Source organism: Malaya genurostris, chromosome 3 (genome assembly GCF_030247185.1).
Source record: "Malaya genurostris strain Urasoe2022 chromosome 3, Malgen_1.1, whole genome shotgun sequence".
NCBI classification, from domain to species: domain Eukaryota; kingdom Metazoa; phylum Arthropoda; class Insecta; order Diptera; family Culicidae; genus Malaya; species Malaya genurostris.
Genome location: NC_080572.1, coordinates 166,025,072 through 166,140,637, shown reverse-complemented (window position 1 = coordinate 166,140,637; position 115,566 = coordinate 166,025,072). Strand labels below are relative to the sequence as shown.

Here is a 115,566-nt window from a genome sequence, read left to right as displayed (position 1 = left end):
AAATTGTGGAACTCACTACGATATTAAGCACTGTTCGAAAAAAATTTCTCGAACGATTCGTTGTACAGCAGCGGATATTTTGTCCTCTTCCTCAGAACGCGTTCTGTTTGGCTGGCGGTGACATGGGTCAAATGAGACAGGTTTTTGAATAGTGTACTATTGAAATACTTCAATGCTTTTGCTATACACGTTTAAGTTGAAAAATGTCGATTTTATTGGTAGTTAGAAATCCTTTCACAGATCACTGAGCTATGAGCTTTAAAAATACGAGAAAGGCAAATGCGCCTTATGAATTATTCTCTTTGATACTCGTTTATACCAAACATTTCAGAAAAGTTTAATTTTGAATTATTTGAGATTATGTCACACAACTGAAAATTTTATCATAAAATTGTGATCATATTTCCGAAGGCACGTATCTAAAATTATGTTGATTCGTTAGATACAACAAGAAATATTCACGATCAAAAACTTATCACTCTCTCAGAGGGTAAATTTTGAAAAGGCACCCCATAGTAAAGTAAGTCGTATTCACGACAAAATGAAAATTTCGCTAAAGAAGTTGAACAATTTAATCAATTTTTAATTAAACCATATTCTAAACCTTTCTGGAAACTTTCTAAGGTTCTTAAGAAACCTCAGAAACCAATTCCTGCTCTCAAGGAAGGAAATCAAATACTTCTTTCGAATGCACAGTGGTCCGAAACGGGAAATTAGCGTGACAAAAATATTTTCACTATTAAATATTAGTTTTTTGTAGTTGGTGTCTTCATAAAAGTTGTTTGTAATCAAATTGCGCTCCTTTTGATGAAAAGTGTTACTAGGGTGGTCCTCATTTAGATTGAAATCTGAAATCTAACTTTCTTAATTGAACTCAAAAATGATTTTGTTGTACTATAAAGTTGTAGAAAATTTTATTTTGAGCGACTTTGCTGAAAAAAGCACCTCTCTAGCTTTTCATTTGACCGACTTACATCAATTTTCCCGAATAAAAGTAGGGTGGCTCCTGAAAATTCACTTTTTTTGTTCTAACTTTTTTGTGAAACGTTCTACGGAAAATTTGGGTTCAGAAGAGTTGTTGTATTAATCATTGCGCATAATTTTGCTCAACTAAGCTTTTTCATATGAGCTACCAGGAAAAAGTTATGATTATTTTTTCATCAAAAACTAGTCAATCTTCAAATATCAATATTTATTAGGTGCCAGATCGATAAAAATGTATCCTATGCGGTTCCTGAAAGGTCATAATATAAGAAAAATTAAAGAGAAAATTGGAATGGTTTTTTTTTTAACTAATTTAAATTAGTGTTAAAAATACCTTCAAAAAACTCAAAAACATTGCATAACTCTTAAACGCCTTAACGTATTAACATACTTCCTTCGGCAAAATGATAGTGTCAAATTAGTTCTACAAGTGTTCCATACATTGTCCATTCGAGAAATGAGATACACAAAAACTACAGCCGAAAATAGATTGCAGGAACAATTTTAATTATTTATTACAAAAAAAAACAACTTCTATTGAGTTTGAGCAACTGAGGATTAGAGATACTGTGTAATATGGTTATTTCAAACTAGTTGGCCATGATAAATCTATGAACAGAAATTTTCATGATATCGACAATCATTCCAACAAGTTGGTGCAAGTTAGTAAAATGCAAATATTTTTATCCACATCGTGCCGAGACGCCTATGACACTGGTCCTTCTTTTTCATTCACTTGTGTACCGAATAGCCTGTAAAAACTGGAGAACGACGCACAATGAGTTTTGGTTCGAATAAATACATTTTACTCATTTTAACAAACTAATGATTTTTTTGGGTTTCAGGAAGTGCTTTAAATTACAACAAATCTATTTTCGGCTGTAGTTTTTGTGTGTCTCATTTCTCGAATGGACAATGTATGGAACACTTATAGAACTAATTTGATACTATCATTTTGTCGAAGGAAGTATGTTGATACGTTAAGGCGTTTAAGAGTTATGCAATGTTTTTGAGTTTTTTTAAGGTATTTTTAAAACTAATTTAAATAAGTTAAAAAAATAACACCCTTCCAATTTTCTCTTAAATTTTTACTTATATTATGACCTTTTAGGAACCGCATAGGATACATTTTTATCGATCTGGCATCTACTGAATATTGATATTTGAAGCTTGACTAGTTTTTGATGAAAAAATAATCATAACTTTTTACTGGTAGCTCATATGAAAAAGCTTAGTTGAGCAAAATTATGCGCAATGATTAGTACAACAACTCTTCTGAACCCAAATTTTCCGTAGAACGTTTCACAAAAAAGTTAGAACAAAAAAAGTGAATTTTCAGGAGCCACCCTACTTTTATTCGGGAAAATTGATGTAACTCGATCAAATGAAAAGCTAGAGAGGTACTTTTTTCAGCAAAGTCGCTCGAAATAAAATTTCCTACAACTTTATTGTACAATAAAATCATTTTTGAGTTCAATTAAGAAAGTTAAATTTCAGATTTCAATCTAAATGAGGACCACCCTAGTAACACTTTTCATCAAAAGGAGCACCATTTGATTACAAACAACTTTTGTGAAGACACCAACTACAAAAAACTAATATTTAATAGTGAAAATATTTTTGTCACGCTAATTTCCCGTTTCGGACCATAGTGGAATGGCGAAAAACCTCAAAAACTTGCTCAGCAGTTCGAGAGTGTCCACAATTTTAATTTGAACGTTGTGAGTCCTATTGAAAATGAAGTCTCACTGAAATATGAGCATATTTCAACCCAAGTGTTATCACAAGATGACATTATTGAGACTAATTTTGATGAAATTAAATCAATTATTAGGAAATCTAAAAACATGAAGGCTCCTGGTAATGATGGAATTTTTAATATTCTTATTAAAAATCTTCCCGATGTTGCCTTGAGACTCCTGGTTAAAATTTTCAAAAAGTGTTTTTCATTAGCTTAATTCCCAAAAAGATGGAAAAACGCTAAAGTAATTCCTATCCTGAAACCTGATAAAAATCCAGCAGAAACATCAAGTTATCGACCAATAAGCTTACTTTCTTCTATCAGTAAACTTTTTGAAAAAATTATCTTGTTGAGAATGATGTCTCATATAGATGAGAATTCAATTTTTTTACCAGAGCAGTTTGGATTTCGTCATCAACATTCAACTACTCATCAACTTGTCAGAGTAACGAACATGATAAAAGCAAATAAATCTTCTGGATTATCCACTGGAGTTGCTCTTCTAGACATAGAAAAAGCATTCGACAGTGTTTGGCACAAAGGTTTAATAGCAAAAATGTCTGATTTCCAGTTTCCTATTTATTTGATCAAAATGATTCAAAATTATTTAACTGATCGTACTCTTCAGATTAGCTATCAGAATTGTAAATCTGAATTGCTACCCGTACGAGCCGGTGTTCCGCAGGGTTCGAGCGTAGCTCCAATCTTGTATAATATTTTCACTTCTGATCTTCCAAATCTACCCGTTGGTTGTCAGAAATCTCTATTCTGGTCAATATTTTATCGATTCTATGTTGGTTGTCAGAAATCTCTATTCTGTGACGACACAAGTCTGTTAGCCACAGGTAGAAATCTAAGAGTGATCTGCAGTCGCCTACAAAGAAGTTTGAATATTTTCAGTGATTATCTGTCAAAATGGAAAATTAAACCAAATGCAGCAAAAACGCAATTAATTATATTTTCTCATAAGCCAAGAGCTTCTTTTCTTAAACCAAACAATAAACACATTCTCAAATTGAATGGCTTAGAACTGACATGGTCTGATCAAGCTAAATACTTAGGTTTAACGTATGACAAAAAACTCACTTTCAAGGATCACATTGAAGGAATCCAGGCAAAGTGTAATAAATATATTAAATGTTTATATCCTCTTATAAACAGAAATTATAAGCTCTGTCTAAAAAACAAATTGTTAATTTATAAACAAATTTTCAGACCAGCCATGCTTTATGCAGTACCAATTTGGTCGAGTTGTTGTTCCACCAGGAAGAAAACGCTTCAAAGGATTCAGAATAAAATTCTGAAAATGATTTTGAATCATCCTCCCTGGTTTAGTACAAATGAGTTACACAGACTCACAAATATAGAACCATTAGATGTAAAGTCACATAATATTATAAGCAAATTCCGACAAAAATCGATGCAATCTTCAATTGAATCGATTCGCTCTCTGTATTAGTTAGTAAGTTAGTATATAAGTTCCTTTTCCCCATTACACAATACAAGTAGGTTTAGAATTTTCCCTACACAAAAATCTCAGAATTGCGGAAGCAAATGATGTCCTCATGGTAACAACCAAATTGTATATAATAGGGCTGAAAAGCCACCACTTGTGGATGAACACCCAATTCAAATCTTAATAATTTAATTTTAACTCATATTCCAATAAATAGTTATTAAAAAAAAGTAGCAATATCTAGCCAATTTTTCTAGTTCTCGTATTATTTCCAAAAATCCTAACTGCTTACTATACCAAAAAAAATTCTACGTTTTGTCGATAAAAGTGACTTATCTGCCTTGTAAATCTACTTTTCCGATCGTACTTTTAAAACCAATTGGCTGTAAAACATATGTTTCTGAAAATTCAAAGCGATATTTTATCGATTCTATACGTGAAGAACTAAATAACTTTACATAAGGTGTTAAAGTGGCAATCAGAATATTCGAACAGTTTCGAAGAAGTTTGGAATCGGATGTAAGCATCATACGATAACGCTTCCCATCCGAACTCCTTGATCGGTTCCCGGACCGGTTTCGAAGTGCGAGACGAAGCATTTACACCCAGGAGTATTGCTTTCCTGTGTTTGGTGACATAGTCAAACCATTTTACCCGAATTTTCCGGTTTAAATGGCTCTTTTGATGTTTGACTGCTTCTCTTTCTGAGCAGCCTCAATAATCGTGTAGTGTTGGTAGCGCTTCTGAACTAGATAAGGATGTTAACCATATCGCGAATTATTTGAACTTTAAGTTAAAATTTAGCTATCGAGCAGTTATTTAGTCATAGTCGAAAATAACCCAGCTCGGGAGCATAGTTAGTTTTGACTGTTCGACGTTCGATTTTCTGACACAGAAAACTGAAATCTTACAAAAAAATTCTAGTTTCAGATTTTTAATAACAATTTCTTCTGTGTAATTTTGTTTATACTTTCAGTCAAAGAAAATACCTCAATAGAAAGTATCAATATATTGTCAAACGACGTAAGTTTTTCTCGATGTTCTGCTTACGTTCTGTGTATGGCAATTATTATATCACATGAAATCATTTTATTTTTAGTCCAAATTAACCCATACAACTTTCCATCAGTCAATGTTTTGAATGGGCCGCAATTAAAGTTAAATTTAACTACTCAACAAAAAAATAACTGCTCGACTGGCAAATTTTACTAAAAATTAAAATAATTCGCGAGGTGGTCCACAACCTAAGAATAATACTACGGTCCACCTGTCCCAGTGGTGGATTATTATTTCAACCAAGATTCGACTTGTTTCCTATTCCATGCCGTAAAATGAGAACTCACAAGTCAAGGTGTATTTCTGTGCGGATGACTGAATACCTGCAGGATCTAAAATTATGCAGTCACAAACGGAACAAAAAAACCTACAGGGTCCGCCATCGAACTTTTTTTTTACTAGCGGTTATTTCGACATTGGTAATCTTAATGTCACTTCTGATTTGACAGAAACTTAGTTTTATCCTTCCACTGGACGAAAATGGTTGTGTATACGCTTGAGGAACGCGTGCAGTGCAGTTTTATTGTGAAAATCATAGTAATGTTGCGGCATGTGTGTCAAAAAATCATCTTCGCGGTTGAGGCATATTTTCATCTCAGCGGGTATGTTAATAAGCAAAATTGTCGCATCTGGTGGACGGAAAACCCGCACGTTATCATGGAGAAGACGATGCATCCTCAGAGAGTGACGGTTTGGTGCGGATTTTGGTCTGGCGGCATCATTGGGCTATTTTTCTTCGAAAATGAGGCAGGAGCCGCCGTCACGATCAATGGCGAGCGCTACCGCGCCATGATTAGCGATTGGTTCTTCCCGTTACTTGAAGTGGAAGACTTGGACACCATTTGGTTCCAACAAGACGGCGCTCCGTGCCACACAGCCAAGGCTACGATCGATCTTCTGTGCACAGTCTTCGAAGATCGAATTATCAGTCGAAATTCGGATGTCGATTGGCCGCCTCGGAGTTGTGATTTGACGTCGTTAGACTATTATATTTGGGAGGCTGTCAAAGATAAGTGTTATGTGGACAAGCCAGAGACAATTCAAGTCTTGAAGGACAACATTCGTGCAGCCATAGGTGAAATAAAGTTGCATACAATCGGAAATGTACTAAAAAACTGGTCGGTCCAGTATGGCGTACGTCAAGGCCAGCCAGGAATAATGATGCACTCTCTGACTGTAGATCTTTAACACATTAGGTGAGAAACGATAGAATATTCTTCTATTTTAGCTCCGCAAACAAAGATTCAACCATGTATGAAGAACCAAAAACCCGCATATGCATAGTTGCGTTAATGCGGGACAGTTACATATCAGATGATATGAAGTACCGTAATCGTATTACACAAATCACACGAATAATTCTCAATATGCTGAATACTAGCCATGAGATAGTTGAGTTTGCAATGTCCAGTCAGAGCTCTAACCTGAATACTGCAATGACGCTTGGAAAAATACAGTAGATATTTTGACATTATCAGATTCAAATCTGGTGAAATGTCTGAGTGCAAGTTTGCAGGCTCCGCCAGTAGCTGGCAGGTTTGAATATAACCCAAGAACGAATCTTGTGCTTCATCAAACTAGTCTGGTAAAGATAATGGTGGGCAGGACTAACGAAATTATTCATTACACCAACTCTAGCCAACTCATCAGCCCATTCATTCCCAGCAATACCAGAATGGCCGTGTAACCATAAGAGGTAAACAACATTTGCTGAGGTCTTCGATTTGAGTTCGATCTGCTATCACTTGATTTGACCGTGAATCATTCGAATGAGGGCCTTCAAAGCTGCTTGACTGTCGGAACCAAAATCAATTCGTTTTCTCACAGCCCCGTAACCTTATTTTAGGAACACACGTAGTAGTTGAACAGTAACCCTTGTAGATCAGCAGTAGGAGTTGTCGTGAATGCTCCTGTCATCACCATCCTTTGGAGATGATTAAGCGTTGACTGAATTGTCGCAACTACAACACATGCATATGCTAAAATTGGTCTAACAATAGTTGTGTAGATCACGTTAATGTACCTGGGTTGGAGTCTCCTTAATTTTCCTAAAGCTCGTCGAAAACCATGCAAGCTCTTTTAATCCTGATGTCAATGTGAGCAGGCCAATTCAGTTTTAAATCTAAAATAACCCCGGCGTATTTAACTTGATCAACCACAACATCCTCAGAACCAAAGAACTGTAATGGACGAGCTACTGTTATTATCCTACGACGAGTGAAAAGATTCCCCAACGAACCATCTGCGACTAGGTTCCATAAAAGTGGGGATAGGACACCACCTTGAGGACACCCACAAACATTCAGCTTTCTAATGTCTGCTTGACGTACCGATGAGTAAAAAAGTTGATTGCTAAGCATTGCATGTATCCAATTTGTGATACTTGAGAGTATGCCATGACCACGGGTTGCTTTCAGAATTGAATTCAAAGACACGTTATCGAAGGCATCTTCAATATCTAGGAAAACTCCCAAGCAAGATTGCTTCTGTAAGAAAGCTTTTTCGGTACTGTACACAACATCATGTAACAGGGATAGAGTGGACTTTCCACGCTTGTATGCATGTTGCATTTGATATAGCGGATGTCCATGATATAGTCCCACTATTTTAGGAAGAAATGAGCTAAGACTGGTAGGCTTGAAACTCTTCGCTGCCACATAAGTGTTGCTTTTCTGGAGCAAAACTGGAATAATAACTCCATCGTTTCCAGGATACTTGTACGGAGCCAAACTCTCAACTGTCCATTTGACCGATACAATCCTCACGATTTTCCGATCAAGTGCCCGAGAATCGTAACCACCTCAAAAAAGCCTCAGAAATAACAGTTGATGATGGCTCCGTACGTGGGAAGAGTGTTAAAGAAAAAGTTAATTACATTACCTTCATCAGACAAGTACTCATCACCTGGAGTTCTTCGAAAACCGGCAAGATAGTCATTCGATTTCGAAAGTAACTTATTTAATCTGCTAGCCTCGTTGAGACTAGGAATGTCGTAATATCGATCGATTAATCGAGTAATCGATTAATAATTCAGATAATCGAGTAATATTTCATCGATTAGCTTAAAACTAATATTCGATTATTGAGCTAATCGAATAATTAAAAAAGGCGGGTGGGTAATTTCAGAGACATAACTGGATGTCGTGAATACGAAAACATGTTCCATAACACTTCCGAATATCAATTAGTTGATCAATTGTATGAATTATGCAAGCATTCCCCTTTTTCACATTTTTCGCAAAAACAAAAAAGGCTTCACTTGATTACGATCTCGATTACTGTGAATTTCACACAGCGAAAAATGCACAAATCAAATCAAACAGTTCTAGATTTGCACTAAACTGAGGATAATTACCTTCGATTTGCGAGCAAGAAATCCTAATAGTTCTTTTGAAAACTTTTAGAGCCGGAAGCGAAACTAGCTTTGCAAACGACACTAAATACATCTGCTCGCAGTGGCGATAGAATCCAAACTGATACAATTTTTGTTAAGAGGTTTTTTTACGTGATTTCGTTTGTAGCTTTTTCACTAATGGGCGGTCTCAACGGCTATAAAAATAGCCGCATACAGATTATTTCATTTTGGATTAGCATTTCATTGAAAGAAACTATCAGGATGCTGTACGGGATTCATTTCTGCCTTTCAGAAGGACCAAATTGTGGAACTCACTACGATATTAAGCACTGTTCGAAAAAAATTTCTCGAACGATTCGTTGTACAGCAGCGGATATTTTGTCCTCTTCCTCAGAACGCGTTCTGTTTGGCTGGCGGTGACATGGGTCAAATGAGACAGGTTTTTGAATAGTGTACTATTGAAATACTTCAATGCTTTTGCTATACACGTTTAAGTTGAAAAATGTCGATTTTATTGGTAGTTAGAAATCCTTTCACAGATCACTGAGCTATGAGCTTTAAAAATACGAGAAAGGCAAATGCGCCTTATGAATTATTCTCTTTGATACTCGTTTATACCAAACATTTCAGAAAAGTTTAATTTTGAATTATTTGAGATTATGTCACACAACTGAAAATTTTATCATAAAATTGTGATCATATTTCCGAAGGCACGTATCTAAAATTATGTTGATTCGTTAGATACAACAAGAAATATTCACGATCAAAAACTTATCACTCTCTCAGAGGGTAAATTTTGAAAAGGCACCCCATAGTAAAGTAAGTCGTATTCACGACAAAAATCCCATAGTAATAATCGAATGAATAATCGCGTAATCAATAATTAACCCAGATAATCGAATAAACTTTCATGTTTTGTACCGTAGCATTTATTAACATCATATGAATTTCGAAATCTCGGGTAATTTTTCAAAAGGGCGTATAAGCAAGTGACAGTTTCTATTTAATCACTCTCTCTTTCGATTATTGTGATGTGATTAAAAAGATTTTCTTCGATATCACTATTCTGTTTGAAAGTCGAAAGTCTCGGGTATCATTTCATGCAAAGAGTTGAGTGATAAACGTGGAAACCGCTTGGTAATTAATAGAAGAGAAAGTAAACAAATAGAAACTGTCACTTACTTATACGCCCTTTTGAAAAATTAACCGAGAAATATAAAAACGAGAAATATGATGGGCTTTTTGATTCATTTTCAAAACACATTCACAAGTTTTCAAACAACGAAACAGATTCATACAAAAATCACGACGAATCACAAAAAAATATTTGCACAAATCATGGAGACTTTCGAGAAAACCGCATTTATTTCAAGACGATTGATTATAATTCTTTTAGATAAACTATACATTCACGAGAAAAATAAATGCGCATGAAGTTTTTGCATTCAGAAAAAACCTCAACTTTGTAATTAAAATCTAATATATTCATTGGAATCGAAAGGTAAAAATCATCAGTCAATTATTATCTATACTCATCACTAATGCAATCCTACGTCAATCTCGCGGTTATGTCGCTGACATTACCTACTCCAAGTTTTTGCGTTTGGAATTTTCAAAGAGATTTACTTTACATCGCGTCACAATCCGATACGAGAATGACTTCATTTTGTGCCTTTCAATAGCATTTCACAAATGGTTTGATGCCTCGGTCAATAGCTTTTTTGCCTTTCTCATATAGAAAGGTTATGCAATCACTATGAAAACCGACTTTTGAACCGAGGCCCGAATGGTCGAGTGGCATATACCATTCGACTCAGTTCGTCGAGTACTAAAATGTCTGTATATTTGTGTGTGTGTGTGTATGTAAATTTTTTTGAATTCACTTTTCTCGGGAATGGCTGTACCGATTTTAACCAAGTTAGATTCAAATGAAAGGTCTTGTAATCCCGCACAAAGTTCCTGAATTTCATTCGAATCCCACTTTCCCGAAATTAAATTAAATCAGGGTGATTAGTGAAAAAATCCTATTTCTTCCTCAATTTTCTCAGAGATGGCGTGATCGATTTTTACAATCTTGAGGTGTCATAATCCCAAATAAAACACAAAATCCAACATATAATAGTGAACACACTTCCTTTTCTTAAGGATGACCCACGCGAGCAAAGCACTGTTACATTCTTTATGTTATACTAGTTAATGCACAAACAATCCCTTGGTTTCTTTCAAAAATCGAAGAGAAACATTTTGAATAGAATAACAGTATTAAATATGAGAAAGGCATCATTTCACCACTAGGTGGATTAAAACAGGTTTTTTTTAATTCTTGTCATCTTCGTTTAATAGTACATACAATTCAGCTCCTTCAATTTCAACCACGGTTCTTGTTTTCCTCATCAAAATGATGTTTTAAGCGTTGATATCATCTCTTGCATGTTGATTCCGACAGAGCATGAGGACCAAAAGCTTCCTCAAGTCCATATGTAAAGTGAAATAAATTTGTAATTTTAAAGCAATTGTAAGAATGCAATATATTCTATAATACTAGTTAATAATCCTACAATAGCGATTTTATCAAATTTATTCAAAAGTTGAATTATCGATTCATATAAAAGCGCATAATCCCAAATTCCAAAATAATGCTTGTGCCATAGCTAGTCAAGATTGCTTGCTTTTTTCAGTACTACTTTAATGTCCATGGGCGGGAAATTCTGCAATAATTTCACGTTGCTTGCAAAGTCATTTTCTAAAATTTGTTCTCGTAGTAAACTAAAACAAACCGCAATTATTATTATTTCATGGCTGTAACCAGTATTGATGAACTCACATGATCATAGCACAGCATACTTTGACCAGGAACTCATAACGCTTCTCGTCAGCAAACACTGAGTCCCAAATTCGTAAAACATCGGGTAGCGGAAATTCTTGGGATAGCAGCAGAGTTAACCACCGGAAGCTGTAGTATTGTGGATAAAGCTCTTGTTCTTTCAGTCTCACCCAAACTTCAACATCTTTTTCCTGTAACATATTCGACAGCTTTGCCATCATTCCTTTGATTCCACCTTCCGATTCGTCGAGAGTTTTAATGAAGAAATCTCTGATTTCTCCCATCAAGGCCGTAAAACAATAAAAACAATCTGCTTCGGCATACTGGCGATACTCGAGGTTGGGATCCGATGCCAAAACGTAGTAGATGGGGCCAATTATTTCGTTCATACCTTGGACATATCCCTGACCAGGGTTCAGCTTAGCGTATAGGAACAATATTCGCTCAACTACCTCCCAATGTGCTTCATGACCTTCTTCCATCGCCTCGTAGCTTTGAACAGCGCGTTTGGTGATTAAGTTAATCTAAATAGAGGGAATTAAATAAGCACCGTATCATTTGATCAAGCTTTCTCTTTCATAAGCTTTCTATTCAAAACTTACTTGCTAGATATCCAACAGTGTTAGTGAAGTTAATTCAAGAATAGTTATAGGCGAAATGTTAGTTTGTTTGATTATAGCTACGGTCATGTAATAATTTCACTAACCTTTGTAACACCCAGTCCTTTTCGTTCCACATTAGCCGAACTGAGCGTGCTCGGTGCCACTCTTACATGAAGTTTTCGTTCACGGCTATAATTGACAACAGATTCACATGGAAATTCTGTAGCCTGAAAAAAATTTCATGTTTTGAAATGCTGGTTTTCATCGTATGATCTTTAGTATATTGTATTATTTTGGTATTATTAGGTCAGGGAAAAGTGGTACTGCGAATCATACCAGAAAATGAAACTTACGATCAAATTAATAAAATTAGATAAATTACCTGCTGAAAAAAAGAGATATCGGGACACAATCTTCGTACATCTTTATCTATTTGCAGTAATACTTCATTGTCTCTGAAGAATGTGTTCCAGTTACTTTCCGGCCCATCGTTCAAGGGGTGGTCTATGCATTCAGATCCATTTTGTTCTCCAGGGGGAATTATCATTTCCTCTGTAATATGAATAGCTAAATTGATCATACTTTTTTTTTATTTATTAGATATTACCTATAAATTGTTTGTATAACTCTCGTTTTTTAGTTAAAGTAGTGGACCATGAATCTCGTTTTGGTCCCATATAGCCCAACAGCAGCTTCCAACATAACGAGCGCAGTCCACTACAATCTGGAATGCCTTTGAATAGAAGATGCTTGATCATAGTAATCTAATCAAAAGCAAATTTGGGGCGTATATCAGGAAGACAATGCGACCTAATCATAACATACCGTAAAAGCAAAAATTCTTCAACGATTTCAAATCAATCACATCATGTTGTAATATTTCTTCTAGTCCAGCAACTCTATAATAGCGCATGAAATAGTTTTATCAGTTCAGACATTTATCACTTTCCTTACCTTAATTTATAGAGAGACATTCTAATATGAGTGGATACAATGGAAGAAGGATAACTATGCTAAGTGAATTGTGCAAAAATGCTGCTTCCCTCGAAACCTGGCTTTCAAAGCAATCCATAAAGCAGGTTAATCTTTGTTTCGTTGTGTAAAGACGTCAATGAAAACTGAGTCTTTACTACCTAATTTTCAGCATTTTGATGCGCATTCTAAATAAAATTAAAATGGTTTTGACACATACTCAACATATCAGCTCACAACAATGTTCATTTACGTATGATGAATGCGTCGCATTCATCCAGCCGACATTTCAAGAGCACGACAGCAGAGGGATGCTAGAAAATTGCTTGCAATATTGAGTGCAAACAGTTTCATGTTGTAGGCAAGATTCGGTATAATTTCTGAGAGATCGTAGAGATATCGCACTTCCGGTGAAACACTTCGCACTTCCGGGAGAGCACGTTGTATCGCGTTAGTACGGAGAAAATTCAAGTATTTCACGAGAAAGAAAGGATTTTTATACGTAAATTGCTGTGTCATCAATTCGGCATCATCTCAAGTGAGGTGACGCCAACCAGAAGAAAGAAGAATAGAGATATCAAATTGAAAATATTGCAGGCTTTCTGGCTACTAAATTACCTTTTGAAGACCAGAACTGTGTGGGTTCGTCTTTTCGCTATAAGTGCGGTAAATTTTCGAGTTATTCACGGGGTAGAACGATTTTTTTAGAATTTGCAACCATGCCTCGAAACTAGTAGTAGTATGCCTCAAGACAGTGAGAGAAAAATCCATTGAACCACAGACGGTGATGCAATGGCAAATAGCATAGAAGCAGTATCATTTCAAGTGAGATGCTGCTACTGAAAAATAAGAAGGTGGTCAAACGAAAGACAATAGGCAAAAAATTAATCTTGATTGCTGCGTTAAGGAAGTACGGAGCGAATACCTCTATTGATCATTAATAACTAGTTCCTTTAAATCGTCAATCTCTAGAAGGAATTTTGAAAAAATGAACAGTTGCATCGTATCGGTAATTTACAATAATTTAAATTGGATTTGAGATGATTAGTCCAGTTTTATCATAGAACAATTAAACGATAACTGATTTGAAACTTATGATGAAATAGAATCCGAATCGAAGCAGCATTAATTTTGTATGAGAAAGGCAAAAACATAATGTTTTCAAAAATTTGTAGTAAATTGACACGTAAGTAAAACAGAGTAAACGGCAGAGTCACTAAGAAGAACGGTATCCTGATTGCATAGTCTAAATGATCTGGGATGCAGTACGAATATTCTCGCTTTGTAGGATAACAGAGGTATTTTGGCCACTTCATATATTTTGGTCCACCTAACAAACTTTATGGATTTAAATACCCGTGTTGAAGTTAAGTAACCCATGTTGTATCAATTTGAAGCTTATCACTTTAAATTACCTATTGCGGAAGGATTTTTCAAATTTCAAACATTTGATGGATGTTTTTACAAAGTTGGCCAAAATAAAATCAATCCTAAAAAGGGCCAAAATACCTCTGTTACCCTAATAATCCGCTCTGGTATTCTTGATTCATGCTATCAATTTTAGTGGCCTTTATCTCTTCTTGTCCGTTCTAAGTTATTAAGTCAAACTTTTGGAACTGTTAATGAAATCCTATTAAAACTACACGTTCCTTTCCGGACCATTCAAATTCCTACGAACGCATTTTCATACAAAATAAATGTGACTCCCCACGAACTGCATCGATAGCTTCATGCTCTTCATTCTATCATGCGTTTCATCTGAATACCTATACGGTTAGTTAGGTTGTGTTGTATTTATTTACTCATTTGCTTTGCTTGTGTTTTTTTATTAAGAGTCTAAAAATACAAAAATAGATTTGAAAGCTAACTACCTACATGTTTGCATTACTACGTTATTCGTCGTATATTTACTGTGAATCGAAGACATTGTATTAGTAAGATATCAGGATTTAAAATTGAAATTACTTTTTGATGGTACAATAAACATATAAATTTTTTAAGTAGACGTTTTTCTTCTATCTATGTTTTGTAGGATGTACAGCGTTTTGACAATTTACCATTCGATGGCTGCCTGTTGAATCGACTTGCATACATCTATCTTTTCATTGAAAGGTTGTGTATGGCAACTGAAAATATTAAATCGGGTAGATTATTGCGAACGATACCAATGCACTCTCATATATTAAAGATATGCAAATTTGTCTACATTTGGTTCAAAACAAATTAAAAATTGAAAAAGTTCTGCTAGTTTATGCCCAAATAAACTGTCTTGTTCTGATTTAAGATTCAATGAAAAGTTTTAGGAAGGATCCATAGTAACTTAATTAGTAAGTTAATATATAAGAAAATATGAGTAATATGAGAAAGGTATTTTACACCACTGTGGATTGAAACATAAAAAACATTTTTCATAAATAAACCAATCAATCACTTGAAAACATTCACTTTGAAGAGAAAGGAAAGTTTTCTTATATATTTTATAAAAATAATTGAATAAAAATGATATAAAATCAATACCCTAAATAGTTCGTCTGCAATTCCTCTCTAAAGTGAATGTTGGGAGTGAGTTGACACCTGGTGAATTTTTCAAAAAGGCCGCATCATCAAGTGACAGTTTTTCTATGTTTATTTTTTCTTCTAATTACTGCGGCTGAAACTATAATTTTCTAACCAGTTTCACAATACCAAGTCTACAATTTAAATTTTCGTTTCATACGAAGATATTAAATGAGAACATGAACGAAGGATGTCACTTTCTAACACGTTTTCCATGGAAATTCACCCATAATTAAATGAATGTTTTTAATACGTAAAAAATTACATGTCTCTGCATGTTCTACACAAGGGTTTTGAAATATTGTAACCTAGTATAAGAATCATCAAGTCGAATCATCGATTCGATTTTCTGCGATAATGCGATGTCAACTTGCGATTCTCTCTTTGTAAATTCCACACAGCGCCGATCATTGGAAAACTATATCTATTTGGTAAGGGCCATGAAATACTCAGAGTATGAGCGAAGAAATGTAGAAAAAATCTCTCACGGTTCATGCATTAAGAAGCAGCGAGGCAGCAATGTAGAGAAATATCGAGCCGCTTTCTGCCAAATTATCGGCAATCACGAACACTGGAACATATAAGGTGTATACGAATTGACCAAACGTCAAACAATTTACGTGGATTTCCCGCGTGAAATTGAATTTGAATTGGAAAATGACGCACAGTGTGTCCTTCAAATGCAAGTAGTTTCAAAATTCGGGAGAATGTGTTTTTAGATTCATTTTTTTACTACAAAGCTAAAAGAATTGTTATTTTGATTTAAATTAACATGTCAACTACGGCGGTTCTGTCAGCCTTACAAACCCACAACCACGATGTTATCGGTTGCTGGTGTTTTCTCATCTATTGAGCTTCTATGCAATTTTTCTAATATAAATGTTCATTTTTTCACGATAAGAATCTAATTGATTTGTATTGAAAATCTGAGATAATCTCCATGTGACTTCAACCAATATTTAAAATATTAATTCTCTGGTATCTAAATGTGAAATGAACTGGTTGGTAAATGTGATTTGAACACTACAAAAGTACAAAATATAATCCTTAAATGACCATACCTGAATCGGTCATTATAAACCGAAAACAAACGTTTTCGTTCGGAACATTAGAGAAGACGTGCCACTTCGGAGCCAAATAAAAAGTGTTATGTGAAAAGCAGAAACTTTACGTCTGCTTAGCGGTTCAAATTGAACTGCTTAATGCAAACCCAGTGCATCTACACTGAAGAGTCAAAGACGAAACGTAAACAAATTACAAAATATTCGCTGTTCAGTACAGTACTGAATGGACAATTATTCGACGAAGCAAAAGACTTCAAAACACGAACGTCAAGCGACTCAGTATGTATGTTATAAACGTGTTTTGATTATATTTTAAAAGTAGCTGATTTTTTTTTCATTTTTGAGATTTCGAAACTTGAATATGAGCTATTTTTGAAATACTTCTTAGTTTCTGAACATAAAAATATGTAACATCTGACAAATGTATGCGCTTCGACAAATTAAATACTATTATATAATATATCAAAATTGTAAATAAAAATCGAGTAGACCTAAAAATCTTAATTTGAAGGATCACAACAAATAATAATATATTAAATGTTTATACCAACTTATATTATAAAGTGAAGCACTACGTTCTTTCTTAAGAGCAAGTGATTAATTTACAAACAAATATTCAGATCAGACCATCTTTATGCAACACAAATGTATCTTCAATTAAATCGATTTGCTGTTTATATAAGTTAATAAGTAGGTTTTTAGGTATCTTTACTCCATTCCACATAACAAGTAAGTTTACAATTTTCCCTGCCACGAAAATCCTAGGCTTGTGAAAACTGGTTAAAACCAGATCATGTAAATATGAGGACTGGAAAGTCACCATTTGTGACTGAACACAGAACTTGACTCTTAACATAACAACGTATTAATAATTACAAGCATGGTGTAACAAAAAAGATTGATTATCTTTGAAAGCACTCACGATATGAATGTAATATACAAATCTGGAGGATAATGTACGTATGATGGGTTAAGCTATCACTCAAAATTGTATACAAGTTTTTAAATTTACTGTGTAAAACTTGAGCGCTTTTTGTATAGCGCCGCATTCGTGTCATGAAATCGTGAAGTTTTACAAGCATGGTTTTGACAAGGAAAGGTTACTCTGTGATAGCGATAATGATCAGAGCAATAATCTAAGGAAAGTTGTAGATTTTTAACAAAAGTATGAATGAAATAGAGGGCATGCTCCAGAGTTTGTGCGTTTCATTCGTCTACTTGATACAGTAGTACATATATAAAACGAACAAATTTGAAATATAATTTTGCTAATTTGCATGTTCATTGCCATATTATCGACAAATTTAGAGAAAAGTGTCAGGCGATTTTATTTTTCGGAATGCAATGCGTAGTTCTGTATTTGCATTGTACAAATGATTTTTGTATATTTTTCATAATCACGGCTATTGAGAGAAAACTCGGGTTCTGGGAAACTTGCAGTATTGTAGACATGATAAGTTTCTTAGAAATTTGTAGGCATGCGAGAGTCGTCGAATTGAGAAACTTTTAAATAGCTTTGTTTATTTATTTCTGGAGTAGGGAAAAGCCCACTGAAGATAAGTTAATATCATTCTATCACTATGTCTCCAGTAGGCATAAAACCTCCTTATCTTTTGTACCAACAGATTACAGAATATCTAAATGATACATTTCATGTTATGTTATGTTTCAACTATTATAACTATATAACTTAATTCCTAAAACAAAAGATACATTTTTAAAGAGATAGTGTTCGAGAAAACAATTTCCTGATAGTATCACGGGTTAGATGAAAGACAAACGGACTTGAACAGCGATTAAACAGTCGGCACATACTAACAAATGACTCAATGATGTGGCCACAGTTTGTTCTAGAGGAAGAAATGCGTAAGAAAGGATGAGCTCGAAGACAACGATGACGAAGAATATCAAAATCTATCAAACATAACAGAGAAGATCAGCAATGGAAACTGCCTTCAATACATTTCTGCGACCGGACAGTAGCGATGGTACTCGGAAGGCAAAGTATCGATACCTAGGGTATCGGGATACCGAAATTTTGGGAATCGATACAAGGTATCAAAAGGCAATAAAGTATCGATACCAGTAAATATCAATTGATACTTGCACAGCAATCATTTCAAAATAAAATAAATGAATGAATTCGCGACTTTTGGTCCATGTCAAAGATTATCCGCACGCCACTTTGTGTTGGAGCCATGATGATTTTACATTTCACATATTTTCTTAAAAATTTTCATGTCATAACTTTTATGTCGATACATGAATACTACACTAAAAGCCAAATCCTATTGCCATTACGACGGTACCGAGGACGGGCTGAACGGAAGCACCAGGCTCGCGCATGTATTGGTATGACGTGGACTAGCCGTCGTTGAAATTAGTTCTCGACAATCTAGCGTCATCCCACAAGAGCACTGAAAGAGAGTGCAACGAATGTGAAAAATTGAAATGATTGATTCCTCAGTGAATATGGCCTTTATGAGCGTGTTTTCTCTCATTTCACTCTCTTTCAGTGCACCTTTGGGACGAAGCGAGATTGTCGAGAACGAATTTCAACGACGGCTAGTCCACGTCATACCAATACCTGCGCGAGCTTGGCGCTTCATCGAAGTCGAAGAAAAAAAAGAGAGGTGGGTTATGTCAGAAACGTAACCGGATGGCATGAATAAGAATAAAATGAATTCTGGACCTAAGTTCTGAAACTCAATTTAGATGCTAGACTCTGGGACTTCTGAAGAATTGAATTCTGAATCTAGATTGTTGAACTCATCACTGAAGCTGAGATCTGTAACTGAATTCGAGACAATTTTCAAAATCGGGTCCAGAGTTTATCTTCGAAACTGAGTTGTATAATCCAGATCCGGAATATAGTTCAGAATCTTCAGAATCTAGTTTCTGAATTCAGTTACACTTCTAGAATTGTAAAAGTGAATTTTGGATCCTAATTCTAAACCAGCATTCTCTAACTGACACCTGGTTCTGGAAAGCATTTTAGAAAAGAATTCTGGAAATAAAGCTTAGTTGTAGATCAGAATTTGATCCAGATTTTCGGGCTACAGTTCCAGAACTTAAGATTCAGCACTCAATTTCAGAATTCTGAACTTGAATTATAAGTCTGAATTCTGGATAAGAGTTTTGCAATTGTATTCTGGTCTGAACCTCATATTTTTATCTTTTTCTCTTATATGAAATTTTAATTTCGAGTTATTTGTGGTTATATTATCGAAAATTTTATCACAAATTGCTGATCATATCTTCGATGACGTGTAAAAAAATTATGATGATACGTTGAATATAACACAGAAATACCGACGATAAAAACCACTCTTCCTGAGGGTAAATTTAAAAAAGGCGCCCCATAGTAAAGTAAGACGTATTCACGTCAAAAAATGTTCCATCGGTAACGGGTATAGCTTGATGGGTTAGTCGATGCCTTTTACTCAGCCCACCTGGGTTCGATTCTCAACCCCGCACATAGGGTTAGAAAGTTTTTCTGACCCGAAGTGGCAAATGACCTTAAGGTTAAAGCCTCTATAATTGAAACAAAACAAATATTCCGTAGTAATGGGGATTGACTTCAATCTGTTGCGATACTGTAAGTATCGATATTAACAGTATCGCTCTGATGTAATATCGATACCAAAAATACCCGATTCTTGAAAGAAAGTATAGATACTTCAAAGTATCGACTCGATATCGAACATCCCTACCGGACAGTAGATCGAGATCTATGAGCTTGCAACGATCTTGGTAACTGAGAAGATTTAGGGGGTCTCTTCATGGAAGTTGGCGAAGCGCAAAACGAATATATTTATGTTGAATAGCTTCTATGCGTTGAATGTCGTATTGCATATTCCAGTGTGAAACAGACCAAAGCATAATATAATGCTTTTAGGCAATATATATTTTTGAAGTATTTCGTCACGAAAGACGAACCCTAACAGCTTCGAGGCTTTATTGATAGTATATTCAATGTGCTGTTTGTAGTTCATTTTCAAATCCAAAGTCCCAAGTCTTTAATATACGATTCTCGTCTAAGAACGGTTTGTAAGATCATGTAGTCGAATTCTTAGAACGTTTGCGAGTGAATGAAATAACAGAACATTTTGAAGCATTAACGGTTATTCGGTTTACTCTACACCAGTTTGTAAAAATGTTCAGTTACGACTGAAAAAATCTGGCGTCTTCGAAGATATTGATAAGGTTAAAGAGCTTAAGCTTAGCAAAATGTTTAAATCGTTTAGGTAAAGTAGAAATTCAAATGGCCCAAGATAAATACCTTGAGGAACTCATGAGCTGACAGTAAATGGAGACGTAATGCAATCACCTTTTTACACTGATATGTCGCGATCAGTTGAATATGAGCACAGCTAATTAAGAAAAGGTCCATTGAATCCAAGTCTACTCAATTTGGAAATTGTGATCCGATGATTGATCTTGTCGAAAGCAGCAGAAAAATCATTATATATAGCATCTACTTGCAGTCGCGCTTGCAGGGATTGAATGATAAATGAAGTGTAAGATACGAGATTTATCATACTAGATCGTTTCGGCATAAAACCGTGTTGACTAGTTATATAGTTTGAGTAATTCTGTTCGATGAAGTCCAAGACTATTAGTACAAATAATTTGACTACTGCACATTACGTAACCAAACAAAATAATTCACATGCCAAATGTGCTATTATATTCAATATGTTTCTATGTTATTATACAAAATTAAAAAAACAATATGAAATCTTCGAATTTCGCCCTTTTCGCAATACGACCTATAATTTTAGGTATATCCAGATTGTATTTGCAATTGAGATGAGCTGTCCCGGGTTGGTGGTTCAATGCATAGGGCACTGGTCTTACAATCCAGTAGTTGTATGTTCGAGCCCCGACCTGGAAGGATACGTAGTGTCAGTAGAATCGTAGCACCAGCCATGCAATGGTTCTGTACACTCTGAACCGGCTGCGAAGTCTGTTGAAACAGAAGATCAAATTCCACTACAGGAATGTAATACCAAGGCTTTGCTTTGCTTATATCAAGTGTTTTTTATGTGTGCTAATGCACCCTAATGATTTTTCATACGATGTAATAAAACAATGATGAAAGTACTAGAATATTCCTTCTCCTTCATGAATAACATTTCTAGTCAAAGGTCTTTTTTTAATGAGAAAAAATTTACAACCTTTCCGGACCATATACTAATAAGTAATTAGGAAACATATTGGGAAAGTGAAAAAAAAAATTAAAAATCGTTTTGTATGAAATTTTCCGCTCAAAGCATGCTAGATCTTCGACAATTGTTTCGCGCGAATCGAGTTGTGCAATTCTTGCCCGCTTGAGAGCAAAATATGAATCTATATTAGATTACTAGCTGACCCGTCGAACTTCGTCTCGCCTGCAATTATTTTTTTTAATTTGTGTTTTCATTACTTGGCTTACAATAAACGATTTACGACAAATTCATATCCAACACATTAACTTCGTCCCGAAAAAGAAATATCATCAAGAATTATTGTGGATATGTTCAATGCTTTTCTTATACAAAAAACTAAACAAATGCACCGATTGCCATCTCATCCTTCGAGTCAGTGTATTGAACAGAGATTGTAGATCTCTCTCAAACTAAAGGTTTGACATATGGTATGATGGATTGGATTGAATCATATCTGAAAATTGGCGACTGCGTTACTCCATCATTCATCGTGAGCTCTGGCGTTCCTCAGGAAAGCCATCTAGGACCATTCATATTTCTGCTATATCTAAATGATCTAAATTTCGCATTGCAATGCATGAAGCTATCATTCGCCGACGATTTCAAGCTGTTTCATCTCATCAAAGATCTGAAAGACTCAAATTTCTTGCAGTCACAGTTGGATGTATTTTCTAACTGGTGCAACGTCAACAGAATGGTTATGAACGCCTCTAAATGCTCCGTTATCTCCTTCTCTCGTAAACGAACCACGATCATGTATGATTACACTATTTCGCAAGCTGTACTAAAACGAGAGACATCAATTAAGGATCTAGGAGTGTTATTGGATTCAAAACTTAGTCTCAAAGATCACATAGAATATACCCTCTCTAAGGCATTAAAGATGCTAGGTTTCATCTTTCGCATCTCAAAAAATTTCAATAACATATACTGCCTGAAATCGTTATATTGCACTCTAGTTCGCAAGTATGCTGTTGTTGTTTGGGCACCATATTACCAAACAAATAAGCTACGCATTGAAACTGTTAAGTGCAAGTTCATTCGTTTTGCTTTGCGTTGCCTGCCCTGGAGAGATCCATTGAATCTTCCAAGCTACGAAAATCGTTGTAGGCTCATACACTTCGATTTGCTGTCAGTCCGCTGTGATACACAAAAAGCTGTTTTCGTCGCGGACTTAATCCAATCTCGTATTGATTGTGCAGATCTCCTACAACAGCTAAGTTTTGATATTCTTTGGCGTAATTTGCGGTTTAATCCCTTTCTCAGAATTCCTCGCGCTTGGGTTCATTGAACCGTTTTCGAGTATATGTCGCGTATTCAATACTTGCTCTGATGGATTTAATTTCAATTTATCTCGTAACGCCATTAAAACCCTTTTTCTCCAAATATTTTCCTGCTAGTTTTATTAGGATAATTGATCAATATGAATAGTTGTTAGTTAGCTTTGTAGTTTAAATAAGGGTAATTTGAGATTTCGTTATGTATCATTTGGTCAAATGTTATTTGTTGATACAAAAGATGAGAAGGTTTTATGCCTGCTGGAGAAGGAGAACCAAAATCTCAGCTCCAGCAGGCTTTTCCCTTGCTCCTAAATAAACAAATAAATAAATTAACAGATGGATGAAAAAGAGATTACCAAGATAAATACTTTAAATTGACCCCACACATTTCCAAAAGCAGCCCTCGGGGATTGTTGTTTATCATTGAATATTAAGACTTATTTGTACTGAAGACGTTTAAAATTTAATAGTAAATCCTTAGGGATTATCGAAAGTAATAAACTAATTTTGAACGGTTGTCCATAACCTACTTCACCGCTAGTGATATTACTGTGTTTGATGAATGTTCGTGGCAGGATAGTGACAGGATCAATTTTCGATTAACGAATTAGAGATAAAATGAAAAATACTTGGACATTCGAAAGTTCAAATTACCCTTTTATTGACACAATTGACAATGGACACAATTGTCCATTAACTTTAACATGAACGCTATATTCGTTCAAGAATTGTATCAAAAGGCCTCTGATTCGTCGAGCCACCACATCGGTTTGCTTAGTATTCAGTCCTGAGAATCAATATTCTGTTCTAGCGGAGTGAACATGAGGAGTGATTATACCAGTATTCTTCTTATCGTTAAAGCCAATGTATAAAACAGCAGATCTCACAACTAATGGTTCTTACATGCCACGATTTCTCCTTCAGATATGATATTCACGATTTGCATATGGTAATTCGTCAAGTAATCCAAAGTTCGGAAAATGAAATGATTTGGCTTAAGCAGCTTACAAATGTCATGAATACCATCCGTTTTTAAGTAAACCACTCTTGAAAACTCACTCGAATCGGCTGAACAAACGTCAGCATGCTAAATGCAAGGAAAATATTTTCATCTGAACTCATTATTTCAACAGCAGAATCCTATCATTGATACGTAAAAAAATCGTTACATTATTTGATTTGTTCAACTCACGCCCACGATGGCCAACATAATTCATCTAACTACATCTACTGGTAAATGACATTAGAACTTGTGTTTCTGTTTACGGTATAGCTAAAACAGTCATTTGGCAAGTAATTATTTTGATACCCTATTAAGCACGTGTTTCAATCATGCATTTAAAATCTCCACCCAAATCTACTCGTTGCGCGCCAAACGATTTTCCAAAGATCTAGTATTCTTTTCTTCAACGGCGAAATACTGAGCATCTCCTTGCGCGCCAAACATCAATTGTAGATCTAGCAATCATTGGCGACTTTTTCAGTGGGAAATTCCATTGTCCATACAAAATAACTTTATTGGTTTTTCCGACTTTTCCGGTAAGTTTTCCTAATTTTTTTGATGTACGAACCCGGTGGGGGTAAAAACTGATCAAACAAAAAAAAAGCATCTCAATCCGTCCATCCGTTCTTACGTGATGCGATTACAAAGAATGATCTCTGCATTTTTATATATATAGATTAATAGATTAATAAAATCGTATGGCGCACGACGAGCTGTTTTTTGAGGAAATTTCACTAAGCCTGCTTGATCCATGTGCTCCACTATTTCGAACCACATGCTTAATTGAGTATGGACACCAAATTAATTGAGTATGGACACCAAATCATGTATGATTTCTAAGTCATTTTTCAGTATATTAATTTTGTTCAATTCCGTCAAGTCACGTTAAAGTGAAGTCATGTATAGAAAACAATATACGTAATTTGGTAACCAAATTAAGATATATTAGAAGGGATATGAATGGGGATAGGCTCTTCAATAATTCATAGTTTTCTTAAAATTCAGAAAATTGTGTAAAAATGACATTCAAAGACAGGATTGGATGGATTGAGCATACATATAAGTATGAGATAGATAATACACAAAAAATAAGATTGTTTATTATTTTATATTCAAAAATGTGTCAAATTCTGTAAATCAATCAATCAATTAATCGCTTATGGCAGGGACCAGTTCTTAAAAATTGGTTGAAAATGAAAATATGGCTTTAAATTATTAAAAAAAGTGTTATTTGGTCTGATCTAGGAATTATCTGAGATCATCTCCAATGCTCGTCGGAAATCACAATCAATAGAAAAAAACAAATCAGTCGGATATTTAAAAATGTACTAACTCGCGCTCTCCCGATCGACGATGGAAGGAAAACCACACAGGAAAAAAAAACTATACCCACACAAAATTCGGTGGGACTCGCTATCGTTATGTGTTTTATTTGTGGTAAGCTGTAATGGGTCTAGTGTTCTGGGCCACAAACACTGGCGCATACCGTCCGAATTAGTAACGAAAAATCAAGCATCGCGAACTCACCGAACATTACTCGCCATCGGTGCCATGCGCTACATACACTTTACTCCGTTTCTTCGAGTGCTGGGATTTGCACACAAAACGTCTGTTTTTGTGTTCTGATTTTTTTTGTTTTGAATTCATTCCCGTATCCTTGTTTTTATTATTTTTCAACACCTCCACCCGTCTCACTTGTCCGGTATATTGTGCTTCCGTCGTCATCGTTCGAACCACGAATTTCCTATCATTTTCACTCACGCACGATCAGCCGTCGACCGAATCGTTAGTGTTCGCAGTGGCATTGGTGAATTTATCTCGTCAAACTCGAAACAACTGAATGCAGCTTGTGACATAAATTCTCGAAGCATTTCATCTAAAGTGTACCTGCAAATGCAGTGACGATGGAGTTAAGTTAGATCCAGTTACAAATCCTATGTGCGGCTTAATTTACCTAGTGTTCGAAAATTGTTACCCAAGTGGCACTACGAGATATTTTTGTCACCATTCAAATGTGTGTGGAAATTGGTAGAGCTGAAAATTGTGAAAAAATACGAAAATTGTAGTCGTTCACGAGTAAAATTCTGTTACAGAGAATTTTTACTCAGTGCGGTCAACGAGAGGAATGCGTCAACGAAAATTCGCTATAAATAAAAGTGATAGTATATAATTTTCAAGAAAACGAAAAAACGATGCTTAAATTGTAGTGTTAGTTACACCTTAGCGATTATCCATGTTTTGATTACTATTTTTCAATAAGATTGCAGCATGGATAAAGGAGAACATGATAAAGACACAGGTTGGTATCTATTTTAGTACAAAGATCTTTCTTTTTTCAATTCATTCTAAGAATACTAGGTCAATTCCTTTAAAAACGTACTCCAATGCAACAGCTCCGCTGAGAATCGGATTGCATGTAATCAGTATTTGAGATGCACTTGGCCACATGGTGCAGTGATTGGCACCTGTTGTGGGTAAATATATAGCCGGTTGCACATAACGTGAAGTTCAGTTTGTTCATTTTTCACAAACTCAGTATGTATTCTATACTTCCTTCGATTCACATTCACGTTTGTTCTAAATTCGTACTTTCTCTCCTCTCTGCTGTATAACTAATAGATCACACCATCTGAAAATTCAATGTTTTTCGCCAGTGTCACAAATGATCATGTTGCTCCGTATCTATGTTAGTTCCATGCAGACGAACGTATACATTACTTCACAAGCTGTGTAAGACATGCTCTGCATACTAGAAAGTGTTCGAAATTAGTACTAATGTTATTCTCAAACGCCGTTTGAAATAATGTAAACAATTCCAGTTTTACATATATCGAGCAGAATTAGGTCAGTTTCCTAGCTAGTCGTCGTTCGCAAATTACGTCACGCTTTATGGGGAATGGAGGGGGTATAAAATATTTTGACAAATTGTGACAGGAAGGGGAAAACGTTACGTACCGGAAGTTTTATAATTACTACTAAAGTATTTGTGTTTCATTCAATTGACAATTTTCAGCTTTTATATGTGACATACACACCTAGATAAAATCATACAAATTTACGTCTTCTGAGACCAACATATTCAAGCATCGAAAAAGGCTCATATATACAATTGATCGAACACAAGTTTAATGCATCCTGATATATGCTTAGGTGCCAAAACTTGTGAGCTCACCGGTCTGCTCGAAAGGTGGAGTATATTAGACATATATTTAAATCATTCTCGTAAAATTCAGTCCTTTTACGATTTACGATCTTATGAATTACGTCTATTATTATCATAGCGGAAATTATCGATAACTTTAAAATTTTTACCATATCTTCATGATTTTTATGCTCAATAGATTGTATTTGATGCCTGCTACAACTTTTAGAATACAATGAGTTTGTATTTTCTAAATCATATTTGAAATTTCGATAATCGCAGCTTGTTCAGTTTCCGGTAGAACGTCTCTCTAATAACTCACATTGATTTCTCAAAGATAACCAGACCGATTTTTTTTTGCCCACCACACTCCCCCACACCAAAAAGCTTCAATTTGAAGCCCCCTGGTAATGGACGCAACTAGTCTCAGCGGAAAACAAGAAACAAATAAACACTGGCAATAATAATACTAGAAATACAAATTTAATTTTTATACAAAGTCCGCTGAGATTCAATTTATTCATGATTTGACGTGCAATTTATTAAAGTGGAGTCCCAGTGGAAAAGATTTCCTTTTAAGGGATCCACAATTTAATTCCTACGCTATGTTGGAAAGAAAGTACAAATATATTAGGTACTAGCTGACCCGTCGAACTTCGTCTCGCCTGAAATTATTTTTTTAAATTTGTGTTTTCGAACAGCAGAGTTGCCAAATGTTAATGTTTCTTTCCATTATTTTACTGATTACTTGGCTTACAATAAACGAATTACGACAAATTCATATCCAACACAATAACTTCGTCTCGAAGAAGAAATATCATCAAGAATTATTGTGGATATGTTCAATGCTTTTGTTGTTTGGGCACCATATTATCAAACAGATAAGCTACGCATTGAAACTGTTCAGTGCAAGTTCATTCGTTTTGCTTTGCGTCGCCTGCCCTGGAGAGATCCATTTAGGCTGTGAACCATTTCACGGTTAATTTTAACTTTTGGTTAAAATCTGACACTTGAGTGGTTATTTGGTGTCGAGTAGTTAAATTTGACTAAAACTGTGGCCCATTTCAAAATTTGACGGACGGAAAGTTATTTGGGTTTATTTTCCACTGGAAATAATTTCAACTAAAGAATTAATATTAGAATTTTCATTGCGAGATTTCTTTCAGTGTTGGAAAATAACTATCGATCTGTCAAAAAAAAACCATGCTCTCGAGCAGGGTTATTTTTGACAACATCAAATTAACCACTCGAGTGTCAGATTTTAACCAAAAGTTAAAATTAACCGCGAAATGGTTCACAGCCTTAATCTTCCAAGCTACGAAAATCGTTGTAGACATACACTTCGATTTGCTATCTGTCCGCCGTGATACACAAAAAGCTGTTTTCGTCGCGGACCTCATCCAATCTCGAATTGATAGTGCAGATCTCCTACAACAGCTAAGTTTTGACATTCTTCGGCGTAATTTGCGGTTTAATCCCTTTCTCAGAATTCCTCGTGCTAGAACTAACTATGGGTTCATTGAACCGTTTTCGAGTATATTTCGCGTATTCAATACTTGCTCTGATGGATTTAATTTCAATTTATCTCGTAACGCCATTAAAACCCGTTTTCTCCAAATCTTTTCCCGCTAGTTTTATTAGGATAATTAGTCAATATGAATAGTTGTTAGTTAGCTTTGTAGTTTAAATAAGGGTAATTAAAGATTTCGTTATGTATCATTTGGTCAAATGTTATTTGTTGATACAAAAGATGAGAAGGTTTTATGCCTGCTGGAGAATGAGAACCAAAATCTCAGCTCCAGCAGGCTTTTCCCTTGCTCCTAAATAAACAAATAAATAAATTAACAGATGGATGAAAAAAAGATGACCAAGATAAATACTTTAAATTGACCCCACCAATTTCCAAAAGCAGCCCGGGGATTGTTGTTTATCATTGAATATTAAGACTTATTTGTACTGAAGACGTTTAAAATTTAATAGCAAATCCTTAGGGATTATCGAAAGTAATAAACTAATTTTGAACGGTTGTCCATAACCTACTTCACCGCTACTGATATTACTTAGTCGTGTTTGATGAATGTTCGTAGCAGGATAGTGACAGGATCAATTTTCGATTAACGAATTAGCGATAAAATGAAAAATACTTGGACATTCGAAAGTTCAAATCACCCTTTTATAAAATATTGTGTCCATTAACTTTGACATGAACGCTATATTCGTTCAAGAATTGTATCAAAAGGCCTCTCATTCGTCGAGCCACCACATCGTTTTGCTTAGTATTCAGTCCTGAGAATCAATATTCTGTTCTAGCGGAGTGAACATGAGGAGTGATTATTCTTATCGTTAAAGCCAATGTATAAAACAGCAGATCTCACAACTAATGGTTCGTACATGCCACGATTTCTCCTTCAGATATAACATTCACGATTCGCATATGGTAATTCGTCAAGTAATCCAAAGTTCGGAAAATTAAATGATTTGGCTTAAGCAGCTTACAAATGTCATGAATACCATAAATATTTTCATCTGAACTCATTATTTCAACAGCAGAATCTATCATTGATACGTAAAAAAATCGTTACATAATTTGATTTGTTCAACTCACGGCCACGATGTCCAACATAATTCATCTAACTACATCTACTGTTAAATGACATTAGAACTTGTGCTTCTGTTTACGGTATAGCTAAAACAGTCATTTGGCAAGTAATGATTTTGATACCCTATTAAGCACGTGTTTCCAAATGACGAATCAATCATGCATGTAAAATCTCCACCCAAATCTACTCGTTGCGCGCCAAACGATTTTCCAAAGATCTAGTATTCTTTTCTTCAACGGCGAAATACTGAGCATCTCCTTGCGCGCCAAACATCAATTGTAGATCTAGCAATCATTGGCGACTTTTTCAGTGGAAAATTCCATTGTCCATACAAAATAACTTTATTGGTTTTTCCCACTTTTCCGGTAAGTTTTCCTAATTTTTTTGATGTACGAACCCGGTGGGGGTAAAAACTGATCAAACAAAAAAAAAAAAGCATCTCAATCCGTCCATCCGTTCTTACGTGATGCGATTACAAAGAATGATCTCTGCATTTTTATATATATAGATTTAGTTATTAATATGAAATACTGTTGACGATAAATACATTACATTATAAAACAAAAAACTGGCCCCCCTTAGTTCTGATCCCAGCTGCGTCCATGAGTTCAACCAATAGCTAAATTAGAATAAAAATAATGTAATGATACAAACAAACTCGAAACAGTTTATGAAATTATTAACAAAATGTCTGAAAATAACAGCTTATTTTATAATTTATAGAAGTTAATCGTTTGGTTCAAATAATATTTCCGAGTAGATTTCATAATTAATGACGAGTTACCTAAGATGGTATTTAAGTAATAAGAGAATATGTTTTAATAAATGCAAAACGTTGTGACTATGTTAGAATTAAATTAGGATAAGAATATTATGTAAAAGTGATGCTACGGCGAAGAAAAACTTATGTAAACTGCCTTAAGAAATAAACGTATTTATGAAAAAAAATAAAACAAAAAACTATATTAGCTAAATATCTCGTTCAGTCTGTGCTTAAAATGGTACTTTAGTCTAGCCGCAAATGTGGCACGATTGCTTACTCCTCGTATATCAGGCGGAAGTGCATTATATTAAGTTGGACCAACAAAAAGGATCCGTCTTTGACCAAGGCTTGTAACTGCTCGAACACGAAACAAATTGTTACTACGGCGTGTTGTTCTAGAATGGGATATAGTTGGGAACTGTAGGTTATGGTGTACTGTGGAGTTATACAAATTATCATGGATGAATAGCAACGTTTGGACATCACATAAGTATGTTATTGGTAAAACATTATGGTTTCTGTCAGAGTATAACAATAGAGTCGAGAATAGTAAGGGTTTATTGAAAATGATTTTTAGGCATCTGTTTTGTAGAGTTTGGAGTTTCTTCAGATAAGAACTAGCGGCTCGCCCCCACACCGATACCAAGTAGTTGAGCTGTGAATGGATGTAAGCAAAATAAGAATTTAACAGAACACGCTGGGGTACAAAGGACTTGACTCCATAAAATACCGCAGTACGACGCCACGTGCTTGGCAACAAACGTTATGTGGTGAGCCCAGGTTAATGTGAGATCGAGATATATGCCCAGATACTTGAAATAGTCAACTTTTTCAATAATATTGTGTCCGAGCTGGGGATGATTATCCGTTGGTATAATTTTCCTTATGGAACGGAAAATCATATACTTAGTCTTTGTGGCATTTAATGATAATAAGTTTGCATTGAAATATTGATCAAGAGTTCTTAAATCACTTTCCACTTATTAAAATCCTACTACGGACTCCGGAAATTTGGGTCGACTAGGAATACTAATTTTATATTCAACAGAAAAGGAGACAAACTATGAAATTGCTTCGATTTGGTGCATTAATAACCAATCCGATTTGCCTAGCATGACTCTCAGCTTACCTCTCTACAATAGAAAATTATCTAATCGGATTAAATGGTTAGAAACTAACATGGTCTGATCAAGCAAAATTCGTATGATGCAAGTCTTGCTTTCAAGAATCGCATAAATCGTTATGCAGTACCAATTTGATCAAGTTGTTGTCCCATCGGAAGTAAAACATTTCAAAAGATTCAGAATGAAATTCTGAATGTTATACTAAAGCTGTCACCTCGATTCCTTAGAAATGAGTTGCACAAACTCACATATATTGAACTATTAGATGCAGTATCATATAGTATCAAAAACATACTTAAGATAAAGTGATCTACGATTTTACATGTATCATTTGAATAAGACCCCTCGATGAACTCGATTCACCGTCAGTTTATCTCAATTATTATTTGCATCAAAACAACAAGTGTCTACATGCATTGTAACTAACATATCACAATATTTATTACAATATGAGTAAATATACGGAATTTTGCTGCGTATCCAGTGGTTCTTAATATGCGAGAGTGCGTGTTTCACATGTTTTTTTCCTTGTATTGTGGCTATAGTAGTTTTACCGACACTTTCCGAAGATTATCGCCACTTTTTAACGTAGTATCGATCAAATTACACTATTACTGAGTTTACCGGTTCGCGATTAACGATTCAACATTTTTCAATCAAAATATATGAAATCTTGTCTTGAATCGATTCACTGTTTATATAATTTAATAAGTTTTATCCAGGTTTATATCATGAGCTGGATCGTGTCTAAAATTGATATTCTAAGTAATTTTGAAATCATCATCAGTTACTTCATTATATTTCAAAAACTTTACGATTTGAAAAACTGTGGGATGAGTTAAAAAAGTCAATGATTGTGAAAGATTTCAAATTTATCATTCGTAAGCAATCCAAACGCCTAAATTAAATTAAGTTTCTGATTGATCACTAGATTTTTTCCTGCTGTTGGTGGAAAGTCCTCACCACGACGTCCAGTTCCGTGTAAAGCACAAGAAGAAATCATCGATTTTCAACCATGGAACACTTTTTATAATTGTCCAGTTGAACATGTAAGTTATTTCTTACTTAATTTCCAAATTCGTCTCAGGGCGGACTATCTCACAGGAGGAATACAATATTTTCTGAGCGGACCGAAAAACCCAGAAGGGACTGATTCTAATTATATATATAAAATAACGGATGATTCACATGATAGATGGGAGTTTATTCATATTTATGTTGAGTTGGTTAGGGATTTAAATGGTGGGAATGTCAAACCGTAGCTGAACCTCGTGGCAGTCTCGTCATCTTCCTACGACAGATGGCACACGTGGACCGATTGATCTTTACAATCTCACCGGAATATCGACACGTATGATTGTTTCTCCGTCTTTCTGGTACGTCCACAAGAGCGACACACCGGGACCAACGAACATCGAGATGACGTCGGAATATCCTCGTGTGTGATTGTTTGCTCCAATATGGCGGTCGATGGCACTCACTAGACGACGGACCTGATCCAGAACAAATTTTTTCCGACGGCGTTCTTCGATAAATCGCCGCACTGGTGGGGATCTTCCTAGGTAACCGTCCAAACTGGAACCGACAGCGTAACGGGATCCACTGTTTTGTACGTGACCACACGCTTTTCTTCTGGCCTTCGAGGCACTTCCACAAACTGAACTGGTAGACCGGACTTTTTTTCTTAAAGTTGGTCCTCGGTCAAAACCACTGCTACCCCGGTGAAACACAAATCGATCGAGACTATCTTCCAAACTGGAACCGGCAGCCGCACAGGAAGCACAGTGGCGTACTTGACCACACGCGTTTCTTCGAGTCACCTTTAAAGAAATATCACCTTTACAAATGTAATCGTTTCACTTCGAAATAGTTACCATCAATCTCCTCTGCATGTGCCTCGTCGGTTGTTTTCAGTCAAATGAAGTCCGGGTAGAAACTGTCACTCGGAAGACGCTCGTGAAATGTGCAGGTCGACGAGAAACGCACTTAGATGGTGCTAACGGTTGCTGTCGGAATGGCATAGGATTGGACATCAGGGAGGGGTATTTGGAAACAGTTTTAATTTGATTTTGAATGTAGGCTTAGGGTAGTTCAGTTCAATGTGGGAATCCCTTTTTATAATTAGTAATATAAATAAGCAAATCCATGAAAGGAGTAATTAATGATTGCAAGTATCGATGGTTTCAAAAGAAAACATATATTGGAATCTGTTATGCAGGTTACAATTTTCCCTGGGCTCAAACAAAAAAAAGAAATCTCTTTCTTTTTTTTTCATTGTAAATAATTCTAGCCACGTGCTTTCTATTTCATCTGTGAATCGTATGTCTCCTAACCAAAGTAGTTCAAAAGGGAACCTTACATGTCGGATCGTCCTACGGCTTGTGATTGCTCTCCACCCTATTGCCACTGATTTAAAGTCTTCTATCCGTGATAGTTACTATGCTAGAACCGAAGATTAGATTTTCTATTACAGTTTCGTGCTGTGTTATTTTATCGCAAGAAGTACAGTATTTTCTCGGATTAGAAAAATTTAATTAATAAATATAGAAGCAAACTATTATTCTCATTCACTCTCTCATTCATTGGTACCGTCGATCCTACACAACAATCACACAATCATTCATTCAACCTTAAGCTATTATGTCAATATAATTCTAGGGCGCCCTAAATATATTTGCTTTAGCCATGAGTTCCTGTAACCAAAATTGTCTAGAACTCATTTATGATTACTGAATTTTCTAATATTATATATTGTTCCCGCCTTCAATAGAGAGGTATCGGAACGTTGTTTCCAACTTTTGCCCTATGGACTAGTACAAAAAAAAAACTCGTCAGATTTAATATTATTAGTGATACTGTCTGACATCAAATTCAGACCAAAACCAAATCCAAGTCGGAGGTGGTTAGCAAATCAAACCGGAATTTTGAAAGTCGAATAAGTAGGAGCGAATTCCTGCTTTTTTCCATCAATTTAAAAATGTTCGGCGTGGAGACTACGACGGGAAGATTGAAGATATCAAGATTGGTTTCATAATAGACCTAGGCTTCATCCAGGTTTCAGATGCACCGCAGGCCAAATCCCAATATTTTTACCGGTCAAATCCTCTAATTCATAGGATGAACCGATTTTAGCTATGATTTTACATGGAAGATATTGTTTGCCATATTTAGCATTGTAGTGCTCTCCGGCATTGGAAGTTTTCATGTTTTTTCGATAAACAAGTTGGCCAACTACGAATGCTTTAGCGAATTGGCGGTGCCTCAAATTGTAGTGATTTCGCCTATTTTCGAATGACTTCGCTAGATTTTGTTGAACCCTGCCGTGTATTTTGGAGAACATTTGTTTACGTCGATCTTGTTTTTCCTCTTGCGAAAGGAGTTTGTCATGTCGTAAGAGTTGGTGGTCTGTGCCTACTTCTGAAAGTTCCTGACCATGTATTATGTAATATGGCGTGAAACCGGTTGTGGAATGTATGCTGGTATTGATCGTGAGCTCAATTTCGGGTATTTTGGCATCCCAGGTGCGTTGATCGTCTCGCACGTAAGACCGAATAGCCGTGTTTATGGTACGGTTTACCCGTTCGACTGGGTTTGCCTGGGAGTGGTATCTTGAATTTAGCCAATGTTTGATACCAAAGTGATTGATTAAGGTTTTGAATTCTTTTGAAGTGAAGGTGCTACCGTTATCCGAAATAATTATTTCGGGTACTGAATTTCGGTAGAACCATTGGTTCCGCAGTATTGAACACATAACAGAACTATCAAGTTTCTTCACAGGTTGGATTAGTACCCACTTTGAGAAATAGTCCGCCACTACCAGCAGGTGTTGATTTCCTTTCCTGCTGCGAGGGAGTGGTCCAATAAAGTCGACGGAAATAATTTGCCACGGGGTGTTAGCGCAGCGCATTTTTCCCATTTCCGGGGTAGTTGAAATATATGGGGCTTTTATTTCTTTGCAGGTCTGACAATCTTTAATATATGAACGGATATGGACAGCCATCCTAGGCCAGTAGTATCTTTTCTGGATGCGGGACAAAGTTCGGTTGCACCCTGAATGAAAACTCTTCTCGTGAGTTTGGGTAATTATGTTTCGAATTTCGTCAGCGCGTGGAATTATCTTCCATTCATACCGACTGTCATGGAGATCATTATTAGAATGTACGAATTTATACAAGCGTTCCCCTTCCACCTTAAAATCAATGAAATCATCCGGCCGTTGTTTCACCTTCTGTATCATTGATGTATACCAAGATTCACTGTATTTTATATTTGAAGTTACCATAACGCTTCGTGACAGAGCATCTGGGACAACATTTTCTTTTCCCTTTCTGTGAATCACTGTCATGTTGAATTGCTGGAGGTCTAAGCTCCAACGGCTGCATCGAGAACCCACTTTCCACTTAGTGTTCAGTATGTGTGTTAGAGCGGATGAATCCGTCACTAACGTGAAATGGTAACCTTCCACATACCCACGAAATGCGTCTATGGCTAACAAGGCAGCAAGTGCTTCCTTTTCAGCAGCGTGGTAGTTTCGCTGAGGCGTAGTGAGCTTATGCGAATAATATGAGATAACTTTTTCTCCATCATCCTGAAACTGTGTTAGAACCCCTGCTACAGCTACGTCACTGGCATCGGTTTGGATAATAAATTCTTTATTAAAATCGGGGCACCCTAATATTGGTGTTGATATAAGGCGTTCTTTAAGGGTGCAAAACGCCTTCTCGGCTTCGTCGGCCCATGGAATAATTTTTGATTTAGATTTTAGTAATTCCGTAAGAGGGGCACTTATTCTACTAAAATCTGGAATGAAGCGTCTGTAGTAGTTTGCCATTCCTAGGAATCTTCTTAGCTTGGTGATTGTGGTCGGCCTTTCGTACTCCACTATAGGCCTTATCTTGTCTGGGTTAGTGCGTAAACCTTTAGTATTAAGAAGATATCCAAGGAATGGAACCTCGCTGACTACGAACTTCGATTTTTCTATGTTAATGCATAGGTTGGCTTCCTTCAAGCGACGAGCTATCTTCCGAAGAAGACGTACGTGATGCTCGAATGTCTCCGTAACTATGACTATGTCGTCAAGGTATACGAAGACATACGGTTCCAATACACCGTGACCCAGCACCTTGTCCATCAGCCTTGCCAATGTCGCAGGACTGTTGACCAAGCCAAAGGGCATCCGTGTGTATTGGAACAACCCCTTGCCTTGAACACTGAACGCCGTGTATTTTCTTGAAGTACGATCTAACGGAACCTGCAGAAAGGCCTCTGATAAGTCGATTGTCGATAGATAATTTGCCTTCGGCAATTGGCTTAAAATGCGATGGGGGTGTGGCAAGGGATAAGCATCACGCACGGTGCGCTCATTAATTTTTCGCGCGTCCAGACATAAACGAACTTTATTCGGTTTTATTACAGGTACACAATTCAGAGACCAGTCAGAATTGCTACGTTCAATGATCCCTGCATCTAACAGGCGTTGTAATTCCTCTGCAACCATGCTTTGGGTTTTAGGGGACATTACGTATGGGAATTGACGTATGGGTGGTTTATTCTTCCATTCGTCTTGTATTTCTATTTTATGTTCCGCGAGAGGGGTGGCGGATAATAGCCCTTTGTCTGCAGATTGAAAAAGTTTTTTAATGTTTGTGATTTGGCGTTCTTCTTCAGCCGAAAGAATAGCGGATGGAGCCTGGTGGTCGTCGATTTGATCGGAAATTGTGTTAAGAAAACAACATTCATGTATCTTAGGTTGAATATGAAATTTTTCCCAAAAGTCCATCCCACACACACAATTAATTTTTAAATTTGGCACTAATAGAGTTGGAACAATTTTGAGTTCATTATTGAATACGAATGGTAAGTATATTTGCCCAGAGATACTCAGTTTTTCACCATTGGCAGCGCGCAACACAATTGGTTTTTTCAAGGGAAACAATTTCTTTGATTTCAGTTTATTGAACACGGAAGCGTTTATCAGAGTTAGGTTACTACCACTATCCAATAAGGCCGAAATTTCCATACCATATACTTGAACTGAAATATATGGCCTGTTGTCACCAGCAATAGGATATGATATGGAATAGATGGTCGGTTCTTGACTATAAATAGTTTCTGGAGCTAATTCGAAAAAAGTTTGGTTACATTCGAAAGGATCGCACGCGGTTAGTTGTGAGTATTCAGCGAGCGGCGGTTTTCGCTCGCTGGTTGTGAGTTTTTTATGCAAAAGGGGCAATTGTTGGTGGGGTACCCTCTAAAACCACACCTTTCACTCGGCAATCGGCAGTTGTTTATTCTGTGGCCGTATTTTCCACAATTATAGCAATGATTATTTGGTAAAGGACGATGGGTATCTATTAGTTCTTCTAAGGTTGAAGCTGGGGGATTGTGTTTAGGCATAATTGTTGGGGGACCTTGATTTTTTTGATTGGGTTGGTTAAGAAGGTTGGGTTTTGAATTTTGATGCATGCTTGGAATATTGTCCTTTAAGTCGTCCGACGAGCTAGATCGTTTTTTTGTGCTTTTTTTTGCTTTTCTGGTCTTCTAAATTATTTACAACTTGTACTGATTTTTCCGCACCAACCACTTTGTTGTATGCAGAGAAATTGAGTGCATCAATTTTCTGTCCTGCTGAGACTAAAGTGAGTAAATCAGTTATTGGAATGAAATTAAGTTGTTTTTTATAATCAATTCTCATGTTTTGTACGAGTACTTGTACTTTTTCGTACTCGGGCAGCTGTAGGCTCATAGTACGAAAAAGTCTTTCCATTTCAAAGTAGAACTCGTGAAATGATTCATTTTTTTGCTGACGTCTCTGATAGATCTTCATTTTAATTAGTGCATCAAGATCTGGATGCATGAATGTTCGTTTGAGTTCTAGAACCAAGTGTTGCCAATTTAGCAAACGCCCTGTGGTTCGCATCGTCATATACCACTTAAGAGCGGCCCCCGTAAAGAGGTGAACGGCCGACTCGAACAGTTCAATCTCCGAAATGTGTTCAGCTAACGAAAGAGCCTGAATAATTTCAAGAAACTCGTTCAATTTTAGCCCTTGATCTTCCCCGTCATATTTGGTAATCGACCATTTAGAAACTGGCAGCGTTCTTCGCGACTGATTGCCCTGTAGATTCTGGTGGAGCGGAGTTTGAACTGAGTGGAGTATTGGGTTCGGTTGCTGTTGAGACAGTCCTGACGACGGATACCACGAGCACTGATCTTCGGGGCCCACTGTTTTGAATGTTACCGGGTTAAAGGGCGAATTTCCATGAATATTCCACTGTGCAGAATATGGTACTGTATTGAAATTAAGAGTAGGGTTTGTATTACTGATCGTTGCGTTTGGTTGGAGCTGCTTGTTAGTGGTCGTAGCAGCATGGAAATGAACCGTTGATATCGGGTTATTTTGGTGAGATGCAGGATTCTTATTTAGGTTTGAAGATGATGGACATTGTGAAGAGCTATTATGATTTAGATTTGGGTTGTAAACAAATTGTGGTGGTAGTTGGGTATTTGTAATTGTAGGATTATTTGGGTATGGAAGGGTTTGAGTATTCATGTCTCGGAAGCTAACTCTCTCCAAATTTAGTCTTTCCAGTTCGTCAACTCTGGCCTGTAAGGCTCGAATCCACTCTCTATCCTCGACGCTAAGATTTGAACTTGGAACTGATTGGTTATTGGGTGACGCTTGCCTATCATCAGTTTCTGTGAAAAGGTTATTAAGATCATTTTCTTCTACAGATTCTTGGTTCTCCCGTGGATTTGCTAAAGGAGATTTATAATAATTATCGATAAGTATAGAAATGGATTTAGAGAGCAGATTTTCCAATACTTCTACACATTTTGTATCAGTGAAATGGTTTAGAAGCTGATAGATTTTGTGTATTAAGTGTAATAGTCTGGATTTGCACTTCGCTTTGGTTACTTTGTCGCCTTTCTTACTTAGTTCCTGTAGTTCCCTATATTTCTTCTCACAATTTACAGTCTCTTCCGCCAAATCAATGTCTAGTTGAGGATTGATAAATCTTTTATCCTCTTTTTCAATTTTAAAATGTTCCCTTAGGCTCCGACGTCGGCGAGAAAATGAAGGATCATGGCGTATAATTATTGTACGCATTGATAATTCAAACAATAGTTCATCTTCTAATAAATGATCGATACGCATGTCATGATACCACCCTAGAATCATATCTCCTGTTTGTGTAAAACACCTATCATTGTTACTCATTTTTTTAACCTAATATATCTACTATCTAATGGAAAAAGTAATGATTGAAGCTGTGTGTACAAAAGTTGAAAGAAAATAGCAAAAAATCACGCTATTGCTTACCACGTAGCCATGCAAAACACAAGCCATATAAAGATCTGAAAATTAATATACTGTTTTAACATGTAATTCACTGATACTGTAAATGATTTTAGTTTAAAATTGGAATTAGAATAGCTAATTACGAATCCTCCTGGAGCTCGGGGAAAAGTGTTCCGATTTGATAAATTGGAAAACTTTTCTATATAATTTTTTTATTTTTCAGTTGGGCGCCAATTGTAAGTTATTTCTTACTTAATTTCCAAATTCGTCTCAGGGCGGACTATCTCACAGGAGGAATACAATATTTTCTGAGCGGACCGAAAAACCCAGAAGGGACTGATTCTAATTATATATATAAAATAACGGATGATTCACATGATAGATGGGAGTTTATTCATATTTATGTTGAGTTGGTTAGGGATTTAAATGGTGGGAATGTCAAACCGTAGCTGAACCTCGTGGCAGTCTCGTCATCTTCCTACGACAGATGGCACACGTGGACCGATTGATCTTTACAATCTCACCGGAATATCGACACGTATGATTGTTTCTCCGTCTTTCTGGTACGTCCACAAGAGCGACACACCGGGACCAACGAACATCGAGATGACGTCGGAATATCCTCGTGTGTGATTGTTCGCTCCAATATGGCGGTCGATGGCACTCACTAGACGACGGACCTGATCCAGAACAAATTTTTTCCGACGGCGTTCTTCGATAAATCGCCGCACTGGTGGGGATCTTCCTAGGTAACCGTCCAAACTGGAACCGACAGCGTAACGGGATCCACTGTTTTGTACGTGACCACACGCTTTTCTTCTGGCCTTCGAGGCACTTCCACAAACTGAACTGGTAGACCGGACTTTTTTTCTTAAAGTTGGTCCTCGGTCAAAACCACTGCTACCCCGGTGAAACACAAATCGATCGAGACTATCTTCCAAACTGGAACCGGCAGCCGCACAGGAAGCACAGTGGCGTACTTGACCACACGCGTTTCCTCCAGTCACCTTTAAAGAAATATCACCTTTACAAATGTAATCGTTTCACTTCGAAATAGTTACCATCAATCTCCTCTGCATGTGCCTCGTCGGTTGTTTTCAGTCAAATGAAGTCCGGGTAGAAACTGTCACTCGGAAGACGCTCGTGAAATGTGCAGGTCGACGAGAAACGCACTTAGATGGTGCTAACGGTTGCTGTCGGAATGGCATAGGATTGGACATCAGGGAGGGGTATTTGGAAACAGTTTTAATTTGATTTTGAATGTAGGCTTAGGGTAGTTCAGTTCAATGTGGGAATCCCTTTTTATAATTAGTAATATAAATAAGCAAATCCATGAAAGGAGTAATTAATGATTGCAAGTATCGATGGTTTCAAAAGAAAACATATATTGGAATCTGTTATGCAGGTTACAAACATCGGGACTGATATGTAGAATATATGTAGAAAGACAAGCAGGCGTGATAAGTTTTCTTAATTGTTTCCAAACTGTTGTGTATTCACCTTGGTCACTCAATACAAATAAATATTATTATGTATGGCATCACTGTATATAAAAGTTTCATTAGTATTAGACGCGCATCTGAATTGACGGCCGCTCGTGTTAAAAGATAATTACAAATAGAGTTAATAGTTAATTGATAGAACATATATATTCTTTGTGCTTACATAAAGAAACTTTCCACAAACACAATATTTTGGTGTCAGAAGTGGGATAGAATGTTAAAAAAACGAATTTCAACGTAAAAAGTGTTCGCTTCAGTCACGAAGTAAAAGTACAGTTCCGTAAACGAATTCACAAGAATAAACTGCGTAATAGCATCCTAATATCACGATGCAGGATCCAGAACAAATGGCTGAAATGTGCCGGATGATAGCTGAAGCTCTGAAAGTCGCCGTAGGACAAGCAGTTCAACAGAATCCCCCCGGAGAAGCCGTAGCACAGCAACCGAAACCACCGTGTTTTTCAATTACAGAATATCGTTCGTCCGAAGGAAGTTTTGTCGCCGATTATTTCAAACGATTTGAATGGGCTTTGCAGTTAAGCAACATTCCGGAGGTTCAATATGCAAATTACGCTCGAGTACACATGGGATATGAGCTAAACAACGCTCTCAAGTTTTTAGTTAGCCCGACCGACCTAGCAGAAATTGTCTACGTCGAAATACGGGACACGCTAATTAGGCATTTCGACCGAGTGAAAAATAAATATGTGGAGAGCATTAAGTTTCGGAAAATCGTTCAGGAAAAAGATGAATCTATCGCTCAATTTGCTCTACGTCTTAAGCAAGGAGCTGTCAGCTGCGAGTACGGCGAGTTTTTGGACAGAATGTTAATCGAACAGTTGCTGCACGGATTAGAATCCAGAGAAGTGTGTGATGAAATCGTCGCAAGGAGCCCAGCGACTTTCGATGCGGCTTTCGAAATCGCGAATACACTGGAGGCTACCAGGAACACTGCAAGGGACGTGCGAGCTTCATTGCAATCGTTTTTACCCGAAGCCACGAACGCATTTGGATATGAGGCACCAAAAACAAGAAAAGGCAATCGCTATACACTCCGACATCGTTATTTAGAATTGGCAAGAGAAAGGCAGCAGAAAAGTAAACAAACTGGTGAGCAAGGCTCCTGCAATGGTTGTGGAGGTCAACATCAGCGGAATCAATGCCAGTTTCGTGACGCAAAATGCTACATATGCTCAAAACGGGGACACATCGCGAAAGTTTGCAAATCGAAAAAATTTCATTCGGGTCAATCCACCGATCAGATAGAAGATGATCTTCCTGCAGCAGATATTGATATGTTACACTCATTGGATAAAGTTAACGATGGCACCGCGATAAGTAAGCGGATTATTAACGTTAAAATCGATGGACATAATCTAGCTATGGAGCTAGATACTGGAGCCCCCTGTGGGATAGTAAGTGAAACCACACTGCGAGCAATAAAACCAAATTTCGCACTGGAGAAAGCGAATAAACAGTTTTGTAGTTACACCGGTCATCCCATTCGGTGTATCGGGCGAGTGTCGGTAAATGTCACGGTAGGATATACCACACGCAAGCTTCCATTATACGTGGTATCAGGTAACTCAGACACACTGTTCGGTCGAGAGTGGATATCGCATTTCATTGATGTGCTCGATTTGAATCGGTTCTTTTCGTTTGTCGATCCTGTGCTATCGTTAAACACGGATGAGCCAAAGATGTCACGCAATCAGGAATTGCGTCTCAACCAGCTATTAACAGATTACAGTAGCGTGTTTAGTAAAATCCCAGGAAAATTAATCGGCCCGCCGGCCAGTGTGCATCTAAAACCGGGAGTCTCTCCAATTTTTGCAAAATCCCGTGATGTGCCATTCGCTTTACGTGATCAGTATGCTCAAGAAATAGATAACAAGATTGCGTCCGGTTTCTACGAGTAAGTTGATTTTGTCACTTGGATATCACTGATGCATATACGCATCTCGCAATTGATGAGGAATTTCGTAAGGTTCTAACTCTGAATACACCAACACATGGTCTTATTCGTCCGACTCGAGCAGTGTATGGAGCAGCAAACATTCCCGCAATTTGGCAACGACGGATGGAAACCATTCTCCATGGTTTGCCAAATGTTATAAATTTTTTTGATGATATCATCGTGTTCGCTGAGGGGTTCGAAAATCTTTTATCCGCTTTAGCCGCGACGTTTGATCGATTGAATAATTATGGTCTTCGACTTAATCGTTCCAAGTGTGTGTTCGCTACTCCAGTTCTCAATTGTTTAGGCCATAAGATAGACTGCAACGGCTTGCACAAATCTGACAGTCACATCATAGCCGTTCGTGATGCTCCTCGACCCGCAACTGCGGATGAGCTACAGCTATTTTTGGGAAAAGCGACGTATTATAGTGCTTTTATCCCCAATCTTTCTACAAAAGCGCGCCCCTTACGAAACCTAATCACTGCGAATAATTTCGAATGGACACCCGAAGCAGCGAAGGCTTATGAGAATATAAAAGATAAACTCATATCTCCACGAGTATTAACACAGTACGATCCCTCACTTCCTTTAGTTTTAGCTACAGATGCTAGTAAAACTGGCTTGGGTGTTGTATTGTCACACAGAATGGAGGGAGGTGCAGAGCGTCCAATTGCATATACGAGTAGAACAATGTCAGCTACAGAACAGCGATATCCGCAAGTTGACCAAGAGGCTCTCGCTATAGTGTGGGCAGCTAAGAAGTTTTTTCATTTCTTGTATGCCCGGAAGTTTATCTTGATTACTGATCACAAACCGCTTACTCAGATTCTGCATCCTCATAAGACATTGTTAGCCTTGTGCATCAGTCGCATGGCAAATTATGCGGACTATTTATCCCATTTCAATTACGATATTGAATTCAAACCCACAAAAGAGAACGCGAATGCGGATTATTGTTCTCGCATTTCGGGATTTCTTCGCACAAAAACACTGCTAAGCTGTCCTTACACGAAGGAGAAGAAGATGATTTTGATAGTTTTACATTGAAGCAAATTCAGCAGTTACCAGTTCGCGCAGAACATATCGCCCGTGAGACTCGAAAGGACTCGCATTTGGCGACAACCGTAGAAGCTACAGTTAGAATACTGGATGAACTATTCGCAACATTTGGCGCACCGGTCACCGTTGTTTCCGACAATGGCCCTCAGTTCACTGCTGCTGCATTTAGACAGTTCTTGCAACAAACGGGAGTGAAGTTTCACAAATTGTCAGCGCCGTATCATCCAGCCACCAACGGCCAGGCTGAACGATACGTACAAACAGTAAAGGATGCCTTGAAGAGAATGGGAACTACCGCTAACTCGCTACAACCAAATCTAAACGTATTTCTTCGTCAGTATCGCCAAACACCACATGTTACAACGGGTGAGTCACCATCAAAGTTGTTTCTAGGACGAAATATTCGAACTCGTTTGGATTTGGTAAGACCGGAAACTATTAGCAACAAAATGTCTCAAAAGCAACAGGCCTCTTTTGAACCGTCCTTCCGTGAGTTTGAGGAGGGTCAACAGGTCTACTTTCTTTCGGGAAACCCCCGTATGGATAAGTGGATTCCTGGAATAGAGATGTGCGAAACAGCTCATACCGGTGAGCAGCTCCGAACCGATCAGCTCACTAAAGTGAATCGATTCAATGCATCAGCTCATCAGCTCATTTAGATTGAACTGATGGTTAGTTTTTAGCGCCGTTTTTCTTGCGCCTTTTCTCTTACAACGTTTTTTTTCATATGCATGATCGAAATCATTAATGCACAAAGAACAATGCTATGCGAACTAATTCGTGTGCGAATCATTATTATTTCACATTTGTTGGCATCCCTGAATGTACCGTAGCCTACTGCGTGAGAGCAGAGATGCCATTTATACAGATTTATCTGTATTATACAGATTTTTACATGCGCATACAGATTTAATACAGAGTACAGATTTCTTACAGATTTCTTAAATTTAATACAGATTTATATAGATTTCACCAAAAGTATTAAGGAAAAAATTAAACTATCTATTAGTATTTGAGCTATCTATTAGTATTTGATTGCAATGACGAGATAAACGTTTAGGAATCAACGTACAAATCACTTTTTAAAATATATATTTTTTGTGCAGATATTTAATGAAGAACACTGAAATCCATTTATATTAAAATTTGTAACTAAATTGAGGTTAGACAAGTCTTGGTATCATGAAAAACTATTGCCAGACTGACAATTGTATTACCTGACTTGACGTTGCATATTGGGTTCTGGAAATCCATCTCAACTTATGAAGTGAACATTTTCAAATTAGACAAGTATATGGCACCATAATTCAATTGTTGTTGATAGGAAAAAACTATAAAATTTCGTCGATGAATATAATATAAGATATGAAATTTAATCTACCACTCTATAACCATAATCTATTGGAATAACACCTTTTAGCATAATTGTATTGTAGAAATTTAATTTTACTAGCGAATACAGATAAATACAGATATTTCATACGAATAAATACAGATTTTCTATGAAAATATCTGGCATCTCTGCGTGAGAGGTAAAATTTCTTATTGTCAATGGCTCATTCAATCTGTTAAAGAAGGATAGATACACATTTGGAAGAACGAACAAAAGCTCATGTACACATTTATTCTCATTTATAACTCGCTCTTCAAGAGCTGAAGATCCGTTCAGCTCGTAGCTTGTTTCCACCTTACCAGTGCGGTGAACTGGTGAGCTGCGGTTCTTTTAAAAAGAGCTGTGAGCTGTCAGCTCACTTTAAAGATTCGATTCACTGGAGCAGCTCAGGAGCGAATTGCCCATCTCTCTCCTGGAATAGTCAAGGCTCGACAAGGAGACTTACACTACGAGATTGAGTTTCAAGGTAAAATGTTTAAACGTCACATTGATCAAATCTAAATCGGATTCGGACCGGATTGACAGAAAGCACTTCGAAGAGGAATCATCAGTTGAGAATTCTCCATTGCGTGTCCGCTTCTACGGGTTAGATGGAAGTGTCACCGCGTCACAACAGCGAAGCAACTCCCCGGTTGTTCCGTTACTCCAGGAGCAAGAATTTCATACGCCAAACAATAGCCCGATACGCCCTAACAGAAATAACATTCCTACAGTAGTTCGTCGATCGATGAGAGTACGCCATCCACCTCAACGTTATTCTCCATGAAGCCACAATTGAAAAGAGGAAGGAAATGTTGTGTATTCACCTTGGTCACTCAATACAAATAAATATTATTATGTATGGCATCACTGTATATAAAAGTTTCGTTAGTATTAGACGCGCATCTGAATTGACGGCCGCTCGTGTTAAAAGATAATTACAAATAAAGTTAATAGTTAATTGATAGAAGATATATATTCTATGTGCTTACATAAAGAAACTTTCCACAAACGCAATACAAAAATTTGAGAAAACTTAAATTTTTAATATTTTGCGGTTAATTTACTTGTGAAAATTTAATCATAAATTTTTGAGGACATGTGGAATTTGGCCTTTCTATTTCAACAGACTTCGCAGCCGATTTTTAGTGTACAGAATTATTGCATGGCTAGTACTATGATCCTACTGACACTAAGAAGCCTTTCAGGTCGGGGCTCGAACATACGACAACTGGCTTGTAAGACCAGCGTCCTACTCATTGAACCACCAACCCGGGCTGACATGGAGGAAGAATGATAATGGTACGTTTAGTACAGATCAAGATATTCAGGATTAAGTTCCACCCATTCTTCCACAGGGCAAATTTTAAAAAGGTGCCCCATGGTAAAGTAAGTCATATCCACAACAAAATATGCACTGGATTTGCTCATAGAAGGCTGCACCATTTTTCTCAAACTTTAGTTCATATGGAAGGACTTGTGTTTCCCTAGAGCGCTATTGAATGTTTTTTGAAATCCAACTCCCGGTTCCAGAATTACGGGTTGTTGTTAGAAAATTTACAATCAATTTTGTCAGTGACGGCTACACCAATCTTCTAAAATTTACACAGCAAATAATTTACTGGTGGCTCATATCCACAATGACACAATTCATAAGAACGTAGCTGGCGGTATCGCATGGGTACTGGTTATGTGCTAAGTTCACATAATTATATTCAATTTCTACATTACGCTTTCGGCTCATCAGTGCGTCAGCAGTTTATGTTTAACCGCTAATTCCACCTAACGGTGCAACATAAACCGCTGAGCAGACGTATATTTAATGCTATTTGCATATACACTTATTGCATCGAAGCTATGTCTTTACTAACGTGCCAAAAGAAACGGAACTATGTGACGGTGCATGTTTTGTATGTGGATCTAGCATACCCAATCTTTCAAGCAGGCACGTAAACTTACATGTTTCAACATTTAGTTTTAGTCAGAGTGCAATAAACATGTGATATATCAACTTTAAAAATTAGTCATTTTTGACGCTCGAATATCTCGGTCTCAGAAGCCGCCAATTTCGATTTGAATGAAAGGACTCATGGACGCTATTGAATTATATCCGGATCGTGCTTCCGGCTGTGGAATTATAGAGTGGTGTGTATTTAAAATTTTAAAATTATCAATGACTATGAGAGACGCGTAACGAACCGCTGAAAGTAGGAAAGATATAACATAACTAAATAAATAGTAAACGGCTCCGGAAGTGCCAGAAATAGTGATCAAAAGCCTCAAAATGGATTGAACGTTGATCCGTTTTACGCTTCCAGAGTAACTGAGTAATGAGCATTAAAAATTGAGACCATTATATCTTCAAAACTGACCTAAATATTTTCTAAATTGCATGACTTGATAGTTGGTGGACAAACAAACTAACTTCCGATCTTCGGATACCAGTTCCGAAAGTACCGAAATTTCAAGTCATTTCATAGGTCACAATTTGTAGGTTCTGTTAGATAATAGCTAAGGAAACTCAAATCAGTTAGTCCCGGATTACAATTCCTAGAGCTCGGAAGTAGTGGACCAAACACTTTTGAATTGATTGTACATACACACGTCAATGAGAAAGTCATTATAACTCCATTAGGTGGATGAAGACCGGTTTAATTTGATATGTATTATGACGAAAAGCGATAATTTGTTGTTATGTCAGTATCCGAGAACTGTACGCACACATAACACTGGAACCGAGTCTTTCATTCATTAATGTCGATGTTGAGTTCGATGTTTCTGCTCTTGAAGGCATTATAAGTGAGCAGATGTGAAAATTGTGAAATGTTTGAGTACCAGAGCGTCTAAGATTTTTATTAGTTTATCATTCTATTATTTGACACTATGCTATGGAACAGAAGAAGCAAATCCACTGAAACACGTCATCGTTTCAAAAACAAAATTCTTGATCAGGTAATACATGAGCCCGTGGTTATAGAAGCATTTTACACTCAGAAAAATCCTCACTTCAATGCTACGTGAAAACGTATGTGATTTTTATCCATAGAACTTTTCTTGTAATACTTATGTGAAGTACAGATAGCACAGAATGAACTCATGAACTCTTAGTCCACATTTGTATCACGTAATATCTACGTCACTTTTTTCGTAGATTCTATAGAATACTTTTGTGAAATTTATAAAAAGTTCATTTAAATTGTGCTGTAAAATTTATTTCATTTGAACTTACTTTTTACCAGAATTTTACCTCATAATCACATTATTTTCATGTAATTGTTACTATAAAGTTCTATATTGAATCTTAATATTGGTATATTGGTATTAAAAACGAATAGATTACATAGTCTGTTGGACATAACATTGCGATAAATTTTGTTCGCACGCAGATATTCTGAAAATTTTACTTTTAAATTCGTTTCTGTTGAATCACTTGCGAAAAATATCAAAAATACAGAATGCATTGTTATAAATCCTTTCTCCGGAGCAGCTAAACTGAAGCAAACATTGTTCCCTTTAAGGAATGCATTCAGCTGGAACTAGTAGTTCTAAATGTGATTGATGTGCTGGAACACAATCTAGAGGTTTTGCCTTTTGAACTCCGCTGTAGAAAAAAAAAACAAAATTGAATTGTGTTTCAGTTTCGTATTTTTAGAGCACAGAATTCGCGTAATGCCAATTGGTCATGCAAATAAGTTGTACTAAACTCACTAAATAGTACATTCGCTTAAAAATTATACTTCTGCTTGGTACTAATATTAGATCTGAAAGTATAATAAAAATTAGCTAGACTTCATAACTGTCGATAAAATCAATGAGCAATTATTTACCCTAAAATCACTGTGATATATACCGTAGAAGGGTAGAAGGAATTTGGCCTATGTTGTTTGTTCTAGGTTTTTCAACTGACGCCATACTGCGAGCACAAAATGAACATGACAAAATGAAATTAAGTAAGTGCGTGATACATAAAATATATGTGACAACAGCAATAATTCTGACATATGGTTCATTTCATATTTAATCATGATCCGCTGGTTGTTAAGAAGATCACGTAAACTCCGATGACAAAGCCATTTTTGTAATCTACGTGTTTTTTCACATAAGGTTAACGTGTGGATTTTTTTGAGTGTACATTTACAGTTAATTTAAACTGCCTGGAAATACCCGCCTGAGACAACTGGATACAAAATGTATATTGTCTGAAAACAATAATAAATTTCATGGCTCATTGAAAGCGAACAGCATCTATGGTTCAATGGCCATGTACACAATATTGACATAATTGATTCGTGAGACATACAGTTTACTTTTGCAAGTATTCGCATTCAGCCGAACGGTTCTAATGTCGAAGAAAGTGTACATCACTATCGTTACCATCGTGTACAAGGTGCAAATCACAACGAGTCTCTGATGTGATAATTTGTATTGATTAGTACATCACGTTTGTTACGGAATGCTTTGAACCACGTTGTCATCGAAGCTAGTTCATTTTGCATTTCCGACCTACAGTGCATATTCGTCCAGTATGTTCATCGCTGAATCATGGCAGCTAGTAAGTGGTGAACGTTGAGTGCATATTTTTAGCGTCGTAGACAGTTCCGAATTTTTCTAATTATAGAGAAATAGGTTACATAACTAAAGAAATCGCCAAGCAGACTTGACGTGAACAGTAATAATCGCTCTCAACTGAAGCGGAAATGGTATTATTTTTGGATAGTAATACTTTATTGTGATGTTTCTTTGGCCAATAAATGTTTGATGTTGCATTTACCTAGATAGAAAAATCATCACAATATTGACAATGAAAAATTATAATTTTAAACCAGAAATCAGAATGCTCATTCAATAGGTTTCAGCAACAGATTATTTTATTTACGCTACTCATTTGAAAATATATATATATATGCTAGGCTTGGTTCGGTCCTTCATGCGATTTTCATACCATGTGAGAATCAGTAGCACTTCGGCGGTTTCAAGTTCAACCGTATATTCCGCGTGCTGCTGCTATTCGCGTCATATAGTACACAATTAGCATTTCGGCTGAGCTGTTGCGTATATCCAAATTGCGTACTACACCAGCCACAAATGTGTTATCATCATATAAACAGAGTAGATGCTGTCGCGCCTTCGATGGCTATAAACGCAACCAGAACATACTAGAAAAAAATATGTGATTTAAAATTAGTACTTCACCGGATTGTTTCATAATACTACTAACCCTACGTAACGCATCAATAATAAAGCCCATTTTGCTCAGAGGCTGGAGAGCAGTTTCCCTGGTGATACCACCGAAACAGTGAGAGAATGAGAATGATCGTCGTGTTTTTTACTGTGATGGCAAACTACGGTAATTTTGGAAACATGCGCAAAATGCATTTATATACGTCTGCAAATAGATGCGATGCGATGCGATGCAGCTTTGTCCAGCAGTTGTCAAATGAAATTGTGTTAATAGTGCAAAGTGCAACTTTCATCTGGGTAGAATGGCCCCAAACATTAAACACCGAGTGTTCCGCTTGTTCCGAAAACGTTATGGTAAACAAGATCAGTCGATTGGAAAAAAACGTAATTATTTTGAAAAGTAGCATTGAATACATCCGGTGGTACCGGTTTTCGAATGTTACGATGAACTACAAATGTCAGCCATATTCTAGTAAAACATTGAAATATTACAGAGATTATCTGAAATGAAAGAGTGTTTAAACATTGTTCATGTGATCAGTAAAACACTGTCGGAATAAACAGCTTGTTAACAACACAACTTTTGTGCGCTTGCTGTCCTGAGCATAATGTTATTTCTTGATTTTCCACTTCATACATATTCTACAAGTTATAATTCACCGAAGTTTTAAAATCAACTTTCGTTTTCGTTTAAATCTCTGCATAGTAATACAGTGATAGGCGTAGCATAGCGATACAGTAAAATAAAGTGTCCATCTCATTTATTTCACTTTTTCATTTATATGGCTCAAATTGAAAATAAAGCACAGCACTAATTTTTAAGTTTCACTTGAAGAATACTGAAAAAAAGATTTCACATCAAAATGAAGTTCGATTTGTATTGAATAATATCGTTTCCTAATCCCCTTGCTTTTCCACACTTCGGAAAATTTTCCCTAATTTGAGTAAATTATATACCTACACAGAAAGAAATAATGAAATTTACACGAGATGTAAATCAATAATAACATGGAATAAACATGGGTTGAATCGAAATTTTGATTGAAAACCTTCATCGATGCAAAACTAAATTGAATTGCATTGAATTTTCAATGAATATAACTGTATCTTTCAATTACCGCTTATTTTGCGATTAAATTGTATTGAATTGTAAAGTAATTTAAAAATAAAGTAATTGTACAGAATTGTAAAATAATTTTATGTTTAATTACCTGCTCCAAATATGTGCATGAAAATATTTACATCAAAATATTTTTATCTGTGTATTTATTATACCATATGTAAACAACCATAACATTTATGTCGAATTTTACGACAATGATTGCGACGACTGACGTATAACATGTAAAAAATCGAATGAGCAGCGCACAGCTACAGATTTTGATATGTTACAAAGAATGAATAATTTCACTATAGGCGAAAATAAATTATAAGAGCATTTTGGTTTTAAATTAAAACTACACAGCAAAAAATAATGAAATTTACTGGTGACGCAAATCTACATATGACACAATTTATCAGAACGTAATTCGCAAAATGATTGAATTTTATAAGACTGATTGAAATATTTGTCAATCATAACCTACTTTTCAAGCAGGTGTGTAATTTTACATGTTTTAGCTCTGAAAAATATGTAAAAACGCATTGAACATGTGCTAGATCAACTGTAAAAATGAATCATTTTTAACGCTTGAATATGTCGGTCTCAAAAGACTTAAATTTATACGATTTTTTCTAGGTGTGTAAATATTCTATTTATAGTGTTTTGGAGAATCTTGCTTCAATATATATGAGATAATGAATAATATGAGAAAAGCATCATAACTCCACTTGGTGGATTAAAATAGGTTTTGTCATTATTTCAGCCCTACTATATAAAGATATAATCGTAGTAGTTAAAGTTACGTAACCGATTGGCCTTTTCTATAAATTTCACTGAGATGTCTAACCGATTTCGTTGATCAAGTTATCAAGTGATGATGACATTTACATTACCACAGGGCGTCTTTTCAAAGTTAACACTGTTCAAGAATTTGTAGAATTTAATCGTGGATATATCTTGTTATATTTAAGGCTGCAACATAATTTATTTTCCATATAATTGAAAATATGTTCAGCAGTTTATGATGAAATTTTCAATCGATTGCTATATATAGAAACAACTCAAAGTTGAAATTTTTACAAAAAGTTTGGTATGAACGAGCATTAAGGTGATATTCAGTGCTAAAATATGGCGAAATACTAATTTGACTAATCTAAGGCAGACATGTTTGTGTATGTTGTTTAACACCTAAACGCTCAGGCGAGAAAATAAATTATAAGAGCGTTTTGGTTTTAAATTAAAACTACACAGCAAAAAATAATGAAATTTACAGGTGACGCAAATCTACATATGACACAATTGAAATATGTGTCAATCATAGCCCACTTTTCAAGCAGGTGTGTAATTTTATATGTTTTAGCTCTGCAAAATATGTAAAAACGCATAGAACATGTGTTAGATCAACTGTAAAAATGTATCATATTTGACGCTTGAATATGTCGGTCTCAAAAGACTTAAATTTACACGAATTTTTTCTAGGTGTGTATTTAGGATACATAAATATGAAGATTTCTTTTGCTTTGGCCTATAAGACCTTGCATTTGAATCCAAATTTGAGACAATCGATTCATCCATACAAGAAGAAATAAAGTGAGTTTAATTATTAAGCTTTGTATCACTATTCCCGGTACTTCAAAGCAAAGCCTTGGTATTACATTCCTGTAGTGGAATTTGACATTCTGTTTCAACAGATTTCGCAGCCGATTCATAGTGTACAGAACCTTTGCATGGCTGGTGGTACGATTCTACTGACACTACGAATCCTTCCAGGTTTGGGCTCGAACATACCGCAACTGGCTTGTAAGACCAGTGCGCTATGCATATAACAGTCAACCCGGGACTTGTGGAACCGAAAACTGGGAACCGGAATAATGGAATTCGATCCGTTTAACCATCAACTACAGTGAAACAGTTTCTAACACAACTTAGAAGAACTTTTAATTTTCATTCGATTCAAATGACAGTTTGAAACTTCAATCACGTTCTAACTTACTACGCATTTCCAAAACCGGAGATCGAATCGAAAAGAAAAATTCAGGAATTTCGTAACCGATAACCAAAAATCCAGAAACGATTCGTATGGCGATCAACTAACATGACTGACAACTACAAATTGGAGCAGTTTTGAGTCCAACTTCGAAGATTTCTTAGGTTTTTAGTATCATCATGTCATTGATTTTTTGAAAACTCATCACCCTGTTATTCCAGAACCGGAATATAATTTATAAGATATGCTACTTATCACATGACCACTTATGGAAAAAATACTCTTGAAAACGACATTTTTACACTAATTACCATATGTATCTTCGAAACCGGTAGATGGATCTGAATACAAATCAGGATTTTTATTGGGTCTCAAAACCCTTCAAGTGATATTAGGATGATGGAAATGGGTTCAGCCATTGAGCCATTTGAGAAAAGTGATCGACATCATTTTCATTTTTTTAACACATATCACTCTATAACTCTAGAACCGGAATTCGAATCCAATTGAAATTGAAGAACTTTGTATGCAGTCATAATATTTTTCATGTGAATCGAGGCTTGTGAAAATCGTTATACTTATCTTCGAGAAAAGTTATAATATTTTCTTTTTTTTTATACACATGGTCCTGTAATTCCGACACCGGATATCAGTTTCAGATGAAATTCCGGAACATCGTAAAAATGATAAATGAATAAATAAGATCTTTCATTTGAATCTAAGTTTGTAGAAATCGCTTCGGCCCTCTCCGCGAAAATTGAGTGACATTTTCACTTTTTTTGTGCATATCTCCCTGTATTTCTGGATCAAATGATGAGTTGAAGTTAGGTTTTGAGTTTTCGCGACGCTTTATCAGAAGAATCGCATGTTTTCCAAACTGATTTCAATGTGATATTGTTTCCTAAAGTCAAAGCAAAGATATTAATTTAGGTTTCGTAACAGTACGTTTGTTTTAGGTCGAGTGAGCATTTCTAAATCTTCGATGTAAATCACTGAAAACGTCACGTATGTTTAATTTTCTAGTGATAGAAAATCGAGAAAAGATCTTACAATAGATATTACTTATTTTGATCGGCTTTAAAGGGCGCATCATAATACAAAATCCAATTTACTAGATATTAATTTCTACTAGATACCCTGACATGGAAGGATAAAAGTTAAATAAAATTGACTGGCAAAATCTAACACACAAAATTTGATCATCGACTTAAACATATAGATGTTATGGTTACGGTTTTGTCATTGAATACAATTGAGTTATAAGTGCATAATTGCTAATCTCCTGGCTTATCCACTGGAGTTGCTCTTCTAGACATAGACAAACATCTAGCATTCGACAGTGTTTGGCACAAAGGTTTAATAGCAAAAATGTCTTATTTCCTGTTTCTTATTTGTTTGATCAAAATGATTCAAAATTATTTAACTGATCGTGCTCTTCAGGTTAGCTATCAGAATCTGAAATCTAAATTACTACTCGTACCAGTAGGTGTTCCACTGGGTTCGAGCGTAGCTCTAATCTTGTATAATATTTTCACTTCTGATCTTCCAAATCTACCCGTTTGTTGTCCGAAATCGCTATTCTGTGACTATACAAGTCTGTTAGTCACAGATACAAATCTAAGAGTTATCTGCAGTCGCCTACAAAGAAGCTTAAATATTTTCAGTGATTATCTATCAAAATGGAAAATTAAACCAAATTCAGCAAAAAACGCAAATAATTATCTTGGAATTGACATGGTATGATCAATCAAGATACTTAGGTTTAACGTATGACAAAAAACTGACTTTCAAGGATCACATTGAAGGAATCCAGACAAAGTGTAATAAATATATTAAATGTTTATATCCTCTTATAAACAGAAACCCTAAGCTCTGTCACATAACATTATAAGCAAATTTCGACAAAAATCAATTCAATCTTCAATTAAATCGATTCGCTCTCTGTATTAGTTAGTAAGTTTGTATATAAGTTCATTTTCCCCATTACACAATACAGGTAGGTTTACAATTTTCCATACACAAAAATTACAGAATTGCGGAAGCAAATGATGTCATTTCTAACCAAATCATGTATATAATAGAGCTGAAAAGTCATCACCCAATTTAAATTTTAATAATTCAAGTTTAACTCATATTTTAATGAATATTTATTTGAAAAAAGCAGAATTGAAAATTGGGTCCATCCCAGCACAATTAATTAATGGTAGAGTGTATAAAACATAAAATGAGGCTAGCAGCTAGGACAGTAGTTGAATCTCGGTTTGTGTGCAGTATCACGCACAAGTTCAGTACTATTTCATCTGTTGAATTCTGAAACATGTTCTACACATGTTCCAGAATGCCGCAGTTGGTAGAGCATCTCCCAGGAAAGATTCCACTCCACTCGTTCCTCTGATCGATACTTCTTCGCAAAATTTCAGTTTTCGCTGTTTCATGCATTTTCAACTTTTCTCTCTGTCTGTTGATTGTTAGAAGTGATGTGTATATAAACTAATCGAATTTCACTATCCACAATAAATTTGATTATTTTTGTGATTTCGTTTTATTTGTAACCCAATAAAAGCAAACATGATTTTGTCTGTTAGCTTTACTAATTTAACTATTGCTTTGTACCACTTTCATTACAGTGTCATTGCGCAGCACTGATGAAGCTGAGAGAACGATACTCGAAGAACAACGACTTGGGATCACCGTGCCGCATTTAGGAACTGAGAAAACTTCTAACGTCGAAAAGAGAGATCTGAATACAAATGAACCAGATGTAATATCCTCAACTTCGGACAAACTTCCCCAATCGATAAATTTAGAAAGAGAAGAAGAAGGCGTAGACGAAGAGGAAGAAGAAGTTGAAGAAGAAGAAATTGTGGAGGAGGTTGAAGAAGAAATCGAGGAAGAAGAAGAAGAAGAGGAAGAAGAAGAAGAAGAAGAAGAAGAGGAAGATGTTGAAGAAGCAATGACGGAAAAAGTCGTTGAACCATCCAACGAAAATGTCGATAAATCATACAAAGAATCGGCCGAAAGTGAGAACCTCACAAGGGCACCAGATCTTGTTACATCTGAGAATAACAGCGAAAAAGTTATTGAAGAAACAGAGTCAAAACACGAATCTGAGCCGTCACAAATAAATGATTCAGCTGAGAGCGTCAGTTCGCCTGAATTAAAAAGAAATATTCAAAGTATAGAGAACGTGGACAAGCCATCTGTTCCTCCGCAGACCTATCTGTGGGAAGAAGTTAAAAAATCCAAGGAACAGGTAAGTGAAGTAAGGTATCGGCCAATTTTCGCTATCCGAATATCAGCTATTCTAACGGCTACCCGCTAGGTTCGTGATAAAGTAACCTATATTGATATTTATGATCATTTCGCATTTCACAATAATTGAATAACAATATTTTCTAGAAGTGAATTTGAGGTAGAGATGGGCAATCCGTTCGCGAACGGTTCAAATGAGCGATCTATAGTTCTTTGTTGAAGAATGGTATTTCTCTAATAAAAGTGCGACATCACGAAACCTCATTCGAGTGACTTTTTTTTGTTTTTGTGCTCGCTAAACCAAAGCTCTCGTGTAGTCTTTTCAGAAATATATAAAGAACGAACGAAAGAACTAGTTCTTTTGATTGAACTTTCTAGTTATGAACGGTTTTGCCCATCACTACATTGAACCTTATAATGGACCTGTCAAGTTTTGGCCTGTGTGGCAAGCTGTCACTACAGCGGGGAAATGCTAAAATGATCTTTCAAATTGATGATGATATATATATATATATATATATATATATATATATATATATATATATATATATATATATATATATATATATATATATATATATATATATATATACATATATAACCGTGCTAAAAAGCAATGGAGCTGAAATACTATGCTAAACAGTACTTTATTCGATCTTTCAATCACTCAGAACCGATTGTATTGAAAATTGTGTCTAATTTTTATGCCAAGCGTCATCTCAACGTTCTTCGTTAAAAACCCTCACTATTAGGATATGGTGTAAAAATCGATAAAACAAAAATATAATGAATAATTGACTTACAGTATACGACTCGTTTGATTGGTATTACGATAAGGTATCTTAATTTGAAACCATATTTAGTTTTCAAGGTCAATTGTGACAGATCTTGTCACAAAACTGCAAATTTTAGCATACATTCAATTTGTTTTCCAAAGTTTGAGCGAATCCTATATCAACAGGGTGATTTTTTAAGAGCTTGAGAACTTTTTTAAACAATAAAACGCATAAAATTTGCAAAATCTCATCGGTTCTTTATTTTAAACGTTAGATTGGTACATGACATTTACTTTTTGAAGATAATTTCATTTAAATGTTGACCGCGGCTGCGTCTTAGGTGGTCCATTCGGAAAGTCCAATTTTGGGCAACTTTTTCGAGCATTTCGGCCGGAATAGCCCGAATTTCTTCGGAAATGTTGTCTTCCAAAGCTGGAATAGTTACTGGCTTATTTCTGTAGACTTTAGACTTGACGTAGCCCCACAAAAAATAGTCTAAACGCGTCAAATCGCATGATCTTGGTGGCCAACTTACCGGTCCATTTCTTGAGATGAATTGTTCTCCGAAGTTTTCCCTCAAAATGGCCATAGAATCGCGAGCTGTGTGGCATGTAGCGCCATCTTGTTGAAACCACATGTCAACCAAGTTCAGTTCTTCCATTTTTGGCAACAAAAAGTTTGTTAGCATCGAACGATAGCGATCGCCATTCACTGTAACGTTGCGTCCAACAGCATCTTTGAAAAAATACGGTCCAATGATTCCACCAGCGTACAAACCACACCAAACAGTGCATTTTTCGGGATGCATGGGCAGTTCTTGAACGGCTTCTGGTTGCTCTTCACTCCAAATGCGGCAATTTTGCTTATTTACGTAGCCATTCAACCAGAAATGAGCCTCATCGCTGAACAAAATTTGTCGATAAAAAAGCGGATTTTCCGAATGGACCACCTAAGACGCAGCCGCGGTCAACATTTAAATGAAATTATCTTCAAAAAGTAAATGTCATGTACCAATCTAACGTTTAAAATAAAGAACCGATGAGATTTTGCAAATTTTATGCGTTTTATTGTTTAAAAAAGTTCTCAAGCTCTTAAAAAATCACCCTGTATTTATTATGTTTATAAAAAATTTTATTTAAATGTTTATAAACAAAACGAGTTTTTTAGATATAATTATCTAAAGACTGACAAATGCAGAATCTCTGGCGAACGATAGTAAATTGACGTAAACATTTCCTAAAAAGCCTAAAAGCCTAAAAAGCCTATTGACAGATTCGCTTTGTTTACTTTCTCTTTCGACTATATCTGCTTTATTACACAAATGTTCGCTACATATCTTGTATTGTTAGAGAAATGGAAATATTATCTTTCATTTTACACGAATATTTTGTAAATAAACGTGAAAATTAAAAAGTTATTAATAGAATAGAAAGTAATCAAAAAGAAACTATCATTGGTTTATGTGAACTAATGAAACCGTCGAAATAAGTTAAAAACGCAAAGTCTTGGCATTACATTACTTTTGTGGAATTTGGTCTTTCTGTTTCAACGAACTTCGCAGCCGATTCCTATTGTACAGAATCATTGCATGGCTAGTACTATGGATCCTACTGACACTAAGAAGCCTTCCAGGTCGGAGCTCGAACATACGACAATTGGCTTGTAAGACCAGCGTCCTATGTATTGAACCGCCAACTCAGGACGAAATAAGTTAAAGCCGGGGTTAAATAAAAGATGTAAAAGAAATGCAGCGCCAGAATAAAAGTTATTTCAGAACACTTTTCAAAACCATCTATAATGGCAATGTTTTGAGGCTTATTTTGTGTGTGTTCCTTTTCTTTCCCATACGTTCAAGATCATGAAAAAAATATTAACATTTTTTCTCAGATCCAAATTCCAGAGTTGTTTATTTAGGACACTAGTTTCATTACTCAAATAATTAAGGCCTTTCACATTTAGAGGCTCATTCCATCATAATTATTGTTCATCATTGTCAATTATAAATAAATGGAGAGAAAAAGATAAACGAATAAAATAGCGAAAAAATGACAGTTTGGAGAAAAAAACAGAAGATAGATTTGAACGTACAAACAGTCTCAAAAACATGGAAGAAGAATAGACAGAATTAAGAACTTTACTTCACGACCTTCACGACGTACTAAGGGATGCGAAGCTAGGCCATACAACTAATGTATATCAACCTGAACAGTTCAAATCTGTGATAGTCAATGCAAGTTATCGTCCTAGTTAATACTTTTGTGGGATTTAGAATAGCGGAGGTTTTTTACTCTTTGGGGTTGGGGCTCATCATTCATCCTGGAATGAATGAATCTTTGCTGTGTTTATCTTAAATGGTTTTAGCAGATTGTTTAGCATTTCTCATGGAGTGCCAATATATAAAGCGAATAGTTCTGCATTTTTCCAGAATTGTAAAATAGTATCGCTTTCGTGTAATCTCTAAATTATTTTGACATATATTGGAATAAAACCAGTGCTACTAGATTCGTCATAATGATTATTTCATTAGTATTTAATACGCATATTCTAGTAATGTATCTAATGGATACATAAAATATGTTGCTGGTAATTTAAGGAAGATACAAAAAAATTGTTTTCTCACACGCAACCGAACGAACTTCTAAGCTGCTTCTAGAATACATTGTTCAGCTTCTATGCAGCGAGAAAGTTCACGCGGAACTTGATCTGTACTTTCAAGTTCCCAAAAGTTCCGCGTGTACTTTTAGGCAGCAAGAAAGTGGATTTTTTAAGTAATTCTGGAACTTCTGGTTGCTAGGGTAGTGTAGGGACAACAAGCTACACTACACAACAATTGAGTCAGTATGAATAAAAGTAGCATTTGCTATTTTTCCGGGAAAACTACTCCAGATTTGCTATTTAGTCGAGTAAATAGAGAAAGTGCTGTAGGGAAATGGGTGGGGAAAAACGGGGTATGATTGATGTGTTTTCTAGATTATGATACCATCTACCGAAAAAAACTTGAATATAGTTTTGAAACACTCTCGAACTTCAACATGATATTTAATAAGTTTTCTTGCAGAAGTATTATTTTCATGACATGAGTTTTTTGTTTTGGTGCGTCATTATAATCGTTCGAAATTTTCAATTGCGTGTAAGTTCTCTAAACCCATAACGTAAAAAACACCCTTCCTAATCCACCTCCTGGTGTGATAATGGCTTTCTCTGGCCATTTAAAAAGTCGCATTAAAACATTTACCTACATGATTCTATACTTAATCATTAGTACTGTGAGGGGGGATGATCTAAATGATGAAAAAATCATCATTTTTGCGAATTTTTCAGAATTTAATGTTAATGATAAAATGATGATTTAATGATAAAAAGCATCATTCGAACACCATTTTGTATTTTTTTCGTGGAACAATATTGAGAAATCAGTCGGTGAAGCGGTATTTTTGAGGACGCTTCTTAAAAATCTTGATTTGCGGTGTCCACTGTATCTCAGCGCAGACTAATCAAAAGTGATCAAATCAAAGCAGCATAGTTATGCCATTTTCGCTTGATACCAAACCTAACCCAGTTTCCGCCCTAACTGCTGTCAAACCGTTTGTTTGAAGCTAGTTTCGAACCTAGTTTCAACGTTGTTGAATTGAAAATCAAGTCGGTTTCAAACCTGTTTTGCCTTTCTCATATAGAAAGGTTTTGCAATCACTGTGAAAACCGACTTTTGAACAGAGGCCCGGAGGGCCGAGTGTCATATACCATTCGACTCAGTTCGTCGAGTACGCAAAATGTCTGTGTGTATGTGCGTTTTTTGCACTAACTTTTCTCGGAGATTACTGAACAGATTTTCACAAACTTAGATTCAAATGGAAGGTCTTGTGGTTCCATACAAAATTCCTGAATATTAATTGGATCCGACTTCCGGTTTCGGAGTTATGGGGTAAAATGTGCAAAAAATGAAAATATGTGTTATAACTTTTCTCATGGATGGCGCGACCGATTTTCACAGACTTATGTTCAAATGAAAGGTCCTATGGTCCCATACGTAATTTCTGACTTTCATCCGGTTCAGGAAATATAGGGCAAAGTGTGTTAAAAATTTTATACCATCACTGAAAAGGGCGTAAAGCCATAAAAAATGTCTAAATCGACCTCAAATCTTCTCCAATGGATAGTTTAATCAGTAGACGGTCAAACAAACCGATTTCGGTTATTTCAATAATCGAAGAAAATTAGTTTGAAGAATACCGCAGTATTATATATGATAGTACGATTTATATGAGAAAGGCATCATTACACCACTAGGTGGATTAAAACAGGTTTTTTTATATCAGGTTTGCTCAAAACCATGTTGCTAAGTGACAACACAGTTTCGTGAAAAGTGTTTGTTTGATGAAACTACCCTGGGGCAGTTTCATGTTTTCTCAAGCGAAAACGACATTAGAGTAGACGTTTTTCTAGACCCCAACATTTCTGTTTGTTTTTTTTTTTTTAATTTTTGGTGATTGTTCCAAGTTCAAAGTTTATAATATGTTATAATGAAACATAATGAAACATTTCAAGAATGTTTTGTCATGTTTTAAGTCAATCGAAGCAGAAGTCTTGGGCCTTTGTGCCGAGCTCTTACTTCCTCGCATGATGAGCAAAGATAAGCAAAGATAAAGGCCCATAATTTACTGAGTTTTGTTCCGATAGGCTTGAAAACTTCACAGAATATTCTTGAAATGTTTTACTACAAGAAAATACAAAGAAAAAAATAATCATTTTTCAAAAGTGCTAGACCCTACCCGCCCCTTAATAGTAGATTTCAAACGAGTACTTCGAAATTGATTCTTTCATGTCCGAGAAATTTGGGTCCATTAAAAAAACACAGGGATTTTTTGGTAACATCACCTATAAGATTATGTCTTCCAAATCAAGAATCAACAATGTTAGCTTTAAAATTACCCTAAGTTTATCGAAACTCGTTGAGTCATCTTCGAGAAAACTACTTATATTATTATATCTCCGGAACCGGAAGTGATTTGATTTTTCAACTTGATCCACAATTCAATAGTAGCTTGCAAACGGGGCTAGACAATAAATGTTATTTAGCTAACTGCATCAAAACAGTCGCCCGAATACGAAAATAGCTCACATATTTGTTGTTATCTCATACTACTGCATATTCAAAATAAATTTGTGTTGTTACGTTAAGTGCATCAAGAGATCGAAAACCTATCAATCTCTCGGAGAGCACATAACCAATTTCGTTAGCTTTACGTTTCGTCTTCAACTCGTCAGTGCACAGTTCAGGTTGAAATTTTATGCCACTAGCAATTCAACATAATCCGCTTGATAGTTAAGAAATTCGTGGTTGAAAGATATTGGCCGAAATTTGAATAATGTAACAATTAAAGTTTTGAATGTATGCAACAAAGCCAAATGCTTATCGCAAAACGCTTAATATAACATTTAAGAAAGTAATGGCCTAATAACTCTTAAGTATTAATTTATTTAATTCTAGGGAGGATATCCATGGACACATCTCTATAAAGAACCGCTTGGTCCTGACGATGAGCCCGAAATTATTCTGCGTTACGAACACTCTCCAATGAATCGTCGACGTAAAGTTGAAGAACAGTTAATTGATGGAAGTCCTCATGCGGAGAAAAAAGCTAAAATGGAAAGCGTATGCGAACCTGTTAAAATACATGAGGCTGAGCCACCTTCCTTTGAAATTCAAAATAATGAAATCAATTTATCACTCACTCCTGGAACAAGTAATGGTCATCCCGAATCTCCAAGACGAAGCAGAACTCGAACCTCATCTCATGAACAACAAGGATTGAAGTCAGAACTTAAAGCTCATGCAAAACATTTCCTGGAAGATCATCCCAGTATCCGAAGTTTCAGTAACAGTCTAACAAGGCAAAGCAAGAGAACAAGGGCTTTCGTTAGTAGATCCTTGGAGAGAGCTAAATCTATGGCTGATAAACAAATCGACAAAGCGAAAGTCCAAATGAATACTCTCCGAAGAAGGAAAGCAGCTTCGGAGCCACCCAGCAGTTTACCAGAACATAAAATCCTTGCACTACGCGAATCCCCTAGATTCGGAAACCGTGAGATTCCAGCATATGTAGTACGCCAACCAAGCGACGACGTTATGGATTCTAATACAGATGAAGAGCAGACTAACAAGCCCGAAGAAATAACTGTAGAAACCACAACAGTTGTACCGGACGAAATAATAGATTTACCAGTGCAAGAATTGAATGCAGATTCTTTAAATAAAGATAGTCTTATCGAAGACGCGCTTGACTCATGTCGAATGGAAGTTGAAGAGCTGCGGTATGAAATCATTGTTTCTCCTATAGAGATTTCCACAGAAGAAAAAACAAACGTTGAAGTTGAACATTTCACAGATCAACCAGTGTTAGCGATAAAAACAAAACAGGAACCCCCTAAAAAGGCTCCACGCAAAAAGAAAGAACATCATTATGAAGACATTGAAGACAACGAAATATCGTTAGAAAAAATACCCGAATCTAAAGTTGAAACAAAGTTGAAACGGCAACAAGAAGTTGATGGATTTGATCCAATCGTTGGAGAAATGCTTGGCAACGATAAAATCAAGATTTCTCTGCAGATGCAGGACGAACAAGTAGCCAATGATATGCTAAGTCGCAAGAAAAGATTGGATGAAATTCTTCAACAGTCTTCGGAAGATGAGAAGGATAAAGACAAGATACCCTATCTTGGTTTAATGGCTCCTATTTCTTCGATTGATTCTACATCTTCGGATGAAGAAGCTAGACGAATCCACTTATCTACATTAGCGGAAGAGAGTGACACCGGCAGTATTGATAATACAGGTATCAAAAAACTAGCCACTGCTGAAGATAATGTTATACCCTCCGTGGTTCGAAGTTCTAAAGATCAAGGCCCTAACAATGAAACGGATAGTAAAAATTCTAATAATGAAACATTGGAAAATGCACCAGTCATCGGAAAACAATTTGAGCTAACACCTGCTGAAGAACGATTACTTATAGAGGCAGAAAATAAGATTCAGTTAACACCCATCGAAGAGAAAGTGCTAAATACCGAAACACCAAAAGTTAAGGAAGATTTGACGCTTATCGTGGACACCAAACCCGGCATCGATGAACGTTGGTCTAAAATGAGGTACGTGAAAAATTTTTGTTGTTGTTATACCAATCCTACATGATGTACAAAATGCCGAATTTATAGTACTTTGAATTGTGTGAATACTAAAGTTTGGCGGAAACTGATAACTTTTATCGAAAATATGAATCAAGAGGCCAGTCAATTGAAACAACTGTTGTTTACTCGTGGTTAATTCTTGGCTAATTACCAGCTTTCATTATATGCCAAACGGTTTACATTTTTCAAAATGTTACTCAGCTGTAGTAGATTGCATTAGATTTTACATAAGGTAAAATCATGCCAACGAATGATTCAGACATACGAAATATATTGGTTTCATAAAAAAATTAACATATAAGATTAACACACTCAACTCTAACATTTATAAGATATAGCAATATCCGAAAAAATCCTATCCCTCTTTTGATTATTAAACATTCTGAAAGTTCACAATTTCATCGTCCTCACATGTTTTCATTCCAACATATGTTGAACCAATCTTTGTATCCTTCTAGTACTTATTATCCTTATCACCCAAAAGCATGTTCTGTACACCTACAATCCACTTCATCACTATTATTTTCAAAAGTTTTTAAGAGAAAATATTATTGATTGTAAATATTCATAGTGAACCTGTTCTGAAGGATGTGATGAATCACTATAATGCAGGGCTATGCTCTGATGACAAATCATTTTCAAACAAACCGAGAAAGTCTGTAATCATTCTTACTCTTAGTGATTGTTGACTGGGCCTACACCTGTTATCAAATTCTTGTCAACTCTTTTGATCTATTTTTAGCTTTTTCGGACACTGGGAGAAAATGTTGATATCCTACTAATTTTTCTCTATAAGCTTATGCTTGTGCATCGGTAAACGCAGATCAGATTAAAATTTGATCCGTAATAATTCAAAGCAAATCAAGAATTGACAAACATTTACTACCATGAAATTTGAATTAGGCGGAAAGCGGTTAACATACGGTATTTGAACTCAATTTGCTATATATGCAGTAAAATTAGTAATAGTATGAACAATAATCATGTTCTCCTCATACTATTCACAACTGCAAATTTGTACCACACAAGATTAGTATAATAAATGCTACACGATGTCACTATAGATGCACAGTATTCATCTGTAAATTTGTGCAAATCATGATACTAGTTGAGCTAAACATTATTATATTACTATTACATATTCTGATTTTAATGTAAACTAACAATATTCGCTAATACATTATAAAGAGTTTAGTAGAGTACTAGATGTACTATAAGTTGCAAGAAATTTACAAATATGGCGATAGCAGTATTAAAATTGATCGGATAATATCGTATCTATATTCTTGTTTAAGCGTCTTCTTTTCACTCATAAAATCTTCTTCGTATAACCGTGAGAACAACAGCATGTTTTCAAGCTAAAATATGAAAAAGTTCGAAAAACTCTTATCTTATCTTTCAAAGAAAATTTTGCTATTGAATTATATATATATATATATATATATATATATATATATATATATATATATATATATATATATATATATATATATATATATATATATATATATATATATATATATATATATATATATATATATGTCATACGCAAAAGTCTAGAGCGTTTCTTGATTCGCCTTAAAAGACAAAAAAAAATCTAACGCAAAATCTATATTCATATACATTAATAATCAATTTCGTACAACAAAGTTAAAAAACAAACCTCACGATTTATTTGTATACCAAACACTGCCTTATTATTTGCAGCCTAGAATTAATAAGTAAATAGTAGATTTCGCTGTTCGAACAGTTTTTTGCAGTTGTAGAAATGTTCATTGTTACATAAGAAAGTACTGCCATGTATTAAGTAGATAACCAAAAATACCATTTTTCTTCGACTAAAACAAAAATTATTCTCCTGATTGCAGATGGTGTCATTAAAGTTTCCAGTTTTGCTGAGTATGAAATACTTGCTACAAAGCTGTAAAATATCGTCAGAATCTGTGATATTCTTGCATCACAAAACGTCGTATTACTGATCGAAATAAAAATTTTAGTGGATATTGTCTGTTGCTTATTTTACTTAAAAATATTCATATTTGTACTATAGAGCAAAACAAAAATAAGGCGTATCCAAGCAGGTCCGTACCCAGGATTTCGTTTCGGGTGGGGCCCTAAGATAAAATATTATGTTACTGAGGGTTGCTTATGTACATAATTTTCGGTACGCCTTTTACGGGTGTTTTCAACAGACACTGGAACTATAATTATTAAGAATTTAAATTAAAATTGTAAATGTGATCGAGAGAAGGTAGATGTGTTACATTTCTTAGCGTTTACTCTCATGCCATTTCAGTCGCACATGTCTAAGATCTTCTAAATGTCCAATTCTAGAGCACAAAAATCCACAAGACTTGTGAAAGGTTTCAATAAGTGGTCCGAGATAGCTCCCTTACTCCAATTCGTGTAGAACGGAAAACATGTTCTAAATTTCAGGTCCAGGTTTCTAACTTCCGGTTCCGGAAGTAGCGATCTAAAATTCCAAAACGAAACTCACATCGATTTCTCAGAGATGTTTGGAAACATATGATAGTTAGATAAGAGGCCAAATCAGGTGAACAAGGTGGTTGGGCAAGTAACTGGAGCTGGTCTTTAATCGCTCCATCAATGCACGCTAACACTTGCATTGAGGCAATCCTCCAAAAGTATACCATGACAATCATAGAAACCCAGCCTTCCATGCACTCGTGCCGCTTCGAAGCACGACTTCAGTCCTTTGTCGAGTAAATTGTTCTCTAGCGTACCTTATGATCAAAAAAGAACCGGAATTTTCATTTTAAAATTCCCGCGCTTGTCCAATCGATAAACTTATTCTCTTAACGTTGGCAACACTTTTATACACATTCTGTCAAATTTTGACGCATATCGTACGATTAGTTTTTGTTTGGCGTCTATACAAAGAAGTTGAAAAATATTCGTGTGGCGATTTTTATAATGGATGCAAATTCAGAACAACGGCTCACCTTCGAAGTGCCATTCGGTCGATTGTTGTGCGGTTTCGACGTCATATCCATAGATCCACACCTCATCACCAGTTATGATGCATTCGATGATGCGATGAATGTGGGGTCACTATCTGCGTTAGAAATCATCTCGATATGCGTCAAAATTTGACAGAATGTGTATAAAAGTGTTGCCAACGTTGAGAGAATAAAAGTTTACCGATTGGACAAGCGCGGGAATTTTAAAATGAAAATTGTGACTCTTTATTTATCATAAGGTATAATAATGAATCCCTCCAAACATGTACTCGAAGTGCACTTGCGTTCGCCTTTTTAGTTCTAAATAAGTATATACGGGATCCAGCGGCAGGATAACTTTCTCATCTGCAGAATCTTGCCAACTATGGTAAGCTCGCGCACTCTCTCTTTTCGGTCATCCAGTATAATTTAGTGTCTTTTTTATTATTGTCCTTTATTGTGCCCGGGATTTAACCTCCATTTCATTCAGTTTTGACACTGTTCGCTTCGCATCATTCATTACTATTTTGATTTCGGGAGTGGCCAGGGCCCCTCAGGTCCCCCTCTCTGGGTACGTGACTGTATCCAAGTGATATAACAAGACACAATAAAATCTCTTATGTACATTATCAGTATACAGCCGAGCAAACAGAGAGCTTGATAAATGTGTGTTCTCTCGCCAAATGATACCACGAAGCGAGACTGACAATAGAACGGCCGTAGCACTTGTGCAAAGCTGAACATGTACGATGAAATGTGCTTTGTGTTCCACACGCAGGACTGCTTAATTGGCAAGACGATTTCTCCAGATAGCAAAAGCTGTAGAATTTGTTGCATATTCTAGATTTCCACTATTCAATTCGCACACATTTTCCAGACTTTCTGAATGGGTTATGGAATGAATAGTTAAAAAAAAACATTATTATTTTATTATTGAAGTTTCCAAGTAAATTTTAAATATGAGAAATTCTACACTTATTAAACTAATTGATCATTATTTTAATCTAAAAATTCATATGATCACTAGATACATGAGAATGGGCAAAAAGTGTTCTATCACATTACATCTGATTTGAAAGTTATTCTATTCTACTCTTGTCAGATATAAAATAATCAAGAGAAGCACAACAGAATCACAATATAAACAGATCTTCAAGTTAGTGTATATGTACCACAATAAGTGTTGTATAGACGACAACCCAACACGTGCAGATGTCCTCTCGTAGTAGAATAATGAAGTCTATTTCTACGCGCTTGGTTGAGCGAGTTCCTTCCTTCATTGTGATTGTCTTTGCCAAATAATGTGTATCTCACTTCATTCAGTAAACAAGGAAAAACATATCATCCTCAATTGAGATAGATGAAAACCGTCGACATGGTGCTGAATAAAAATAAATTCTATTTTGAGCGTAACAGTGAATGATATTTTCCTATAAGGATTTCAAAAATGGATTATTATATTTCATGTTTGCATGCTCATGTTATTATAATATAATATTATAACATTCATACTTCAAATGTTTTCATTCGTTTACAAAACAATGTTACAAAATGTTTCATTCGTTCACAAAACAATGTTACAAAACGGTACGAAACAATGTTTCTAGTCATCACGGAACGATTTCTATTACAAGTAATTTATTCTACTCTTCTCGAATCTAAGCACATATGAAAAAATGCATGCGATTACTGTGAAACCCGACTTTGGAATCGGGGGCTGAGAATCATATGCCGGTTGACTCAGTTCTTCGAAATGTGAGTAAATAAATGTATGTGTGTGTGAGACAGAAAAAATGTGTGTGTTTGTTATCCACACACACATGTTGCTGTTTTTTAAATGTTTGAATGTGTGTGTTTAACGCTAATGGGCTCTCAATTTTGTTGGTGATTTTTTAAGTTACTAAATAATGACTAGCTTGACGTGAGGATTCTTGAAGATGGTTGACGGAATATAAGTTTTCAGTATTGCGTGAAAAAGTTGTTTTTATATACATACTTTTGAATATTTGTTTATTTCCACGTGGAAGGAGCACTATAGGAACAAATGTTTTTCTTTGTGATATTTCTTTTCGGCACAGCAATTTTTTATTTTGAATTAAAGTGAGCATTAATAAAATACATTTATTCCCCAAATTTGGCTTTTGTGATAGGTATTTTATGCAATAATAAAGAAAAATCATTTTCTATTCGATTACTGATGACTCGGTAATTCATGATTCAATTCGGATCGCTTTTGCCGAGCTAACTGCAAAGTTTTTTATGATACGTTCGGCAACAATTGATAGTTTCTAATTGAGAATTACCGAGATTCCCAGTAATAATACATTTTGCGAGACGGTTACCAAGCGCTCGGCTGTGCAAATCTCGGTAATTGTTTCGCCGAGATTCAACAATAAAATTCAGGTGTGCACATATTCGCGATTCAAGAATTGTGACGAAACCAACCTACCCTCAACCATTAGTTTAAACATCGATTGCACAGTAGAGATGGTCGGGTCTCGGGTATTTTACCCGAAACCCGACCCGTACCCGTACCCGACGGGTTTTTGGTCGGGTACGGGTAAAAATTTTTATTTTCAATCGGGTACGGGTCGGGTACGGGTAAAAAATTTTACTGCTCGCTCGGGTACGGGTCGGGTACGGGTAAAAAAATTTACTGCTCACTCGGGTACGGGTCGGGTACGGGTAAATTTTTTTTTCTGATCGATTACCCGACCATTTGTACTTCACATAAATATGTTTACATGTTGACGAGAATTTTTTAGTGCAAAATAGTTCTTCCGAAAAATAAACAATTTGATTCAAGGGGTTTTGACATTTCCAGAAAAAAAAACATTTCTTTTCTTCATTAAAAAAACCGATCAATCATAGTTACGTGAAAAGTTATGTGAACATTTCCCGCCCTACTTTGTTTATAACATCTATATATATATATATATATATATATATATATATATATATATATATATATATATATATATATATATATATATATATATATATATATATATATATATATATATATATATATATATATATATATATATATATATATATATATATATATATATATATATATATATATATATATATATATATATATATATATATATATATATATATATATATATATATATATATATATATATATATATATATATATATATATATATATATATATATATATATATATATATATATATATATATATATATATATATATATATATATAAATGCAGAGATCATTCTTTGTAATCGCATCACGTAAGAACGGATGGACGGATCGAGAAGATTTTTTTTTTGTTTGATCAGTTTTTACCCCCACCGGGTTCGTACATCAAAAAAATTAGGAAAACTTACCGGAAAAGTGGGAAAAACCAATAAAGTTATTTTGTATGGACAATGGAATTTTCCACTGAAAAAGTCGCCAATGACTGCTAGATCATTGATAGGTGTTTGGCGCATAACGAGTTGCATGAATGTTCGGCCGCCGAAGATAGGAATACTAGATCGTTGAAAAAATTGTTTGGCGCGCAACGAGATGTTTCGTGTGGAGAATTCACAGGCATACTTGATGTATATGATTTGTTATTTCGAGCCACGTGTTTAATTGAGTATCAAAATAATAGTTTGCAAAATGACTAGGTGGAATGCATATTACTGTTCTAGCTATGTCGATATACTATTCAAGCCATACCGTAAGCAGGAGCAAAAGTTCTGATTTCGTTTACTAGATGCAATGTGTGCCATGTAATCAGTTAGATGAAAATCAATGATACGATTCCGCTGTTGAAACAATGAGGACAAACAAAGAGATGTTCCTAGCATTTATCTTACAAATTATGTTATGTAGATAGGCGCACATAATAAATGGCAATTAAATGCCAATCGGTTAATGATGATTAGCGTAAACATTTGATTTTAAGTTGCTTATTTTTGTGAAGTATTTTCAAATTGGTAAGATAAAGATCAAATTAAAATTATAGCAAGCAATCAAAAGTTTCACAAATCAAAAGTTTTACAATATATGAAAATAATCACTTTTCTGTTGCTTCAAAGTAGACGAGGAGTTTCTGGCAAGTTGAAGGTACAGAACAAGTTATGAGCTATTTTTTTCAGCTGCACCGAGTTAGTTCGTTCAGTTGCGTTTGGTTAATTTTGAACGGTGGATTATGACTTGAAAACGGGTGGCTTAGGATACTATTCATTTACTTTGGAAGTAGCTTAACACAAATCATTCCCTCTTTCCGAACTTTGGGTTACTTGAACAAATACATATTAGCTAAAAAAAGGACAACTGGTATATTTATTTCACATATTCGCTTCGATATAACAGAAGTATTGCACATTTTTCCTTCAATTTTGTATGATATTGATTATGAGATGTTAACTTATTCCCTAATTTTAGACGGAGTACTCAGCACAACGATGTCTTGACTCAACTAATGTTATGACTATGATTATTTGACGGCTTCAGTATTCATGTACAAGTTAAAGGACACTACATGGATAAAATTATCGTTTTAATTATTGAATGTAGAATTTATCGCTAAATTTTGGATTCAAAAATTGATCCTGTAATGGCAATGCTATGAACATTCATTAAAAAAAGATTATATAGAATAATCAGATTAGCGAAGGAGCATTTTTTGGACAAACAATCTCAAAAAAATCTCCAAGGATTTGCCATTAAATTTTAATCATCTCAGGACCACTCTTATTCTAATATGTCGACACCATTTGTTGAAAACAGATCTGCTATCTATGTTTATCGCATTCGAAGATGACAATTTGTGTGGAAAATAATATGTCGTCTCTGAATTCGTACAACCGTTCATTGTAGACCAAGTAGTCAGCAACATAATGGAGAGAAACGTCAACGACATTAGACGTTTGACCACTCTGCCGTCCGAAAATATAAATTACAAAATATAATTTTAGGCGAGACGAAGTTCGACGGGTCAGCTAGTATTAAATAAGACACACTGCCTTAGCTCTAAGATGTTGCGGTCGGAATCTACTTTTCACGTAGGTTTTAATGGACTGCCATTTTAAAGCTGTTTAATGCACAATCCAGTAAAAATTATTTGATTCATATATCAAATGTAGTGTAGTACTCATATCACATTCAGATACCAGAAAACTTTTATATTAAATATTGGATGGAGATTTTCGAAATTTTCATATAATACATTAAGATTCTTACCATAAAAACATTTATTTCAGAAAATCTACATAGAAGTTCTTCCTATTCTTCATTTCTGGGTGGTGTCACCTCACTTGAAATGACACTGATTGATGGCACAGCAAGTTGGGCTATACTGCCAGTTAATTTTCGTTTCTTTTCACTGGACTACAAGTGGAAATCTCGATGCGTGACAACGTGGAGACGCAAAAGTACGGGTGAAAAACTTTTCTCGCGAAATACTCAAATTTTCACCGTGTTCACTCGTTGAGGGTTTCACCGGAGGTGGCACAGAAGTTCAATGGCTGTAAAAACCACCAGCTACCGTTAACATCGTGGGTGTGGGTTTGTGAGGCTTACAAAACGGGCACAGTTGACAGATAAATTTAAATCAAAATCATAATTCATTTTGCTTTGTAGTAAAAAATTGCAACCAAAAAAAAATTCCTGCGAATGTTCAAACTACTTACACTTGAAGGACTCACTGTTCACCATTTTCAAAATTGATTTTTTCACACCGGGGATACACGTACATTGTTTGATGTTTGGTCAATACACGTAAACGAACTGATGATACTCTATTCATTTTAGGGGATGCTCGCATAACATTCATTTTCGTCACGTATAATATTCAATTAGACATTTGGAACCATTTTACGTGATTTTTCAAGTGATTTGAATGTGAATTTTTATTTGTGTGTGAAGACGCTTACTTGTGGCTCTAAAAGCGGACGATCATTAAAAGTGTCATTAATAAAAAATAATATCATTTTAATGAACGTGTAATGGTCAGTAATGACGAGATTTCTGTCAAATTTGAAATACATCATTACTTAGTCATCATTAAAAATGACAAAAATAATGCTCGTGTAAGGGCCGCTAAAGAATCGAATCAAAAGTCAAACTGTTTCGTAAAAACCATACCTACCCAAAACGAGGGGGATGACAGTAATTCATTTCACTGTTTCTAACGATAAATATACTAGCGTTTTACGTAACTTCGCTTAATTTGATTCTCATACGCGTCATTTTTTTCCAATATAAAAAGAATATGAAAAGTAGGCCTCGCTTTTCAGATCTTTTTGGGTATATCATCAATTTATCTACACTTTTCATGAATATTCATGAATAGTTTTTAGCATGCTGCATATGTAGCATGGTTACTGCTATGCAGAGATGGCATTTCACCAGAGTGATAAACGCTAGAGTCAGATTTCTGCCACACCGAGGATGAAAAAAACGAAGCACCGCACAAAGAGGAAAACGCACTTCTTCTCAGTGTCGTATAGACAGCATTTGAGTGTGTGCTTGTGGTTAAAGCAGCTGGCGCGAGTGAAACACATTCTCTTCGCATGAATCGCTCACACGCGCTCTCGTCTAAATACACCCAAGTGACCACTGGCGCGTGATTGTGAGCGAACACTTCTGTGAACTTCAATTAATAGAGAGTAGATCTGGCCTTGCTATGAAAAATTTGCAAGGAAAACCGAAAATTTTACGATAAATTGTTTTATTTTGCTGATTTTGCGTGTCCACGCTTCATCTACGAAAACCATACAGCAGAGTGCTCACCGGCGTGTACACCTCTGTGAAAGTATCTGCATCCACCTCAGAGAATTTATTAGCTAATGCTCTAGCACTTCGGTGCGATTCAGTGGAAGAGGTAAAAGGAAATAAACAAACGCACTCATGATGCGTGCACACTTACACAACAGTGGTGTATAAATGTGAAAGAGAAGAGCTCTCGTTGAAGTTGTCAGTGCGAGGGGAGAAATTTTGCTTGCTCTTCGTCACACAGAGGAGATAGACATCTCTGCTGCTATGACAACACGTATAATAATATTATTGACAGCAATCAGTGAGTTGAATTCATTTTCAATAGAAATCTTAAACCAGTTATGGTCGAATCTGTTAATTAAACACAAACGCTTCGTAAGGTTGAAAGATGGTAAGTCAACTTATTAGCCTATTCATTTCTAATTCAACCTATTATTCTAGGAGTAATAGCTTGTAACTCCATGTATTGAAAATGTGAACACTGAAACTATTCGTCAGGACGCAGGAAGAAGTTTCAAAGCACGGAAGGAAGAAGTTTCAAAGCATTTTGCTCTCTAAAAAGCCCTAATGTCATTAGATGTTGAATGTACTAGGTGTAAAACACATTCCTAATCATTCTTCTGTTCCAGGAAAGTACATTGAGTCTGCAGGAGCTATTGATGTATTCAATAGACCAACACGGACTTTTATTTTCCAATTTGAATACCATAGATAAAATGAGCTCAATAGCAAATTAATTACCGCATTCATGATTCCGTCTATTTCACTCGAACAATGTCTCCTCAAAATGTTGTAATTCAATAAGAAAATATTGGAATGTAATAAGAATACAAAAAAGAAACTTTAACATGTAATTCCAAATATTTATAGATATATATATATATATATATATATATATATATATATATATATATATATATATATATATATATATATATATATATATAAATAAATATATATATATATATATATATATATATATATATATATATATATATATATATATATATATATATATATATATATATATATATATATATATATATATAAATTTGTAAACAATAGTGTGTCGTTATATTATACGAATAAAATCTATCACTTTTCAATGACAAAACTATTTCCGCAAATTCGCGATGTAAAAATTATGACCGCTTTGCCAAAACTAGCAAGTAACTTTTTATCTTTCATTTGATTTCCTACCAAATGGAAAAAGAGTTCACGTTTTGAACCTTACTAGTAAGAACTTAAATAGCAAAATTAAAAATAAAGTAGAGAAAAGTCTAAGCAATAAAACATTCAAGTTGACAGAAAAAAACTTTGTTACTGAGTCGACAGTCGTTTCTCTCCATTGTGATATTTGCGTTAATATTTTGTGGAGATGCATACGGATGTATCATGTCTTTTTTGCATTAATGTAGAATAATGGGCATTTCGAAGAGTTTTTAAGTTGTCATAGTAGCAATATGAGTGAATTTTCATCACAAGACTGATTTCTCAACTGGAATCGGAATTAACTCAACACTGTCATCTCCCTTGACCCAAAATTGAATACAACGGGTATTACGACATATTGGGTAAATATGCTTCTCAAAAAATTTGAGTAGATATTACTCCCTTTTGTTAACATTTGTAAATGAAAATAAAGTACCAAAGACATTGGAAATCTACAGGGTCCGCCATCTAACATTTATTTTTGAACTAGCGGTTATTTCGACATTAGTAACCTCAATGTCACTTCTGATTTGACAGAAACTTAGTTGTATCCTTCCGCTGAACGAAAATGGTTGTGTATACGCTTGAGAAACGTGTGAAAATAGTGCAGTTTTACTTTGAAAATCATGGTAATGTTGCGGAATGTGTTCAAAAAAATCATCTTCTCAGATGAGGCGCATTTTCATCTCGGCGGGTCTGTTAATAAGCAAAATTGTCGCATCTGGGGGACGGAAAACCCGCACGTTATCGTGGAGAAGCCGATGCATCCTCAGAGAGTGACGGTTTGGTGCATCATTGGCCCATTTATCTTCGTAAATGAGCAGGAGCCGTCGCCACGGTCAACGGCGAGAGCTACCGCACCATGATTAGCGATCCTGTTACTTGAAGAGGAAGACTTGGACACCATTTGGTTCCAACAAGACGGCGCTCCGAGCCACACAGCCAACGCTACGGTCGATCTTCTGCGCACAGTCCTCGAAGATCGAATTATCAGTCGAAATTCGAATGTTGTTTGGCCGCCTCCGAGCTGTGATTTGACGCCGTTAGACTATTATCTTTGGGGAGCTTTCAACGATAAGTGTTATGTGGACAAGCCAGAGACAATTCAAGCCTTGAAGGACAACATTCGTGCAGCCATAGCTGAAATAAAGCTGCGTACTGCAAGGCCAGCCGAGGCAGCCATTTGAATGAAATTATATTCGACAATTAATCGGAAGGATTGTACTTTAATATGAAAAAATAAATTTTGAAATCGAATGAACCGTTTGTGTTTTAGTGCATGTTTAAAAAAAAGTTACATGGCGGACCCTGTATTCATGCTTCACAATGTATTTATATTTTGTCGTGAATACGACTTACTTTACTATGGGGTGCCCTCTGAGAGAGTGATAAGTTTTTGATCGTGAATATCTCTTGTTGTATCTAACGAATCAACATAATTTTTGCTATATGCCATCGGAAATATGATCACAATTTTATGATAAAAATTTCAGTTGTGTGACATAATCGCAAATAATTCAAAATTAAACTTTTCTGAAATGTTTGGTATAAACCAGTATCATAGAGGATAATGCATAAGGCGCGTTTGCCTTTCTCGTATTTTGAAAGCTCATAGCTTAGTGATCTGTAAATAGATTTATATAATTTAACTACCAAAAGAATCGAAATTTTTCAACTTTAACGTGTATAGCAACAGCATTGAAGTATTTCAATAGTACACTATTGAAAAACCTGTCTCATTTGACCCATGTCAACACCAGCCAATCAGAACGCGTTCTGAGTAAGAGAACAAAATATCTGCTGCTGTACAACAAATCGTTCGAGAAAAATGTTCCGAACAGTGTTTAATATTGTAGTGAGTTCCACAATTTGGTCCTTCTGAAAGGCAGGAATGAGTCCCGTACAGCATCCGGATAGTTTCTTTCAATGAAATGCAAATCCGAAATGAAATATCGAAATAATAATTCTATATGCTGCTATTTTTATAGCCATTAGGACCGCCCATTAGTGAAAAAGCTACAACCGAAATCAGGTAAAAACAAGCCTCTCAACAAAAATTGTATCAGTTTGGATTCTATCGCCACTACGAGCAGATGTATTTTGCGTCGTTTCTCCTCCGACAAGAGCGATTACGTCACAGCTGCCAGTCATTAGCATTGGTGAAAAAGCAACACTGGAGAGCATCACACAAAATCAGCCGTTCTAATGGCTCTAAAAGTTTTCTAAAGAACTATTAGGGTTTCTTGCTCGCAAATCGAAGGGAAATATCCTCACTTTAGTGCACTTTTCGTTGTGTGAAATTCACAGTAATCTAGATCAAGTGAAGCCTTCTTTGTTTTTGCGAAAAATGTGGAAAAGGGGAATGCTTGCATAATTCATACAATTGATCAATTAATTGGTATTCGGGAGTGTTAAGGAACATGTCAGTTGTTTTCATATTCACGACATCCAGTTATGTCTCTGACATTACCCACCCGCCGTTTTAAATATAAACAAGCATTTTAATGTATTTTACTTACCAACTAGAGCCTGATACGGCTCGATATCTAAAACAATTTAATTTTTCCATACTGAATTTTGGTAAAATTTTTACTACTCATTCAGGTCGGGTACGGGTACAGGTAATTTTTAATCGGGTACGGGTAAAATTTTTTATTTTTTTTCGGGTACGGGTCGGGTACGGGTAATTTTTTAAATTATTGATCGGGTAAGGGTCGGGCACGGGTAATTTTTTTTAATTTTTGATCGGGTACGGGTCGGGTACGGGTAAATTTTTTTGCTGATCACTCGGGTACGGGTCGGGTTCGGGTATAAGAATTTCTATACCCGACCATCTCTAGTACAGGTCAGGTACGGGTAAAAAAATTTACTGCTCACTCGGGTACGGGTAAATTTTTTTTTCTGATCGATTACCCGACCATTTGTACTTCGCATAAATATGTTTACAAGCTGACGAGAATTTTTTTATTGCAAATCAGTTCTTCCGAAAAATAAACAATTTGATTAAAGGAGTTTTGACATTCGCGCCTAGGCCCAGACCTGACAACTGGCTTCTTTTTCCAGAAAAAAACATTTCTTTTCTTCATTTAAAAAAACGATCAATCATAGTTACGTGAAAAGTTATGTGAATATTTCCCGCCGTACTTTGTTTATAACATATTTAATAAGACACACTGCCTTAGCTCTAAGATGTTGCGGTCGGAATCTACTTTTCACGTAGGTTTTAATGGACTGCCATTTTAAAGCTGTTTAATGCACAATCCAGTAAAAATTATTCGATTCATATATAAAATGTAGCGTAGTACTCATATCATATTCAGATACCAGAAAACTGTTATTATAAATATTGGTTGGAGATTTTCAAAATTTTCATATAAATCATTAGGATTTTTACCATAAAAAAATGAACATTTATTTCAGAAAATCTGCATCTGGATGTTCGCATAACATTCATTTTCGTCACGTATAATATTCAATTTAACATTTGGAACCATTTCACGTGATTTTTCAAGTGATTCGAATGTGAATTTTTATTTGTGTGTCAAGATAATGAGCACACTTACTTGTGGTTCTAAAGAATTGGATCAAAAGTCGCACTGTTTCGTAAAAACCATACCTACCCAAAATTGAATACAACGGGTATTACGACATATTGGGTAAATATGCTTCTCGAAATATTTGAGTAGATATTACTCCCTTTTGTTAACATTTGTAAATGAAAATAAAGTACCAAAGACATTGGAAATCTACAGGGTCCGCCATCTAACATTTATTTTTGAACTAGCGGTTATTTCGACATTGGTAACCTCAATGTCACTTCTGATTTGACAGAAACTTAGTTGTATCCTTCCGCTGAACGAAAATGGTTGTGTATACGCTTGATGAACGCGTAAAAATAGTGCAGTTTTACTTTGAAAATCATGGTAATGTTGCGGAATGTGTGCAAAAAAATAATCTTCTCGGATGAGGCTCATTTTTTATCTCGGCGGGTATGTTAATAAGCAAAATTGTCGCATCTGGGGGACGGAAAACCCGCACGTTATCATGGAGAAGCCGATGCATCCTCAGAGAGTGACGGTTTGATGCGGATTTTGGTCTGGCGGCATCATTGGGCAATTTTTCTTCGAAAATGAGGCAGGAGCCGCCGCCACGGTCAATGGCGAGTGCTACCGCGCCATGATTAGCGATTGGTTCTTCCCGTTACTTGAAGAGGAAGACTTGGACACCATTTCGTTCCAACATTACGGCGGTCCGTGCCACACAGCCAACGCTACGATCGATCTTCTGCGCACAGTATTCGAAGATCGAATTATCAGTCGAAATTCGGATGTTGTTTGGCCGCCTCAGAGATGTGATTTGACGCCGTTAGAATATTATCTTTGGGGGCTGTCAAAGATAAGTGTTATGTGGACAAGCCAGAGACAATTCAAGCCTTGAAGGACAACATTCGTGCAGCCATAGCTGAAATAAAGCTGCATACAATCGAAAATGTACTAAAAAACTGGACAGACCGTATGGCGTACTGCAAGGCCTGCCGAGGCAGCCATTTGAATGAAATTATATTCCACAATTAACCGGAAGGATTGCACTTTAACATGATAAAATAAATTTTGAATTCGGATGAACCGTTTTTGTTTTATTGCATGTTTAAAAAAAAAGTTACATGGCGGACCCTGTATTCATGTTTCACAGTGTATTTATATGTTTAAATGTAAACAAGCATTTTAATGTATTTTACTTTCCAACTAGAGCCTGATACGGCTCGATATCTAAAACACTTTATTTTTTCCATACTGAATTTTGGTAAAATTTTTACTACTCATTCGGGTCGGGTACGGGTACAGGTAATTTTTAATCGGGTACGGTTCGGATACGGGTAAATTTTTTTTTCGGGTACGGGTTATTTTTTTTTATTATTGATCGGGAACGGGTCGGGTACGGTTAATTTTATTAATTTTTAATCGGGTACGGGTCGGGTACGGGTAAATTTTTTTGCTGATCACTCGGGTACGGGTCGGGTTCGGGTATAAGAATTTCTATACCCGACCATCCCTATTGCACAGTCGACCAGAATGTATTATTGTTATGAGCTCTGCATTTGAGACACTCTCACTCTTTAATGTTTGGCATCGCTGACGACATTGATGTTTGTGTCGAGTAACGTTGAGATGATAACGGAAAGATACATCGGACTAGTAGTCGAATCTAAGCAGATGGGACTAGTTATAAATACATACATAATACATTATATATGACTAAAAACAGGAGAGGAACTTTTTAATTGTATTCGTGTATTTACCAAGGCTTGTATTGTGAATCCTCAAATGAAACGAAGCAACTAAAAACATCGGTGTATTTAACCGGACGTTTCGACCTACTAAGGTGTTCGGTCATTCTTAGCGGCTATCTAAAACATTTATTTGTCAAGTAAGCTAAATCTAAACACTTTATTTTAACACTTAACTTACATGCTAATGACGTCTATACTACAACACTTCACATTTTCAACTGTCTTGCTTATTGCGTTCTCTCTTTTTCATCTGTTTTGGCTGTATAGAGGTTTTGATGTTGTCAACTAGTTCGTTGTATGCTGATCTAAACTTTATTGAATCTCGTTTGAGATTAAACGTGTTCCATTCTCCTCTTATTTTTATGTAAAACATTTCAGCTGTTTAACGTGTGTCTACGATACAAAGATTGAAGGTTTACAATTGCAACCCGCCACGTATATACGGGTTACCAAAAACGCACAAGGATGGAATTCCTTTGCGGATTATCTATTTCGGTGATTGGTAAAGCAACGTACAGTCTGTCACAGAAGAGTATGTTCACGATGACTCGCGATCGGTAAAGTGGAAAGGTGTAATATTTTTTTACACGGAGGGCAGTAGGGTCCTTGATGCAATCCGAGAATAAATCAGCTGACTATTGTTTAAAATTCGATTTCAGCATTTTTCCAAAATGAGTACCGCGTACACTACGCAGTTTTTGTGCTCGCACACGAAAGGTCTCAAAATGACCCAAGCTGCCGTGGCGAAATACATGAACAAGTCGAAACAGTTTTAGAGTAAGTGTGTGAATCGTGACCTGGAAGGATTCTTAGTGTCAGTAGGATCCATAGTACTAGCCATGCAATGATCATGTACACTAAGGATCGGTTGCGAAGTCTGTTGAAAACAGAAAGGCCAAATTCCACGAAAGGAATGTAATGCCAAGACTTTGCTTTGGGTGAATCGTTTTAAAGAGGTTAAAAATGCCGACAACTTTCCAAATCACGGCTCTGTCGGTGTTTTGTCGGAAAAAGACGAAAAAGTTATTTGTGACCTGTTTCTGAAGAATCCGACATTAACCTTACGCGAAGGTGCCGGGTTGGCGGTTCAATGCATAGGACGCTGGTTTTACAAGCCAGTTGTCTTATGTTCGAGCCCCGACCTGGACGGGTTCTTAGTGTCAGTAGGATCCATAGTACTAGCTATGCAATGCAATGATCATGTACACTAAGAATCGGCTGCGAAGTCTGTTGAAACAGAAAGGCCAAATTCCACAAAAGGAATGCAATGCCAAGACTTTGCTTTGAAGGTGCTTCAAAATTGACCAAAAAAGGTTGAAAAATATCGTACGGAACTGTTCGCAAACATTTGATCGCAAATAATTTTAAATTTCGAATGTTGAGTGAATAACATGTGCAAAAACGTCTTAAATGGGCAAAGTAGCAAAATGGTTTCGTGACCTTTGATTGGTCGTCTCAGTCGCCAAATGCCAATCCAATTAAGAACGTTTGGGCTCAAATGAAGATGAAGCTTGGGAAAAACCGACCACACAATTCGAAACAGCTTGTTCGCCGAATTCACAAATTTGGAGGTCGTTTCCAGAAGAATACGCGTAAAATCTCGCTCAAAGTATGCCTCGAAGGTGTCAAGCCATTATTAACGCCGAAGAGGATTGGACTTGTTATTAATGTATTTGCATGCAAGTTTTTGATCTAATAAAACAATATTCAAAAGTATTTTCATGTTGAGTCTTTTCATTTTCTCACAATAGTGACCACGCTCTTATGTAACAGACTGTACAATGCTGCAAAGTTTTTGTCATCGATCCTGAACCGCATTGTAGATAAAACAGAACATCATATAGTAAATAGTTTTAATTTTGTTTGTTGGTGATATCAGACAGAACATTATTCAAAACGATTGTATGACGTTTTCTTTGGATGTGGTTTCACTGTTCAGATTACGATGGGCAGAGTTAATGGCGCACACCAAAGTCCCTGAAAATAATTTCATCGAAATGCTACAGCTAGTGTTATCATCCACTTTTTTCGAGAAGTTTTGACTACTAATACGTTCGCCATTGTCTCCAGTCGCAGGAAATATAGTTTTGGAGAAAATTGGCACAGGATCGCCAGGAAGGTATTGTACCAGTTTTCTTTAGGAAATATGTGGACGATTGTTTAGCAGGTGTGCAGAGTGAATATATTAACCGGATGCTGGAGATGTTCAATAGTTTTCATCCACGACTGCAATTTACTGTAGAGCTGGAGAATAATCAGGTTCCTAGATACAGTGTTAAAAAGAGAGAATGAACATATTACGACAGAATGGACTCCAAAGGAGCTAGACGATAGATACATAAATTACAATTCTTTGAGTCCATTTAATGACAAGAAAAACACAGTAACAGCACTTGTAGATAGGGCTTTGAAATTAAGCAAGGTTTGTTACAGACATAATGCTCTGGATATTGTAAAGCGAAATCTGGTTTATAATAACTATCCCGATTTCTTTATTAATAATGTAATTCAACAACGAACACATTACCTCTACAACTCGTTAACACAGAATAACAATAACAGTACAGCCACCAAATTCATATCCGCACCATATATACCAGGTCTAGGAGAAAAGTTAGCACGTTATCTATCTCAATACAATATAAAGTTAGCGTTTCGAACAGTTAACAAAATTAAAGACACGGTATATAGTAAGCTAAAAGATAGAATAACAAAAGACCTTCGAACGAATGTTGTTTCTGAAATACCGTGCGGGGTATGTAAAGGAAAGTCATATATTGGCCAAATCAGTCAATTCTTGAAAAAACGTATAGAACAGCATAAAAATGATGTCAAGTCCAAAAGCGTTTGCAATACTGGTTTAGTTCAACACAACGTTAAAATTTTAGAGAAAGTACAAAGAACTGACACACGTTTAACCGCTGAAATATTTTACATAAAAATAAGAGGAGAATCGAACTCGTTTAACCTCCAACGAGATTCAATAAAGTTTACATCAGCATACAACGGACTAGTTGACAAAATCAAAACCTCTATACAGTCAAAATAGATGAAAAAGAGTGCTTAGATTTAGCTTACTTGACAAATATATGTTTTAGGTAGCCGCTGAGGATGACCGAACACCTTAATAGGTCGAAACGTCCGGTTAAATGCACCGATTAGTTATTATTTTCACCGAAAAAATCGATGGCCGTCCATATCAATGTTTGCATTTTAAAAATTGAATAGCATAAATTTTTCATTCGAGCTCATTTTTAAAACGATCAATTTATTTCTTGGGAGTTAAACTGTGTATATATCCTAGGAACACAAAAAAGCAATGTAAATATTCAGCTGAACTAGAAGTTATGAATCTAGTTTTCTCATGGGCGTCTTCAATATGAGAACTATTTGTCAAATGCTAACCTTATAAAGAATAATCATCATCTTGCGCACATGCTCATGAACTAACGAACGAACGAAGCAGCTCTTCTTGCTTTAGTTGTGCTGTGAATTTTACCCGCCATACGAATGTTTGTGAATGGCACAGAGGGTGAAACTCTTTTGTTCATACTCGTGTTTCAATTTGCAATACCAATCTGGTATTTGCTTGAAGTATCACACAGCTTGTGTTCATTCAACTACTTAGCTACTCGGCAACTGAAATCTTCTTAAAAATGTCAAAATTTGTAACGAAATTAGATTTGTGTATAGTATTGTTTAAAATTTGAATTTGAAATGCATACGTCGTTGACAAAGTCAAAAATTGAGGAATTCGAAACTCTACTACTCAAGATAAACAACTTCTACTTATTTATAACCCTAAAACCTAGAAATTTGATGTAGAAGATGACAGACTTGACCGTTCGATACGCAACGGCTGCATTTCGGAACAAAATCTCAATTTTATATGATGATACTCCTTATGAGTTATTTGATCTTGACAATAACTTGATATTATAAAAATTAGTGCAAATTTTTCTGACAAAACGTGGATGCCATTCTTTATTATTGAAAACGTTTAATTCAATATCATTCAAACTGAATTGAAAACTATCACTCATTACAAAAAGTTCGATTCACCAATGTCTTAATTGCTAGCCACGAGAACCACATACCAATGTAGGAAGAGCTATCTTGGCTGGTCTCCAATTGTCAAAGATTTCGAAGACATCGAAAACCATTTGGTGCACATTTCCTAAAATACATATGCAAAATTACTTTCATAGGAAACCTAATTCATAAAGAAATTTCATATCTCGAATATGATTCACTATAATTGTGTTAATAGTTGATAGATTGGCCATATAATCAGACAAATTCTGCACCTACGTTGTTCTAAAATTTAGTACCCTGATAATCAAAATGCAAACACAATATACCTTTTTTCAATGAAATAGTTAAGTCAGATCGGTATATGTTGTAAATTGACAAAGATCATACAATAAGGAATCATTTATAAATCATGTGGACTGATGGACAAGTGCTGTGGTTAAAATTTGATTTTTTACTACGTGGTTTGTGGCCGGTCCCTGATTCCATCGCTGTCAACAGGCACGAATATGCACAAACGTCAGCATTATTAGTGAACTACACACCACATCTTCGATCCTCACCATTATGCAGAGTTATTTCGTGATCCCGACGACCGCCGAAGCTGCCACACTAAGGCGGCATTAAATTTAGCTCGGTCGGAAAACTTTTGTGGGGAAAATCTTGTTTGTCTCTTAGTGTCCGCACGAAAATGTTAGCGTTCGCACAGTAGCTGTGCCTCCGGTTTTGCTTTTTCATTTGCGCACTTTTTAGTTTTCCTTCTTTTTTTTTGATTTTTTATATTCTAGGCTATCGAATTTAAATCGACTTACAATTAGTATTATACGGTTACGAAACATCGGTGTTAGAAAATACGCGCGATTCCTTTTGTTCCGTAATATAGTTTTCGTTAGGCTTTACACTCGAGTGATTTTTTGTATTGTTTTTTTTTGTGGTTAACAACGATACTTTCATCGAAATTTGCTGCCGGACCTTTTAAGCATGTAAAACATCATTCACCACGATTGTAGTGTCCGTGTGTTTGTGCCTTTAAAGTGCTCCAGGTCTTTACTATGTACTGCGTCGTTTAAAAAAGTCGTACATCGCAGTTACTCTGAAAAAAATTGAATGTGCATCTCTGGGAATACAAAATTGTAGACGGTTTTGCAATTGAAGAATCACAGTATCTGCAAATTCGCTGTGACACAAAAAATGGCTCTTTCTTAAAATAAGACGGGTCCCTCTCTTGAGCTGCTAGTGAATCCAAAAATAATTTACCTTGCCGCCTCTCCGAATCCGAGTATATACATACTCAGAATATTAACCACTAAGTTGACACCACCCAGTCAATCAGAAAGTGATTAAATGTACAGGGTCTACACAATAACAAAACAGTTTATTGTTCCGAATGTTTTAGGCTAATTTAGTTGCAGTTCACTAATAATATTTAAAAAAAAAAACAATTGAGAATAAACGTCGTATGTGAACACTGACACTCACATTCCAAGCAGCTAACTGAGTTTTTACAATTAATGTAACTGATGATTCCGTAATAGTTTATTTCTTTCTTCATCTATTGAACCGTGTTTAGTTGTAATTCAACTTAATCTTGAACAATATATTTTTTGTACATACAGGGTTATTGTATTAATAGTTATCCCATTAGTAGAGTCGTCGTATCATTTTTCGGATTACTCAACTTTCAGTGAACGAATTGTGTTAAAAATGAATACAAGATATTCGCTACTACTTGAAGAGTAATACTATAGGAAAAATAACTCGATAATTGCACGATACAGTTGTTATAGTCACACAAAAGCTTTAAGCGAATGCATCTATCTTCATCTTAATTCTAGATTCACTTAATCGAACAGAGAAAGCAGATCATATTGTAACTTATGGTTTGAGTATATGAGATGACTGCAGAAACTGAGATGATTGGAGTATCGTCTTTCTATTTCCATAGAACCAAATATACAGAATACGTTGTTTGTAATCCCTATCCAACAAGAAATTGAATGAAAGTAATAGGGATAGGGCTAAAATTAAATTAAATTCCAATGAATAATATACATTTAAAAAAATTAATAGCGGTATTGTGAATTAACAAGAATAAAATGCCTCTAAATAAGGACTAGTACCAGCAATGTTCTCAAATTCGTGGAATTGCTCTATTATTGAGCTACCCAGGAACATAGTTCAAATGTATGGAAGTTAATACGTGCTACTTGTATGAGATAAACACAAATAACTCTTAAAGTTTTCTATAATGTTCGATGTCAATGAGCATCAGTGAGTATCACGACGCGTGTTTGCCTTTCTCATACTCGCACGACGTGGGCGATATTTCATGCCAGCGTTAAGTAATGGATAGTATAAAAGGTATGTTTAGTTCATTTAAGCCTACACAGTCCTCATTTCGGGCGGTTCAAGTCCAGAGCTCAGTTCCAACATTCAGGTTCAGAACTCAGCTCCAGATCCAAAATTAGGTTTAGAATCAAGAATTCTGTTTCAGTTCCAGAATTTAGTTTCTGTACAGAGAAGTGCATTAAAAGAAAATGTCTAACTTGTTAAACAGTTGGAATTGTCAACGCGAAGAAGTAAAGGTTTGCAAAGTTCACTCAATCAATTAATGAAAACGATTATTGACATTCGAATGTATGAAAAATGCCTGACAGTTTTATCCGTAGTCACGTCATCCAATTATATCTCTGGCATTACTAACCTGCCTTTTTTTTTGCTGGCGGAAATAAGCTTGTGGGCTTGAAAATGATTAGTAATAATATATTTTTCACTGATTTTCTAACCATCAGTAATGAAATGTAATTTTTCAGTAATGTATCGTCTTCAAAATAATTCAAGTTAAATTTTTAGTCAGGCTCAAATTGCAAGGCATCAACAGGCATCTTTGCATCAACAGATCAAATGTTCCAATTATCATTTAGTTTTATGTTTCTATAGTAGCTAAACCTAATTGAACAGTATCCTAAGCAGTAATTTTTCTATAACTGTATAACTATAACTATAACTATCGACTGTATTAAAACAATGTGCGGCACATTCTCGAAAAAGGATACGTATGGGCTTCTCAAAACGCAACTGTTAAGATTTATTGTGAAACCAGTGTTTTCAGATATTTTTTAAAAGTATGCTTACATTCATAAGCACTGTGAGGAAACCTTGAATTATTTTAAAGAACTACAAGAGAAGTAGTATACGCCACACCTTAGTATAACGCCACTTTAGCTTTTCAATGAATTCAGTATTTTTCAAAACATAAATTCTATCAGTAACACTATCTTTTCGCATGATCGTTCTGCTACGTAAGTCAATTTTCTTCATATCTTCTAAAAACATGTGGGCAATATGTTGATCAACATTAAAGTAACGAAAAAGCCTCATTTTTACTGAAAATATAGTTTAAAAATATCAAAACAAGACATTTTATAAACTATTCTGTACCAAAACTCATCTCTACTGAATGGCAGATCTGCTATTTGTATTCAATACGTTCATCAAAATGGCAGCCACTTTAAAATTTATGGATCTGCGTCGAAAGTTCTAAATTCAGCGGGCCAATCAAGAGATATAGTATTTCCAAATGAAAGAAATAGTAACCTCTAAAGCTGCAATTGATAGTTATTTTAACAAGAATTCAATGAGAATTCACCATGAAATTCAATGCTATTACTCTGTTACACAGGCCGTTGATTTATTATTATGACAATACACAATATTTATTTATTGTCATGACAGTGCAGCATATCAACAGTTGATAATTTATTTCTTTGCCGTTTTTGGCATTAAGGCTTTAGTAAACGAGTTTAGCAAACTAGAATAAAAGTATTCTTCAAATCGAAGCCACACGTCTTTTGAGTTACGACAAAATGGCACAAACCAACGGATGCTAACATTATATCGTGTATAAAATCTGTCGTTTATTATAGCAATATAAAAAGCGAGGTTCTCGACATTAATAGTGAAAATATTTTACGAAACCAACGAGCTGAACGAATATGTCTACCCAAGAATTACATAGTCGTAGTTCGAAGCTACTTCAACGATATCAATCGAAAGCAGTCTCGCAGGATCCTCTGCATCAACCAATGGACACTTCGCCGATTATTAAGTCAACCAGCCAACGAAGTTTGCAAAATTCAACATTACTGCAGAGGCATTACTTGAAAACAAGTAATCAAAACATGCAAAGCGAACCGTTAGTGCAACCAAGTCCTGAAATATCGTCAGATAGCCAACGTAATTTGGGGCGATCTAAGCTCTTACAACGCTACAGTAAACAACATTCATTGGATTCTCAGGACATGCCACAGCAGGAACCACAGCGTTACAGTAGCCAAAAGAATCTGGAAGGATCGAAACTGTTGCAGCGATACAATCGTACCAATAACTCACAGGAATTTACTGGTCTTTCTGTTAGAGAAGGCACGCCAGTTACGCGATTCACACGCAGTGGTAGTTTAGACCAAGATAGATTGGTGCGCCCATCTCTATTATCCAGATACACTCCTAAATTTGGTAAATCACTAGATCGAAAATATACTTTTGAATCAGAAGGACATAGCAACTACAGTAGTCAACATAGTCTCGACCAACGAGAGCCTACCAGCAGCTTGTCACAATCACAAACCTTTGGTGATTACGGCAGCGATCATTTCGACCAGTACGATTCACGTAACCTGCGAAGTCGATCATCGAGTATGGCTCGAGGACTAGCTCGCAAGAGTGCATCAAGAGAGCTATATCCCACGAGTCAGACAATCCAATCGGAAAACCAAAATAGTTCACTCAATCAAGTAACTCCGGAAACGTTACCTATAGTGACGGCACCAGAACCAGTTATAGGACACATTGCTTCAGCACTTCCCATGCCTAGCATAGGAAACAATGGACCCACACACACTTCGGAATCCGTAATCGGTAATATTGCTTCAGCTCTTCCTATACCGGCAATGGGAAATCTTGCACCAACACTTCTGGTACCCACACTAAGCATAGTTCCGCCAACACCAGCTGTAGATATTAATGATCCCAAAATAAAGCAAGTTTCCGATATCAACCAAATAATAGCGATGCCACCGGCAAGTACGGTTCCTGACCCTCCAAAACTGAAACTAAAAGAGCCAGTGAAACCTCCCAGGAAAGATTTGTCTGCGCAAACAATCGTGAGTACTCCCATTCCTACCATCACAACTACCATCAATATCGAACCACCGAAATCCATTATCAAACAGGATATATCCGTTGTCCCAACTGCAACATCTTCACCACTGTTCAACAAAATGGAATCACCGAAGCTAATCACCCAGAAGGAAACACCCGTAATTCAAACTGTTCCATCCCCACCATTATTCAGCAACAGGGATCGCATGGAACATTACGGAAGCGCTTCCAATCCATTACCATCATCTGCCTCACTACAACAACCATTGAAACCACTTAACACTATACCAAAAACGAAATTGACCACGCTTTCGCTGCCAGTTAGTGATCTCAGCAGTCGCCATAGCTTAACTGATCTTCATAAATCTAGTCCGGAAGGATTATCCCCGTCGGATACTATGGAAATCGATGAATCCAGCGAAAGAAAGGAAATGCAAAACTATTCACGGCAAAAGGCACCCGTAAAAAGAACGCTTGCTTCCGCATTCGAACAGATAGCCGTTCTCTCAGTTCCAAATGTAGCAACAGCCTTTGACGAAGTTGAAGATAAGATTGAAAACCTTCCTGCCGATCGCAAATTGAAAAAGCGAGATCATACATATCATCCCTCATTTGCACCTACGCTGGGTGAGAACGATCGAAAAAATTCTACAGAAAACGAAAATCATCGTAAAGTAGAAGAGGAACGGCAGAAAAAAGAAAACAAACAAAATGAGGACGACAAATATAGAAAAGAACAGGAAAAGAGAAGGAAAGATGAAGAGAAACGGCAGAAAGCTAACGAGGAAAAAAGAAGAAAGGAAGAGATGAAAATAGCTAGGGAAGATCAGAAAAGGATTAAGTTAGACGATGAGAAAAAAAGGAAGGAGGAAAAATTAATCGAGGAAATAGCCAAACAGAAAAAAGCAGACGAAGAAAAAAAGGTTAGAGAACAGGAAAGAGTTTCAAAAGAAAATGAAAAAAAAATTAGAATAGAAGTGGATAAAGTCAGAAAAGAAGAGGAAAAATTGGCTAAAGAAATGGAGAAACAATTAAAAGACGACGAAAAGCGAAAAAAGGCTGAAGAGAAAAAGAAACTCAAAGAAGAAAAGAAAAAGGGTGCTCTAAAAAATTCATTATCTGCCGATCAACAACCCGAGACAGAAATTGAAGATGAGATAATTGATTTTGGTAGCCACTTGGAACAATATAGTATTTCAGGTCCGGAAAAGACCCAAGGTATTTCAATTGGCAGAACAAAGGCAGACGAGACATTTGGAGAAAAAAATCGCCACACTTTAGCCCCAAGTTCTAAACCCATGCACAGCAGTCAAGTGAGTCTTGATAGAGCTACCGGAGTGCAATCTAAAATTTTACAACGTTACTCCAAGAGAAGTGGATCGCAAGATAATATCCATACAGCACATGAAGAGACACAACAATTCATGCAAAAGGTACACAGGAGCCAAACTAGTTTGGACAACCAGCGATCATCACGATCAACATTACTGCAAAGGTATACTCCAAAGCCATTGGGCACATCAAAAAATACAAGCCAAACTCCTGCACCAGCATCAACATTGCAAACCTCCAGTCAAGCGAGTTTGGATAAATCGCGTCTGGAAAAGTCATCTCTGTTACAACGTTATAAACAACGAATTGAGACAACTGGGACAGACCAAGCAATCGATGGGAGTACAACACTTCAACATGACAAGGAACAACGGTTATCATCCGTTTTGTTTCAACAGAAAAAGCGCCCCGAGAAATACGATGGTTTCGATTATCGGTAAGATATTTTTATTCAATTTCGTCCTTGTTTTACCTGCAAAACAATTTTAAACTTTATATGTTTCGTCATTACTGTTTATCAATATTTCATCTGAATCATAGCCTTCATTATCAATTTCACTTATTCATTCATTAATGAATTAAATTATTTATTAATCAGGATAAGTTTTCAATTGCGTAGCAAACCTCTTTCGTATTATGATCATTGTTGTATTAAATTTTTTTTTTAAATAACTGTAATCTATCTATATTTGGTTTGCTAGAATTGTTTATTTGTGAAACAAGATAGCGAATATTGTTTCTTTTGACAGTAGATACGTATTGCGTGTTGCGCGCTCAAAATGCTTTTAGAAATATTTGAAAATGTAAAAATTTTACTAATACCTGTAAATGCTATGCATAATATCTGAAGAAAACCTTAAAATCAAACTGCAGTATCTGTTAGAATTCTTATGATTTAAATAGATAAAGATCAAGAGAATGAAGTTTTAAACAAGTTTCCAATTGGTGGAAAGTTTTTCATATGATCAGTCTATCAGATGAAGTTATCAGATGAAGTTAAAAAATCTGTTCTTAATCCACCTAGTGGTGTGAAAATGCCTTTATCTTCCATCGAAACCGTCTCATTAAAATATTTTTTTGCAATTTTATAAATATAATATCTGACACTAATTTGGGCTCATTTTTGACACTAATTTATATATTTTAGATTGATTCGAGTTGTTTATGAAGGCATGCTTCAGCGTTTATGTTACGTATTCGTCATTATTTTTTTAAACCAAGCACTTGACATTTACGTTGCCTTTATATGAGAAGAGTGATATTAATCTAAAAACCTGTTTTAATCCACCTAGTGGTGTTATAATGCCTTTCTCATATAACACATGTTTTTATTAATATTACAAATTCAAGATTCTTCAAATTAACCTTTTTTTTAATATTGAATACAAACAAAAAAGTTTGTTTGGACATATATTAGCATAACCTTTTCAATTTTAAACAGCAATAACCCAAGTTGATAAGAATTCTCGTTTGTTTCATTTTCGCTCAACATGGCTGTTTAAAATTTTAAACAAATCTCACCTTGTCGTTCCGGAACCGAAAGTGAGATCCGAGCAAAGGTCAAAAGCAGTCTATTTTTATTTGGGTTGATCCTTTTATTTAAGTCTAAGTTATTGAAAATCGGTTTAACTGGAAGAATGAAGAGAGTTCCGTTTTTATTCTACTACAATATCATATTTTCGAAACTGACTTAAATAGTACATACAGGAAAACAATGTTTGAAGCTTAAAACAGCTTGATTTTTTTTGTTATTGCTTTATTTAAATTTTAATCGATTTTGATTTATTTTTTCAATATTTCTGATATAGTTACGTAAAACGGTTTTGAAATGATGTTCAAATAAAAATGATGTTTTATTTACTTGCATGCATATTTTATCGGTCGGCCTTGTCGAGTAATTTACATAACTCCCTGTGCGACATAGATTTTCAAACTATATCAAAAGACCCGAGTCGCTATTTTGGAATTGAGAGCGACTTCAAGCATCGTTTTTCGGTTCCAAAAACAAAATTTTTGAATGTTATATAGAAAGAATAAACACAAACCGGAATTTATTAGGAATTTCAAACAACATGCTCGTCAAGTCAGTTCCGAAAATATTCATTTTGAATAGAATTTTGATGAATATCGATAAACCATAAGTGACTTACTTGCCTGATGGCAAGTGATTCCGACAAACTATTTGACAAATTTGGAGTTCCTTGAAAACTTGTTTAAAACCCACATTATTCCAAACGCTAAAATGTTTGAGATACTTCATGCTCAAATCATTTTGTCTATTGAAAATAAATGGATAATTTCATACATTTTCCAAAGCGCCTCTGATGAGCAGTTCTGTCAAATGGTTCTAAATTGCGGGCTTAAACAACAAATTCATCGAAGACTGTATGATGCAATCTATTGACAGAAGCGATATATTTGTGCAAAGCCCCAATTAGTTGAAATTCCATATGGCAAAAAGAAAACCGCGTTGTACGAGACCCCACTATGAAATCATAAGCGATTTGACCATTTAATGGGACATTATCGTAATATAAACAGTCACTTTCAAAACTGTAACGGAATTTCATTGAAAGGAAAACATTGCATCTCAACATGTTTTTAACATTCATCCTTTCATTACATCTATGAGCAACACACAAAAAACTAACACCTACTCTAGTTCCCAACTGCCGTAGCCGACTTTCATCTGTTACTTGTAAACACATGGATCGATAAGTCCCGAGACTAACAATGGGAACAACATTTTTTTTGCAATTTTTTTTATTCATCAACATAATCACTTTTTAGGGTGATACAATGGTTCCAACGTTTTTCCAATTTTTCAATACCATGTTTATAAAAAAATTTATCTTTCGCTTCAAAATAAGCTTCAGTTTCAGCTATGACCTCCTCATTTGAGCCAAATCTTTTTACCTGTAGCATTTTTTCAAAATCAGCAAAGAGCCAGTAGTCACTGGGGGCTAAACCTGGCGAGTATGGGGGGTGGTGAAGCAGATCAAAGCCCAATTCGTTCAATTTCGCCATTGTTTTCATCGACTTGTGGCAGGGTGCATTGTCTTGATGAAAAAGGATTTTTTTTCTCTGCATGTGCGGTCGTTTTTTTGCGATTTCCTCCTTCAAACGCACCAGTAAGTCAATATAATAATCACTGTTGATCGATTTAACTTTTTCGAGGTAGTCAATGAAAATCACGCCATGCGTATCCCAAAAAACTGACGCCATGACTTTGCCAGCTGACTGCTGCGTTTTCGGACGCTTCGGACGGCTTTCGCCAGCTGTGCGCCACTCAGATGACTGCCGCTTCGGCTCTAGAGTGTAGTGATATATCCATGTTTCGTCCATGGTCACGTAACGACGCAAGAAATCTTTTTTGTTGCGAGTAAATAGCGATAAACTGCTTTCTGAATCATCGACTCGTTGCTGTTTTTGTTCCATCGAAAGCAATCGCGGCACCCATTTGGAAAAAACCTTTTTCATGCTCAATTTTTCATGAAGGATAGTAAATACACTTCCATATAATATCTGTGTCATCTCAGCATAATTTTTGTCACTTCACTCACATTTTCCGGTGTAACGACTTCCACAGGTCTACCCGAGCGTTCCTCGTCATTTATGTCGGTACGACCACGTTTAAACTCGGCGAACCACCGACAAATCGTTGCTTTTGATGGACTAGAGTCCGGATAACATTTTTCAATCCATTGTTTCGCTTGCACGGTGTTTTTACCCATTCAAAAACAATGTTTTATCAAAACACGAAACTCGGTTTTTTCCATTTTTTAAACAAACTACAAAACGACTTTACTCCAACCTCGATAACTCAGCTGTTTCTGGTCGGATCGACTTAAAATTTTGACCCGTTTCAAGCAAAGGTTAGTACTCTAGAAAGACGTGGTTACTGGTTTACTACGAGCGCCATCTCTGCTTTAGTCTCGGGACTTATTGATCCATGTGTTATATGTTACTGTCATTCATATATTAACCATATACCAGCTAGTTATGTTTTTCAGCATTCAGTTCAATCGTCATCTGGTATAAACATGTTCATAATCTTATGAGCATCTGAACCGGTTCTTTGTGCTCTGTAGCATTCTCGGTTGTGACCAGAATATGCTAAACTTTATATCAATTTCTCATATTGACGATTATGATGAATGTTTCAGTACACCACTAGGTATATTGAAACAAATCTCAATCAGTTTTCATGAATTTGAACATAAATTTTATTACTTCACGTTCTTTTCAGAATAGTTCATCGTTTTTATAAACGATAGAAATTCGCATTTTACGTTCGACAATCAAAAATCGATCCAAAATTAACAATGGTAAAAATGTTTGAATTGATACACACTATGTTGAAATATGATTATGTTTATAGTATAAAACATGTAATAACAAATCATTTCAATTTTTCTAGCGACCACGAATACGAACCGATTGGCGAGGCAGTTGACAACGCATCCAATACTACGCCGTCTGCGGCTGTGGTTACTTTGGCCTTGCCAGGTGCAGATGTCAAGAGGAAACTGTCCAGTGCATCTCTACGCGTATCTGGAGATGAGGTGGACACCATAAGTATGGAAGAGCTTCAAAGAGATATTGAAGATCGCTATTTTAATCGCGAAGCGGAAGGCGAAGATAGAGAAGAAGACAACACCACCGAAACAATCGAAGGCACCCAGGAAAAGGCCAGCAAAATGAAGGCCGTTATGGTACGGGCTCAAGAAAGTGGCAGAAAAGCGATGACCAGAGCTCAAGAAAGTAGCAAAAATGCTATGGTCAAGGCACAGGTCGGTGGTAAAAACTTGCATCAAAAGTTACGAAAGCAGACTGATAAATTCCGAACTAAAATGACCAAAATTAATGCCAAGAAAGATAAAGGAGCTGTGCCATTAGCTACTCCAGAAATTGTTACTACTCCAGAAATTGTTACTACTCCAGAAATTGAAAAATTGGATTTCACCATCCCAGAGCCGACATTTGAACACGAGTCAAGAAATGATGAGCATATGAAAGATTCAACAGATCATGAAGTAGAAACTGAAGAAACTGTTTCAGACATTGGTTCTGGCGAGAAAAAATTCAAAGGTTTGAAAAGTATACAAATACCGAAAATACGTAAACCAGTTTTTAAACGTCCAGAATTCACTAAGATTACGAAACCGAAAATGCCAAAATTAAAAGCACCTAATATGTCTAAATTTAAACGTCCGGAAATACCGAAATGCTTAAAGGAGAAACCCGATTTTTCGAAATTGAAAATGCCGGAAAAAATCGGCACTATTAAATTACAACGCAGCAAGTCTATGAAGGATCAAACATCCGATTCTCAAAGCAATTTGAATCAATCTGAAATTGAAGTACCATCTACTCGAGAGGATAAAACCATCAAAAAGAAACCAATTTATAGTAATTTCGGTACATATCCTAGATTCCTCGACAAATTCAAGCGTCAAAAGTCGACACCAGTGAATACCAGCATTCGTTCATCAACACCTACACCGCAAGAATTCACTCAAGCAAGTAAAACGTCACGTCTGAAAGGACCCACCTTCATGTCACGCTGGGCAGAAAAAACTTCAGATGCAGGTAGCAACAGTTTCTTCTCGGGCAGTGAACTAGGAGAACGTGAAGCATCAGTCGAGAAACACATAAGACAAAGGTTGGAGGGATTAGAAATGGAGCCTCCAGAACTGCCAATTACGGCAGAACAGAAACAACTCGACGAATACGATAAAGAGAATCGGGAAATACATCTACTTTCTGCTGCTCGGCATGACGAATTTCTCAAACGGAAACCACCAATGGAGCGACAGGAGTCCGATCTGGCATCCGAGGAAGAAAAGCAGTTTTGGGCTAGCTCTTTAGGTCAAAAGATCAGGCAAAACATCGATATGAACAGCAATGACTTCGATTTTCTTGATGAAGAAGATCGTTTGCGGAGAGACAATGAACCAACTGGCCTTAGCGATCAAGATCGCGCTAGGTTCCTGGGTGAAACGATAGAGCACTCGGAAAAAGATTACGATATGCGTTCTACGACTCCATATTCCAACAAAGAATGCCAGTCCTCGGGAAGCTCAGGTATCCGTAGGCGTAAGGGAGTATTGGAGGAAATCGATGATGATGAGTTTTTCTTAAGACAAAAAGGAATATCCAAGGATGACATTCAAATGGGTGAATACATAAGTTCGGCAATTAAAGAGGGGCTCAGTGTGCCAAAAAATGCATTGGCACAGATGGGACGATATGAATCATATGACGAAGATATCAATACCAGTGAAAGAGTCAGTATTGACTATCGGGGTGAACCGGGCCCTGGTTCTACCCGTTACTATCAACCTAGCTTCGAATCCGACGACCTATCCAACAAACAAATTTTAACCGACGAGTTCCGAAGAGAAGATAAATTTTACAAGACGTTCCCTCCAGATCGTCCTTTAAGAAAAAATAAAAAAGCATTTAATGAAGAAAATTATGACGACGATAGCCAAAATGTGCCCTACGAATCCAACCAACAAGAAGAAGATGAAATTGAATTCTTCGATCGTGGTCGTAAGTATGGTAGTGAACAGCCAGTCATACACCCAAAGAAAGATGAACATTATATTGATGATGAAAGCATTGACAATGCATTTTCTCGTACTGGAGCGGCAGTGCCACCTACTCCACCGAGACGTAGAAAGAAGCGCTTCCGTGATGTAACTTCATCTGAATTAGAACCATTCGCGAATGGTTTGACTAAAAAAACCATTTACAATAGCTTTACCATAGGACCCGAAACGGTACATTTTTCAATATTTGTTGATTTAGTTAATTTTGGATGGTTGTTAATGTTTTTGTGTTCTAGCACCTTTTCTCTGCTGAAGTTCCACTAGCCGAGGAAGAAAGCTTCACTACTCCTTTACCAACTCCGAGGCGATCTCGTTCGCGATCACAATTATCAAAATTCTCCGAGGACGATCGTGCTTTCAGAGCGGCAGCCGCTTATATCTTTGGGGCCGAAGAGAGCGAGTTAGAAAAGCATAACATTGGTTTGTCGGAATCTAACGGGTACGCTATTCAATCAGTAGAATACTAAAATTTCACCATCGAATAAACTCTTTATTAGATATGCAACCGTTAGGAAAGAACCCCCTCCACGCCCACCAGCACCGATTCGTCGTAGGAAGTCAACTCGTTCTTTGGAAGTTGATCGACAATTCAGCACTTTACCAAATTATCACTCGGTGTCACCTATGCGCCCTTTTCGCAACTATAGCACAATCAGTCCCAATAGACCGCCTCGTAATAAGTCAGTCTCAAGTCTCAACGAAAATCAAATGTAAGTTATTAATATGATTTGTAGAACTGGTGTTCTCGTTGCGATTCCCAAGCTTGACGTTTAAAAACAAAGTCGTTCATACAATATACGTTATGACGAACTGGTGGTTCGATTTGGAAATAATGAAGTTCTCATTATGTTCTTCGTATGATTTCATGCTTTGAAATCGTTTTTTTTTTTCAGGAAACCACCGCACTCGAGCAAAGATGACCTAACCCAATACGAAGCAATTGAGGATATAGAAAATCAATCAAAACTAAATAATACCCTTCAATCCGGTGCAATTGTTAGTAAAATGAAAGATCGACCACTTCCCCCTCCTCCACGACCGCCGAGAGATAGTAAAAAATCTCGTAAACAAGCACTGGATGATAGGTTCGATCTCGACGGTGGAGGAGAACGCATTGTCACTTTAGGCCATAGTGAGCCAAGAGTAGTAGAGGAAGTTGAAACAGCCGTTCAAACGGACCTTGGTTATGAGGAATATGAATTAGACATTGAAGTTTCCGAAACCTTTGGTGATACTGAAGAAGAGTCTTTGAAGAGGCCCATAAAAACTTTGAAAGAGATCTTGAAGGAGGAACAACAAGCGGAAATAGATCGCGCTCGGCAATTGGCTGAAGCCAACAACTTGATGAGAGAAATCCAAAAATTCAGGGATTCTACTTCATCGCTTTCTCTGCATGGCAGTAGACCCGAAACGCCTGCTGTTGCTGTTCTCGAACGTAGAGTGTCAGCACCGTATGCAACGGACGTGGGAAATCAGACAAGCTTAGTCCATGATCGACCTCTAAGCTCTGAAATTTTGACTGAACAAGATCTCGCTGATGATGATAAATACATCGCAGAGCTTGTGAAAAAATATGTTTCAGATGAAAAAGTTGGAGAATATTCTAAGAATTCACAGAGAAAAGTAACGGAATCTAATGAACTAGGTTTTATAACAGTAGACCATGTGTCAAGTAAAATAGAGACGGAAGAAGGAAGACCTGGTAAATCCGAACCATTCATCCCACCTCGACGTAGATCATTGATCGCTTCAAATCAAGATATATCTAGAAATTTTGAAATTTCATCAAATGTCATTGAAGAAATTGTAGAACGACTAAAGACTAGCGAACAGCAACATATTGCTGAATTGCAACAATTACATTTACAACAATTGGAGGATTTGAGGAAACAGCAAGAAGAACAAAAACAAATCCAAGAGCAAAGACTTGAAGAACAACAAAAACAATTACTAGAACAACAGAATCTGCAATTACATGAAACTCAACAACTCAAAGAACAAATTCTACAACAACAGGAGCAGCAGAAAGCTCTTCTTCAACAGCAACAACAGCAGCAACAACAACTACTACTGGCTCAACAACAACAACAGATTCTTCTGCAGCAGCAGGAGAAGGAACGAGAACTGCAACGAGAAAAGGAACGGGAGCTACTTCGAGAACGAGAGGTTGAGTTAGAGAAAGCTCGAGAAAGAGAACGCGAATTACATCATGCTAGAGAACTAGAGCTTCAGCGGGCTCGTGACTTGGAATTACAGCGTTCTAAAGAGCTCGAACAACAGAGAGTACGAGAGCTGGAACTACAACGAACAATGGAGCTAGAACATCAACGCTTGAGAGAACTGGAACTACAAAGAATTCAAGAAGCTGAAATCCAAAGAGTACGGGAGGCAGAACTTCAACGTATCAGAGAAATTGAACTACAACGAGCAAGAGACGCAGAAATACAGAGAATACGGGAACAAAAGATGCAAAGAGTTAGAGAAGTAGAAATGTTAAGAGCCAGAGAAAATATTGTTTCTACGGGTAGTGTGGAAACACCATCAGGACAAGAAGGAGATAAATATATTCAGGATGCTGAACAACAAATTCATAACGATTCAATTGTTGAACAAGAAGTAACTGCAAAAACTATACCCGCTCGTCCTCCTTTACCGCGAATCAATCAACAAATTCAAATGCCTCCGCCGTTTGCGTACCAACAATACATGCATCATCCACAATCACTATATCCTGCCAGAGACTATTCCGATGAAGAAGGAACTATACCGCAAGCTCCTCATCGTCGACGTAGACACCACCGCTCTAGAAGAGAATCAACTTCTGAAGAAGAATTCCATCGGGAGCATAGGAAGCAACGTCACGAGACGCGTTCACCAGAGCCATCAATTCCAGCATTAGGCACCCAACTAATTCGGGCATGTGGTCTATCCATTCAACAGACCGGGGAAAATTTAATGACAATCCTTCGAGCTAGTAGCAAAGATGAGAACAAAAGAGATTTGCATATCGCTCTCATCATTCTGATTGTCATAGTCGCAGGACTGATGGCATTAGGAATGAGTGCGGAAAAGGCTGTCCATCATCATCACTGGGATTACTTCAATCCACCAGGAAATAGTGGGAATACTTAAATAAAAATCTTAAAGGCACTAAACACTTCACGCGAAAATCTCTTTTTTTAATTACTTGCCTTCGAATGTAGTAAGCAACTCAATCTAAGTGAATTTCCTAGTTGTAGTAATTGTAAGCGCATATTATAATTTTGTTATGAAATAAAACAGTTACGAGATTAAATTAAGAAGAAAAAAACTTTACAGTTTGCATTTGAGCGTAGATTCGGATATCATTATACTGTTGTCAATTTGCAATTTTTACTATTATTCACGAAACAATCTATTTACCTACACAACATTTTATTATTTAGTATATCCAGTTTTGAAAACCAAAAATGTGAAAGCGAAGAGAATCAAAATATGTTGATATCAAAATATGTACAGTAGAGAGTAGTGTTAAAGACCGACTAAAATGTTGAACTATCGAATGTCATGAGTTGTAGTGTTAGCCAATTGAGTGTATATAGGGAGCAAAGCTCGACCCCTTATTGTTATTTAAGTTGTTCTTTTTTCATAATCATATTTGAAGAAATAAAAAATTTTGACGAAAATAAAAAATTTCATTATATTTTCTTCTTCTTCTTCTTCTTCTTCTTCTTCTTCTTCTTCTTCTTCTTCCTTCCTTCCTTCCTTCTTGTTGGTATGAATTTACTTGAAATGACTCCAATTTATAGCACAGTACCTTACACCTATGGACTTTTTTTTTATTTAAAAGATATTTTATTCAGGCCTATTTGCGTACAAGCTTTACGTGGCCGATTTAGCTGAGTTTTTAGATAATTTTTTTTGTATTGGATCTCGTCACCCTTTTTCTAGGGGGAGAGGAGCTTCCATTTTCCTCCTGCGAGGATTGAGGGGCAGTTTGTTCGTGGTTCGTCTCGTCATCCATTGCCGTGGTATTGTTGTTGATTTCGTTGCTAATTGCTGTAGATGCGCCTTGTTGTACATTGTTAACTGCAGCTGGTGTACTTTGTTCTATAGGGGTTACGTTGGATGGTTTCGTTGAAGGGGATACTTCCCTGTTGTTGGTGACTGTCACAGGTGTAGTGGGGTTGATGTGAAGGAAGCACCGTTGTCCTTTGGTATAGTTGTCTCCTTGTCCGGTTTATCACATGGCTTACCGTAGTGAACAGCTTTTTAGCAATATTGACATGTGGCCATCTGATTGTCATAGGTAACAAGTGATTTGCACGGTATTCTTGTATCCTGACCGAATGTCACATAAGAAGGTATGAGCCTCCTCAAGCGCATGCGTAACAAACGTACGCCAATTTAAACGCGCCATTCAATCGCAGTGCGTTCTGTGTGTTTGAAACCCTTCGCTCCTGTTACTTTTATAAATTAAATTCATGCCAAAAAGCGTTTTATTGCTAATGCATGAACATCATCATCGGTAAAACAAAACCGCTTACGTTGGAGACAGAAGAAACCAAGTACAGTATTGTGTAGTGAACAATAGACCTCGAAAATGAGTGAACCAAACGAACAAAAGCTACCGCCGGTACGAAAGAATACAATTATTGTTGACTTCAGACAGTGCAAAATTCGACCTTCGATACGAGAACTTGAAGGTTTGCTTAAGGAGCAAATGCATCTTGACATTAAACGTGTGCATTTACTTCAATGCATGTTGTTTATATCCAGTTCTATAAAGAGTTGGATGCAATTCAATTTGCTAAAGACAATAATAATCTGCACTATGCGGAGCATGAAAATATCAAGTACAACATTCCAGTATATATGGAAGTGCGTGTGCATGATCTTCCCTCAAGCGTCATCGATCCCTATATTCGCGCAACTATGTCCCAATACGGAGAGATTCTCTCTATCGAAAAAGGGAAGAATTTTTTTCCCCGGTATTCTAAATGGCGTACGTTTGTTACGCATGCGCTTGAGGAGGCCTATACCTTCTTATGTGACATTCGGTCAGGATACAAGAATACCGTGCAAATCACTTGTTTCCTAAGACAATCAGATGGCCACATGTGAATATTGCCAAAAAGCTGTTTACTACGGTAAGCCATGTGATAAACCGGACAAGGAGACAACTATACCAAAGGACAACGGTGCTTCCTTCACATCAACCCCAAGCAACCCCAGTACACCTGTGACAGTCACCAACAACAGGGAAGTATCTCCTTCAACGAAACCATCCAACGTAACCCCTATAGAACAAAGTTCACCAGCTGCAGTTAACAGCTTACCATCCAACCAACCAGCAACTGCAAACAATGTACAACAAGGCGCATCTACAGCAACTAGCAACGAAATCAACAATACCACGGCAATGGATGACGAGACGAACCACGAACAAACTGCCCCTCAATCCTCGCAGGAGGAAAATGGAAGCTCCTCTCCCCCTAGAAAAAGGGTGACAACGAGATCCACTACAAAAAAAATTATCTAAAAACTCAGCTAAATCGGCCACGTAAAACTTGTACGCAAATGGGCCTGAATAAAATATCTTTTGAATAAAAAAAAAGTTTTCAAGGCGCAAGCAGCTGGAGCACGAGTCTTTGCGTGAGTACCTAATGGATTTGGACAAAGCCATAAGGAACCAGTTCGTATTTGGCAAGTTACTGGAAGTTAGAAATTTGACCCTGAACAGGGCAAAGGAAATCGGATTTGGGATGGAATTGTCACACCGTGGCACCGATGCACGGATCCCGATCGAAGAACAAGGTGCAACACATCGAGCACGGATCCAAGAAAATGAAAAAGAAGAAGTTTGTCCAGTTGGCGGGTCAGTCGAGTACAAGCCAGCATTCAAGCAAATCGAATGGATCGAAAAAAACAATGTGTCCGTTGTGGATGTTCGGATCACTTTGCAGACAAGTGCAAGCACAAGACGACCATCTATAATTTCTGCAAAAAAAGGGACACTTGGAGAAAGTGTGTAAATCCAAGGCCAAGAAAAAGGCGTCTAATGGAGCAGATCTTTCAAAACATACCCGGTGTAACTGACTTTATCGACGATATTCGTGTCACTAGTTCCGACAGTAAGAGACATTTGCTTAGATTTGAAGAGGTGTTCAAACGGTTGGATAGGTACCGTTTACGAGTAAATAAAGAGAAGTGTGACTTTTTCATAATTTACACCGATCAACAATGAGTAGAACTTAATCATGTATATCCCTTGATGTACTATTCCCAACAACATAATTTGTTCTTCATGCTATCGAAAATATGATCAGTAATTTGTTATGAAATTTTCAGTAGCATTAAAAAATCACAAATAACTCAAAATCATAGTTTTCTAAAATGTTTTGTAGCATATAGTATCAAAGAGAAAAACTCATTACACTTGTTTGTCTTTCTCGTGTTCGGACGACGGCTTTGATGCAGTGAACCACATTGCAACGATTGTTGCAATTACCGCGCAATCACATTGCTGAACGCCGCCTACAAAGTACTCTCCCAAATCATTTGCCGTCGTCTATCACCAATAGCTAAGGAATTCGTAGGGCCGTACCAAGCGGGTTTTACTAGAGCCCGCGCCACTACGAATCACATATTCGCGATAAGACAAGTACTCCAGAAGTGTCGTCAATACAACGTACCCACGCATCACCTATTCATTGACTTCAAAGCAGCATACGACAAAATCGGTCGAGAACAGCTATGGCAGATCATGCACGAATACGGTTTCCCGGATAAACTGACGCGATTGGTCAAAGCAACGATGGATAGAGTGAATCTCGAAAAGGGCTACGGCAAGGTGATGGACTCTCTTGTATCTTGTTCAATATTGCCTTGGAAGGTGTGATTTGAAAAGCGAGAATTGACACGAGTGGCACGATCTTCCGAAAGTCCGTACAACTTTTTGGCTTCGCTGACGATATTGATATTGTGACACGTAACCTAGAGAAGATGACGGAAACCTACATCAGACTGGAAGCTGAAGCTAGGCGTATCGGACTGGTCATAAATGCGTCAAGAACAAAATACATGAGAGGAAGAGACTCTAGAGAAGAAACACTACGCCTCCCACCACGAATATTGATAGACGGTGACGATATTGTGTATTTTGGCTCACTGGTGACCGCCGACAATGACACTAGCAGAGAAATACAGAGACGTATTTTGGCAGGTAATCGTGTGTACTTTGGACTCAGAAAAACCCTTCGATCGAGAAAAGTTCTCTATGGCCACGAGACCTGAACTATATTGGCAGAGAACCATCGCGCCCTCAGTGTTTTTGAAAGGAAGGTGCTGAGAACCATCTATGGCGGAGTGTCATAAGGATGGGACTGAGAGACAGTCACGTACCCAGAGGGGGGGCCCAAGGGGCCCGGGCCCCTCCCGAAATCAAAAACAGATATATAATTATTTAGAAGGTCTCAGAATATAATGTAATACAATAACAGTTCCAATGGAAAAGTTTAAATTGTCTGTTTAAAACACCCGTAAATGGCACACCGAGAATTAGCTACATAAGCAGTCTTCAGTAACATTATTTTTTCATCTTTGGGCCCCTCCCGAAACGAAATCCTGGGTACGGGCCTGCTGAGAGACCATTGCAGTACACGTCGCAGACTCTTACTCGAACACAGCAAAGTTATTCGCCGATCGGTAAGGAAGCCTATCTGTCAAATCTTCTTAGAATCCAAGGGACTCCTATGTACGCAAGATCCGTCACCGCCGGTCATCGGACCATTTCAACGTTTACCCTTACCTCGAACCGGTTCCGAATCGGAGATTGAGGAACCCGATGCTGTTGAAGTGAATTCAATACAAACGCTTCCGCTTACAGTTGACGAACTAGGTGCTGCTACACTTTCGGATGCGAAAATAGTTTTCGCGACGTCTCATGACGAGAACTACGGTACTCGTCTGCGGGAAATTAAACCAGTGGGGCATATAATGCCCGATAATGAAACGCTTTTAAAATAGTCTATGCACGACTGCCGAATACTAGCGGAACCGAAATTAAGCGTCTGCTTGACTCGGAGACTGAGCGCTAACTGTATTTGTAATACTATTTATTTCTACTTCTATCATTTTAAAACACACATAAAGAAATTACATTCATAGATACAAGAAGCTGTATCTTGCAGCTTCAACAAGCGTTCGAGCGTTGCACCAAGCAGCTTAATCCCAGTGCTGACATCTCCGGCACTTTTTGAAAATGTCTGTGGCTAGAAGAAGGAATATTCAATGAAGTGGAAGACCGTAAGTATTGGCATAATTGATATACATGAAATAAATAAGGAATCAAATTTAACTGTAGGGGACATTAGAGGAGCTTGGAAGGCTTTGACTTATTCGACGGCTAGAAGAGTGAAACGTGATTTTTTCGGACTAGATATGAGTCCTAAAGCTACTGTAGCTTTGGCTCTAATCAAATGGATACCGGTAAGACGAATATCGAATATTCATAAATACAATCGTAATATATTGGTATGAATAATAATAAAAACAGTAATACCAATAAGCTGTAATACTAATAAAAGTAATTAATAATAATACAAATAAAAAATTATTAGCTTTAAAAAAATCAAAATTCTAAGCGATTTTTTCATATTGTATTTATTACTGAATTTCTGTAATGAGAACCTAGTATAAATGCTGTTATAACTCACTAAAAAATTTAAGTTTTCGAATTTCCCTATTGCAGTCACCACATCCGTCAATAATTAGTGTTCATCCGAACAGTGGAAAAAGGGAAATATGTTGTTGAAGAATCTCCAAAGAAATTCATCAAGGTGGACAGATCGTCTACTGCTCTAGATGTGCTTTTAAAAAGCTTCGTAGTTCTTGGACTACGTGTCCCTGCAAGTTTAGCTAAATTATAAGACTTCGTATGCATTGTAACGTACAAAACTTTACTACATAACTCGCGCAATAAGATAAGCAAATTGTGCGCAATGCTTAGTGAAATAGATAAGTAAAACGATGACTCAGTGTAAATCGCTTTTACATATTGTTTTGTTTTCATCAGGAAACGTATTGGCCACCCATTTTTCACTAGGGCCGCCGTTCGTTTTTCACCGGGCATAGAAACCTCAATACCCCAAATCTGCAGATTTACAGACAAATCTGCAGACCTGGCATCTCTGAATACGACTCACATTATCGAAATGACGGAACCCGCTTGTGAGGAATTCCGGCAACCGTCAGAAGGCTGGCTGCATTCCGGCTGCTGTCAAAATTATCCAGGCGAAATTGCTTCATTATCTCGCCGTACGTGTCTTGTTTTTTACTGTCTTCTTCATTTTTTCTATTTTTTCGACTTCATTTAATATTCGTACATATAAAAAACAAATCTCGGATAATTTTTAAAAGGGCGTATGACAGTTTCTCTTTGTTTACTTTCTCTTCTATTAATTACCAAGCGAGTTCCACGTTTATCACTCAACTCTTTGCACGAAATGATACCCGAAACTTTCGACTTTCAAACAGAATAGTGATATCAAAGAAAATCATTTTAATCACATCACAGTAATCGAAAGAGAGAGTGAATAAGGAGGAACTGTCACTTGCTTATACGCCCTTTTGAAAAATTACCCGAAAAATCATGAGATGAGGTAAATGAAATTTAAACACAGACTAACAGACATGACAGTATGATTAATTTCTTATAAAAATAATTTTTCGTGATGCACTAGTTCCACCTATATTGTACTGCGCGAACTATTCACTATCTGTACACCCCTTGTGTTATGTAAAAGTTTTTTTACTAGTTGGTTTTCCCTCGTTTGTCAACACCGATCAGCTGCTTGCATTTCATTTCATGCCTGATTTCATCAAAATATTTGAAAATAAATCGTCACAATAAATTATTGGATTATGTTGATAATAGTTTTCACCCGGAATTAAGTGGCGGCAGACCAGAAGCAAGTAAATATTGTAACAAAGCGGTTTCGATTTTGTATTGCGTTGGAGGATGAGAAGTAGCAAAATTATGTATATAGTTTTGGCAATATGTATTAAATCTGTATCCTGCATGAAATTCGCATGGACGTATACAAATCAAAACATTACAGGTAATCCTGTATGAATGGCAACTCTGTTGGTAAATGAAAGAAAATAAACACAGTCTAGATGACAGACAGGATGTTTTTGATAGGGTAACGTGGCGCCATCATGACACATGTGAGTACTGTCCCAAATAAAGGAATATTCAAAATGACCGTTAAAATGATTGAAGAATCTAATTTGAGTGTCCTGTCTGTTAGTCTGTGATTTAAATGTAATGGAAAAGCAATGTTTGGTAGTGGAAAAGCAATGTTTTTTCAGTAACATTTTCCATAATTAGTATATATGATGGGCAATAACTTATCGTATGTACTTTTTTATTGAAAAAATAAAATCAAGATGCCAAAAATGTAGAACCGATTCAGTTTATGATTGGCTGATTTTGATGTTGCTACCCGCACGTTGTAAAAAGTAAAAACTTTTGTAGGGTGCGCGAGCATTGATGCCAAGTATAGAGAAAATCAGAAAACAAGTTAATTGAATTTTTAATTTTAGCTCATCAAGGAAAATGAAAATTTTCAGAGAATGTTTCATCGGGTTTTCAACCTCATCTGTAATAAATATTAATAGAGACAGCACTGTGTAATTGAAATCAGCAACAAACCGACGACACGACCAGATACTCAGAAGAAAATTTGGAATAAAAAGTGTCCGTGAGCGATTTACCACCAGTTACCACAAATATAGCGACCCCTTGATAATGATGAAAATAATCTTCTTGAGCAACACTGTTATGGTTGTTACGAGCTTGTTACCATGGTATCCCAATAGTGCAAATAAACATGAACAAATGGAAAAGTTATATGTTCAGCCGGATACTATTTTCGGGAATACAGGCCATGAAATCGGACAATCAAGATACTTCAACCAAATACAAAATATTTGCTTCAACAGTTATTTTCGCCTGATGAATCGAAAAATTTCATTTCGTAGCTAACGAAATATTGCTTTCATAGACAACTGGAAAAAGACAACGCCAATGAATGAGATCACGCCGGAGAAGAACTGTTATCAACCTCGCCAATCCTTGGCATTGTGTATGCTCAACATGTGAATCAAATATAAGTAATATTGAGGAAATAAAATGTTATATTAATTAAAACGAAGTTAATTATGCGTTCTACTCAGTTTTCGAGTAACTGAGAATGTTTTATTTGAATCAAGATATCGAAGGCAAACGATGCTACCCTTGAACTGCAAAGAATTTTCAACTGAATTTTTTATATATTTTTAGAAACTATATAAATATACAAATAATTGATCCCAATTTGTTGATATGCTATCTTCTGTAAAGTTTTTCGATGATTGCTCTCGTGCAACATTTACAATGCTGCTTATTGAAACAATCATAATTTAAAATTATGAATATGTCCAGTATGTCCAATATGTCATTTTCAAAGAGAACGCTTTAAAATCTTCAAACATAAGTGTTCTCCGGTGCTTATGTACATATTTTTAAATATCTGAAGCATACGAAGAACATGTAATAACTTCTTATCTTCGATTTTTTCTAGTTCGGTTCAGTCGTGGCATCCCAATAATCAACTGACGATGTTTGTCTACGATAACCACTACCTTTTCTCTCAGGATTGTCCTCATTCTCCAGGTTTTACGAAAAATTGTTCAAACATTAAATCATTTTATTTTGTCTGTTGAACGTTCATGGTTTATCTCAACAAAACTATTCTTCGAATTTCGACAAAATTAATTTGATTTGATAATAAACACCAGTTTCTACGGTGCAAATAACTGTTATTAGAAGTAGAGCTGTTTATTCTTAGTTGCCAGTTTTTAATAATTTTCGAACGATTCAATTTTGACATTACGAGTTACTGTGGGGTAGTTAAATTTGCGATACAGTTTTGATAGACGAGTGGCAGGTCGTGTCGTCGATCAAACCTTTTAGTGAATCAAAGTGTTACCGAAAAAGATTTAAAAATTAGTGTTAATTCGAAAGTGTGTTCACTTTTAGGAGGAGAATGAAGTGTTGTGTTGTACACTGTCGTCGCAATTTAAACATTTTTTAATAATGGATTTGAAGTTTCGTTTGAAGATAGGAGAGGATAAAAATATTTTTGGGTTGTTCAATAGCAGAAATATGCTCAATTAATTGTTTTTAAGCATTTATAAACTATAAAAATAATTCATTTATCAAAACATTTTTCACGTTTATTTCAAATCAAAGACGGAGCCTAAAAAATTTATATGAGATTAATATTCTATTAAAATTATTAAAAAAATCTGTAACTGTTCACGATACGTAAACAGGCAGTTGGTATTTATTCAACAGGGCGAAGAAGACGAGAAGGGTGAATCGGAAGCAGAGATGCCAGATATTTTCATATAAAATCTGTATTACTCTCTATGAAAAGTCTGTATTTATTTGTATTCACTAATAAAATAAATTTCAACAATAAAATGATGTTAAAAGATGTTATTCCAACACATTAAGGCTGTAGAATGATAAATTCAATTAGACCAAGACTTTGCTTCTCGTCACTGCAATCAAATACTAATAGATTACTCTTACGAAAAAGTTTTTATTTTACTTCTTGGGAAATTCGTATTAAATTTAGAAGATCTGTATCTAATCTGTATTCTGTATGCGTATGTAAAAATCAGTATAGGGGCTGTTCATAAAAGACGTCACGCCGCAAGGGGGAGGGGGGTGTTTCATAAAACGTGACCTTTTGTGACAGGGGGGAGGGGGAGAGGTTTTTGGAATGTGACGTCCAATATTTTCAATGAGCGCATTTTTGAAATACCCAATTATATTCCTGCTTTGCCCTATTTCCTGAAAATATCTCCACAATAAACGTTTACATTCTATAGGAAAACGTGTATTTGTTGATGTAAAAGCTTCTTCTTGTAAAGTGGAGCGAGTAAATTAGCGAAATTAATAAATTTTGCCTAATATGAGTAAAAAAGAAAAAGATGCCTTCAAACGGTTTAACTTAAGTTATACACTGACAATTTTTTCAGTAATTTGATTTTCTAGCATTGATAATAGTATATCATAAGAATTTCTCTTATCTGATTCTGATGCAGTTTATTCAATTGTACTCCATTTGAAAAAGGGCAGGAGATCAACGATTTTAGACGTAGATCATGTCATGTCTTATCTTGATCATATGTGATTTTCCTCCACCAACATCAAAGCTTATCGAATCATCCAATGATTGAACTTACATAAATCAAGAATCATTTTAGCTCAAAATGACTACCCATTGTGTGACGGACTATCAGTACCGATATTGATCGATGTGGTTTAAATTTCGCTGTTCAACTGATAATGAAGAGATTCTCCGGCAGTGATCTCGTTTTGATGAGGTTTTGGTATTTATTTTCTTAGCCCTGTATGCTACACTAAGGAAATATTATTCTTTACCTAAAACAATAATATATCTGTGTACCCCTAGGAGGAATAAAACAGATGATTTAAATGTTCCATCAATTCCAACCAAATACTTTTGTTAATTTATATAATTGATATTAATAAAATAATTTCGATGATTTTGTAGTTTTAGGGATATTTTTCAATCTAATGACAGCATGTAATAAATCGATTTTTCCCTCATATTTGTATGGTTTGTCATACATATTGAGAATGTATTGAGATGAATTTTATTTATTTTGAATTCGTGACATGTGACATAGGGGGGGGGGGTTCTTTGCTTCTGTGACAATTTGTGACAAAGGGGGGATGGGGAGTCAAAAATCGTCAAAAAAAGCGTGACGTCTTTTATGGACAGCCCCATAATACAGATAAATCCGTATAAATGGCATCTCTGCTGGGAAGGAAAAATAAGAAGCCAGTTGTCAGGTCTTGTCTTATAAGCGGCCCCTACACGATCATTAAAATGTCATTACTAAAATCTAATGACACTTTTAATGATCGTGTAAGGTCTACGAGTTCAGTAATGACACGAGTAATAATGGAATTCCGGATTTTCCATCATTACCAACATTATTTCTTCTTCTTATTTTTTTTGTGGAAGTGCTGAATATCGTCAGTTGTATTAGATGAGAAAATTTGACAACCATGAAGTAAACGTTCTCTTCAGAACTATACGTGAAAAAAAATTCTGCAAATGGCAAAGTGTAGATTTAAATTATTAATGTTTCATTAACCTTAACGTTTCAATGGCAAATCAAATTTATTTCCTGCTAAACGAAGATAAAGAATATTGCTAATATTCTTTAATTGCTGAGGGGAAGTTTTCTGGTTACAAGCTGGAGTAGTTAAAAATACTCATCATTAATAATGAACGTGTAATTCAAAAAAGTAATGATGTACAGTAATGCAGTAATTACGAGAGTTTGAGCAGAAGTGTCATTACTTAGTAATGACACTTTTAATGATAGTGTAAGGGCCGCTATCGTCTAGAGGCCAAAAGCATAACGATCTGGTAATAACTGACAAAAACTGGTAAAATTTGTAAAATTTGGCATAAGCAGGGTTGCCACATTTAAATCTGCATTTTTTTGGGCAAAAATCTGCAAATCTGCATTTTTGACAGAAAAATCTGTATAAAAAATCTGCATTGCAAACTTGATTTTTTTGACTAGAAAAACTATCATGTAACAATAATATATTACAAAGAATTCGTTGCAAATAGTGCAATGGACGATCAGTTTAATGATTCCGATGATTAATAACGATCGAAAACACTTTCATGATAAGACGAGGATTGTTGCTTGCACAAAAAGTTACAAAACACTTTATTATAAACTTATTTATATTTAAATGTCAATCGTACTGTTTTGGAGATAATCTACAGAATTATGCTTGTACATAGATTTGTTAAATTTTATTTTCATTGTTTTTGTGAGTTGAATTTTTGATGCACCGCCATGCTCGGAAACATAGTTTTTAGCTTTCAAAATCGAATTCATGGTGTCTGAAGTCAAACGGTTTCTTGTTTTAGATTTGTAAGCATTGTACAACGAAAATATCCTCTCCACACATGCCGATGAATGTGGAATAATAAAAAAAATCGAATAAAATTTCGCAGTAATGGATACATAAACAAGCTATTACGTGTCTTAACATCCAATAACTGAGGCCACGTCATGTTTGTTTCCAATATATTAAGCTTAGTAACACTTATTTTAAGTCTCCTGAATTCGTTGTCTAACTCCTGTTTGTCAATCCCTTCTAGAAATCGTGGAAACTGTATCATCGATTCATTCAGGTTTGGCAGCTCCATGAAGGTCTGAGGATTTAGTGAAGCAGCAGTTTTAATTATTGGATTCGTGAAATCAAATCGCTTCAAAATTTGTTTCACCAACTCAATATAAAAATCACGACAAATAGATTTAAATATCAACTTCTTGTATTGTTCTATCGATTTCTCGACTTGATTTGCCTCAACTCCAACATAAATTTCTTCAGGGGATTTAATAAAGTTTTCAAAATCTGCTGCATCAACATTTTCCTTATAAAACCTCATTACGTAATCTTCTCTACATAAATTACCCAGGACTACTGCGAGCAAAGTTTTCGTTTCATTGTAAATTTCGAAAAACTTGGAATCAACTGATTGGAAAATACGATTAACATTATTGATTAGTGATAATACATAGTTAAGGAAAAGCAACAACGGTTTTGTCGTGGGATCATTGAGATGATTCAAAATGCGTATTGCCGTTGAATTCTGATCGTACTTTACTTGGAAAGAGAAAAACATATTGAGCTCATCAAATCTCTCAAGATTTCGTTTGATAACAGCTTCCAAAGAGAGCCATCTTGTAGCGCTTGGCTGAAGGATTTTTAATGGTTTGACGTCAACGATATGTTGAATTCTTTGGAATTCTTTTGCCCGTTTTGGGCTGCTTGATAAATAGTTGTATATATCTCGCATCAATTGTTCCAAATAAACTGGTACTTTCTCGCACGCATAGCTGGCGCATAAGGCTAGCGAATGACAAGTACATTTAATGGATATCATACCCGGACATTCTTTTTTGAATAGTCGCATGACTGAGTTGCTTCTACCCATCATGACAGATGCACCGTCTGATGCAAATCCCCTCAAGTTGTTCTTGTAATCGATGTTGTCTCTATTAAACTGAGCGACGATGGCTGCGTGAAGTGTAGCATGATCAGCGCATTCTACTTCTATAGCAGTATAAAACTGATCATTTGCGTCACAGTGTCGTTGGGTGACTAAATGTGAACTCAGATTTGATTTCCCACCACGCGCAACGCAGATTTTCACCAAACAAATTTTACAGAACGCATAATACGGGTCATTGCGATAAGCTTCAAAGCATCCCAAACTCGATGAATCAACCCATTTCAAAGTGAAACGTTGAAGTACACGCATATTTGTCTTTGATTCTTTCGTGGTTCTTGTTTTATGTGTTGTGAATATCATAGCAGACAAGTCTGAGCTCGCATTCAGTAAAAACCATTCAAGCGAAGAGGTTGTGTTTCGATTGTACTGGCTCGTGAGTTAACGGCTGATACCGAGACAATTCTAAGCTTCAGGTAGTTAAACTGCCCATAGCAAACGTAATATTCGGGGCGTTTCCCGACTGGAAAGCTAGCAACGAAGGCCATCCCGTTCATACGCACAGAGGTGTAGAAACACAGAGGTGCGAGAGCATAGAAGTGACGAGTCACAGAGGTGCCATCGCATAAAGGTGCGAAGACGAAGGGGTGCAAAGGCACAAAGGTGCTAAAGCAACCCAGTGCTGATCTACCAGGTACC

The 115,566-nt window shown here is 36.2% G+C and overlaps 4 protein-coding genes across 13 annotated transcripts; 1 reads left to right on the top strand and 3 right to left on the bottom strand.

The window, feature by feature from the left end:
* Positions 1–10,891: 10,891 nt before the first annotated feature.
* On the bottom strand, positions 10,892–13,241 carry LOC131437969 (TBC1 domain family member 13). The gene is made up of 7 exons (XM_058607683.1): positions 12,973–13,241; positions 12,844–12,917; positions 12,626–12,751; positions 12,401–12,570; positions 12,123–12,245; positions 11,417–11,940; positions 10,892–11,358 (listed from the first exon to the last, which is right to left on the bottom strand). The coding sequence occupies exons 1-7, from the start codon at positions 12,990–12,992 to the stop codon at positions 11,244–11,246; spliced, it is 1,152 nt and encodes a 383-aa protein (XP_058463666.1). The 5' UTR covers positions 12,993–13,241; the 3' UTR covers positions 10,892–11,243.
* A 12,432-nt stretch (positions 13,242–25,673) lies between these two features.
* LOC131437571 (trichohyalin) lies at positions 25,674–102,430 on the top strand. 10 transcript variants are annotated; one of them, XM_058607027.1, is made up of 7 exons: positions 25,674–26,402; positions 56,825–57,459; positions 63,714–65,374; positions 96,562–98,929; positions 98,995–99,197; positions 99,256–99,468; positions 99,652–102,430. In XM_058607027.1, the coding sequence occupies exons 1-7, from the start codon at positions 26,372–26,374 to the stop codon at positions 101,888–101,890; spliced, it is 7,350 nt and encodes a 2,449-aa protein (XP_058463010.1). In that variant the 5' UTR covers positions 25,674–26,371; the 3' UTR covers positions 101,891–102,430. The 10 variants fall into 10 exon arrangements, with proteins under 10 accessions (XP_058463010.1, XP_058463011.1, XP_058463009.1 ...); XM_058607028.1 differs by lacking the exon at positions 25,674–26,402 and adding an exon at positions 50,455–50,479; XM_058607026.1 differs by lacking the exon at positions 25,674–26,402 and adding an exon at positions 51,021–51,274.
* Positions 32,916–34,074, bottom strand: LOC131437572 (uncharacterized). The gene is made up of 2 exons (XM_058607029.1): positions 33,607–34,074; positions 32,916–33,552 (listed from the first exon to the last, which is right to left on the bottom strand). The coding sequence occupies exons 1-2, from the start codon at positions 33,622–33,624 to the stop codon at positions 33,058–33,060; spliced, it is 513 nt and encodes a 170-aa protein (XP_058463012.1). The 5' UTR covers positions 33,625–34,074; the 3' UTR covers positions 32,916–33,057.
* Positions 102,431–113,593: 11,163 nt separating the features above from the next.
* On the bottom strand, positions 113,594–115,179 carry LOC131434088 (uncharacterized). Its single transcript, XM_058600735.1, has 2 exons — positions 113,892–115,179; positions 113,594–113,625 (listed from the first exon to the last, which is right to left on the bottom strand). The coding sequence occupies exons 1-2, from the start codon at positions 115,177–115,179 to the stop codon at positions 113,594–113,596; spliced, it is 1,320 nt and encodes a 439-aa protein (XP_058456718.1).
* Between the last annotated feature and the right edge of the window lie 387 nt (positions 115,180–115,566).

What these genes read in the sequence shown, in the direction of transcription:
- LOC131437969 (XM_058607683.1), bottom strand. Translation starts at nt 12,992, where the DNA reads ATGTCTCTCTATAAATTAAG. An exon ending in GAAGAATTTTTGCTTTTACG is followed by an intron (nt 12,752 to 12,843) that starts GTATGTTATGAT and finishes TTCTATTCAAAG; the next exon opens with GCATTCCAGATTGTAGTGGA. An exon ending in GTATGCTGTGCTATGATCAT is followed by an intron (nt 11,359 to 11,416) that starts GTGAGTTCATCA and finishes GGTTTGTTTTAG; the next exon opens with TTTACTACGAGAACAAATTT.
- LOC131434088 (XM_058600735.1), bottom strand. Translation starts at nt 115,179, where the DNA reads ATGCGTGTACTTCAACGTTTCACTTTGAAATGGGTTGATTCATCGAGT. An exon ending in GTTATTGGATGTTAAGACAC is followed by an intron (nt 113,626 to 113,891) that starts GTAATAGCTTGT and finishes ATAATTCTGTAG; the next exon opens with ATTATCTCCAAAACAGTACG.
- LOC131437571 (XM_058607021.1), top strand. Translation starts at nt 89,645, where the DNA reads ATGTCTACCCAAGAATTACATAGTCGTAGTTCGAAGCTACTTCAACGA. An exon ending in TACGATGGTTTCGATTATCG is followed by an intron (nt 92,578 to 96,561) that starts GTAAGATATTTT and finishes CAATTTTTCTAG; the next exon opens with CGACCACGAATACGAACCGA. An exon ending in GGTTTGTCGGAATCTAACGG is followed by an intron (nt 99,198 to 99,255) that starts GTACGCTATTCA and finishes ACTCTTTATTAG; the next exon opens with ATATGCAACCGTTAGGAAAG.